At 43.9% G+C, this 141,830-nt stretch overlaps 9 protein-coding genes and 7 non-coding genes across 19 annotated transcripts; 6 read left to right on the top strand and 10 right to left on the bottom strand.

The window, feature by feature from the left end:
• The first annotated feature begins 14,565 nt into the window (after positions 1–14,565).
• pou3f3b (POU class 3 homeobox 3b) lies at positions 14,566–17,954 on the top strand. Its single transcript, XM_034553316.1, has 2 exons — positions 14,566–16,436; positions 16,801–17,954. Exons 1-2 carry the CDS (start codon positions 15,222–15,224, stop codon positions 16,897–16,899), a joined length of 1,314 nt encoding a protein of 437 aa, XP_034409207.1. The 5' UTR covers positions 14,566–15,221; the 3' UTR covers positions 16,900–17,954.
• Positions 17,955–35,343: 17,389 nt separating this feature from the next.
• Positions 35,344–44,975, top strand: mrps9 (mitochondrial ribosomal protein S9). The gene is made up of 11 exons (XM_034555008.1): positions 35,344–35,458; positions 35,757–35,939; positions 39,192–39,254; positions 39,639–39,669; positions 39,749–39,828; positions 42,625–42,710; positions 42,803–42,878; positions 42,965–43,133; positions 43,343–43,451; positions 44,084–44,253; positions 44,631–44,975. The coding sequence occupies exons 1-11, from the start codon at positions 35,360–35,362 to the stop codon at positions 44,720–44,722; spliced, it is 1,158 nt and encodes a 385-aa protein (XP_034410899.1). The 5' UTR covers positions 35,344–35,359; the 3' UTR covers positions 44,723–44,975.
• A 647-nt stretch (positions 44,976–45,622) lies between these two features.
• Positions 45,623–55,729, top strand: slain1b (SLAIN motif family, member 1b). The gene is made up of 9 exons (XM_034552978.1): positions 45,623–46,140; positions 47,512–47,648; positions 51,093–51,227; positions 51,315–51,428; positions 52,248–52,397; positions 52,656–53,057; positions 53,941–54,090; positions 54,187–54,496; positions 54,622–55,729. Exons 1-9 carry the CDS (start codon positions 45,740–45,742, stop codon positions 54,695–54,697), a joined length of 1,875 nt encoding a protein of 624 aa, XP_034408869.1. The 5' UTR covers positions 45,623–45,739; the 3' UTR covers positions 54,698–55,729.
• Positions 55,730–55,833: 104 nt separating this feature from the next.
• Positions 55,834–58,857, top strand: n6amt1 (N-6 adenine-specific DNA methyltransferase 1). 2 transcript variants are annotated; one of them, XM_034552128.1, is made up of 7 exons: positions 55,834–56,115; positions 56,821–56,947; positions 57,697–57,783; positions 57,970–58,060; positions 58,149–58,232; positions 58,318–58,459; positions 58,538–58,857. In XM_034552128.1, exons 1-7 carry the CDS (start codon positions 56,103–56,105, stop codon positions 58,642–58,644), a joined length of 651 nt encoding a protein of 216 aa, XP_034408019.1. In that variant the 5' UTR covers positions 55,834–56,102; the 3' UTR covers positions 58,645–58,857. The 2 variants fall into 2 exon arrangements, with proteins under 2 accessions (XP_034408019.1, XP_034408027.1); XM_034552136.1 differs by having other exon boundaries at positions 56,765–56,947.
• A 7-nt stretch (positions 58,858–58,864) lies between these two features.
• On the bottom strand, positions 58,865–68,397 carry gart (phosphoribosylglycinamide formyltransferase). The gene is made up of 23 exons (XM_034552115.1): positions 68,303–68,397; positions 68,062–68,153; positions 66,282–66,431; positions 65,830–65,925; positions 65,578–65,752; positions 65,217–65,328; positions 64,868–64,936; positions 64,628–64,753; positions 64,428–64,515; positions 64,253–64,338; positions 64,001–64,169; positions 63,456–63,687; positions 63,046–63,140; positions 62,709–62,818; positions 62,008–62,206; positions 61,665–61,916; positions 61,345–61,497; positions 61,007–61,210; positions 60,716–60,850; positions 60,478–60,608; positions 59,696–59,837; positions 59,491–59,606; positions 58,865–59,389 (listed from the first exon to the last, which is right to left on the bottom strand). The coding sequence occupies exons 3-23, from the start codon at positions 66,424–66,426 to the stop codon at positions 59,192–59,194; spliced, it is 3,033 nt and encodes a 1,010-aa protein (XP_034408006.1). The 5' UTR covers positions 66,427–66,431; positions 68,062–68,153; positions 68,303–68,397; the 3' UTR covers positions 58,865–59,191.
• Positions 68,398–71,093: 2,696 nt separating this feature from the next.
• trnae-uuc lies at positions 71,094–71,165 on the bottom strand. Its single transcript has one exon. It is a non-coding gene; the product is annotated as a tRNA-Glu (tRNA).
• Positions 71,166–71,364: 199 nt separating this feature from the next.
• Positions 71,365–75,083, top strand: wbp4 (WW domain binding protein 4). Its single transcript, XM_034554579.1, has 10 exons — positions 71,365–71,503; positions 71,684–71,756; positions 71,848–71,910; positions 72,985–73,111; positions 73,208–73,402; positions 73,521–73,591; positions 73,672–73,747; positions 73,841–74,043; positions 74,154–74,395; positions 74,505–75,083. Coding segments are annotated over exons 1-10 (1,266 nt in total). The 5' UTR covers positions 71,365–71,501; the 3' UTR covers positions 74,719–75,083.
• Positions 75,084–75,636: 553 nt separating this feature from the next.
• mtrf1 (mitochondrial translational release factor 1) lies at positions 75,637–78,469 on the bottom strand. 2 transcript variants are annotated; one of them, XM_034554558.1, is made up of 9 exons: positions 77,986–78,469; positions 77,590–77,687; positions 77,428–77,509; positions 77,201–77,308; positions 76,824–76,996; positions 76,622–76,739; positions 76,372–76,508; positions 76,174–76,272; positions 75,637–75,960 (listed from the first exon to the last, which is right to left on the bottom strand). In XM_034554558.1, the coding sequence occupies exons 1-9, from the start codon at positions 78,362–78,364 to the stop codon at positions 75,823–75,825; spliced, it is 1,332 nt and encodes a 443-aa protein (XP_034410449.1). In that variant the 5' UTR covers positions 78,365–78,469; the 3' UTR covers positions 75,637–75,822. The 2 variants fall into 2 exon arrangements, with proteins under 2 accessions (XP_034410449.1, XP_034410457.1); XM_034554566.1 differs by lacking the exon at positions 77,590–77,687 and having other exon boundaries at positions 77,986–78,095.
• Positions 78,470–78,499: 30 nt separating this feature from the next.
• On the top strand, positions 78,500–91,282 carry LOC117745924 (coiled-coil domain-containing protein 122-like). Its single transcript, XM_034554547.1, has 6 exons — positions 78,500–78,598; positions 78,815–78,930; positions 79,337–79,735; positions 79,826–79,942; positions 80,046–80,119; positions 91,210–91,282. The coding sequence occupies exons 1-6, from the start codon at positions 78,592–78,594 to the stop codon at positions 91,229–91,231; spliced, it is 735 nt and encodes a 244-aa protein (XP_034410438.1). The 5' UTR covers positions 78,500–78,591; the 3' UTR covers positions 91,232–91,282.
• An 8,668-nt stretch (positions 91,283–99,950) lies between these two features.
• Positions 99,951–121,010, bottom strand: zgc:65895 (uncharacterized protein LOC393546 homolog). 2 transcript variants are annotated; one of them, XM_034547867.1, is made up of 3 exons: positions 118,329–121,010; positions 102,668–102,719; positions 99,951–101,179 (listed from the first exon to the last, which is right to left on the bottom strand). In XM_034547867.1, the coding sequence occupies exons 1-3, from the start codon at positions 120,281–120,283 to the stop codon at positions 100,910–100,912; spliced, it is 2,277 nt and encodes a 758-aa protein (XP_034403758.1). In that variant the 5' UTR covers positions 120,284–121,010; the 3' UTR covers positions 99,951–100,909. The 2 variants fall into 2 exon arrangements, with proteins under 2 accessions (XP_034403758.1, XP_034403768.1); XM_034547877.1 differs by lacking the exon at positions 118,329–121,010 and adding an exon at positions 103,076–103,530.
• A 3,181-nt stretch (positions 121,011–124,191) lies between these two features.
• On the bottom strand, positions 124,192–124,264 carry trnam-cau. Its single transcript has one exon. It is a non-coding gene; the product is annotated as a tRNA-Met (tRNA).
• A 5,509-nt stretch (positions 124,265–129,773) lies between these two features.
• Positions 129,774–129,846, bottom strand: trnam-cau. Its single transcript has one exon. It is a non-coding gene; the product is annotated as a tRNA-Met (tRNA).
• A 229-nt stretch (positions 129,847–130,075) lies between these two features.
• Positions 130,076–130,148, bottom strand: trnam-cau. The gene has a single exon. It is a non-coding gene; the product is annotated as a tRNA-Met (tRNA).
• Positions 130,149–135,355: 5,207 nt separating this feature from the next.
• On the bottom strand, positions 135,356–135,428 carry trnam-cau. The gene has a single exon. It is a non-coding gene; the product is annotated as a tRNA-Met (tRNA).
• A 5,509-nt stretch (positions 135,429–140,937) lies between these two features.
• Positions 140,938–141,010, bottom strand: trnam-cau. The gene has a single exon. It is a non-coding gene; the product is annotated as a tRNA-Met (tRNA).
• A 229-nt stretch (positions 141,011–141,239) lies between these two features.
• Positions 141,240–141,312, bottom strand: trnam-cau. Its single transcript has one exon. It is a non-coding gene; the product is annotated as a tRNA-Met (tRNA).
• Between the last annotated feature and the right edge of the window lie 518 nt (positions 141,313–141,830).

Raw genomic sequence — 141,830 nt, 5'->3', positions numbered from 1 at the left:
GACATTTTGGGATATTTGTACTTTTGGCTTTAGTTACTAGTTACGTCGCAGCTGAAGGTGCAGAACATATGATCCCCTGTATAAAATCTCAGCTGGGCGTAATCCTTTGGGGTGATCATGCGTTTTGTCGTGTGTGTGTGTGTGTGTGTGTGTGTCTGTCTGTCTGTCCGGCTAATCTAGCCTGATATGTGATATTTTATATCACGTGCCAATTATGACTATGTATGCTTAACTATATCTTGTGGCTGTGGTGATTAACAACTTAATAGTCGTAGAAAATACTCTTTTTATTGTTGTATACCGTCATTGACTGTGTGCTTCAGTGGCAGAAGGCGTTTCCAGCCATCGTCAAAGCTCAAATGCAGCCTGTGCAGGACCAATTACACCCGTCTCACCTTTATGGAGCCTGTAAAACACGACGTGTACAGCGTGTTCTCTCTCTCTCTCTCTCTCTCTCTCTTTCTCGTGTCTACCATCTGAACTTAAGTCAGCTTTATTGGTCGTGTTATTAAGATGAGAGTCCGCCTCGTCATAAGCCTGCTTCCTGCGCACGATACAGGCCTCTTGCCTTTGCTCCGTCTCCCTCTCTGAGGGACGTTTGTGGGTCTGGCCTCGTGGTTTGTGTGATGGATTTCATTAGCTCAACAGCTGCATGTCTCTGTCTCTCCGTGTTGTACGAAATGGCTCCAGAAAAGAAAAAAATATCCTGAAGTCCCCCACCCCTGTCTCTCTCTTTTGGTGTGTATGTGCGTCTCTCTCTCTCTAGTGGATGGATGGATGGAGGTGGCAGCGGCGGCAGCAGGGAGGTGAGGAGGTGTAAAAGAAGCCCCCCCCCCCCCCCTTCCCTTCGTTCTGCGCTTCAACAATAGCATTTGCATATTTTAATACTCTCTCGCTGTCTCTCTCTCAAAGAAAACAGCCTGAAGCGTGAATACTCCAGCAGCGGGCGTGCAGAGGAAAACGGAAGCTGGGGAGACGGCGTGTCCGCTTTTGCTGGGGGAGAGAGACCGTACATGCACACACGCACACACAAACACACACACACTCACTGACACACACACACACACACAAACACACACACACACAAACACACGCTCCGGCCCTTACCTCCAGAGGTTGTACATCGGGGAGGATAGGGAACAAGGAGGCGAGTCATAAGAGGACAAAAGTTTGGTGTGTGTGTGTCTGTGTGTGTGTGTGTGTGTGCGTGTGTCTGTGTGTGTGTGTGTGTGTGTGTGTGTGTTGCCAGGGGACTGTCCTGAAAGAGGAAGAGACAAAGAAAAAAACATTAGAATCAGATGGGTGCACGCTTAAAAACTAAAAAGTCTAGACTGTATTGAATTTTCCACTATGACAATACTAAACCATTGGAGGAGAACAAGTACAAGTTTGTAAGTACAATTTTGAAGTACTTGTACTTCACTCGAGTAATTCTACTTTATATATCCACAGAGGCAAATATTGTACTTTGTGTATTACATCATTACAGGATATAAAATAGCTCAAATGGGCTCCATCACAGCCAGCTATAACAGTAAAATGCTACTCACACAGTAATAATGCATCAGTAATAATACATTATTGGAACAATATAACACTCACACGGGCCGTTTGTCTGAGTAATGCAGGACTTTTACTTGTATTAGAGTACAATGTCATATTGCTAGTTTTTACTCCAGTACAGGATCTGAATACTTCTTCCTCCACCGGTTACCTCATACTTCTAGTGCGCCGCATCGGCGCTTTTCCGTTTTAAGATTTTGCATTAAAAAAAATATGCGACTAAAACGCGACATTATTAAAGATTAACTTGCTTCTACATCTGCTGCTGTTCCACTCGGAGAGCAGATTGATTCTTAATCAAGCGAGCTGCAAACACCTGAGAGTGTTAGTTTCTGCTCCGCGGTGCGTATTCCACAGTGTCTGATGAAGAGAAATTTAATTTCAGCTTTCGGTTCAGGATGCATCTCCGTTCGACTCAGTTTTTCTTCCCACACGCAACCAGACTCTCTTCCTTTTGCCACTTTGGCCTTGAATCGATACAAAAGTCCTGTGCAAACCATGTATCTCCACTGAAAACTGTTGAAAAGTTGACATTTAACAGATATAACTTTGATTTATTGATAATACGTCTCTTCCGCAGGACGACGCCCCTAACCGCTGAGAGGGTGGCGACCCTTTTAAGGAACACGAGGTGTCTTCAGTTTGTTTGGAGTAAGCAGAAAGAAGAACAGCCTAGTTAGCATAAGCAGCGATGGCTCCCGCTAACTGACAGAGAGACAAAATGTCAACAGCAGCAAATGCATTACAAAATAACAAAACAGTGCCGCCTACACGGTTTGATTGACAGGTGATTTTCTGGAAAGTGCGGGTGCGGGAACACAGTCGCGCAGCAGCGAGCCAGGAGAGACGGAGACAAATTGTTTGTTTTTTTCTCTCCTAGTTTTCATCAAAGACGCTCGTGAATTAAGAACCGTTTTCATGATTTGAGTTTCTTGAAACTTTTGGGAAAGAAGTTTCTGGAATAATAGCGAAAGAACAAATAACCCAACATCAGACTTATTGGCTATAAATATGTGAATGCCCTGCAGAATACAGAAGAAGTTATTACCGGTGCTGTTGGTGACCCCGACTGACTAAAAACAAATATCTGAGCTTTGTAAAAAATACACAAAGCAGTGCACAGTAGCGAGACCTGGAGATTAGATTTTTCCCTCAGATATTTTGCGGATGAACAGACGCGTGAACCTCACAATATGGATCACAGCCTTTTTCAAAAAGCGTGATCACCGGGAGAGCGTTACGTAACACCCCAAGTTTGAGGTTAGAGGAAATGGAGGCTGTGCAGAGTTCCCGTGGCGGATACCGACGACGTGCGTTAGTCATCGTCGGGCGGATTTGTGTTTGTCGACCGCTAATCCGCGCGGTCTACGACAAACACAGCCGAAAGCACGCCGGGAGAGGAGTGAATTTTAAAAACACACAGTCACCGACCACACAGGCGTAGCCGCAGAGAATTGGCCGCGCTTTGCTGTAAGCTTTCGCTTCACACCTCCAGTGCGGAGGTTGCAGTCTGAGAGCAGCGCTGTGCAGAGGAGAGAACAGCGTGCTGCATGTAATTTCTTTTTTTTTTTTGTACATGACGCCCGGCATTATGTGGAGTTCAGTCATACAAAGGAGGAAGACCTTGATGTGGAACATAATACAAGCTTTTCCCCGCTTGCAATTTTGACAATGACGACATCCACGTGAGCAGCGATACTGTTTCGGGGCAAAATATATGAGGATTAAGAATAACTATAAATGTGCTTTGTCCCGAATTGATGACACGTGACGTGTTGAATGTGATTTTTTCTTCTCCTTTTTTTTTTTTTTACTATTTATATCAACACATAAAAAACTGCTCCTGCTCGGCTGAGGACAACGCCTGCTTTTTTGAAGAAGAAACGCTGGCCCAAAAAGGAGGATCGCGCACACTTCCGCAGCACACATGTTCGCACACATGTCAGCGTCACTTCCTGTGACGACCGGCAGCCTAAAGCCGGGGAGGGATATTTGACTTGACAGTCCATGCAGAGGCAATTTCCCCACACAGTTTCTATTGTGCTGAAGCTCATTCATAGACGCTGAAGATTCCCCTTCAAAGTAAAACCCAAAAAAACAAGCTCTGAAATGAAAACAGAGGAAAGAGGTTAGTAGTGTGAGTCCCCCCCACACCAGTTCTGTGACATATACACTATTCCCTATTCCCTCGCCTGGTTTGCAGTCTGCACTGAGGCCTGCTGGTAAGTAATGTGTGGCGGGTGTGAGCTCAGAGGAGTCGGCCCTCAAAGACGCTTTTGTGAGGCTTCTGGCTTGAACGCTCACGCCAGGCCTCGAACGGGGGGGGAGGGAGGAGATAGGAGGGGGATAGGGGGCGAGCAGCAGGAGCTCTGTGAAGCAGGGAAGAGAGAGAGAGAGCGAGAGAGTGCCTATAATTGTGGCCAGTCATACTGCTGTCGAGGCTTTGCAGTTGTCACACATCCAGAAATCACGGCTGGTGTCCCGCGACTATAAAGTTAGAGAGTTTAAAGGTCATGAAGAAAAATCGGACTTAAATCAACTGCTGTGAGTGTATAAATACATAACATATACAGATGTATGCGTTTCAAAAGAAGAAGACGAAGATTCGATAGAGACAAAAACGTGCAGCTAATAGCTTCAAAGCTCTCCAGGCTAACTTGGCAAAGCAATGTTAGTAATTAATTTATCCCATGAAGTATTAGAAATGGGACTCTTTTTTGGAGAGCACTTTTCAAAACTAAAACAACAGAAATGAGCTGGACAATATGTTTGATCCAAAAAGGTGAAATCAAGATAGCGAGGGACAAAAAGACCACGTAATGCTGAAATATGAGTTCATAGAAAATATTTTGAAGAGAAGTCTCTGAGGTAACATGACGCTGTACAGGATTTTTGGGATATGACCACAAATGTACAATCTCCTGTCGTGTTATGTCTACAAAAGGGGAACTTCCAGCAGTTTGGTTGCAGTCAGAACGGGAAGTTCTTCAACCTTAAAAATGTGTTTCTCTATTAAAAGCTGCAATCAAAGTAATATTTATGAAGGATTTAACATTCGGCTGATCAGAGGAATCAGTGCGGCTGTGGTTCCATCCCATGTCACTGGTTGTGTCAAGTCAACATAAACAACCCCGTCATCAGATTTTCTTTCTGCTGCAAAATCTGCAAAATCCGGATTGGTGCACAGATGAATGCGACATAACAGTTTTATTTATAACCAACGAGAAAAACACAGAAAAAAAATCCCTCGCAAATACAGAAATCTCTCTCGTTAAATACCCATAACTGTTAAAAAGTTGCTAATTGTAAGAAACTGTTTGAGAAAATGTTTTTTTTTCAACCTCTAATTCTGGACTCGGGGGCTACTCGCAGGAAGAGCTTTCAATTCAACTGTAAGCCAATGCAAAGGTGCACAAATGTGATGGTTTTATAAACAGTTGCTTGGAAATCTAATTATATGGGATGAAAACAAAATGTCAAAAAAAATGTCCCAAGATCATTGAGTCCTACTGTTGGAGCTAAAGACCAACACGTAGCAGCATAACGGGCACTTCACGGGCGCAGCTGGTCCGCTTAATACCTCCAACATGGCCGACAGAGGGTGAATTACATCACCCCAATGCTCTCTGTTGCATGCTCGTAACGTCTCGTTCATCCAATCTGTATGTGCAGGAGCTGTGAGCCCGGGGAGGGGGGGGGGGGGAGAGAGGGAGGGTCATTTGGAGGAAGACGTATGTAAACCCATTTCCTGACTGCACGGCAACGGGGAGAGGTGCCATAAGCGTCCGGCGTGCATAATGCCCGCATGAATCAAGACTTCCCCGCTGCCGAACGTGACCACACAAGCTCGCTTATGAATAGCACACGTCACCCACGGGGCCACACATCATCGCCGACCCCGACAGAAAGGCCCCATTCTGCAGTCGGGAGTCACCGGTCGTTATTGGAGACGCCCGGAAGCTGCAGCTAGCTAGCGACGCTCAGCCGGTCATACGTGTTTACTGGGGTCGCGGCGCGCTGTAATGTATGCAAAGCCTCCGTTGCCTAACACAGGGGTCTCAATGTGTGGCCTGGGGGACACACGGGAGCCCTACGGAGGCTTTTAAAGGACTTGGGTTTAGCTTTGAAAGGACTTTTGAGTCTTGGGTTTAGTTTCACAACTCTTGCGTGCAGCCATTTGTTTCCATTTGTTTCTGTTCAATGTGAAAGGCAATTAGCACACTTTTAAAAAATTTCATTTTACCGCGTTTTAACATTCTGGATGCGTTTTGATGACTGTTCCAGGCAGCCGTTGATTTCCATTCATTTCTGTGCAGCAGGAAAATCCATTAGCGGACTCTTAAACTTGCTTTGGTTTGTTATTCGTCACAGTGACCGTCAATTCTGTCAAAGTTGCTCACTGATATGAAAAGTTGTATCTCATAACATGTATGTCACTTTGTTCAAAACAAATCCAGTCAGGCTAAATTTTAAGTGTCTTAAAATATTAAAATTGGTAAATCTCAGCAGCGTATACTTTTTAAAAATGGCCTGCAAAAATCAAAAGGATTTACTGTCAATAAATACAATGTAGTGTTTCATATCATATAGAAAATGACTGGAAGCCAATGGATGCCTGGAATGGTCGGATACATGCAAACTGAACTCTAATAAACACACTTTGCTAATAATCCCTCACAAGCATAATGATCTTTTAAGGGTATATCAGAGGTTATTCTGCATTTCCACAAGTTTACACCCCCCATCCAACCTCCACCGGTCCCATGACAGCTGTAGATGTTCTGCTCATTTGCTAAGCATCATGGATCATCGGCGGCGTGCGATGGCAAACGGCGTGCGCTGTCTGTCTCTACGCGTGCATCACACCTGCACCTCCACGCACGTCTACTGTACCAACACTCACTCGCGGGCTGGCTTAACTTGGCAGCCTTGTACACAGAAGTATGGATACTGTACGTTCTGTGCTCTACAAGTGGAATAGCCCATGTATCGTACACCGTGCAGGCAGGCTGCCTTCACCCCGAGAGGCCTGGCTCTGAGTCAGGACCCCGCCGGCGACTAACCCCCCCCACCCCTAGCAAACATGGCAGCGGGCAGTATGTGTGTGTGCGAGCATGTGTCTACAAACACGCAACTGTGTTTGCATGCATTTGTGAGCCTGCGTGTGCTCCGGGGGTGGCAGGGCAGCCTCCCAACGCGGTGCAACGAGGCCATCGTTTATCCCTGATCGGGATGAAGGCAGCGGCGTCGAGTTCTGCGCTCCACTTTGGCGCCCATAAAGGCCGAGAGGCGACATTTCCTCCCCGTTTCCCTCATGAATATCAAAGCTGCCGCCGCAACGCATAAGGCAAAATTACAGCCCTATTATTTTATTTGCATTACCTATAATAGCCAGCATATCGGGTGCTGTATTTATTGCCGTATCAGCAGCAGCCCGGCTGTAAACATTCGCAGATTTATTAGCCATGCTGGCTTCGCCCAAACATCACCCGTAATTACTGAGCAAATAGTGCAAAGAGGGTATCAGGGATTGTTGTTTTTACTACTTTGTGGGGTTTGCAATGGATTGACCAGACTTAGAGGAGAGAGAGAGAGAGAGAGAGAGAGAGAGAGAGAGAGAGCAGGGCGCTCTGGTGGAAGTGGTTGACGCGTCTATTACAGATCTTACAGGCTAGTTTTTCCTGGTGCTGGCTCAGCCCAGACAGGGAATCAGGGAATGGCTCTTATTTGTACAGCTCCATACCCAGAGACACTCCTATCGGGGATGTGGTTAGTGTTGTTTTTTCTCTACCTGAGCGCACGCTTCCATCCAATTATGTTGTTTGTCTTCTCAAAGGCCTCAATACCTCCAGCTTTGCAAACTTTCCCCCCTGCCCTCCCCCCTCCTCGCTGTACCACGCACAGTGTGCCACAAAGTTAGATAGAACTAGATCCATTAAGTTGGTGAAATGAACACACAAAAAAACACGAGAGAGGGGTTACCCTCGATGCGCCCGTTCTTCTGTTATCCAATTTTACTGGGATTTGGAGTGATTTGCGCCTGGCTCCCCGAGGGAAATAAATACTTTGATTAATGTAATCCTGGGCAGGGAGGTGCCACAACCCCCCCTCCCCCCCTCCTCTATCCTCAGGGAACACCGCTGTTTAACAAACAAAAACAAAAAGCAGGAACTATGGAGAGACGTGCACAGTGGCTACAAACCAGGCAGCCGAAGCAACGAGGCTTCTATGGATTTGATTTCCTGCGGATTTAGTTCATTCATTAATTGCTCAGCTTAATAACACAATATCATCAATATCATTCTTGATTAGCATGTGTAATAGAGTCTAATAGAATGGAAAAATAGCAGCGTGTCCGTCTGCTGATTTGCATGCACAATAACGCTGCGGCTTGTTTGGATGTTGCTGCTGGAGGTGGGGGTGTTTAAGCATGTGTGTCCATGCTGATGTGTTTTACATCTGTATGTGTGTGTGTGTGTATGTGAGTTACAGAGAGAGAGAAAGAGGGATGTGGCCGGGACTATGAGGCAACCGGCACCCAATGGGTGGAGGGGCGCGGGTGGGGGTGGGGTGAAGCTGAAGACTGACAGACAAAGCGTCCCCCTTCCTCTTTCCTCTCTCTCCTCCGCCCCTCTGACTCAGAAAGCTGCACTTCATCTTATCTTTGCCGATCTGTCCCCGTCACTCACCTCCTCACCAGCCGGCACTAGTGGCTTTGTGTGTGTGTGCATGTGTGTGCGTCTGTGTGTGTGTGTGTGTGTGTGTGTGTACGTGTGTGTGTGTGCGTGTGTGTGTGTGTGTGTATACAAGCACCTGCATTTGGATCAGTCCACGCAGATGAATATTTTCCTCCCATATACTTCTTTTCTTGACAAAAAAACAAAACAAATATAGCTGCACTGCAACTTTTGACCTTTATTCTCAAATAAATTAATTAATTAATTTCTAAAGCCATAGTGTGACTCATTTTAATCCGTCGCTCATTCTCTCTGCCCCCAAATAAATAAATAAAACGTAATTAATTCCATCTAATTGAAACACTGCTGAATTTATTTAATTTCATTGTTTGAAAAAAAATTGTTTGATTGCCGAAACACACATAAAAGGAACGCGTAAACACCAATCTGCTTTAATCTTCATTTGTACCAGCATAGAACCATATACACACATATAAATAGATATACATTAGCTCAAATTATGACATCCCTATTGATTTCCAATCCCAAATCAATACCAGCTGTGCTGCCACATGCCTGAGCCCTGCCTCTTGAAGTGAGCAGCACCACTGGAGAGTCCAATGATAATAAACATATAATATTTACCTGCATGTCAGTCCATTTACAAGCTGAATGCCCACAGCGCTGCACGGCTAATACCGGGCTATTACGGTGTATATAATTCTATATTGGCCTTTACTAATAGAATATTAATAAAGAGTCTCTGTCTCGTTTGAATGGGTTAAGAGAGAAGAAAAACAAATCCCAGTCATGTTTTGGAATTGAAGGCATCTTTAATGCTTACACTGATATTCAGTGTAGCCCATTTAATTAACGGCATAGTAGCCACATTATCATTTAAGTGCTCCAAGTTGGATTCGGCTTTAAATCAACGTTGGGCCTGACGTGAGACACACTCACCGTATGTCGTTTCGGATTAGTGGCTGGACCACGGGGAAGAAAATAAATGATGTAGCCCATAGGCAACTTAAATAGGCCATAATTAAAACGGCATGGTATTGCATCAATTTAATCTGAATATCGCAACCCGGGGAAGTGGAAGCTACAGACACCCTCTAGCCGGGCTTGCCTACCTTTAGAGGACCGACATAAATCTGCATGTCAGGTGTCATGAATTAATGGCGGCTGCAGCATCAGAGTGATGGGACTGTGAGGATGTTTTATGAGGGAGGGAGAGGAGATTAATGTTGTGAGTAAATTGATTTTTGTTCCTATACTGGTTTGTTTTTGTCTTGTGGTCATCGCCGAGTGGACGTTTTTATCCCCCACTTGGATTCATATTTTAACACATTAGGTCAATTAGAGCATAAAACACCCGATTCTTAAAATTCAGATCATGTGCACGATTTTGAAAGCATCATTTGGGGGTGGGGAGGTCACCAAACCATCTTGATGAATTAGACAATCTGCTCCTGGAGGAATAAATAAATGGCCTCCTGCTACCAATAACCGTCATTGTACAGCGTGACAGAACGGGTGCAATAACGCACAAGTGCACGCGTTGATGCTTTGTTGCGCGCCGCTCGAGGCGATGGTGACGATGATGATGGTGACGATGAAGAAGAAGAATAACGCTGGATTGGCGCAACCACTAAACGGCCGGTCCAGCGCGCTGATTCCCGGGATGATTCACGAGTTGTTGCCCGGCCCTCGTGCGTCATACGTTCCCACGCGGACCCGCTGGCTCACACTTATGGCTTATGGGCTACTGCAGATGGCGACTGTCTTGAAGCAGTATTTGTATTTGCATATCAACGAGGGCTGTCGTTGATAGGCTGCTTCTCGCGAGGCCTGATCAATACAAGCAGGTTCCGTCATGCAACTCCCCGGCGCGGAAATATGTGAACAAATACGCATGCACGTGCGGGGATATCTTTTTTTCCCTTCTTTTTTTAATGGATAATTAAATTAAGGTGATTAAATTGCTTCTGGGATTGAGGGATTGCACCAGAATATAGTCTGAGCCCAAGAATCATCAGAATGCAGCACGTGCTGCCTCCGTGTGTGTGACACGGCGTGTCTCTGCACTGACCTGTGCTATCTTTATTGCCGATCGTGTCATCTCTGGTGGCCATCAAATTATGAGGAATGCAAATCCATCTCAAGGAGTCTGCAGTTCGGTCTTAAAATGTCAGTTTTAAAAGTGTTTGGTTTTAAAAAAAAGTTTAAAAATTGTCTAATGACTCAAGAAATGTAGCTTGAAAGTCAAATTACCCACCAAAACGTTATTTAATGCAAATATAAAGATTATAAACTGCACTGGACGCACGTGGGATCTGCTCAACATATCAGAATATGTAAAAAATAAATCTATTGTTATAAAAACAAACATTTTATCAAATGTGAGGTTATACGTTTATTTATTTTTTGCAGTGTAAGCTATATACATATTTGCATCATGAGTGAGCGCGACACCTGGCGGCAGTTATGACTCTTTTTTAATTTTGTATTTATGACTATAATCTATTTCACCTCCACCCTGACATCACATACATGTTGGATATCCATCTCGAATAACGAATGTCATCCTCAGATCACTTATTATGGAAAACAAAAACATAATAATAAGTAATGTGGCTGGTTACATAACTCCCCCGTTATGCAGCACAACATAATGCTTTTAGTCAGTTTAAAGACATCGTCATAACCCGGTGTTCCCCCTAAAAAAACCAATCAAGTCATGGCCCAATAAAACCTACATTATTGACACTTTATTTAAAGACAGCTGCTTATTTCCCAGCACTATATTTTCGTGTTATCATAATTCTAGCTGCAGATGGAGTAACCCCGTTACTGTAACGCGTTACCACCCAGCACCGATGGAGCTGGCCCGGGACACCGAGCCCTCTTTTCATCTCGACTCCAGTGCACAAACATACAGCTTAATGCGACTAGTGTGTCCCCCTTTTATTGGGCTCACCATGGCTACCGAGTGCTGGGCTCAGAAATGCACTCCCCATCAATGAGGGAGAAGAGAGTTAACCCGTGAGAAAGAAGGAGAAGAAGAAGGAGAAGAAGAAGAAGAAGAAGAAGAAAAAAAAACGTCAACCGAAAACCAAACGACTTCTTCTTCTTCACACATTCGAGTTAATGTGCAATAGATCCTCGTTTGACAAACGTATAGCCGGAAGTTGTGGCAGACTGAAATGATTATTGTCAGCCATTAAATGAATGCCCGTGACCAGATCTCTTTTTTTTCTCTTCTTTTTTTTTCATTATCTGCGCTTCTTTACTTTTTTTAAACAAATCTGTCGCTTTAGTTTGAGATGTGCTCCTTGAACATCTCCAGGAGCCCGAAAAACGAGCAAAGTCCAGAACAACCCCGGTCCGCATCCATTACCATTGAGGGCTATTTATAAGCACCGGGTCGACAAGCTTGTGCACATCAACTTTAAACAAACTTTGCATGCAACGAGATCGATTTATATTAAACGATTTCATATTGCACTTGCCTACGCGATCCCTCTGGAGGATTCAACCGAGGGGTCTCTCTCTCTCTCTCTCTTTCTCTCTTTCTCTCTCTCCCTCCCTCCCTCTCTCTCTCTCTCTCTCTCTCCCTGCTTAAAATGTGATTGATTGCACTTTTCTCTGGTGGACATTCACTACAAAACAGCACAGCTTATCCATCTGCGCGCTATTTATATAAAAAGCAAAAAAGGCAGGGGCGCAAAAGCAAACAGCGGCGCGCATATTGATTTTTACGCATTCGGGGTAAACATGGAAGAAGAAGAAGAAGAAGGGCACGCATTTGCGATTCGGTTTAAAATATGAAAATAATATGAGTGCATATGGTCGCAGGAGGCTGAAATATCACTGAAAGCAGCCGACAAGGAAGCAGCCACCGTGGAGCGATGCGCGAGAAGGCGTTTAACTCGCATTCCTCACGCGTAAAAAGAAATCCGCAGAGATAATTGTTGACTTACCTTGTGTCCAAGAAAAGGGAAATAGCTTCACATTGTTCACACGCAGCCTGTAAATGGTTATCTCCCTTTCCTACGACTCGGTGCTCCCTAAGATTTTCTTTCCTCTGCCTCAACTGAGCAGGAGCACTCCTCGGCTCCCGCTATTATTTTCACTAAAATATATGAAAATTTATGCAAATGAAAATCAGCACTAACTGTTCGTCTCTTGTTATACTTGGGGATGATTTTTTTTTCCCTCTCCCCCCTTTCTTTCTTTCTTTTCTTTTTTTTTCTTCTCTTTTTTTTTTGCATACAAAATAAATGAACTCCCTCAGCAGGGAACTTGGGGACCTTTTATAATAAGCAAATAAATAATAAACACATCATATATCAGAGAAGAGTGGGTTTTTTTTTTATTATTCATCGCAGCGCGGTGATTTCGGGGAGCATTTCTGAAATGCCTTTTGACTCTCCCTTTATATACATTATGTATTATTCTCATTTTGAGCGGTTATCTTGTGTGAGGAGCCTTCTTCTCTGCACACTTGGTGTCACGTTGCTGTTGGCCGCCTGAGACGCCCTTTCAAAGCGTGCAGTGTGGATTGAACAGCAGTAATTTAGACAGAAATCCTCACTGTATATTAATGAATAGAGGGCCCCATGGTCCTGGCCCCTAGCCTGCCTATTCAATGTAAACAAATCCACGAGGCTCCCTTGGTTTTGAGCCTAGTCCAAATTAAATCTACTGGGATGCGAGGGGGGAGGAGGGGGGTACTGGCATGGAGTACACAAGTACTCCCGTGCCTTATATTTGCCCCTAAATCTCTTTTGCAATAAAAAATCTTTGCGTCATCTTTGATTTGGAGAGCTTAGGCCCCAGTGTTTGGGGTTAGGCATGACATGCAGCTCTAACCTTTATACAAAATACAGTTAATCCTGTCAGGGAATCACCTGCCGCAGGCCTTGTGTTGGTCAGGTGGACTCAACAGGCTGCTGACACCCTAAACTGAACCAATGGGTGCAATGGGAACCATATATCTGGCACCCATGGGTGCGTCCATATAGGCGCAGGGGTCCCACGCACTAACAAAGGCCTCATTCATGTCTGGGGTTATGTGGTCATCTTGAGGGATGGTGTGGGCTATCTCTCGTTTTTTTTTTGTTTTTTTTGTGTTCCCCTCTTCTCCTCCTCCTCCTCCTCCTCCTCCTCCTCCTCCTTCCTCTTCTTCTTCAGCAAACGGTTGCAGCACCGCCACCCTGCACGCACAAATCCCCCAAGGACTGCTCAATTTGCCCTTGTTTTGGTTGCCACTTTCTCTTCCCCCGTGCTTCACTGAGGTTGCCTGTGCGCGACGTTTACGCATGGAAGCATCCCCGCAACCTTTTGTGCGTTTTAACTCCTGAGGAGCCGAAGTATCTCCGGCTCATGGCTGCACTGCACTGCTCTCTCTCTCTCTGTGCTCAGAGGTTCAGGGTGCAGTGTCATGGTTTCCCCCGAATTAACAACCATGAGCCTTTTTCTTTCTTTTATATGCTCATAAACAATTAACCTGCAGATTGTGAATTTCGCCAAATCATTTTTGAACCTCAATGCACCTCGTGTACATGTTTATAACAAGATAAATAGTTTACCATTCAGAGGAGCTTTTTTTTTTTTTAAATCGTTCCTGTATTTTTTTATGGGTGGCCCAGAGGGAATTACACCCTAACCATGGCAATACGGACTCCTTATTCTATTACACAACCAGGTCAGGCAACCAGATGATTATAATCGTTACCAATAGATCTGTTAGTGTCAAATATACGTGCATGATATGAATTGAAGCCTTGCATTAGTCTTTGCAACAAGAATAATAGAAAGAAAAGTGTTTGAATACAATGATATGTGCTTGTATAGAACATCTATTCAAATGTATTTATATTCAAATTAATACTTTCAAATAGGTGCACTTCGTTATAAATATTTAATATTGAAGCATAACATGATGGTTTGAATCATGATTATCACAGAGGTCACAACTAGAGGTCACAGTTAGAGTTTTTTTTTAAATATTTAATTTACCCCTTCACCCATGTTTGTGTACTAATACCTCAGTACTATTTACTACCAAGTTGTGTTCCCCGTTTTGTTTGGACCGCAATTAAAAACCAGCCAATTGGAACCGCCGGAAGGAGGGCTCGCGCGCCCGGAGCAAAGGCTGGCGAGACCTGCCAATCACACCCCGGGTAACCAATCAACGGGGACGCACGGGGTAAACATCCGTGCGTCGTCGGGCTCCGAGGGGGGCGGGACTACACCGCCTGTCAGGGAGAGAGAGAGAGAGAGACACCGAGCGAGGTGGAGAGAGAGAACAAGCGAATGAGAGAAGAGGCTTGCAAGCAGCGCGGTACGCTGTTATACTGGATTGTACTTCATCCGGAGTTTGCGGTTTGGCAGGTTTATATACATCAAAACAGAACAAAGAGATAGGCTCTACAGTGCTATAAAAGAAGAGAGAGAAAAGAATAAAGCGAGGGAGAAATCTCGGCGACTGAATTACAAAAGAACTAAGGACACTCTGCTAATGTTTTTCACATCCAAAGGGGACATAAACCGGGACTTTGTACATTGTGGACAATTTGCAAGGCTTTTTGTTTTTTTGCGAGCACCAAAAGTTTGTATGGGACGACGCGTTTTCTTCCTGTATATTTGAATTTTAATGCTCACAATTTCATCCCGGTGCAAAACTTTCTAAACGGACTGCACATGGTTTCAAAGGGCTTTTGAAAAACCTGGATTTTTATTCGCCGATGCCCACGCACAACTAGAATGCTGTAAATACACGCGGATTTTATTCAGTTTTCTCACCACCGTTTTTGTGGCTTTTTCGCGTTTTTACGCGCGTCGATGGTAGTGCCAAAAACCTACTCATACTTTTAAAGTTTGAATAATTCATGAGATATAATTTGCCTGCTCGAAAGAAGTGACTGTCAAAAGGGAGGGGGGTTATCCACAAACATATTCATAAGAGTTGACGGGATGGCCACCGCGGCTTCCAATCCTTATCTGCCCAGCAATAGCATCTTATCGTCCGGCTCCATCGTGCACTCTGACTCTGGAGGTGGTGGCATGCAGCCGGGCAGTGCTGCGGTTACTTCGGGGTCTGGGGTCTACAGGGGAGACCCCTCAGTCAAGATGGTACAGAGTGACTTTATGCAGGGCGCAATGGCAGCGAGCAACGGGGGACACATGCTGAGCCATGCCCACCAGTGGGTGACATCCCTCCCGCACGCCGCAGCGGCAGCAGCAGCAGCCGCGGTTGCAGCAGCTGAAGCCGGATCACCCTGGTCGTCGAGTCCTGTCGGGATGACGGGCAGCCCCCAGCAGCAGGACGTGAAGAACTCCGGCAGAGACGATCTGCACACGGGCACTGCTCTGCACCACAGGCCCCCTCACTTAGCCCCACATCAGACTCACGCCGGGGCTTGGGGGAGCACGACTGCCGCTCACATTAACTCCATATCCGGGGGACAGCAGCAGCAGCAGTCGCTGATCTACTCCCAGCCGGGGGGGTTCACTGTGAACGGGATGCTGAGTCCGGGGAGCCAGAGCCTGGTGCACCCTGGCTTGGTGAGAGGGGACACCCCGGATCTGGACCACGGCAGCCACCACCACCACCACCAGCATCACCAGCATCACCAGCACCAGCACCACGGCGGCGTCAACAGCCACGACCAGCACTCGGACGACGACACGCCGACCTCGGACGACCTGGAGCAGTTCGCCAAGCAGTTCAAACAGCGGAGGATCAAACTGGGCTTTACGCAGGCGGACGTCGGCTTGGCTTTGGGCACCCTGTACGGGAACGTTTTCTCTCAGACAACCATTTGCAGATTCGAGGCTCTGCAGCTCAGCTTCAAAAACATGTGCAAGCTCAAGCCTTTGTTAAACAAGTGGCTCGAGGAGGCCGACTCGACCACCGGCAGCCCCACCAGCATCGACAAGATCGCGGCGCAGGGGAGGAAGCGAAAGAAGCGCACATCCATCGAAGTGAGCGTCAAGGGGGCTTTGGAGAGCCACTTCCTAAAATGCCCCAAACCCTCGGCCCAGGAGATCACCGGCCTGGCGGACAACTTGCAGCTGGAGAAAGAGGTGGTTAGAGTGTGGTTTTGCAATAGGAGACAGAAGGAAAAACGGATGACGCCCCCAGGAGTGGCTCAGACGCCGGAGGATGTGTACTCTCAAGTCGGCAATGTGAGTGCAGAAACACCGCCCCCCTCCATGGACTGCAAACGAATGTTCAGTGAAACATAGAGCAGCAGCACACGAGAATATTTTATTATGAAATTAAACTGATTTTTAAAAAAAAGCATACAGACTATCGCCAAGATAGCCACATTTTTTTGATACTGTGATTGTGAGGGAATATGAATGAGACTGCAAATGTGTTATCTATTTTTCACCAGAAAAGAAATACAGAAAGAGAGAGAGAAAAAAACCCAGCAAGATTTCCCTTTTTCCTCCCAAAACCCCCCCTCTGAAAAAACGCACCGTGTAACCTTCTTCCAGGCCCTGAAATGTCTTAACCTAAAAGGTTCCTTCTGCTTTTTTCTTTCAGGGGCATTTTTTAGTAGATTACTTAAAAGATGCAAGTGAAGCGAGCGACCAGAGGGTGACAACTACAAGTTCATTCCACCAGGTAATTTTGGCGCATTAAAAACACACCAAGAGGAAAACCAAGTATTGTTTTTATTCTTCTTTTTTTTTTCTCTTTCCCCCCCTCCCCTCCTCCTCCAAAAATGCTCCCTCTCATTATCCTGTGTTTGATTGAAGAAACAAAGGAGCAGGCATTTTGTATATTTAGAAATGGGACTGAACCGCCTTCCCTCCTCTCCATGCCTAACAATAACAAGAGGGGAAAAACTGCAACACTATGAACGAGAGTGACATCCACGAAGCTTCCATCCTGATTTACAGCAGTTGTTTGTTTATTCTGAGGTGGACTGCATGGTTGCACTCACACACAGACGCGGAGGATTAGGGATATATATATTTTTTTTTCTCACCTTGAGGCCCTCATGAGCCCCAGAAAGAAAAGACAACCTGGACCAGGACTGTCCCCGCCTGATCTCAAAGATCACCTTCTTTTTTTGGGGGGGGGTTCTTCTTATTATTTAATGGACTTTGACGCCGTGAGTGGATTTTTCCTCCTTTTTTCCCCAACGAATAGAGCATAAGACATTTGAAAAGACTTCAACTGCACTTATTTGAGAGAAATAAATGTGTTGCCAAGTGTGACTGAGTGGGTGCTGTGGATACACTATTATTGCTGCCCTTTCTAAGCAGTATTCTTTGGTAGGTTTTAATAAACAAAACTCTGTAAAGCCGGCAATATAGATCACTAGATCAGAAACTGATCTGAGTTATTTACTTTATATTTTTCATCAGAATGACTTGTTTTAATATTTTATTCGGAATACATATGAATGATTCCAGACGGTAATTTATTTTCCCCCCCTTGCAGGAACTTGTGTAAGATGCTTTCCCTTTTCTTGTTTTTCCTTAATTTCTTTCTTATATTTTTGTTGTTGCCCTTATTTTGTTTAATTTTGTATTATCGTTTCTAAAGGAGCACAAATCATCATAAGCTGACATTGACCGTTGTTAGGTAATAAGGGTATATTTTGATGTGATAATTTGATTGTAATTTAATTTCAGTAGTGGTTCCGTACGAGCTGATTGAAACACAATAAATTTGTTAGAATGAAATGCACTCACCTTGTCTTTTGAGATTTATATTCTTATCGCATATTGGGCTGTTTTCTTCTTTTTTTTAAGGGGAATTACCTTGTGTGCTATTTATTTGTTTTATGCATGCAGAAGCTAATGAAGAAAATGGTGGACTATTTTGGCCCAGATGGAGCTGCGAGCTAATAATAACCTGCATTAGAATAATACAGAACAAAGAGTCTTTGTAGAGAGAAATTCAAACACTCAACCTTAAATCTGAGCATATATATTTTTTTCTATTTACTAAAACACAAAACAGATAAATTGACGTATTATTATATCATTTGCGGCGTTACGAGCTTCTAAGTTATTGCCTGAGCTTAAATAAATGTCCACCAGCGTTGTTATCATCACCCCATAACTGTGTATTAGCATTTAAATGAAACATCGCGGTCACTTCCAGGCCTGCACAATGGTTTGCCTGTTTGTTTACATCTGCTGCCTCTTGAGGCCTCGGGCCAAAAGCAGGAGCCCTCACCTCAGCCTGCAGGCTGGACACCGGGCAACAATGTCTCTCTGGTCGGGAGGGGAAAGAGAGCCGTCCGTGCTCTTCTGGTTGATGTATGGAAGCGTCGTGCATGTTATGTAACAGTAACGTCGCAGCTTAAAAGCCCAGATCCGAAATCCCATAATACTGATAAACACATCATTAATAGTCTGATGCATGCGCTCGTCAAGTGCAATAACAAGCCACATTTATAATCTTTAATAATAATTGATTTACAGTCACAGCAATAGCAAAATTAAATGCAGAGTGGTTGGCTTTTTTTTTTGTTGCTATAATAACTCCGTGCGCGTGCACGTGGCGCTCTGAAACTCGCAGGTGTGTTCTCCGTGCGAGTCGGGGTGAGCTGACACGTGTTGGGGATGCGGGGCAGTGGGTCAGAGAGCGTATTGATCGCGTCTGTCCGGAGCTCCGCAGCCCCGCAGACAGGCTCAGCCTCCACGGCGAGTTACTGGGGATGAAGCGGAGTGCTGCAGATTCCTATCTGGACTGTTGTTGCAGGCTTAGTGCGGGACAACTCTCCTCCATCAGGGCCCGATTATGGGCTTGTTTACACCTTTTCACACCTGCTGACTCTGAATGACATATAATATGTTGGCAGTGTTATCATGTATTTATTTTACACCAAGACTATTTACATTTTGTATTTTTTCGTCCCGGCTGCAAGAGGCACATATGTTTCAGGGTTGCAAACTTTATTTTGTTGTTTTCCTTCTTTTCTTTTCTCTTTTTTTCCTGAGCTGTCTATTCAGCAAAACTCACAAAACGTGTCCTCTCGCTGCTGGATTTGAATTTCGCGGATGATTTCCCATACTAGTTGCTTAGCAACAATAATATAGAGAAGTGGGCATCATCTTTCTTTGTCTTCATTAGTAAAAGTGGCAGCAGAGACACGCTGTATATACATGCGCAGTCCTCCAAAAAACTTTATTATCCCCCCATCCCCCCCCCTCCCATCCCCACCCCCCGCGTGGTTTAAACACACACGTGCTGAAGGACGTGTTAAAGAGTTAGGGGGGATTGAAGATGACGAGCACGAGCTTGGTCTGATTTTTTATATTTGTATATACATTTATATTTGAAATTGTGTTGAAATATCCGTCGCATGCTTATAGACCAAGAAGCCTTTTAAAAATAAAAGCATGTGTGAGGCAGCCGGGCTCCACGTTGGCCTCGTGTTGCTTGCGTGCTCATTATGCATGCATAATGAGCCAACGCAAAGTCACGTGACGTGCCCCGACGAGCCTGCCACGCAGGAGAGGAGCCCTATCCACGGTATCCGAAGTTGACTATAGAACACGTCCCATACAGCGGAGCTGAGCGGCGCGTCCACGCACGCGGATCCCGTGGAAAGACCCTCCAGAGGTGGCTTGTGCACACACACACACACACACACACACACGCACACAATCTGTGGTTGAGGGATATGATCCAAAAGGGCGACACAAGAAGAGTTTTGAGTCTCATAATGGGTTCCGGTCCGCCTATTCTCCAACAGCTTTGCCTTTTTTATGGGTCTTCATGCGTGCACGCGTGCGTGTGTGCACGTGCACCAATAGGTTCAGGCCAGAGGAGCACTTTGCTTTCCCTGCTATTGATTGAGGACACCAGTGGCCCAAACTGTCCGGTCTTTAAAAGCAGACTTCAGTGGGAGTCCCGGATTTCTACCATAAAATACAACTTTTAATGCCTGATTATTATTGATAACGTCTCCCCTGCAGCTGGCGCCCTTCAGTCACTCACAAGTTGTAACCATATCGATCATATTTTATATTTTATAGACCCTTCTCAACCACAGTCTCATAATTGAACAAAGCGATTACAGTGTGCTCTATATTGTTACAGCTTTAGGTTTACGTGTGTTTAAAGATTCAACTTCTAAACTGCTTTGCAGATATTGTGTCGTGTTTGTAAATATGTACAGATGCAAAGCTACACCTTCTGAGTTGTATTTGTACATATGACACATACTTTAGTTATTTGTGATTATATATTTACACACGTTTATATATACTTATGTGGCTGTATAGAACAACTTAAATACAGGTTGTTTCTACTCTTCATATATATATAAAGTATAATAGACTGCACGCCTCTGTGTCATACAGGGTTTAAGAGCAGTTCCACGTGCAGACGATGTATAGTTATATAGAATAACTCGTCATGGTCGCGCGGTGTCAGGCTCATAACCTGGTGGAAATGTGCATGTTCACAAAGGTTCCCCCTCATACTGTATTTACTCCACGTGTCGAGCGCATGAATATGGATTATTCTGAGCTGTTCTCCACAGGGAGCCTCCCTCATCCACGTCCACGCGTATTTATCTTTGCTGCAAAAAATATCCTTCTGTCTGCTGCTGACTTTTGATCATTATTATTATTACTGCTATTTTACAGTAAGTATTTATTCGGTTCAGTTCTCATTTGTGCTGTTTGTCACGCCACCAATGTACGATGCAAAGTCTAGTTCACTTTATTATTATTATCGTTATTATTATTATTATTATTATTATTATTATTAAGAAGAGGAAGAAGAAGCAGAATTATTAATATTATTTTTGTGAATATCAATAATAATAATAATACGTCGAATTAATTACTGTTGTTATTATTGTTCTCTATAATGATAATATTAATTATTATGATTATAATTACACTTATTATTATATGTTCTGGTAGATGATAAACTGCAGCAACAAACAGCGGAGGAATTGGCGTGTTTAATTTGATTATATTAGTTTTTGAAGTTGTTATTTTTGTCAACAATTCAGTTGGGACAATTCAATATATATATATATATATATATATATATATATATATATATATATATTCGTGAGTGTTTAGCCTTTATTCCTCTTATTGTTATAATTATGCAGGTTCATATATAAATAGAAGACAGAATGGCATTACATTTATACGGGACAGCTTTTCTTTTCTTTCAGAATATAAAAAAAAGAAACTATAAAATCGGCACAAAGGATTCTAATAGGCCAGCATGTAAATATAGCTCATCAAGTCGTTGTGGTGGCAGCAGAAGAAGAAGAGCGCAGAAAGAAGAGGAGGACGTTATAAAATATGACGTGACTCTCGGGGGTTTCCTCTCTATAAATTGTGAAGGTCATGGTTTTGTGAGCAGGCAGGATGGATCGGTAGAGGAGGGGTGACTGTCTGCAGCAGCTCAGCACACAGAGGTATAATGTGTTGAGCATCTCATCTGTCTGTCTGCACCCCTCTTCCTCTTCCTCTTCCTCCTGTTCAACGCCTGGAATTCAACAACATATAGGTGATTCTTAAAAAACAATAAACGGGCAGTCTATAATACATATTGACCATTTTCCCTTTAGATATATTAAAGTACCGTGAGAATGCACCTTTAAACTGGACTGCCATACTTACATGTTAGCCTTTAAACTGCAGTGCCTCGGCCGAAAATACTATAATATCCCTATAGGCATTTATAATATTAGTTGTTTTAATTATGTTTTTGATTTAAAAGATTATGTTTTAGTGTGTACCGAAATAAACCCAATAATATTCATAATATTCTTATATCCTACTTTTCTTAATACATAACACAATGAGTCCGTTTTAGTCAACTTAATATTACATAAACATTAATACATACGAAATGTATATAGCAATATATCAATATATATATTCCTTTTTATATTCCTTTTTGGAACTTTCTGACTGGTTTTATATGATTCTAGTGTTTTCTTTATTAGCACCTTTTGGATTTGTTTTATTTTCTCATAAACACACACACACACACACACACACACACACACACACACACACTAATGCAGTATCAAAAATTGTGTTCTCCAAGGGAAGTTGTATTTGTTGGGGCCGGATAAATAATCCCGGTTGTGTCTCCGCAGGTCAGTTTGCGGGGATATTCCGTGAGAAGCGCGTGCACGTGATGCATCTCAGTGGTGTTGAAGTGCATCTCTGAGAGAGATGTGGAGGAAAAGTTTCCGTGGGAATAAACAGGCCCTCGCGCAGACGCTGATTTCGCGATCCACGCATGTACAGTGTGATCGACGGGTGCATTGTTTTCTGCTTACCGGAAGCCCTCTCATAAAAGAGCATGGGACAGTTTACACAGTTATTTGTTGCAGTCATTGACAGATGTAAAAGCAGATTTTTTAAAAAGATTTTTTTAGCATAAAAACATTCAAACCAGTTTATTCGTGTCTTTTTTAATCATCCACATCAAAATTATTCAAACAATAAACTCTTAATGATTTTTCATAAATATTATTCCCACAATAAAACACCGCTATAATCCCGACACTCTGCCCTTCCTGGTGAAACGCACAGCAGTAGATAGCTCTCCTTCCAGTTTGCCTGACCTTACAGCGCCACCCAGTGGCCGTTTGAGCCGACTCCACCATTCAACCGCTTTCGCCTCAGTTCCTTAGTGAACACAGAAAAAAGACTAAACGTGTCTGAAAATCACTTCAGAATCTAAATCTACACCAATACGTTTAGTCTTTTTCTGTGTGCAGAAGTTTACAGGAAGTCCGTTTGCAGAAACACTGCATGGAAATGTAGCTTTACAAATGAAAGCCAGGTCTACGTTCTGTCATTTAAAGTGCACAATGAACACAACGCAGACACTTTTAGAGCTCCAACCTCATTTGTGCCAGAAGCCATATGAATAACATGTCTATTTCAATTGTTGTTCAGCTAACTGTGTGACACATTCAGATAATCCCACTGGAGTTTAAATAGGTTCTTCACCTGAAGAAGTGGGAGGATACTTTCAACCAACTCAATCCATCAAATTCAGAATTATGGTTTCACGGCACAGCAATGATATGTTGCCATAATCTAGGGAAATAATTTCAAGTCCTCTATTGGCTCAACCATTCAGGATATATCTGGTATACTTTTATGTCTTTTCTTATCCATCTACTGTATATATCCATCTATCTATCTATTTATCTATATCCATCTATATATCCATCTATCTATTTATCTATATACATCTATCTATCCATCTATCTATCCCAATATATCTATACATCTATCTATCCATATATCTATCTATCAATCTATCTATCTATCCATCTATCTATCCCAATATATATCTATCTATCCATATATCTATATATCTATATCCATCTATCTATCTATCTATCTATCTACCCATCTATCTATCTATCCATCTATATATCTATATCCATCTATCTATCTATCTATCTATCTATCTATCTATCTATCTATCTATCTATACATCTATCTGTCTATTTATACATCTGTGTGCGTGCGTGTGTGTGTGTGTGTGTGTGTGTGTGTGTGCGTGTGTGCGTGTGTGTCTGTGTGTCTTGGAGACCCTCCATGCCATTAGTTATTCTTCACATACTCATTGTCCACTAAAACATCTTCTATCTCTAAATGTGGTGATTCTGATTTTGAGTTCTTCAGATGAACTGAATGATGTGTTATGAGTTGAGGAAGCCCTCCGACTTGGAGTGTCATGGTTTCCCTATAGGATACAGCGACTTCGTGCATTTTTCCAGTCACAATTCTCATGCACACTGTCTATATCTGACGTCATGTGACCATCTCAAAGAACTTTGCACTCTGTTGCTGCTTTTGTGTACTTTTTGTCTGAGCTTGTTTTATTCCCGTGCACACAGTATCTTGTTCCAGCCGGGTTGAACACGTGCTCCGCCTGCGCTCACGATCCCCACAAAAGACGGCCGGCCCTGCTTTATTGGTTGCCATGGGAACCAGGAAGCTAGTTAGTGATCTTTCACATCTTCCCCTGTTGTTTATTCGTGTGACACGAGAGATCGTTTTTCAGTCGAGCGCATGTTGTTTGGAAAGTATTGTATAAAAGCTGTATTTTAGGATTACTGTGAGTCGAAGCTGTACTTTTGTCTGTGCTGATTGTATCTGTAAACACCCCCAAGAGTGTTATTTCTATAAGGGAGAATGTTGTGCAAGTATTTTTTGTGCCACATTTCAGTTGTAAAAGAATAAATTATATCATTTCATTTGGTGGAAGTAGATCCAAATCCCTTATTTCAAGCTGGAATTTTGTATATCGATTTCAAAAAGAAATGTGCAAGGAAGTGAAAGAAAATACTTCGAATGATATTCCCTTTTCTCGGGACCTTGTGGCGTGTGCCTATAATGATGTCTTTGAGCAAATTGCCTCGTGATATAAATGCAGCCTGCGATGTAAAACCTGTGTTGGTCCCTACCCATAATCCCTTTACACCCAGACGTGAACCCAGCGTCTCAAAGCCGGCGCTCGGCCGCTTCAAAAAGCTGGTCGGCGTTGCAAAGGAGGCCGACGCCCACAAGTTGCCTCAAAAAGTAGGAAAGAAGAAGCGACTTTTATACATGGAGGAGGATGTCTTTCTTCACATTGTTGGGGTCATTGTTGGCGTTTAGCATTGGAGTTGGATTTCTGTTAACATGAATGTACATTATTGAGTCTATCTGTGCCTCACTGAGGGGATGTTGCATTCGTATGTGTGTGCTGCTCTCTTCCAAGGAGCGTCCCGGGGTGGTGACGGTTCTTAACGGCAGGCGGATCGATGGTTGGGGGGGACAGAGCCAGGGGTCGGTTGGTCCTCAGGGGTCCGCCGGTGACATCTCCTTGCTGCAGCTCGCTGTCCGGCCAGCAGCTCGGGTCAGCTATCCCAGCAGGCCGTTCGCTCTGGCAGCAGTTACCAAGGTGACAGCATGTCAGCACGGCCCCGCGGCACCGCTGAGGGCGGGAGGGGTGAGTCGGAGGGGAGCGAGCAGGGGGCCCGATGCATCACCGGCTCTGATGGGTTTGTCAATACTGCTTAGATCCAGGGGGAGCCGGGCCCGTCGCAACACACACACTGGGCCTCTCCAGAGAGCTAGCGCACACACACACACACACACACACACACACACACACACACACACACACACACTTACCTGCAAACACACACAAGGGCAAATATGCACAAAAATAAGTATTCATGTGTGTGCAACACATGCATTTTGTCTTCGAAGCAGTCACACACACACACATTTTTGCATGCCCGCATTTAGGTACAAACATACAAGAAAGATATGAACAAAATGTACATGCCTTTGCTTACAATCATGAGGAGTCTCGTGCACACACGTGCACAAACTAGTTTGTGTTATTTTAGGAGGACCTTGTACCCCTTCAAAGATGAATACAGTACATTCACATTGTGTCCATGTGCAGCATGTGTATTTTGGCTTAGAAACACACACCGTATACTTGTGCAGGACACACACACACACACACACACACACGCGGTCTCATTTGCACATCAACAGATTCACATTTTGGCACACAAAATAAATAAAGACGTCAAATGCAAATCCCATTCATGAACAAACAGATAGAAGCACATTGCGTTCCCTTACCTCCAGTCCCTGTAGAGACTTCCTCCAACCCTAACCCAAACCCCCACATGCCTAACTCCCACAACCCTACAATGTATCTCACCATAACCTTCACCAAAGTGTCTCATTTCCCAGCCCCATCCTGACTCGGAGCAGGTTTTCAGTGTTCACACTGGAAAAAGGGCTTAAATTCTCAAAAAAAATATGTAATTTGTTATCCAAAATGGTGCCAGCTAAAACATGTCCTTTTATGCACAAAAAGGAAACAGTAAAGTTAATTTCTTGCATGCTAACCGCAAAAAAAGCAGGATGCTATCGTGATTAGAGTATGTTCATGGACACAGCTTAAGTTTTCACCCTGAAATTGAATGGTTGACCTTGTGGGGACCTGCTTTGTGGGTCCCCACAATGTCCTTTATAGAGGTACATCTGCAAACACGCGGGCATCCTGCGTGTGCATTTTAGCTTGGAGACACACACACTGTACACTTTCAATTTAATTCAATTCAATTCAGTTTATTTTATACAGCCCAATATCACAAATTACACATTTGCCTCAGAGGGCTTTACAATCTGTACACATACGACATCCCTGTCCCAGGACCTCACATCGGATCAGGAAAAACTCCCCAAAAATAACCTTTCACAGGGAAAAAAAGAGAAGAAACCTTCAGGAGAGCAACTTGCACACACACCCACACAGCAGGATAGACAAACATATTTCTCTTTGTACATTGATATTTGAGCAAAAGAAAAAGAAAGATGTGAAAAAAACAAGTACATTCTCTCGTGAGCATGAACCCATACACACACACACACACACACACACACACACACACACACAACACACAGCAATACACTCCTGACAGACTGATTGTTTGACTGCATGGATGCGTGGACTAAGCTGTTGGTGCAGGAGTCGAGAGCGAGCTGGCAGATAAAGAAATGACTGTAGTGTGTGCTGCAGGACCGGGGAGGAAAGAGAGAGAGAGAGAGAGAGAGAGAGAGAGAGAGAAAGCACGCTCGGGCTGTCTGATTCTGTATCTCATTAACCAAAGCGAGACGGGGATTGGAAAAGCAGCCTCGCTTTGGCTCAGAGCGGCTTGCAGTGTAACCATTTCTAGGCCGTGGGTTTAATAGATTACTAATGATCGGCCACAGGTATTTCCAAGTTAGACATTAGACGCGGACGCCCAAAACCAGATCATTTGCTAATCCGCACAATTTTCACCTCTGCGATTCCTTAAAAAAAAGAAGAAAAAAAAGCCAACCTTTTGCTACGTGAATAAGGGCAGCGCATGCATGTTTTTCGGGCCGTACGGGAGAAGGTTTACGGCTAATCGCGCGTCGCTATCTCGGTGTGTCGAGGTGTTGTGAGTACGGCGGGAGAAGGTGTGAGGGTATCTCGCGGTACCTCGTCGGCTCTACATCCAATTGGACCAATCCTCTTAGCGGGAGAGAGTTGAGCTCTGCCTCTGTTTCATTAAAACTATTATGTCCATGTTTAATGCCTGAGGAGGGGAGAGGAGAGAGGGGCGGAGCTTGTTCGCCGCTAAGGCCGTAGCGCTGATGTCACTTTCTCGTGGTTGTTTTTGAAAACACTTTTCCGCATTAAACCTGAGCTTAACAGCCGATGCCCGGTTTAAACTATTCCACGTGCGGCACCTAAACGCTCGTCTTTTCCGCGAACACGACGTGCACATTAGCAAACACAGAGGTTGCTTGCACTCAAACACCATTCGAACGGCTTCCGCTGCCGTTTAAAAGCTTTGCTCGGTGAAATAAAAGTAATTAATTGGTGTTATACACCAAGGACATAATTATCTTTTCCAGTAACTGGCACATATTTAATTACCAGTAATTGTTCCCCGAGCCTTGTTCAAAAGTGTTGCGCGCCAGACAGTTCTGATATATTATACACTAATCCTGCACTTGATACTCAGTCAATTAGGAAATGTGTGTCAAAGAGCAATCATGTAAACAGCATTGTGGAACACACACACACACACACACACACATCCTTGTGAGTAACGACTCCTATACGTGGACCTTCGCCCGGTGTCCCCACGCACAAACACACACACCCACGCACATCCTTCTGAGATACGGCGCCTATACATTAGCCTTCGTCGGTGTCCACAAACACACACACACACACACACACACACACACACACACATCTGTCTCGCTGCTCTGCACTTTGTTTCCCTCCTCAGGGCACAAATCCCTACCTATCCCATTCCTTCCCGAGGTGTTAATGCCTGCCAGATTGGAGGAAAGTAATTTGAGATCATTTCGCAACAAAGGCCGCAGATACTGATTAACACGGGGGCTACTTTCTCCGCCAAGTGGCGCATTTAGAAGAAGAAGAAAAAAAGCGTTGTGAGCTAAATTTACTCCCCCTGTGCCTCGGGGTGTGTGGGGCCAGAGGCTGCAGTTGGGGGCCCTTGAACATGAGAACAGGGTTTAATAAGTAAACAGAAGAGGCAGAGAACAGTGCTTCTGATCAGGGCTTATTTGCCCGGCCGAGCCCCCGGTACGCGCTACTAGCTGATTAGCCCTGCCGATTGTACCTTGTAATTGCAGTGCCTTGACCCCCTCTAGGCAAATATTAGATTTTTAGCGGTTTAACCTTTCCAGTCGTCAGAGAGGGGCAAATTGCCCAACCAGATGTTAAGGAGCCCAGCGGTAGTCTGCAGCCCTTCTGATCAGCAGGGGGGTGGGGGAGAAAAAACTCGCAGTTTGAACCTTTTCTTTTTAATATTGTCTCAATTTCCTCTTGCCTTTCAAGCTGATTTCTCGCAGCGGTTCCTTCCCCAAGAAATGCTCATGCTCCGACAATCCTCGTCCCTTCCTCTGATGTCGGGTTACAAGCAAGGCATATTATTTAAAATCAGTCTAGTCGCAGTCATTAGTGGTGGGGGGAGGGGGGGATCAATGGGAGATATTAACCTAGCAACTGGTTCAATCACTCCAGCAATTTGTCACCTGGTGAGCTGCAGCACTTCTATTGAACAGGTCTTTATTTGCAAATGGTACAGAAAATGCAACTTATTTTCACTTATTGTCAAGGATTGTACCCACTGTACCCTTAAAATGCACCAAATGTGAATGTAGTTTGTCATCGTGCAACAAAATAGAAGAAAAAACGCAACTGTTAGTTTATTTCAGACTCATTTCCTCATCTACAATTATTATATTTCAACCAAAGTAGTGTTCAAAAGACCACTTTGTCCATCGTCCAACATGGCACAGATATAGAAGATTCCCTTCAAAGTATGTAACAATAAATTGCAGACAAAGCACTGGGGTGCAGATGCCGTCATTATTATACAATCCCATAAAAAAGTATTAAATCCCTCCCTTGTAATAAAGTGGTCCAAGTCTCCGTCCAGATGAAATGGGAACAATATGAATGCTGGAATTTCCCCCCGACTTTTTTTGATCCGGTCCCGGCATTTAAAAAATCCACACACAGATATGTGAATCTCCCTCGACCGCGAGCCCAACAGCTGTGCCTGGTTTCCATCATTCTCTGCAAAACCTGGAGGTGTCTGCGCGGCCAACACATAGACCCAAGGAGGTCACAGATTTAACATAAACCTCCATCGCCGCTTCATTTATAATCTTATATGTGGATTAACCTCAGAAATTGATGTGCAGATGTGTGTGTGCCGGTTCCCACCGGTGCTTTCTGTGTATTCATGCTTTCACGCAGGCTTGTTTGACTCTGCGGGCCTTTAGGGAACCCTTGCAGACTGGGACCATTATGGGAAACACTTTAGGACAGGACGGGACGAGACCAGGATGGTGGAGGTGGCAGCGGAAGTTTTTCTTGGGTCATTCCCAGACGTTTCTAGAGATCTCAGGTTTCTCCCCGACCAGTGCCGGATCCAGGTCCTCTTCCTCCCCCGACAGGCTGGTGCAGGGCAGGGCAGGGCTGGCAGCTGCGTCTCCGGGCCCCGGCTCACCCCGCACGTAATGGTTTCCTTCCTCCCCCGAGCCTCTCACCTGAAAAAAAGAGTCGGATGGACGAAGGGGAGGAAAGCAGTCATCTTTTCATCCCAGAGATGGACTGGAGTAACCCTTCAGCTGGAGGGGAAACCCAACACGGCCTCCAGCCGCCGTCTGAGAGGACAGAGAGGAGAGGGCATGTGGGGGGAAATGGGGGGAGACCAAAGTGGTTCCATGTGAGAAATGGAAGTGAAGTCTGGGAAAGGCCGAGATCGACACCCTGAACCCCCCACACACACCTTACAGAGTCCCATCGCCGTGGACACCAAAGAGTTCCTTCTGATGAGAGGATATAAATATAGGAAGTTGTATGCTAAATCTGATCTGCTGCTGATCATATGACAGAAGAGTTGAATCCTGGGATGGATTACTCAACGGACCAAGCGGACACAAGTGTCAGCCTTCACAGCCAGAATGTCACTCAAAGAGACACAAACCAACCAGGAAGTGACTCAGAACGACCACAAAGAAACACAAAACCACTACAAAGAGATCCGAAACAGCTGTGAAGAGACACAAAGAGACGAAACTATGAACCATTTACAAAGTGACACCAAACAACCACCAAGAGACACAAAACCTCAGAGAGATGCGTAGAACGACTATAAAGAGACCCCAAACAACCACAACAACAACAACAACATTGAGATCTGTGTGTCTAACTCCTGAGAGAGGTTCTGGAGCCTTTTTCATGTCTGTGGTCATTGCCTGATAATGTTTAATTTAAAGCACTATAAATTACCGTGGTGTTGTGTGCTTTGTCTTCTTTCTATTTGATTGTATTCTACTCTGTTCTCTCCACACTTTTATCCTTCCCGTTCTATTCTGCTCTACTTTTCATTTTCTCTACTGGACGGTGCATTTTGCTTCTTTTTTTTCTGCAAGGCCTGCTGTTCTATGTCGTTCTAACTTTTTCCTGTTCCAGTCTTTTTTCCTTCTTCTATTTCTTTTCAAATTCTGTGCTGCATGTTTTCTGATGCTATATTGCAGACTGTGCCCATCTATTAGGTTCAGTCACACTCGCCTCTGTTGTGACTGTTTTTCTGTTTTAATGTGAAACTTCTAGAAGAGAAGCAGCAGCAGCTCCGGCCCGCTCAGGTAGCTTTCTCCCCCCGTGGAGCCGCTCCGAGGAGGAGGCCTAATATCCGCAGACATCTATGGCCGCCGCCCAATCTGTTGCACGCTCCGTTCATTTCACGCGCTGCCAGAAGTGCTTTGTAATTATCCTGATATTGATGAAGGCTGATTCCAGCAGGTAATCGCTGGCAGTTCAGCTGTTTTTACGCATCTCAGCAAAATGTCTCTATCCATTACCAGTGGCAAATTAATTTCCACTCAATGACCATACTTGTTGATAATCTACCAATTGTGTGTGTGCGTGTGCGTGTGCGTGTGCGTGTGTGTGTGCGTGCGTGTGTGTGTGTGTGTAACCCTTACAGAGTTCTCAACCATAGCATATAACTTGGTTTATCTCAAACAAAGATAACTGTGGGTGTAAGCTTGACACTGCACACTATATGATTAAACTATATGTACATATAGTTTAATTGGCGGCGCTCATATATTATAGTAATTTCACAGTAGCGCTACAAAGTATAACAATGAATGTATTATTATTATAGTAGCAGCAGTATGCTAGCAATACAATAACACAGACATTCCAAGAGAGAATAGGAAAAGGAAATGATAGTGGATTTAGAGCGATGAAATTAAATATAAAGAAATTAATGTAATAGGAATAATAATAGACATGGTGATCAAAGTGAGAGTACAATGGGGATGTGAATGGGGAATTGGGATCGGAGCAAGAAAACAGTATGAATATGAATAAGAATAGAAATGGGAATGATATTATGAATGGGGAAGAACATGTGAATAAAATGTTAAATAAATGGAGGTATAGAGAATGGAAAGAGAAATGCAAAAGAAAAAAGGGGAGTAGGAATGAGAATAGAAATAGTGGAGGAAATGGGAATAGGCGTGTAAAAGAAATGAAAGTAAAACAAGGAGTAAAAATAGATTTGGGAATAGAAATATGAATCTGGAATAACAATATCAATGTTGTGTGTGTGTGGGCAGGTGAGGAGTACTTGTTTTGATATATTTAGATGTATTTTTGAATATGTTTACTGTACGATCAGTATCCTAAGGTTGCAGCTAAGTATTTTATGTGTGGTTTCTGGTACAAATGGCCGCTCATACTTAAACAGCATTTCCACATCTGTCTGTGATGTATTGTGGTGTATTGGAGATCCATTCCACCACCAGCACTAAGGGTAAATAAATACGCCTTAAAAGAGTAAATGAGCTTGAGCAAAGTGGCCCTTTGAGTCCACATGTTTGTGGAGCAACCATAATGGATTCTTTAGAGCCGTGAACGGTTTATAGGCATGACAGCCATGTTTCGGCACGATGGGCTTATCCCTACGCAAGGCGCTAAGGATATTAGGGAATCAGCGTAAAGCAGCATGGAAATGATGACTGGAGCAAAGCCTCAGCTCGCTGGTATTATAAACCCTCAATTCTCCAGCACTCCATCCTTGGGAAAAGAGGGGGGAAGGAGCAGACTTGGCACAGCTCCACAGTGTGATATCCTCCATTATTTCTTGCTCCATCTCTGTTTTAGCCACACGATTAAAAAGGATGCTGCGTAATCTGGGGACGGGGCAAATTTGAGGGGAGGTCAATGGTGTTTCCTTTTTCCAAAGCGGTGCTGGAGCCCCATGTTGTGCATATATGGGAGATCTGTTGGAACAGCTGGATGAGAGCCAGCCCTCTAATACCTGGCACAGAGCTGCAGCCTCATAGAAAGCATTGATGGCACATGCCGAGCATGAAAACAGACGCCCATAAGGTTCCCTACATTGAATCCCTTTGCTTTGACGTCACAAGCACCATTTTCATGCGCAACCGTCAATGCTCGGTTCTCATTAACAAAAGTGCATCCTTCTCGCTCAAAGCGACTTGTGAAGTGAATACGTTGCAGTCAGGTCCACGGTGAGCTCAGCAAGCGAACATCTCCACCCAGTCCCAGTCCCCCCATGGTGGCTCGCCTGTCAGGGACGGGCCACAGCAGAGGGATGATTAATGTCTCACCTCTCACCCCCCCCCCCCACTGTAAATTAGAGAGCGTGGGTCGAAACTATTTTTCTTATAGTGAGCAGCACGCTCGTAGCTAAAAAACGGGGCAAACACTGTTTATCATCTGCCCGACGACAGCCCTCCTTGGGGCAAATTAACCACGCGGCCATATCGACTGGCACGGGCCGGGAGTCAGCGCCCCTTCACTTTGATTAATCTCCCTGTGTTCCTGTTCCAACTCTATCAAAGTAATCTAAGTGAAGACACACAGCATTGATCTGTAAACACAGCATACTACTGTGCTGAAAACTCACACACACACACACACACACGCACGCACACACACGCACGCGCACACACACACACACACACACACACTCACACACACACTGAGGGGGGGAAACAGCCACAACAACTGGAGCTTCTCCTCAAGTAATGATTAACCAAAGGAAGGTTATTTGCATGCATTATAATTGACAAACATATCCGTAATTGTAAAGGATGAACAAACATTTTAAAGGTGACAAAATTTGGAGATGCAGCATCGGTTTGTGACACTTTTCATTTCAGATATTACAATCATTTAGTTTACAGTAATAGAGAAGAACAGAGACGTATATGGTGCTTTAACAAGTCAAAAAGGGTAGTATAGATCCCCATAAGAAAATATCATAATTCTGTTATAGGCAAAACATTGTTTTTTTAATTCACTAGTCAATTTAAAGATTTTTTGTGGAAAGAAAACATAAAAAAATACACATTCAGGGGGATTTTGACCAGAGAGTTAAAGTCACACATGAACATCAGACTTACATATTTCCTCACTTCTCCTCAGCATCATTGACTCAGACGTGAAGAGAAAGCACGATGACATGGAGGCTAACAAGAAAAAGCTCCTGACCTTCCTGCTGCAACATCAACCGTGGTCGTACAGAAGACGTGTTGCACTTTGAGGTGTGAACATCCCTCAACCATGGAGGAACTAGCAGAGGTTTGGCGAAGGTGACAGCTGGAGCACATTTATCCAAGAAATCCACACAAAATGTTGTGCTAATCCATCTCTACACTGCCCGGCACCGACCGCACCACATATGCAAAACGATCTGTTTTATGTGTAGCCTTGCCAACGTGTTTGGCAGACAGTGACTGAGCATTTTTCATTGTGTTATTTCTGATAACTCATGTGGATCGGCTGCTTTAAATCCTGTGGCGTGACACTTACAGTACCCCGGCTATTGTCAGTGATTTCTACATGGAAGACAGATGGTGCTCACATGCCGTTCGCATTAAACCGGGCAGGGCAGGGCAGAGCTTCACAAGTGCGACTTTATTGTGTCTCTGGGGTCCCGCTGCTTTCAGATAGTTGTTTGTTATCGGGACTTGCTTGTGTGCGCACAAACTGACGCACGACATGGTGATTTTGTGGTGTCCGTCGGCAGATTATTTTTAAAAGAATATTTTTTTTCCTGCAAATTTCTGATGGCGAAAGTGACACGTGAACGTTGTCTTTTTTTTTTTTTTTTTTACCTGTATACGAACACGTTTTGAGAAATAGGCGATGGCTGTTGTGAATTTATAACCTAAAAAAAAAAGGACATGAGGAATAGTTTTAGTGTCCCGGATCACTGCAGATTTGGCTTTTAGCTGCACCATGTGGTCAGCATGTTTTGAATTTCCGTGATTTTGCTGAAAAACACACGGTTTAAATGAGTTTGACATTGTGATGTTGACTGATTAAAAAGCGGTGTAATTGAAGCAACAAATACATCACAATACGCAATTGTTTTAAAATGTTGTAGACGTTTTGACTTGGCTCATTTGTCACTTCAAGCAGATTATGCAACTGTGTGGTCTGCTGTAACGTGGCTTGGATTATCCAGTTCATTCTTCATTCTTCATTCTCTTCTTCATTTTTGTGCTTTTTGTTTGTGTATTTTTCTAAAGATGTTTAATAAGAGTTTTTCATTTCCCTTGAAATACAGAAGTGATACACAGTGGTTGCAGATTTGTTTATGATGGTATAATATTGGTCTATTCTTTTTATGTTCTCAATAAAAAAACATATAAATACATACATCCTTATGCACAGCTAAGCTTTAGCTAATGTGAATAAGAATGTATTCATATAAAAGTTAATAGAATGATGCAGAAAATAAAAACGATTAATATAGCAATGATTGTTTGGTTGATTATTTATTTAAATTAGCATTTTTGATTTACATTTCTGAAATAATTAATAACAGTTTTAATAATAAAAAAATTAAGTAATCGGTAACTAGGTTTATAACAACGATTGTTTGGTGGTTTCTGGCTATATTTTCTGAATATTTGTTTAAATGTGTATTTTGTAATTCACGGCACTTGTTTATGACGTGCAACAACTTCCGCCTCCGACGTCATCGTTGTCAGACAACATGGCGGCGTCCTGTGTGCGGACCGTGGGATCGATTTTCGGGAAATGTGGGAATTGTAGCGCGAGTTTAAACACCGTCACGTCGCAGTTGAGTCGACAGGTGAAGTGGCATTTAATCTTTTGTTAAAGTACAAAGTTATGTTGATAAAACACACCGGAACTCGTAGAAATAAACCAGAATGCACCAACACTGACGTCCTTGAGTTGGTGTTCTGATCGCCGCCAGGTTAGCTTGACGGATATTAGAAATTACAGTCAACCAACGCCGCGTTTAGTTTTATCATGATGTTATAGACTTGTTGATGTCTTAAATTCGATTATTAAACTCTTAACTAGTGTTCGGTTGGTTGCTGCTTCAGCCATGTCCCATAATAAACAACCTTTTCCCTCGTTCTCAGGTCCTGAGCAGGCAGATATGTGTGAGCTCTGCCTTGCGCAGGAAGAACCTGGCGGCTGCGGGGCCAGAGAAGTTCACGGTGGAATTCATCCAGAAGCAGGTGGAGGAGTTTAACATCGGGAAACGTCACCTGGCCAACATGATGGGAGAGGATCCCGAGAACTTCACCCAGGAGGACATAGATGTGAGTGCCTTACTGCATTCATGCGGGTTCTCATTCTTCTGAGTGTGCCCACTTTGTTGTCTTCACATAAGATATATATATAGGATAAGTGGCTCTTTTTTAAAATCTTATGAAACTTCTTTAAAATCAACAGAACAATCTCAGATTCTGAGATCCATGTTTTGTGATTTGGTTCATAATTCCTTAATGAAGGAGTTAATGTATGACACATGTTTTTGGGAATAGACAGATGAATATCAAGCTAATGTAAACACGCCATGGAATGCTGGCCCTCGTTCTACGGAGCAGGATTTGGGGTTGGTGAGGTAACTTCAGGGTTCAGCCTGGGCTTTCAGCTCACTTCTTACCTGGTATATCGCCATGGTCGATTTAAACTGACAATTGCAGAAAAGAAGGGACAGTAATAAATCAGCAGATGTATGAAATCACTGTCTCATACATCGGACTGTAATTACTCCATTACATTAACTTTTACGTATTCTGTGAGTTATTGGGGAACTGTCTTTTTTTTGGTTTGCCCCAAGTCTGTTTCACACCACTGGGGTTGCAACTGAAAGATGAGGCTAACATATTGTCATACATGTCAAGGGATGAAGTATCTTTGTTACTTTCAGCCTGAATGATGCGTTTATCATCTTCCTATTAGTCTAATGTTATTGTTTTCGCTTTGCTTGTAGAATATGCCACTCCTCTGGCAGCTTGTTGCTGCTTGTCTTAATAAAATGTGAAGGTAGTAAGAGTAGAATTAAGTGGGCAGATTAAACATGATGTATATGAACACTGTAACATATATCGCCATTTAAAAGATAAGGCTGGTGATTTTTTTAAATTTTTAAATATTTTTTTATTTTGTCAACAAACCCCTTCAAGACACCAAAACTAACCCAACTATTGTCAAAAAATATATAACTCATGCGAATAAGCCTGTTGCAGTGGGTGACATGTTCCTTTATTGGCACCCATGAACACACACTAGTATTTTTTTTTTTTACTCACACACACCAACCATCCGGTTGCCGGAAAATACTTACAAGAACACCAAATGTGGATTAATCCTCCAGTGGAAATAGGCCCACCAGCGCTACTTACTCCTGTTTGTGTAACATTTGCTAAAAACTACGATGACCAGCTGTTTGAGGAAATATGTAAGCCCTTTTTAATAAAGTGAAACTTATATTTTACTGCTACTTTAGGAACCAGTAGGCTGGTAGCTGATCAACACAGACAGCAGAGGATAGTTTGAAGGTATTAAGACGTAAACTAACACATTCATTCATAATTTTTCATGGGATTTGTTGACAATAAGAAATGTTCTGCTTTTATGGTCACATATGAGCAAGATTTGTTGCTGTTACTTTTGAATTAGAGCCGAGCCAAAAGTCTGACGGAGACCATCTGGTGTATCATTTTATTGCCTTATTGTACTGAGATAGAGCTCCACTGCAGTTTCATAGACCATCTCAGATGAAGCATCCGCATCAGGCAGGTGGGGGGCGACGTCTGGCTAATCCGCTGCATCGGGGATATTAGCAACGCCTACACACACACGCACACGCACGCGCTTGTTCTAGATTTTGGCAATATATCAGCCCTCACTGCTCCAACCATTTAGCTTGATTTCCCACTTTCCGTCCCCCAGTCCCCAGTCCCCCCCCCCCCCCAGTCCCCCCACACACACAAACACACACACACACACACACACACACACACACACACACACACACACACCTAATGAAGAGAGCTGTCGGCGCCAGGCTGTGAAAGCCGAAGCGACGGCGAGCAGCCCAGACTGGGATGTGTGGAGGGAAAGGGGAACACTGGGGAGGACTGGGAGGTGCGGAGAGGGACCCGATGAATCCCTCTGCCCCGCTTTAGTGTCCAGACTCCTCAGGTGTGACGTGATGAAGACACAGGGAGAAATAACAAGCAAAATAACAAACATTGTCTTTGTGTGGCGGTTTTGTTTAATGTCACTGTGAATTAGAGACATTTTCCCTTTTTGTTCCTGACATTGTGTAAAGTAAATGATTACATAATTAATGAATGCAAACAGTAGTTGACAGATAAGTCGGCAGTGACTAATCTTTAGTTATAAATGACAAGATAAAGATTTGCATAATTAATTAGTCAGGTGATTACTATTTAGATTTATTAATGAATCGTTCTGTCAATTTTAAAATATATAATATTATGATCACAAACCAAATATCCTACCTGATAAGTGAGAAACTGCAACCAGCCAATGTTGTTTTGCCGGAAAATCACTTTTTTACATCAACTAAACACTAGAAGTGAAAGGTTGTGGTCAACTATTTTTGGACTTTTTTTTAATATATATATCTTTGTATGTCACTTTGTTTTGTCATGAGTGGCCGTTTTAAATTTGGTCACCACCAGGCTTGTAGAACATGATTGATTTTGGGTGCCGGTCGGACTCTTTCCTCCTCTGTCATGCCGCTGTCGCCCCTCAGGGATCTCTGGCATATTGTGCTGAGGCTCAGGGGACACACAGGTGTGTCTTCATCTGTTCCCTGCCCGTTTTCCCCTTTTTCCTCTTCCTCTTCTTACCCTTTTACCTTCTCTGCCTGTCTCTCACACCTCTATACACACACACACACACACACACACACACACACACACACACACACACATACACACACATCTCTCGACCAGCCCCTTTCTTCCTACTTTCCGCCGTTTTGACAACCTTAAAGGCAGCAACCTGTTCCCTCCTCGCAGCACCTGCTGCCTCACTAATTGAACCGACAGAGGAAGGAAGAGGAGGAAGAGGAGCGGAGAGACGGAGGAAGGGAACAGATGAACAGACTGTCTTGATGAGTGTGGCGGGGCCAACACACTTTGTCTCCCTTCTCTTCTCTCACACACACATTCACAGTGCCATCTGTAGCCCTGCTAATAACACGGACACACACACACACACACACACACACACACACACACACACAGAGGATGAACTTGGAGTGAACTTTTGGATGTCCACAGTGTCCTCTGCTCACTGTCAACTAGGCCAGAAACTTGTGCCTTTTTTTGTGCTTGTTTTCTCCTAACTCCAGTAACACACACACACACACACTCGCTCGCCTTTTCTTGAACCCGCCAGCAGCTTGTGCCTCTTGTCGCTCTCACGTCGGCGTGACCTCCGTTGTTCGGACATGTCGGCGGCGTCTTCTCAAACTGCCATTTCTCTCTTCCCCTGACTTATTCATTTATTTCCTTTCCTCTCGCCACCAGAGGAGCGTCGCGTACCTCTTCCCCTCCGGCCTGTTTGAGAAGAAAGCCCGGCCCCTCATGAAGGTACGTCTGTGTGGGTTAGAGGCGTGTGAACTTCACTTTCCTGTTATTGTGAGAGGCTGTACATGCTTCGTTAATGTGACGATGGCTGGTGGTACAATATAAGATGATATCTATCAATGTTTTTATTCTACAGGGACTTATTATTTGTATGATGTATGATCTATGTTAAATAGATCATACATTTCACAGATATTGGGAATATATTTGCTGTTGGTTTCTGAAATCGCACACTCTCTGGCTGAGAAATACACTTACATTTTTTTTTTCATGCTAAAGAATTATTATTCTCTCGATAATCCTTGGGAAAAAGCCCATAATGTGTATTTCTCTGTCCTGCATGTTTGATTCGACCTCACGCTAAATTGCCTCTGATTTAATTTCCAGCACCCAGAGGAGATATTTCCCAGGCAGAGAGGTATGTAATCTGTTCTAGTTATACATTTTTCCAGAGTTGTGGGTTTTGCGTGAACCGCCTGCCTGTCCTGTCTTTAAAGCTGTCCAGTGGGGTGCAGACAGGCGGCCGTTCCACTTCCTGTTCTACACCGGCAAACAGTCCTACTTCTCCATGATGCATGTGAGTACTGCAGCTGAAGCACAAAGCCCCACTGCCGGGTCTTTATGTGAGGTGGAGGTAAAGCTTGAGTCCCTAGTCGTCCCGTCTCCCCCCCCCTTCCCTCTCCAGCACCCTTGGGTCATATCCTATTCAGACGGAGTGAGTTGAGGGAAGGCTGCGCTGTCCCTGAGGACCGGCAACGTCGGATCCTCTTTTCCACATGGAGAGCTCCGGCTGAATGGAGCCGGGGTGAAAGAGAGGTGGGAGATTAGAGGAAGATGAGCTGGAGGGAGGCAGAGAGGGAAGCGTCTCAGGTCGTTTTGCTTTCAAGGAATACCAGATGGATATACCGGAGGGCTACCGGTATTTTAATATCACAAAATGTCAAAAGTCACATGAAGAACACTCTTAAAATATTTAAAAGAAGGAAATGCATAAGAAAGAAAATAAGGGAATAAATAATGCAATTAAAAAAACAATGAAACAATAAATAAATCATAATCATAACAATAAAAATAATACTTTTCCTTGCATAATTCTACCTTCAAAATGTCTGTTTATTATTAAGAGTTTATTGAGAGATTATAGTTTGGGGATTTAATAGGTCTTTTTATTTTATATATCCAAAAGAACCAACAGGGGGCACCAAACATCCAACCCTGGGCGTCTCGGCACGACGTGAACATTAAAGGACGTTTAAGTTTGTAATTTGAACGTCGAAATGATAAACTAGATATCATGAGGGAGGAAAAAAAGAAAACGCTGAGCTCCCGTACAATAACACTAGACAAACAAATGGTGGAAATGGAACAATGTGTGGTGGGTTTGTGTCCAGCTTCAAAATTGTGTTTGAGGTGTGGCGCGCCTGGCTTGTCAGGCTTTTGTCCCGCCACAGGGAAGGACTCCTCTATGGGGATTTTTTTTTTGTGTGGGGGAGGTGCATCATTCACTCTGCTCCTCACATCTCAGCGGACCTCCTCCTCTTCCTCCTTGTTGTTGTCACACGCTCAGCTGTTCCCCCTTCCTGTCTGACCTTGTTCAAAGACGTTTCACAGAAGAGAGGCGTGTGTCTGTATCTGAGACACAGAGCAGGGTGTGATCTCTGAATATTGGTCCCAAGCGCTCACTTCTTATACACACACACACACACACACACCACATTGTGCCCTGCAGCCGCAATCTGTACCCCCTGCTGTTGGATTAAATAGGTATGTCAGACGTGTCTGAGAGCTCATTCTGGAGGTTTGCGTGATTGTAGGCTCAAACACTCCCTTTTGCATTTGTGTTTTTTTTTTTCTTTCACCTTTCCACTTCCTTCTTCTCCCGTCCATTTCCCCAACCACACACACACACACAGACAGACACCAGGGGTGTTTCCAGGAGGGGGCAGTGGCGTGTCGGCTCCTCTCCTCTGGCTGTTGTTGGACTCAGCCAGCGTGGCACATTAACCCGCTCGCTGCTCCACTGAGCCCTTTATAGCCTCGACCCCGGGGAACCTGGAAACGCACCTCTTCCCTTGAACCCCCCCGGGCTCATCGAGTGCATGCCCGACATCCAGGAGTAGAAGCCCTACCAGAGAATGTCTTCTTCGCGGCTCGAGCCTTGAACGTGAAGGTTCCTGCCGTGCATATAAAGACGCATTGGATAGAGTGGAGCTCCAGCTGTCCGCCTCCTTGACAACCTTGACTTAAATGTATCCAGATACTGGCCCTCTCCTCTTTCTTCCAGCCAATCCATGCAAGTTATTCCTCGCCGCTGTTGTTCCCAGTGTTTGCAAACGTGTAACGCAAAGCCCTTATCCAAGCTCCCTCCTCCTCATGACGCCTCTTTTTTCATGCTTTTCTATTAACTTTTTTTAATTTTTTTTAATTTTTGCAAAGAAAATTGGTTTTTGCTTGATGTTTGCACCCCAACCCCCTGCCTGCTCCTCCCGTAGCCCTCTGTCGCTGGTCGGAGTGGCAGCGGATTAGACACACTCTATCAAGAAGGAATTAAGCAAACATCTGGTGAATAATTGACGGGGAAATGAGTTCTCACCCAGGCACTGGGTGGCTGAGGTGGGGGTGCCCGCCTCGGGGACGTGACCGGTATACCCATCCACCCACCCTCCCTCCCTCCGTCCGTCTGTGCCCATCGCCGTGACACACTCCCCCCTGGGGCGATTCCCGATGAGAGTGATCTAATGGCGAGCCCCGAAACTGTCCCGTCATTTATTTAGTTCGGTGTTTTTGCTTTTCTTTTCCAGCTTTTGCTTCAGGCCGAATACACACAGGTGCCTGGGATGCAAGACACTATCAATTAATTTATATGCGCCACATCCAGAGGGCTTCGATATTCATTTCCCAAACAATACTGTCGAAGTAAATCAGCCCAAAATGCAGAAATCTGAATAAAATGTGATTTTTTTTTTTTTTTTTGTCTTTTTTTTTTTCATGCTTTTGAGACAGTCAGTCAACTTAAACACCAGAATATCAAAAAGGATTTTGGTGAAACATTTTCATAGTCTGGCTCCCGCTGCCTTGCCGCTCAGGGAAGTCATATTCATAGTCACTTCATATGGAAGTCCTAAATGTTGCTGACCCAGCAGAAAGGGCCACGCATGAAGGGTTTCCACCAGGCTTAGCCGAGGCCCTCGGCCGGCCCCGGGGTCCTGCATGGCTGCTTCTGCTGCAGCTTTGAGGAAAAAGAAAGTTCTCTGTGTGTGCCCCAAATAAAATGTCCTACCATGTTAAACTAGCCATTGATGTGGGGATGTACCGTGTGTGTGTCTGGGAATTCGTCACCCTAAATGTTGTGCGTCTCTGGTGCATTTTACAGGAATTGTACGGCAAAACCCTGAAGATACAGAAGTACCAAGATCGACTGAGAGCCAAGGGCCTCTTCTCCAAGGACACCAAGTCGATGTGAGTGGAGGAACACTTCACACCCTGAAACATGAATATTAAAGGGGGTTTAGTCTTCTTCAGCACCCTCTCCGTGTGTCTGTCTCCATCAGCTCTCTGGGCACAAGCAGGTGGCTCACAAAGGAGGAACTGGAAGTGCTGCTGGTTGAGGACATCTCCACTCATGACGTAGGAAGCTCTCTCGTTTCCTCATCCGTCACATCTTTAGGTTCTCCACCACGCCCTCCAACACTTTCTCTTCATGTCCCCTTCAGTACACTCGCTTCATCCAGCTGATGGAGAACCTGCTGTCCATGCCCTACTGCAGCACCGAGCAGGACTTTGTCCTGCGGCACCGCCGGCAGCTGGAGGCCCTGTCCAGTAAGCAATTGGTGCCGACACTGGAGCGAGATGAAAGGGGCGTGGCCTTCAGCGCCGCTGACGGTAGATATACACGCGCACATCTCTAAGCTGAAAGAAAAAATAAATAAATAAACCCCAAAAAATAACTCGAGCCAAGAACTTTGGTTTAAAGGAGAAATTACTTTATTGATGAATGAAACCAGATATTTTTTTCTACGTCCTGACAGACTTTTGAATCCGTTGCACCCGCTGTTTGAGACAACGGTGTGTTTATTTTAATTTCCTCTCAGGTCGGAGGAAGACGTCGACCTCCTCTGTGGTTCTTCGAGACAGCGGCTCCGGACGCGTCACCATCAACGGCTCAGACTACCTACACTACCTCCCCGTATTCCAGGACAGGTAGGAGAGCAAATAAAGCAGGTTTTTATTCCCCCACATCATCTGCAGAATCCTTAAAATGCAAGACATGAGGTCCTCCCCTTTTTTAATTTAAAAGCAGCTTTTTCACTCTTCGCAGCATCGCCTCATTTTATTTATTTTTTTTATCTCCTTCTCGTAAGTTAATTACACAGCTGAGTGATCGTGTGTTGGTGTGTGTGTGTGTGCGGATGTCCAGAGCTGGTGTTGTCACGCAAGTGTGAGGACGAGCTGTAATTGGAGCAGAGAGGTGACAATTGACTTTGTCAGCAGCCACCGGCCATTCAGCCTGAGACACCATCCAGAACACACACACACACACACACACGCACACACACAAACACAACCTTATCCTTTTCCTGCTGAGTCAGAAGTTATTCTGTAATATGTGGTGGTGAGATTGCAAAAGAAGGCTTTTCACAGGGCTGGGATCCTCTCTGCTTGTCTAAAAAGTCACCCAACCGGACATTAAATGAGCTAAGCCTCTGCCGTTGATACCGCTATCTGTTAAATGGCACACGCTCCTGCTCTGCCCATTCACGCCATTCTTTTTTCTTTCCTTTTTCATTCATTTCATATTATCTCCCGGTCATTTCCTTCCTCTTTTCTCGCAGAGTGCAGCTGATGTTCCCGCTCCAGTTCACGGGCATGCTGGGCCGCTTCGACCTGGAGTGCACCGTCAGCGGCGGCGGGCGGTCCGGCCAGGTGGGGGCGCTGCGGCTCGCCGTGTCCCACGCTCTGCTCAGCTTCCTGTCTGAGGGGGAGGTGGAGACCATGAGACAAGGTGGGTCTGTTGCTTTCGGACATTTTACATCTGTTTGCATCTTTTTCTCACGTGGTCTTTTGGTCCCTGTGTTTTCTGATTTCTATTTCTTATTCATATATGTATCCATTGTTTGGTTTGGTATAAGAATGATATTTTACTAATAATTTTCCTGATTAGGTTTTCCAACAGAAATAGCTCATTAATGAAATTATATTAAATCAATCACTGACTGGGAGGCCACGGAGCTAAAAACTAACATTTATAAAATGGGCAGTGCAGTATTTGTAGTTATTAACGTGGAAAACAATCAAAATTATCCTTTTTTAGAGTAACTATCTTTTGTCACTTTCAATCACGTTCCCATTTGTCTCCCTTTTCTAAATCTGCACCTCCAGCTGGTCTGCTGACCCCCGACCCCAGAGTGAGGGAGAGGAAGAAGCCGGGCCAGGAGGGGGCGCGAAAGCAATTCACCTGGAAGAAACGCTGAGGAAGAGAAACCGCCTCCCCTGAACTCTTAATATGAAACATTCAGGCTGACTTCCGGTGTTACCGTTTCCCAGAAGCCCCATCGACTCCGTTTATTTAAGCTCTTGGAAGAACAGAGGACAGGCCGCCATTTCTTCAACACGCTGTAGTGAGCCTCTTCAGCCACCAGATGGCAGTGTGTGTCAAGGAGCAAACAACAAAATTAATAAATATGTCTATCCAATATATTAAAACGTTTTTTTCATGAAAAAGTATATTTTCTTGTTATTAGTATGTATTTATTTTAGCTTGTGATTGCATGCAAGTGTAACCATTTTAGATGTTTTCTTCACATCTTATGTCAGCATTTAACCTTGTGAACATGTTTGGCATTTTTACTTGATAAATAATATCAATTAATATTCCACACTTAAAATGATCAATTAGATGTCTAATCAATTGATTTTTCAAACGTTTCAGTGATTAACTTTTCCATAACTGCAGATGTATACCTGTTTTCCATCATGTCATAACCAGCTTCGGCCACAAGATGTCGCCACATGCACATGGTGAGCAGGCGGGCTTCTGCTGCTGATTATTATAATATGTAAGAGAATCTATTCGGGAATTAGGTATATTAATTTAATGGATCTGATAAGTGAGTAAACATGCTCGCTGCAGTTCATCTGATAGAAACGAAACAAAAAATAAACTTTAGAAAAAAAGGATTAGACAATTAGTTAAATTGTGTAAGTTTACAGTGTGAAATAAAAATGCTGCACAGATTTTATTTGAGATATTGGATACTAATCTACATTATGACCGGCGCAGTGTCCACCTGTGGGTGTGTAGTGGATGAAGGAGGCGTGGAGGGGGGGTGGAGTCCAGACAGGCGTACTAGACTCCTACCCGAATAGAAATCAGTCTGAGGGTAATGAGCGCCGCCGCAGCAGCTCGGCCCTACCTGTCCTCCGGTTCTCGTTAAGCTTGGAGTCGAGTTAGCGGCTCTACCGGCGTCATTCCGTTGTGTTCTGGTCCAATGGAGGCCGCGGTGCTGAACCACGCCGTGGACTGCAACAGCAACACCCTGAACGCCGAGCTGGAGGTGAAGAAGCTGCAGGAGCTGGTCCGGAAGCTGGAGCGGCAGAACAAGCAGCTGCGGACCCGCTGCTCGTCCCCTACCTCGGCGTGCACGCTCGGCACCGCCGGGGGATACCGCCTCCCGAGCCCGCTGCCAACCCTGCTGTGCCAGTCGTCCTTGGGGTCGTTCTCGCCCCCGGAGGAGCCTTTCGACTATTTCCACCCGCACTCATGCGGAGATGGAGAGGAGGAGGAGGAGGAGGAGGACGACGAGGACGGATCCGAGCCGTCGGCTCTGGATGAGCTGGAACTTTTGGATTTCGATTCTCTGGGCTGCTCGGACGAGTCTGACGAGACATGGTAACTATTGAAATGCCCGGCCATGTGTTGCGTTCCGCGTGCCTCCTGCGTGCGCGTGCGATGCCGCTGCTTCTCCCGTTCATTGCGCCTGGTTCCCTCATTGTGTCTGGGTGCTCCCCGCCTGGCCAGCCTCCTGCAACACAAAGACACTCGGGAAGGGAATTGGCTGAGAGGAGATGCCACTTGTTATCAGGCCATCGGGCCTGCAGTAAGCTGCCATTATGAGGCCACATATTCATATCAAAATGCTGTGTGACATTGGTGCCTTGCTCCACCACACAAGGGACTCGAACCCTAACGGGGCTTTAAAGGCCACACGAGACGGTGTGATTGTTGTCATGTTGTCTTCTTCCACTGCAGACGACATTTGAGGTTGTTGCAAAGACACCAAATCAAAATTTTAAATGATTGATTATGTTGCAGCCTGCAGGGTGAACGGACATCTCATGCATATGAACCAAGGGGAGGAAAGTTTGAATATGAATATATTTTAAAGCTGCAGCCAACAGTTCTTTTCATTGGTTCCCATTCATTTTGCTTTTTCACTTAATCAATATGGTACTTTATTAGAGGTGGAGACTTCATTTTTTTTTGTCCAACAATGAATCAACTCTGTATTCAATCATAAATATTGATGAAAATAATGACCAATATTTGAAACGGATTACCTTGTTATTTTAATTGATCCCCAGCTAAGCATTGCTGTATAAGTCCAGTAATGAAATGGGTGCTTATGTGCTGAGATTTACGCTCCAGTTGTCGGTTTATTATCTTAAAACGAAGCATTTCAAATCCAGCAGTCCCGCAATAAATCCCCACATTTAAAAAGCGTTGATGTGAGTTTGTTTTAAAGAGGTCTTGATTCATTTGAGTGCGTGAGGGCACACGGGAGATCAAAGTTCTCTTTGAAGAGTAAAGAGAGACTGATTCTGCACTTTTGCATTCCTCTTCATTTATTTGGCTTATGCATATTGCATTCTTCCTCCTCTTCCTCCTCGTGTCTAGGAATAGTCACTGAGGTGTGTTTCCCCCTTCAGGTCTTGATGTCGGTGAAGGTTGTAATCTATAATTCAGCTCCCTCCGTGTTGCCCGCAGAGCAAAACGTGGAGAAGAGAGTTCAGGGCTTGCATCATGTATCTGATCTCCTCCTCTTCCTCCTCCTCATATCTAACTGGCTGATTAATATGTGCTGAAAGCAATGAGCTGGAGCCCTACTTCTTTGTTGTGTGTTTTTAGGGATAATTAGCATGCAAAGTTCAGATGGAAAGTGTGAGCACCCACATGTTGGCATCAGAGATCAGAGCTGATGGCACGGCTGCAGCCTGTCAGTTCTCCAAACTCTCAGCCTCTCCATCTGTGTCCCTTTCCCAGGTTGTACGTGTCATCCAAAGCCAGAGGGTCCAGAGATGACCCCCTCCCGCCTCTGCAGTGGTGCCGGCGGCTTCTGGAATCTCCCAAATCGGAGGTGGAGGCCGCCAGAAGGTCACTGTCCCTCCGCCTGGAACAAGGTACGAGGCGACAGGCCGTCACCGGGAAGGGGCGGGGTTTAGATTACAAGGAGTGAGTGATGATGTCACACCTGTTTGGTTCGTTCTCACTGGGAGGTGAACCAGTATGATAGAGATATCGATACAGTAGCTGCTGGTCTCTCGAGCAGCTGATTTGACTCGTGTTTTGGGGTCATCAGATGTAAAGAGCGAGAGGTTTCTTTCTAGACTCTACAATTTTTTGTGTGTGTGTAATATATTCAGTTTATTTTGTATAGCCCAATATTACAAATTTGCCTCAGAGGGCTTTACAGTCTGTACACATACAACATCCCTGTCCCAGGACCTCACATCGAATCAGGAAAAACTCCCCAAAAATAACCTTTGACAGGGAAAAAAGGGAAGAAACCTTCAGGAGAGCAACAGAGGAGGATCCCTCTCCCCGGATGGACAGAAGCAATAGATGTCATGTGAACAGAATGAACAGCATTACAGAGTTACATAAACACATTCCAAGAATATGACAGAATGTATGAATGGAGCTCCAATCCATGAAACAGAAGGAGGTAGAGAGGAGGGGGGGCGAGGCGCATCAGCAGAGCCAACGTGAGAGGCCGGCTCACCAGGCATCAGACACCGCCAGGTCCAATGGACCCTATGAGACGTGAAGTCACAAAGACAATGGAGATATGTAAATTCATCCATAAGGAGAGAGAGAAGAGGAGATAGGTGCTCAGTGTATCCTAAAACATCCCCCAGCAGCCTATAAGCTGCTGGGGGATGCTGGCAGCATATCTAGGGGCTCGACCAGGGCAAACCTGATTCAGCCCTAACTATAAGCACTATTAAAGAGGAAAGTCTTAAGTCTATTCTTGAATGAGGTGACTGTGTCTGCCTCCCAGATTGAAAGTGGAAGCTGGTTCCATAAAAGAGGAGCTTGATAACTGAAGGCTCTGGCTCCCATCCTACTTTTTAGGACTCTAGGAACCACAAGTAGCCCCGCATTTAGTGAGCGCAGCTCTCTAGTCGGGCAATATGGTACTACAAGCTCCTTAAGATATGATGGTGCATCACCAATCAAGGCTTTGTGAGGAGAAGAATTTTAAATGTGATTCTTGATTTTACAGGGAGCCAGTGCAGAGCAGCTAATACAGGAGTAATGTGATCTCTTCTCTTAGTTTTTGTGAGTACACGAGCTGCAGCATTCTGGATCAACTGTATGAATGAGTTTCTCTCATTTGTCTACTGGACGAGGCAGGAATCGTCCCTGTTGAGTCCAGTCTCTAGATTCAGATTGGTCTCTTTTCCTTGAAAAAGAGAAACGCATTCGGAGAGTACGCTTCAGACTCGTGAATGCTTTTTAGGGTTTATTGTAATTTACTTCTCTTGTTTATTACTTCCGCTGCTTTTTGTTTTTCGTTGCCTGTCTTTTCCTCCCCCACAGCCTGTGATCCAGATCGGAGAGACAGCCGATTAGCTAGCCGGCCGCGGCTCTCCTCCAGGCTATTTCAGACGGATGCACACAGCTTTGAGGTGTGAGCTTTTCGCTCGGGGGAGTCGCCACACGCGTCTTGGTCACGAAGAGCCCTTAAATGGTTTCTGGTCTCGTCTTTATGGCCGGATGCTCTTGCTGACTTGTGGAGGAGGCTCTTAGAAGTACTTGTAGGTGTTGTACGTAATGTATAAAAAGTGCAGAGCTCGTAATGGAGCTGTCCGTCATCACTTCACTGCGACTAATGAGTCTCAGTGGGACCGCAGCACCTTCTAGACTAATCCGTCCACTTCTTGGCGCATTAGGCAGATCAGGCCTGGGTCACCTGACCTGCATTATATCATGCACCACAGAAGAAGAGGAAGTAGAGGAAGAAGTACAGAAAGAGGAAGTAGTACAGAAACATCTAAAAAGAAGCAGATCAGGGACATCAATCCAGATGTCAGCCGGTTGAAGAAGTCTGATTGACGAGTCGGTGTGAATGGAGGCCTCCGCTGAACGGGCAGCTTAGCACCCCGAGGCCCCCGATGAGAGGAGACGAAGAAGTGCGTTCTTGCCGGACCCCTCTGTCATTGGCCCCTTCATGAAAGCTGCCGCCCTTACCGATGAGGTCCAGCACTGATGTGGATCAGGTCTGGATTGATATCAGGGCTCTGGGCAGGACAGTCAAGGTCCTGGAGAAAGCCGTGCCTGTATGGGATGACACAGCCATCAGACTTCTGGCTAAAGTATTTCCAGCTCTACACTGACTGTATTCCCATACATGTATAGAGTAAGCATATTCAGACTGTATATTTTTTAAGACTCAATAGAGTGTTAATAAATATGAGTTGCAGCTGTTTGCATCATAGGCGGTGAGGCGACGCCTCTCCACGCCAACGGGTGCTGAGCATCGCTCTCATCCTCCCACCAGCTCGGCCCCACCATCTCTCCCTCTCTTTCTCCACTGTGAGGCGAGGAGAGCCGTTGCCATGGAAACAATTTACATGAAAGGAATGCACCCCCCTCTTTCTGAGCTTTTTAAGTGCCTTGTATTCCCATCGACAGGTAGCAGAGAGAGAGCCTTGTCCTGCATCCTGTAACACCCGCTTTAGTAAGAACGGCACATTTTTATTCATCTTTATTCCCAAGATATTCATATCACAGGTGCTTCAAACCCTCTACATCTAAGAATAGTAACGTGTGTGTGAGACACACACACACACACACACACACACACACACTCTGCACCAGGTACAGCTGCAGCCGCTCTGTTGAGTTGAATCCAGCTTTGTCCTCTTGTGCCGAGCTTGTGTGGAGCTGTTGAATAGAGCGGTCGGTGTCAGTCACACTGCTGGTGAGGTAACCGCTGCACAGAGCGGCCCTCTCTTCAAAGTGTGTGCGTGTGCGTGTGTGTGTGTGTGTGTGTGTGTGTGTGTGTGTGTGTGTGTTCATGTCTGTATTTGCCTTATTGTTTTTGCGCTGTGAGAGGGGTTTATTTCAGGAATTGTCTTTCCTATTCAAGGTCAAGTTAGTCGTCTACTCCTCTGCATACATTTTGCACTGGGCATCTTTGGAAGCGTTTAATAAAGAAAAAATACATTTCATGTGTGAGAGACTAAACGGTTCTTTCTAAATCGTGCCCGACCCTCACTTCAAATGAGCCGCTCCATCACTAAAGAAAAAACATTTGTTCACGTGCATTATGAGGCTTTTTTCAAGGCCTTTTTCACAGGTTTACATGGTTGTTTTAATATCACAGAGCAGGAGAACATTTGGTCTTATGCAACGTGATGTATAGGAAGTGTAGTCTTAATGCAGAGAGGCAGACTTGAGGTGTGAAAAGTAAGCGCTGATTAAATGTGTGGAGAAACAACAAGACAAACGACAGTAGGTGGAGACGATCTGGCACCGTTTTAGTTTTAAGAGTGATTTGTTATTGTATGAACTTCCCCTCTGCTTGTCTCCTCCTGCCAACCCTCTCCCTCCCTCAGTCTCCAGGTGGCGCCGCTCCCTGTCCTGCCCCTCCCCCGCCTCCTCCCCGGGCCCCCCTCTGAGTCGAGTGTCGCCCGTCAGTTCTTCCCCTTCCGCCAAACCCTGCTCCACTCCCCAGTGGTCTGAGCGACACGGTAACTCTGGACTGTGACTCCAATGCTTTGACAAACATTTTGTGTTATTAAACTAAAGATGTCTCTTTCCGTCCTCCCTCCCTCCAGCTCCATGCCTCTCCTCCCCACTCCACCCGGTCCTCCGTCGGGCGCTGAGTCCTGTGGGGCAGGGTCTCTCCCCTGCGTCCGAGAGGACTCCCACGTTCTTCCCCGCCAACCGCAGTAAGCCTCAGTGCTGCTTCTCACACACACACACACACACACACACACACACTGAACATCCATGCGTTGTAGTAACTGGAATATTAACGTAGAACTGGGTCAGCCGCAAGCTTTTTGCATATCGTTTCAACGTGTGGGAGTCTATGCTGCGGTCTTTGTGCATTATTCGTGATGGAAAAAAATAACGTTCCAGACACAGCAGAGGGTAAAGCTGCAGGGAACGAGAGAGGGAGCCCACACTGGGGTACTGGGGCACGTCTCTGTGGCCTTTTTAGCCCAAGGCTTAATTCCGTGACGATGCCACACAAACGCCATTAAATTTTGTTTATTTTTTATATGCTGTGTGTTCTGAAAATAAAACCGGCATTCATCCAAGTGCCCCATTTGTGTGGTACCAGCTTATGAGTATTTATTTTTAAATGCACACAATATTCATTCATATGAGTGTTTTTCTAGAAATGTGTTTTTTCTTGTGCCCTTTCCCCGATACAATGTAATGTCTGTGTCCAAAAAATGTGACGGAGGTAATATGAATAGTATTAATGAAGGGGAGGATTATTTCAGAGAGCAGATATCAAGAATATCATTAACCGTGGAGCGGTTGGTTTAACCTCTCTGATGGCGTTTCTGGTGCTTAAAAGACTCTAATTCTCAGAGCCTCCATGAGTTTAGATCCTTCATCTTTTTGTAGAGGACTCTCTCGGAGAGACTCGAGAGCTTTTCTCATTACTGAGCCCCCAAAACTGTTGAGCTGGAAAGGTTTAAGGCGAGGAATCAAACTGTCTTCCTACACCGGTTCACTTTATTTATTTTTTAAAGGCCGCAGCCTCCGACTCTCCGGCCTCAGTCCCCAGTCATCCATGGATGGAGAGCTCAGTGCTGCGGGGCTGGAGGACGACTCCATCACTCTGGGATACAAACTGCAAGACCTCACCGATGTCCAGGTCATGGCCCGACTGCAGGAGGAGAGTGAGTAGTAGATTTCAGTGGTATGCAAAGACAGTGCATACAAAAACTGAGTTTCTCTTAAAGTATACATATGCTCAATCTACCCTACCAATTTATTCCTTCTGTTGTCTCGCTCCTTTCTAATATTTTAACACATGGCAACAGATCTCAGAGCTCATCGCTACTTCAGCTTCATTAACACCAGAAGGTGATGATTGTGTGTGTGTGTGTGTGTGTGTGTGTGTTTTGCGCGCTGGTCCTCATGTCTCGCCCCCCCAGGTCTAAGGCAGGACTACGCCAGCACGTCGTCCCTCCTGGCCAACCGCCGCAGCCAGAGCTTCACCTTCCAGCTCAGCGCCGGCCCCGGCCTGGACGAGGAAGACGAGGAGGAGGACGACGAAGACTACGGCCTCCTGCCCCCGCCGCAGCCGCGCCTCACCCGCCTGCAGCACTCCCACACCTTCTCCAGCATCCGAGACTGGCGAAGAAGCACCAGTTCCCTGTCCACCCCGCCTTCCACCCCGTCCACTCCGCCGTACCCTTCCGCTGGGTTCGCCTTTCAACCTCAGCTCCAGCCCCTGGGACTAGGACTGGGACCAGGACTGGGACTGGGACCAGGACTGGGACTGGGACTGGGCAGCCTCTGCACAGCCGAGCAGCATGGGTTCAGACCAGGATCAGGTGAGAAAAGATCCGATAACCTACTGTGCACTGCACCAAATGCAGAAAACCAAGGCAACACCGAGCTAAAAAGAGATTATTGCAACCCAAAAACTCAAGTCATACACTGAGGCATGTTAGTATCACACTTCCATGAAGTTGAGGGACTTGCAAGAGACAGATGAAAAATAAACAATGGTCCAACTTGAGCCTACACTTCTCAAAATGCAACTTTAAATGAGTCTCCCGCGTCTCGCTTTAGGTTTCCTTGTTGATAAAGTCGCTAACTTCCCAACATTCGGCTGTCAATAGAACTAATCAGTTATCTCTTTGTTTGTGTGTTTTTGTACGTGAAACATTTATTTTTGCAAATATGCATATTGTATTGGGGGCAACTTCATCGTGGCGTCCAGCCGAATATGTAAGTCGACGTTATTCACAATTTTATTTATTTTTTAAAAGGAGTTTGCGTCTTTTTAACCTCATAAACATCTAGAATTTCTTCGTTAACATTAATCCAACTTCAACTTTCATATACACGTCAACTTTAAACTCATGAATCATTTCCTTTTTTTTTAAATTCACACAGGTATTCTCATCTTACAATCATGCGTCGATGCCCCGGACTGACCCCCCACTGATGCCCTACCACCTAATAATAACTCTGTCTAAGCCTCTTGTACAAGCACCCTTAAAGCCTTCAGACTGTTTCAGGGCGAGAGAGAGTTTGATGGGATTAGGGTTAGGAGTGTATATCTGACTGAGGGAGCTGGAACCTGATCACGGCCGGCCGTATGTGCCGTCTGAAGGGGCGGAGTCAGAATAAAGGAACATTTATGACCCTCAGCTCGCCATACAGAATAACACTGCGTTGTTTGACCTTTTGTTTGTCTGTCTCCGCCAGATAAGCTGCGAAGGAGCATGCCTAACCTTGTCAGAGCTCCCAGCATGCCGAGTGTGCCCAGTCCAACCAATCCCAGTGCTTCCCCTGCTTTGCTTCGTAACAGCCAGAGTTTTGATTCGTCCAGCGGGTTGGCTCGACTGCAGTCCTCCAGTAGGTGTTTTTCTTATCAACATTTATTTATTCATTCATATGAAATGCACGAGCAAAACGATCTCATGTGATCTCTCATCCCCCACCCGCCTCCAGTCCCCTCCCCGGGCCAGCTGCAGAACCGGGTCCAGAGCGTCGGGAACTTCTCCACGTTGTCACGGAAGCCGCTGAAGGCCACCGCCTACGTCAGTCCCACCATCAAGGGCTCTGCCTCCGTGCCGATCCCCGCCGGCCCCCAGTGTCTGAATATTGGCAGCGGCATCCCTATGCTCAGTAAACCTCCAGGTGGAGGGGGGACGCCAGCCTCCACCCCCAACACGCCCCGGAGGAGCCTGCCCCGCCCCGCCTCTTTTGTTGGCACCCAAAGCTCCACCGCCCGGAGCAAGGTGGGCCAACAATCACGGAGGTAAACCCTTTTATTTCTGGATTAAATATAAATTCCTATTCCGGTTGTCAAAAGAGTAAGCGGTAAATATAATCTGTTTTATCAGCTGATTTTAGATTTGACTGTTCTTGTATTATTCTTCTCAGTTTACTGACGCCTCCAAAGAGCTTGTCCACCCTGAGTGCCCTTCGTGACAGCAACTGGAGAGACGGCTGCTACTGATGAGTGGCGCAGTGGCGACCCCGCTGGCTGGGGTAAGCCACTGCACCTCGACGTAAACCTTCTTCCTCTGGGACGTTTGACTGGGTTTGACCAAAAAGCAACTGGACCCTACAATCTGCATGAGTCCTGCATAGAATAGTTTCCTGTTATCCAAAAGGGCCCCAGCTGAACTGATCCCTCATGTCATCCGTTTCAATTCTATGCAGAATCTCTTCGGGGAAGGCGGGTTGTGCGAGTGTCTGATTTTACCGACTGCTCGACACTCTTGAGTTCGGTGTGTGCCAAGAGGGAGTTGTTCCCTGTTGCCCTTGTGCAATAAACCACTGGCTGTGGGCTACTGGTAATACTAACCTGTCTAAAGAGGGCTGCCAGTTTTTAATGAAAAAAGCCTCACAATACTGTGTATTTATATATTTATTTTAAATGAATTTTTTTTTTTTTTTAACTAATCAGGTGTTTTTCCCTCTGGCAACAAGCGCCAATGATGCTGCTAAAAATGAATCGGCTCCTGTTAGTTTGGGCACATTTGGTCTAATTTTTACAAGACGTTAAAAGTACGTATTTGTGTACAAAGCTAAATATTAAGTGTGTTAATTATATATTATTATACGATTTATATATGGTTGAATTTTATGTGTGACCAAAAGTAAAATGTCTGACTGTTTACAAAATTGTCTCACCATAAAAGCTGTGCATATTTACACTTTAAAATTGTTTAACACCCTATAAGGGATCTATTCCTGTTGCACTTTGTACAAATCTCTGAACTCACTGATATTGTTATGTTCTGTTTGCTAACGTTTGCACTTTCTTTTACATTTGACCTTCTGGATTTAGGGGGAGAAAACGGTTAATTAAATGTCTTTTTGGGAGATTTCAGTTATTACAGGGCACAATGTAGCACCCTTGTTTGTAATATTGTATTTAAATGACCGTCACAAAGTGGCACATTTCACAAAATCCTGACACTTTTGGTACTGTGATGGACTAAATGAATGAAGCTTTTAATAAAAAAACACTGAATTAAAAGTGACTTTTTCCTCGTGATAATAGTATGAGTATGTTGCCACCTAGTGGTAGAAGTATAGAAGTGTTTGGCTCTACGGTTCTATGGACTCTGGGGATGGAAACCGGAAGTGTAATATTGTCACGTGACCGCGTTAGCTCTGGGCTACAACCAAGTTTGTTAGCCTATTCTTGTATACATTTTTTGAAATTGCCACCCTTAAATATGCCGAATTATCTGTTAGTAGTTCCTGAACGCAACGTACTCGTGGACGCATACACAGACCACATTAAAAACGTAAGAAATCCTAAACGTGGTGATTATCAGGCGAGATCTGGAGGATAAAGACGGGTCTTTTTTTTCTGGGATTTCTAAGCGGATTTACGGACGATTGTTGCGATGAACTTCAAAGGTAATGGTGTTGAAACACTTTTTTTTCAGGGTTAGTTGACGGATTGGGGAAGGTTGATGTGGGATCTGGAGGGGACATATAAGCCTTCAGTGGTACACTGGGTGATTTAAGGGGGGGTGTAACTAAGTGGAACTGACGAGAAGAAGTGACTGGTAAGGGGTTGCACGGGCCCTGATTAGGTGATGGGGGAATCCAAGTTGCAGTTATTTTAGATTAATTCTGTTTTCGTTGTATTTCTTTTCTAGTTAGTGGGACGCTGCCTTGGTCTTTTGTTTGTTCTTATTTTTCTTTAAGTTGTTTGCGGTGCCTATCATGGCCCACCGTCTGTGAACTCCTCCTGTCCGCCTAACCAGCTGTCACGGGTTAAACCAAATATGTATACAGTCCAAATGAAGTTTATATTGTCATAAGAACGCTACCTTTTGAGCGTACTTGCCTTTACGGTATTTGATCCGAGTCTCAATGAATCAGTCATTTTTCATTGAGTTATATGGGAAGAGAAAGCGAAGGGAGGGCGGGTGTTGAACACAAGGAGTGTTGTGATTGGTTGAGAGGACATTGGTAGGGTGACGTAGGTCGTAAACAAGGAAGTGGAACGTGAACATGCTCGCCAACACATTTCAGCGAGCGCCTCAACTTTCATGAACAGATAGCTAAGTGGTCGCGTGGCCGTTAACGTCAACGGTGACACGAGCATGTCTTCAGGTTATCCCACGCCCGTTTACTCCCACGCTGGACGAGGAGACTTCCGCGATGTTTACGAGCCCGCGGAGGACTCCTTCCTCTTGGTTGACGCCCTGGAGAAGGATGCAGAGCTGCTGCAGCAGATGAGGTCATACACTTTCCCAAACCCGTTATAATATGTATGTGTGTATGTGTCTATATATGTATATATATATATATATATATATATATATATATATATATATATATATATATATATATATATATATATATATATATGTATGTATGTATGTATGTATATGTGTGTGTGTGTGTGTATATGTGTATATTTATGTATGTGTATATATATGTATATATACACACATATATATATATATGTATATATGTATGTATGTATGTATGTGTATGTGTATGTGTATGTGTGTATATATATATATATATATATATATATATATATATATATATATATATATATATATATATATATATATGCACCTGCCTACTTTTGTTGAAGTAATTATTGCACACTTTCTGTAGATCCTATAAACTTAATTTCACTTCTTAAATATCACTGTTTGTCTGCTATATGATATATTTAATTGAAATTGCTGTTCCGAACAACCAATGATACATAAAGGAAAATCTTGAAAATGATCAGGGGTGCCCAACATTTTTCATACCATTGTATATATATATTTATTTATATATATATATATATTTATTTATATTTATGTATATATATATATATATATATATATATATATATATATATATATATATATATATATATATATATATATTTATTTATTTATATATATATATATATATATATATATATTTATTTATTTATATATATTTATTTTTTTGCTGAATGTTTTAACTGTGGCCGTTTTGTAGACCGCACGTGTGTCTGGAGGTGGGCAGCGGCTCGGGAGTGGTGTCTGCTTTCCTGGCATCGGTGGTCGGACCTTCTGCTCTATATCTGTGAGTTAGAGCCAAGACACACACACACAGATGTGATACGAAAAATTGCATACCCATACTAAATGCCAGATCCAGGCCAAAAGTCTGAAGATTCTAAAGTGTGTTTTTATTTATATATATATTTTTGATAAGCCTGATGGTCCCCCAATTGCTTATTAATACATGCATGTGTGTTTTGTCACGCAGTTGCACTGACGTGAATCCTGCAGCTGCGCAGTGCACAGCAACGACAGCGTCCTGCAACAAGGTGTCACTGCAGCCCATCCTCACATCCTTGGTGAGACATTTTTAAGGTAGTCACGTGCTTTGAAGTGCGAGAGTTTGAATTCTAAAAGACTGCGTAATTTTTTCTTGCCTCCCTTCAGGCAGAGGGTCTTCTGCCCCGCTTAGGTGGAGAAGTGGACGTCCTCCTCTTCAACCCTCCCTATGTGGTCACGCCTTCGTGGGAGGTGGTTCAGCCCTGTGCAGCAGGTTGTCTCCAGTCGATGGATGAGGAGTGGTTGGTCACTGTGTGCTTTTCTTCCTTTCCTCCAGGTCGGCAGCACCGGTATCGAGGCCGCTTGGGCCGGCGGGAAGCGAGGTCGAGAGGTTACCGACAGACTGCTGCCCGTGGTGGCACAGTTGCTCTCCAGTAACGGGTTATTCTACCTCATTACCATCGCAGAGAATGAGCCAGGCGAGTTCACATTTGTCTCTCGAAGGATTTACAATGCATTCCGGACAGCGCAGTGATTTCTTTTTCTTTTCTCAACAGAGGAGATCATCCGTTTACTGGGAAAACACGGCTTAAAGGGAGAGACGCGCATGTCGACTAGAGCTGGAAACGAGAGACTGTCCGTCCTGCGCTTCAACAGGAGCTGACCGTCACTCTCATCCCCTGAAAAAGATTACAAGAGTGATTTTTAGATCGTCTTTTTTTTGCGTTCCGAGATGCAGTATTGTCTGCGGGGGACAAAGGAAGATTCACCTCTGAAGAACAAAAACTTCTTCTGCAAGGATTTGGTGAAAGGACTAAAGTGTCTGTCCTACTGGCAAATTAGTAGGAAAATAAATGTAAAGAAATGAAACACAAAATGTCTCCTTGTATTCACGCAGACAGGTTTAATGACATTTCAGCTTCAGACATTCAATACATAATTCAATTCTATCTGGACCGCATCACAAAGTAGGACCACATGAACTAATTTAGAGGTTAATTCCAGTGCAGTTCACTTTATTAAAAAGGTACCATTGGAATGTAAGTTTCAAGAATGATGCTTCTTCACACAAAGTATGAATATGTTCTATGCATGCTTGCAAGCATCTCGTGATACAGAGCCAACTCAACTGGTGTTAGAACAGTAAAAAGTGAATATCTTGACCTATTCTATGAGAGGTTTAGGAATGGGACTTGTTGGCCGTGTGGTTTTTAACTCTGGGAATTGGACTTCCACGTGACGTGGCCGTCCTCCTTGAGCCGGACCGTGCCGCTGGCCACCAGCTCCAGAGCGGCGGGGAAGGCTCGGTGCTCGGCCTCCCGGATCCTGTCGGACAGACTGTCCTCCGTGTCGCTGCCCAGCACGGACACAGCCTCCTGCACAACGATGGCTCCTGCATCCACCTCCTCCTAAACGCAGACCAACAAAACAGTGAGCGGTAATAAACAAAAAAATTTTTAAAAAGAAAAAAGGTATATGGCTCTTTGTTTGATAGTTAAATCATACTTACTGCTACAAAGTGGACCGTGCAGCCAGTCACCCGCACCCCCGCCTGCAGAGCCTGCTTCTGGGCATTCACCCCCTTGAATGAGGGCAGCAGGGATGGATGGATGTTCAGTAGCTTTCCTGAAAGAATAAAACAAAAAATACCAAACAAACCCCTGATGTATAAGACCTTCATTTCAACCGCCTCATCATCACGTTATTTTTCACACCGTTCCATTTCTTGACGAAGGTCCCTGTGAGGATCCTCATGAATCCAGCCAGACACACCAGCTCCACCCCAAACTCCTCCAGCACGCCATCGATTGTGCCATCAAACTCTGCTCGGCTCCCGTACAGTTTGTGGTCCACCACCTGCGTCGGACATAAACAAACTCCATAAACATCATTTAGGTTACCGATCACCCATCTCCTCTCTCTACTTATGGATGAATTTACATCTCTCCATTGCACCTAACCAACTCTGCTTCCTCCCCGGAGTCTTTGTGACGTCACGTCTCAGAGGGTCCATTGGACCTGGTTGTGTCTGATGCCTCCTGCCTGGTATGCCATGGACCCTGCTGATGCACCCCCCTCCTCTCTACCTCCTTCTGTTTCATGGATTGTGGAGGTCCATTCATACATTGTCATATTCATTGAATGTGTTTATGTAACTCTAATGCTGTTCATATGACATCTACTGCTTCTGTCCATCCGGGGAGAGGGATCCTCCTCTGTTGCTCTCCTGAAGGTTTTTTCCCTGTCAAAGGTTATTTTTGGGGAGTTTTTCCTGATCCGATGTGAGGTCCTGGGACAGGGATGTCGTATGTGTACAGACTGTAAAGCCCTCTGAGGCAAATTCATAATTTGTGATATTGGGCTATACAAAATAAACTGAATTGAATTAAATGCAGCAGTTGTCATGTTTTGTCTCCTCACCAGGTGCCAATTGTCATTTGTGTGAAGCACTTTGTCATAATGGCTTATACATTAACTCAGTTATTCATATATTCACCCTTGTCTGGATGCCAGCCAGCGACGCCCTCTTCAGGCCCTGAACTCCAGGCCTGTTGGAGATGACCACCACGATCTCTGCAGCGCTGGACGGACGCTTGGCCTGCTCTATCAGTGCTTGTAAGTTGGTGCCTGGGACAAACGTAAATGTTGACCTCTCCCTTTAATGGACTTGCGAGCCTCTCCAAGTCAATGCACACTCATTTCAGGAGCAACAACAACAACAAAAACACACAGACCTGTGCCAGAGATGAGAACAGCCACCCTGGTCTTCTTGAGTGACGCGTTGCTGTCGACAGCCAACTCTCCACTGGGGGCGGGGCCTGCATTCAGCAGGCTGGGTCTTAGGTTGCGGACCACCACAGGTTCTGCCCCTGCATAAATGAACATATAAAAAAATATTGATTAACGATGTCATTTCCATTACAATGAAAACATTTTCTGCCTTTCCTTTCCAGTTTTAATAAATAAAAACACCATCTGAAGCTGTGCTGTATTGCATTAAAGATTAAAGTATCGGTGTGTCTCACCCTGGTGCTTGTGGGCCAGCGAACCCACGATCCAGGCCTCTTCATGAGCTTGAAGCTGCCGCAGGACGCTCTGAGCCTCCATGGGGGCCACCACCAGCACGGCCCCCAGGCCACAGTTGAAGGTGCGGGCCATCTCCTCCTCGCTCAGGCCCCCCTCCTCGTGGAGCCAAGAAAACACAGGAGGGATGCTCCATTGGGAGGCATCTGAGTCACGTCGTCAAACACCAAAGTGAAATTATTAATAAGACGCAAGTCCCCCCCCCCCCCCCCCCGACTGCTCAAGTCAAAACTTAATGCACTTCCTTTATCAATCGAGGGTCGCTGCGCTTTCATCTCACCTAAGTCGACCGCCAGCCCGTGGGGCAGCACCCGGGGGATGTTCTCCAGGAGACCCCCCCCTGTGATGTGAGCGTAGGCTTTGACGGCACCGCTGCGAAGGATTGGCAGCAGCAGACGGCTGTAGATCTTTGTGGGAGTCAGCAGAACCTGGCCTGGGAGCAGAGTTACAGTCACACGGTGGGCATTCAGGTCAGGCCAAGATCACTTCAATGGAACTGCTATTGTTTGTGAATGTCGAGGCCAAACAAGGACAGACAAGACAACGTCTAGAGACACGCCAGCGCCTCTTTGAGGAGCAGCTCGGAAAGGTCTGACTTACCGACGGTCTGTCCCGACTGGCCGAAAGGAGCAGGGGAGCTGTAGCCGAGGTTGGCCCTCTCCAGGACTTTGCGGACCAGGCTGAAGCCGTTGCTGTGGACCCCGGAGGAGGCCAGTCCGATCAGCAGGTCCCCCTCGGCGATGTCCCCCAGCCTGGGCAGCAGAGCCCCGCGCTCCACCGCTCCGACACAGAACCCGGCCAGGTCGTACTCTCCCGGAGCGTAGACGCCCGGCATTTCTGCCGTCTCACCACCTTGGACATGAGAAAGACCCTCAGCTCCACCTCCATTGCAAGTAGTGGAGGACCTTATCATCATCATCATCATCATCATCATCTGACTCACCCAGCAGAGCGCAGCCGGCCATCTCGCAGGCCTTCGAGATGCCGCCAACCACCGCCGCCGCCACGTCCACGTCGAGGCGTCCGCAGGAGAAGTAGTCGAGGAAGAAGAGCGGCTCGGCACCTTGAGCCAGCACATCGTTCACACACATGGCCACCAGGTCCTGACCGAGGGCGCAGTGCTGACCGCACGCCTGGGCGATCTGCGGATACATGTTTGGGGTTATTAAAGCAAAAAGAGAAGAGTTCCATGCTACTGGGGGGAGATTTGACACGCGACTGTCAAGTTCGGCTAATTGTGGGACGTTTCGGCACCGCGACTAAAACTCTAGACTCGCCAACAACGAGCTGAACCTGTTTCCAAGAGTTCATGAAAGAATCCTGGATCCTTCACACTTTAAAATTACTGAAAATTGTATTTCTGTTCAGGGGTTGATACACAGAATCTCTTCTGCCACTCCGTTGCGACCGAGCCAAATTGTTATTTCTTGGCCGATCTGGCATCTACCGAAGAGTCAAGTTTTTTTTTGTGTGCTTTCCTTTGATTCTCATTTGTTCCAGAACTTTGAAATGACAACAGGCGCCTCATATTTGCACAGTGACTGCAAAGATTGCACGATAAGTCGGGACTCGTGGCAAACACCAGCCGGCAACTCTTCCGTATTCTCCTCCTACTAAAAGGGATGGAGGAACCAAGAGTCCCACCTTGAGCTTGGTCCCCACGCCGTCTGTCCCAGAAACCAGGATCGGGTCCACAAAGCCTGCTGCCTTCAGGTCAAACAGCCCAGCGAAACCTCCCAGCTCTGCGTTACACCCTGAAAACAAAAACACCAGCGACGGTCATGTTCACCGCTTCTTATTAATTTGTATTAGAGCTGCCGAATGCATCTCAGCAAACACAAATAAAATGACAGCATGAACAACTACGATTACTAAAAGAAATACGGCAAACGATTTCAGTCAGCTGCTGACAACAAAACAAAAATCATTATTTTGCTGCACCACAAAAGTATTTTGTTTATTTGTACATGAGTGAAGTTACCAGCGCGGGACGTTGCCTTGGCCAGAGGCTTGATCATGTCCACCAGCTTGTTTCCTGCAGCGATGTCCACTCCGCTGTCCTTATAGGTCAGACCTCTGCCAGAGACACAGGGAAAGACCACCCACTGAACTGAGATCTGCTACTCCGTGTTCTACCATGTTTAAAGCCCGCGTGTGACCAAAGCTACCGAAAAGTTCTCAGGAGGCCGAGATGTGTTCAAATGTAGAGGGGATTTCTGGTTGTGGTCATTTAAAGAAATACTACGACACAAGTACAGACAAATCAATGTTTATTATGCATGATGTTTTACATGATATACAGTAGAAGTATAAGAACTGTAATGTAAACAAAAAGGGAATGTTTCCGTGTTTCAGTGCTCGTGTGCGGGCCTGTACCAGTGTCACACACACCTGCGTTGGTTCAGGTGGGCGATGGCCCGGTGGCCGATGTCGCGGCGGTACACGGCACCCGGGAAGCCCACTGCCGCCAAGCCCTGATTGGCCGCCTCCAAGGCCGCCTCCAGGGACGGCCTGACCGCGGTGACGGTCAAGACCCGCCCGCCGCTGGAGACCACGGCACCCTCCTTCAAGGCCGTGCCGGCGTGGAAAACCTGCACACCTGAGTCCTGGACCTGGGACAAGCCTGAGGGTGAACACAGCCTTTAGTCGGGTGGAATCCACGGCTCGGAAAAAGAGTTCTCAAAAGTGAGAGTAATAAACTGAATGTCTGACAAACTAAATATCGCAAATGTTAAACATATTGGCATATGTATCTACCAAATAGTGAACGTTGATTTTAAACAATTAATAAACAGAAAATAAATGCATTTATAGATTCCATTTCTGCTTCTACTTTACTGCCGACATGAAAAAAGACGAAAAAAGACGAAAGAGAAGCCACAAAACTACATTGTGTAGTTGGAGCTGGAGTCAAACTGCTGCAGCGTCACGCGTACCTGTGATTTTGACTCCTTTCTTGTAGGAGCCGGGGTAACCGGCGCTTGCCATCACCACGGTGACTGCAGAGGCATCCTGGCGCCACACGGGGGCGTTGGAGGCCAGTTTGCCGCTGACCGTGTTCAGGATCACCTCATACAGGTCGCTCTGCAGGAGGGGCAGCAGCACCTGGAGGAGAGGCCGTACAGATATGTGCTTTTTTTTTTTTTAAAGAGGAAATCAAGCAACGAGTGGAGCTCCAGGAAACGCACCTGACACTCGGGGTCTCCGAAGCGACAGTTGAACTCAAGGACCTTCAGCCCCTGCTTGGTCAACATCAGCCCAGCGTACAGCACACCTGGAAAAAATTAAAAAGACACAGATTTTATAGCATCTATGTGAAAAGTACAAACGTGAGAACGGATGCAGGGGAGCGAGAGCACTTGCCCACATAAGGAGTTCCCTCCTCCCTCATCCCGTCCACGGTCCTCTGAAGGACCGTCTCTCTGATCTGCTGCAGCATCTCCTGGCTCACCTGCACAGGACCGGGGAACAGAGGCAGAGACACGGGCAGCATTAAAGACTGCAAAAAAACACACAATAAAAGAGTGCCAGAGGAGAACCAGGCTGAGAGGAAGAGGGAGTACCTGCGGGGTGGGGCAGTAGGCCCCCATGCCGCCGGTGTTCGGCCCCAGGTCGCCATCCTGCAGCCTCTTGTGATCCTGTGCCGGAGGCATCGCGGACACCGAGGAGCCGTCAGTGAAGCACAGACACTACACAGAGCGAGGGAGGGGGGGGGGAGGGGGAGGGGGGGGGGAGGGGGGGGGGGGGGGGGTTAACGTCATGTCAATTTTCCCTCTAATTTTAAACAGAAGGGTTCTACTTACGGACACTTCCTCTCCCTCGAGCAGCTCCTCAACCACCACCGTCTCCCCTGCTGATCCGAAGGCTCGGTCCTGCAATGCACCGTGTTAAAGGAATGCATTAAACATGGAACGCGTATGAGGCAACTTTATTATATACACAGTATAGTGCCGGCTCGAAATAATATTCACAGCAGAAGTTTACGATTACGAGGTTTGAATCCACAGACTGGTTGGAGTGAAGCACACTGGCAAATTCTGTTCCCAGTGGGATTGATCTGTGGTCAGCTGACAGAGCTCAACGTGTGGGCTGTGCTAGTCTTTTATAATAGAACTGCCGGGATGAATGACCACAGAGGCGACGGTTCTCTACCTTCATGATGTCCATCACGGCCCGACAGGCCTCGTCCTGGTCTTGAGCCACGATGACCCCCTTCCCTGCTGCCAGCCCGCTGGCCTTCACCACCAGCGCCGGGAAGTCGGCCCTGGAGACCCCCCCCCCCCAAAAGAACCAATGGAATAAACTCAGTAATGTTATTTTCTATTACGGCGCAAATGTGTCCTTAATGGCTCTGAATACAAAAGCTCCACAACCGTATAAATTTTAAAAAAAGGTTTAAAACCATGCATTTAGCCCTTTGTTTCCTCTGCTAATTTATGTATTCACTATAGCCATGACGTCACTGTCCCTCTATGCTTTTCTTTATATAATTAAATGGGTCCACTGTACTGACATGCGAATGTAGCTGCAGGCCTGCTCGGGGTCGGTGAAGGAGCCGTAGCGGGCCGTGGGGATGCCGTAGCGCTCCATGAAGGCCTTGGAAAAGCTTTTGCTGGCCTCCAACTGAGCGGCTTTGGCGGACGGGCCGAAACAGGGCACCCCCGCCGCCGTCAGGTCATCCACAATACCTGGAGGAGACGCCGACGGTCAGGGGAAAGACACTACGGAGGACAGACGCCTGGTTCACGTGATGGAGCTAACTTACCGGCCGCCAGTGGCACCTCGGGCCCGACCACGACCAGCCCCACGTGGTGGTCCTTACAGAACTGAGCCAGAATGGCGTGGTTACTCACCGATACCTCTGCAGTGAGGGAGAGAGAGCGAGAGAGAAAGGCAATAGTTATGGCCGATATGAATATGAGATCCCTCGGATTCTTTATGGGGGGGAACCTGAGGCGTGAGGAAGAAGTTTGTTTTATTATTATTATAGAGTATTATTATTATTATTATAGAGTTTCAAAAGATAACGGGAATACAAATAAATAAGCCATGAAACTCCATATATATATATATATATATATATATATATATATATATATATATATATATATATATATATATATATATATATATATATATATATATATATATATATATATATATATATATTTTTTTTTTTTTAAAGCACACACTACACTGAAGGCCGTTGGCGTTTACCAGAGTTGCGGATCTTCCCACAGCTGGCCGTGCCTGCGTTCCCCGGGGCCACCAGGACTTGCTGAATCTGCGGCGACTGCGCGAGCTTCCAGGCCAGCGCGTGCTCCCGCCCGCCACCGCCGACCACCAGCACCGTCTCTGCCATGGCACCTGGGCGGCGAGAAAAATTTGAGAAACACCCCCCCGCCCCAGCATTTAATATTAATAACTAAAAACATTCACACCTCCACAGCTATTCTGCAGAGCTGCCAGCACGTCCCGTCCGCCCTTTTAACCGCTCCTAAAAAGTGCCCAGTTAATTGCATGCAAAGCTTGACCTATAAGAAAAAGAAGTTCCCGAAGTGGTGACCTTTTCCGAGGCCCGGGGCCTTACATTAACTTGTAATGTAAGGCACGGAGCCGGTCAGCTAGAACAAAAACACAAGTCAACAATTAAACGGCATGGTCACCAGGCAAGGCCCTATCACCAGCAGCTGAGAGCAGGGGCTCATTTGCATGGAAAAACAAAACCACCATCAGTATAGTATGATATATACAGGAGACCTTTTTCTTATTTACTGGAGGATTTTAGCAGCCATCTAAAAGTGGGATTCAATAACCGAGGGTTTCACACTGAAAGGGTTCTTATCTCAGAGTCACATAATCAATGTAAACCCACTCAACAGAGTGGACACACATTCAAAATCTATCCTGAGTTTAAGACGGACAGTGTTAACATGTCCACCCCAAAAAAATACCCATTAACCTCCCCCTCCCCCTCCCCCTCCCCATATAAACTCAAACAAACCAGGGTCAGAGGTCAAAGCACCCCCAATCGTCAGGGACCTGAGGATTGTGTAATCACGTGGTTTGACTACAGTAAAGAACTGTATAGCCTCCAGTCTGCTGGGGAACAGACACGGTACAAAAGGGTGGAGTGTTGCTCAGTGAGGACACGCGCTCCACAATTAGTCAGACCACTGGCTGTGATTGAAGCCGCTCATGAGACTCACATGTCAGGGAGCAGGAGTCCAACAACCCCTTAGAGACCAATACGAAGCTATGAGCTGCTGCAGGATCGGTGTTGACTTCAATGGACTTTGAACACTTTAATTTCTCATCATACTGGATATTTAGCCACTGCAATGTCACTTAACTAAAAATAAGTGTACTCCCTTAGAAGGTCGAAATAGTTAATACAAGCATTGCATTATGTCTGCATGTGCATAATCACTCTCCAGTTCAGCAGGATATATTTCAATTTCAATTCAATTCAGTTTATTTCGTATAGCCCAATATCACAAATGTGCCTCAGAGGGCTTTACAATCTGTACAAATACGACATCCCTGACCTTTGACCTCACATCGGATCAGGAAAAACTCCCCAAAAATAACCTTTCACAGGGAAAAAAAGGGAAGAAACCTTCAGGAGAGCAACAGAGGAGGATCCCTCTCCCCGGAGGGACAGATGCAATAGATCTCATGTGTACAGAATGCACAGCATTACAGAGTTACATAAACAAATTACATGAATATGACAATGTATGAATGGAACTCCAATCCACGTATATGGTGTCGTCAAACGGTTACATCCTGAAGCAATCTATCCCAGAAAAGGTCAATATGTGAATAGTCACTCGAACTCACTTCGATGTGTTTTCTAGTGCAGCGGCAGTAAGATGCACGTGTTGTGCTTTTGCATGAAAATAATAACTTTATTAAGACTTTGTATATTTTAAAACTACATTAGAACATAACTCAATGTTGAAAGGAACACCCAGCATGCTGTTTAGATACTCACCTGTGTGTGGGGGTTATCTGTGAAGCAGGAAATAGCCGGAGCCCCGTTCAGGACAGCAGTCAGAAGTGTCTCCTCTGGGTTCAGCCCGCTGACTGTGGATGTATCACACACACACACACACACACACACACTCACCACGTGGATCCAATAGAACTGATGAGGCGCGTGCGCGGTTAGTTAGAAGTGCTGAATAGCGCCGAAACAGCGGGTTTCGTCATGGTTTCGGGGACGTTCGTCTTACCTTTATCTGCTACTCGAGCTACTTCTTTTTTGGGGGTAAACTTTGACAGTGTGTTTGGATTTTTTCCCCAACTTCCTTTGGGTGTAACAGCCGAGTGCATCATGGGAATTGTAGTTAATTTGCAGTGGCGGTTGTCGAGCCAAACAGAACTGCCTGCACCTTCACCTCGCTTTCAAAATAAATAAATTAGTGTTGTTGTTGTTGATTTCATTCTGTCGCACAACTTTATTACAAATATATATTTTATGTATTCACATGTAATCACAGGCATCCATTGCTTTTTTCTGGTGGGGAACAGAAGCACTGATCATTGGATGTTATGTGTCACGTGTTCTGCCCAGAGCACTGAGGAAAACTCACTAACTGATGCACTAAAGTATAATGTTGAGGTAATTTACTTGAATTTTTTACTTCAACTCCACCATATTCTTGAGGAAACTACTCACTTAACTACCCCCCCCCCCCCTCCCTTCTTTGACTTATAGTTATTACAAGTTACTTTAAAGGTTTACATACAAAACCTAACATGAGCTTATGAAATTGGCAGATTCTAAACTCGCCTAAAAGACCACAAACACAGACAACAACAACAACAACAACAACAACAAGTGTACCCGACAACACACAGCACACTGGAACGTGGCCATCTCAACTAATATCGAACTAAGGGGAATGATTCTGCAGTTTAGGGTGAGAAAACAGATGTTTTTTACACTATTAAGAATGAGTATCAACGATTTGTTTTGACACTATAACTATAACACTATAAATAAACATAAATAAAATTTACTTTCAATACAAATTACTCATTTGACTTGATTTTGAGTGAGCAGGTCTATGACCCTAAACACAGAGGTGTCTCATCTCCCCATTAAAAAATGTCAAAATGCTAATAAAATGTAGGAAAAAATACATGTAATGGTAGAAAACAAGTGAGTTATCCTAATTGAACTATGATTAATTGTTAGTAATGGTGCTGGTGACACACCAGATTATGTAAATTATGAGGACCTGAAAGCAATGCTAAGTTCCTCAATTTTGCGTAAATACAAATTATTGAATGTAGTGACATAAACAAGCTTTAATTTATGCCCATACAGGTGTGTCTAAGCTCGTATTTTAGGAAGTAAAATTAGGTTTGGTAATTGGGCTTTTCATTTACTCAAGCATAACAGATTTTTTCTTTATGAAAATGCAAATAATAATGCATAGATTGCATAGAAGAGACCTGTAGCCTTTACTGTGCACGGACCGATCTTGCTATGTGTAGACACCCCCAAAATGGTCCAGGAAAACCCTTTTTATGATTGATGAATGATAGGTGCTGCTAGCACAGACTTGAGCATAAGCTATGCATTTGCATTCCCTTACGCAATACAGTAATGGATTAAGCACTATAATCATGTAGTCACAAAAGACAAATGTGGATATATGTTAACTATGTAAGTTCAATATTTAAAACTCCATTGTATTTTCTTTAGTACATGCTTATACTTGCTTATATAATACTCCTTGTCAACAGGAAATGGCTGGAACAGAATGGTCTTAAGGAATACCAACAGGCCTTCATAGGTGAGCCTTGAATGGAGACATCCTACCATGGCAATGAGGGCAGGGGTGTAATAACCGGCTATTAACCCCCACACACAGGTGAGGATCTAAACAGAATGCTGGGTGTTCCTTTCAACATTGAGTTATGTTCTAATGTTGCTTTAAAATATATTAAAAAGTCTTAATAAAGTTATTATTTTCATGCAAAAGCACAACACGTGCAGCTGCACTAGAAAACACATCGAGTGACTATTCAAATATTGACCTTTTTATTTGGAGCTACTGGAATAGATTGCTTCAGGATGTAGAATACACCATATATCCTGCTGAACTGGAGAGTGATTATGCACGTGCATAATGATCTTCTCTACACCCAGAAAAAAAGACAAAATAGAAAACATTAGCAATAATAACAGTAACAACAATACCAATAATATTACTTTTTATAGCACTTAGACCGTTGCAAAGTGGTTCTCACAATGAAACATGTAAAAATGAAAAACGAAAAAAAGAGTAGAATAAAATATTTCATAAATATATTTTAATAAATAAAGTCACAGTAAAGTATATAAAAAAAGGTTTTCTGGCAAGAAGTTGAAATCACATTGGATTATGCAAGCCTAGCGTTATGCAGTGTTTAACACCAACAATACATGCATACACTGTTTGAACATGAAATGGCTACACAGTGCTTACAAAAATACGTATCATTTATGTAGAGAGTAGAATATGTGGCACATGTTGCCTGCCAATAAATACACAGTTGTTAATTCATGACACTTTCTCATCTCTTATTTTTTAAACAATATATATACAACGCAGTAACATTTAGTTTAGTCCTATTGCGGTGTTCAGAAATTGTATTTGTAATAATGATAATTGACCTGCATCTAAAGGCCGTATGATTTATTTTTCACACAATCCTTCATATATAAAAAATCCTGTCTGTTGACTGTTGTGGTTTACAGATTACCCTCACCTTGACGTCCTATTAAAATGTTCTCATAAACATTTCAAAAGATACCAAAAAAGCAGTGCCCTAATTATAGCTCCTTCTTTATTTCTCACATTCATTAATGTGTCATTTATTGTGGAATATTCCTGATATGTGTAATTGTATCCCTCTCAAACTAATCACTATGTGACAATGTTTTGGGACACGTCCATTTAAAATAAAATGTAAAATTGTTTATTAACTCTATGTCTAGCTGGGATTCTTGACCCGAAAGAAAAATAGTCGTTCCCATACCGGGAGTCGAACCCGGGCCGCCTGGGTGAAAACCAGGAATCCTAACCGCTAGACCATATGGGACGGTGTGCTTCTATTTCCGAGCAAACCTGATACAATAAATGGGTACTAACTGAATACACATGCCATGTGGTTTAACTTGACTTCTTTAAAAAAAAAATCCACTTTCAGCAGATGATGTACCTCAAAATTGTATGTATGTATCCATTATAATACATGAATATATCATTCACGTGTTTCTCAAAATCTGATGTCAGCTCGAGGATCGTCTCTCCGGCGACTGGCGATGACGTCATCACAAACGGACATTGTTGTCATCCCTGAAATGTGGGAAGCGTTTGTCTTTTTATCCGGTTCGTTTTAAACACATTCGTCGTACTTTAACCACCGAGACTCGAAATGTAAGTATTGAGACACAATCAGAGACTTGTTCTGTAAGTTCGGTTAGTATTATTACAATTTAATCTTAAATAAAAACCCTGGGCAAAAATGCTGCTAGTTAGCCGCGTTAGCTGGCCAGGCTAAACATATTATGATTCGTACATGTTTCGTTAATTCATGATTGTTTTGTGCATTTTCAGGGCTGACTACTGGAAGTCACAACCAAGGAAATTCTGCCAGTACTGCAAGTGCTGGATCGCGGACAACAAGCCTGTGAGTTGGCCAAAGGATGCCGTTCATGTTGCTGAAGACAGTCTCCACATATTATGCCAATGTGTCTCCTCCTGTTTGTTTTGCTCTGCAGAGCGTCGAGTTCCACGAAAGAGGGAAGAATCACAAGGAAAATGTGGCTTTAAAAATCTCTGAGGTACGAACGTGTATATGTATTTATTCTGTCTGTGTCCATTCTGTTCAGAGTTGCAGTTTGTACTTCGAGTTTGATGTATTGAAATCATTAGTTGCATAACTGGATTCTTTGTTATGGCGTCACAAGTATCTGCAGTTGTGCTCAACCAGACTTAAACAAAAAAAACTAGAACGGGCACTCGGTAGAGCGCATACCTTCGCCTCGTGGTGGATATCACACGATTGGGCATTAAGTTCTGAACATTTTGGCATTAGTATCATGCAAATTAGACACAAATTAAAAACGCTATGGTAAAAAGATGATTTTGACATTTTTATGATTTTGACCTTTGTATGTTGCATGAGAGGGTGGGGAACAGAACAGTGAACATTTTGGTGCTGTTTTCATGCAAATCAGATAAGAATTGACTGTGTTATGACAAACCCCGCACATTTTGCAAGGTCGTGACCCCCCCTGACCTTCGACCCTCATCCGCTAAGAAGGGTTATGACGTCATTGTATCATGTCGTATATCACAAGATCGGGCATTGAATTCTGAACATTTTGGCATTAGTTGCATGCCAATTGGATAAAAATTTACCGCATTATGATAAAAATACGATTTTGACCTTTTCATGACCTTGACCTTGACCCGCTCGCACCCAAAATCTAATCAAATGGTCCCCGGATAACAGCCAATCATCCCACCAAATTTCATGCGATTCGGTTTAATACTTTTTGAGTTATGCGAATAACAAACAGACATATTTACAAATAAATACACAGCGATCAAAACATAACCTCCGCAAAAGTATTTTGCGAAGGTAAAAAGTGTGCATTTGTGTGGTTCTCATTCTGTTTGCACATAGATGCAAATGAATGTGCATGGTTATAAAACACAGATTAGACTTAGTCTATATTCATCAATGACGGCCTTCAGTGACATCCACGGCTGAGAAAGACCTGCCCGTCTTGGCACTAGTCCTCAGGACTGCAGGGGAGATGAGGTCCAGACTAAATGCCCCGGCTCTAAAGCTCTCTTTTTATTGTCTACTCGCCTTGACCACTCGTCTCATTTGATCTTTCGTCCTGCAGATTAAAAAGAAGAGCATCGACAAGGCCAAGCAGGAGGCACGTATGTCAAAGGAGTTCGCGGCAATGGAGGAGGCTGCGCTGAAAGCATATGAGGAAGATCTGAAGAGGATGGACAGGGAGTCCGCAGGTAGATTTTTACATTTTATTTCAATAATATGTAACGTGTTCTACCCGAGAGGAGCTGCTGCTCTTTCATAACTTAAAATATATGTTTTTGTGTTAGGATTGCCGGCCGAAATAACTATAAAGCCACAGGCGAAACCTCAGGTGAGAAATTGTGTGAAACCTCAGGGGAGCAAGAAAAAACTGAAAAAGCAAGAGAAAGCGAGAAAGTTCAAAGGCCAAATGGAGGGACAGGTTTGGGTTGAAGGACAGACGGGAGATGGACACACGTACTATTACAACACAATAACTGAAGGTGAGAAGAACCTGAAAACACAATCAACATATACTTGCATCGTATTTTTATACTTTATGGTCAAACTGACTATCTAACCTGTTTTTTGCGTTATGCTGTCTTTGTATTTTAACTACAGAATCTAAATGGGAAAAACCAGAAGGTTTCCATGGACAAAACCCAGCCTCTGCACAGCCTGGACAGACAGAGGTTCATATTTATTTAGTTTCTGTGCATTCATTTGATTTCAAACTATTCGTTTCTTATGTTAATATTGTGTTTGTCTTTAGACCTCTTCAGGCTGGCGTTGGATAGAAGCTGTCAGTCCTGATGGTCATACATATTACTACAACTCAGAGACTGGAGGTGGAATATTTTTTTTCTATCCCTCAATAGTTAATTTTAAAACCCCTGTAGTCCCATCTGATTTTCACACGCTCTATCTTCTTTACCTCACAGAAACCAGCTGGGAGAACCCAGCAGGCTTCCCTTCAATTGTACCACCTGGAACTGAGTCCAACCTAAAGGTAGAGAGTCAGGAGAAGCCTTCAACCCCGCACCCAGGAGGAGAGGAGGGGTCCAGCGGGGCCCCGGTATCTCGGGAGGCTGAAGTCCCTGAACAAGAAAGCCAGCAGTCCAAAGCTCCAAAGATCAGCTTCAGGGTGAGAGGAGTCCTGGCAAATAATAACAATTAAGAAGGAATAAATTAAACTTCTGCGATTCTCTGTAAAAATTCCAGACCTCACACGTTCCCTCCTTGTTTCGTTTTCAGAAAAGGAAAACAGAAGCCGAGCCATCAGAAAAGGAGGGAGAAGATAAAGTGAGTGATGATGCTCCTAAAGTGGAGGCTGAAGAGATAAAGAAAGAGAAAGAGAAAGCGGTCCAAAGCACGACGGCTGAACCTGAAGAGAAGAAAAAGATTGAGGCGGCACCAGCGAGGAAACAAGTCAAAAGGCCCAAAACTGCCAATCCATATGGCACCTGGGAAAAGATCCAGGAGGAGGAGGATCCATAGTGAGTGCCGTTGAATGATCCAGTGATTGATATGTCGCCTTCAGACCCCGGCATGTGTGCCAGGCGCTACCGAAAAAGCTCTGACGTTTTCTTTTTCCTCCCTGTGCAGTGCCAAGGTGGACTTACAGTTGCCGAAGGTTGAGGGATACATCGTCAGCGCCAGTGCTCCAGCAGAGCGGCCGCCGGAGCCTAAACCGAAGTTCAGGGAACGCATCATCACATCCCTCGGAGGGGAAGGCGGACCTGCTTCGTTCAGGAAAAACAAGACACAGAACGGCAAATCCAGGAGCCTCCGACAACGAGACGACGACGACGACGACTGACCCAAATACATAAAAACTTCATGCAGCAGAATACTTTTACACAAATAAAACTCTTTCCAGCAACTTTTTTTTTTAATGTTCAAGCATATTAAATTTAGATGTAAATGTGTTTTTATTTTCTTTACATAAGATGCACACGTTTTTTTTTCACAAATATGCCGACCAAAGGACACAACCAACAGTCTTTGTACTATGATCTGTCATAACGAAGGTGTGCAACACTTTTCTAGTCTTATTTCACGTGTACAATAGTCATTTCATCCCGTTTTATTTACAGCAATTCTAATAACTTTTTGTATTTTAAACTCAAAGCAGCAAGATCAAAGATGGGAACGCGTGATCTCAATAAATGACGACTGTCCAGATCCTGGAAATGTAAAATAATTTTGAAATGCAACTGTGTGCAGGCAAAACAATATTTATAATAAGATGTCGAATGAGTCGAAAAAATATGTGGAGGTTGCCGGTCAGCTGGCACACACATGCAGGGTGTGACATGTTTTTGGTGTGTATAAAGCTGATAGGTGGTTTCACCGCACCCTGAGATGAAGGATATTTACAGACCATAATAGCTTTACTGTACTTTACTATGAAGGTTTTACCTCCAGGACAAGTTTCAGGCTCAAACTCAATGTTAACAAAGTCTGCCAGAACAAAAGCTTTGATCATGACTTGGACAACCAAACTCTTACTTATTATATACAAATATATTGAGAAAAATGGACATGATCTATTTTGCATTAGCAATAGGTAGTTATTTTTAGAAGACATATGCAGCTTTTCTTACAATAGCTCAGGTTGAAAACTGATAAGAAAAAATGCAATTGGTTTATCCTAAAGCAGTTTAAAGTATTGGTCATTTATGAATTTTAGTCATTTATAAAGCTATTGTACTATTTAGGGAATTACAATGAAAAATACATTATTCAATATTTTATTAGAAAAATAAAAACATCTTAAGTATCAGTGAAATGCATTACATTTGCAATGTGGCTATTGCACATACATGTACAGTATATTACAATATTGTTATTTGTGCAGACACGTGTTGGAGAACTGCATCCACCAAATGACAAACTGTATGTTCTGCACACGTAAATCGTGTCAGTCTGCAGACTGTCCAGACTCTGGGGGTTTCAGACTCCTGCTGCTCTGCACCACCTCCAGAAGAGCCTCCCTCTCTGCATGTTCCAGTACATCCCAGATCAGATCACAGAGAGCCTCCCCTCCTCTCATGAACTCCTACACATGGAGCAGAACACAGGACATTGATTTCAACTATTGAGAAATAGTTGACGTGAAACAAACAGACTTAAAAACAAATAGAAATTCAACAGTTAATATCAGTTTTGCAACGAGTATTCTGGTTGAAAGTGACAAGAACGACAAACATCAAATGTACAGGTTTCTTGCGATTTATGCACAATTTTGAAACGCACTCCCTTAATATTTTACCTTAATATCTCTGGTAACATATCCAGTCCTGTGGTCCGTGACACGATCCTGGCTGAAGTTGTAAGTACGAATCCTCTCAGACTGAGAACGTGTGCCCACCTGCAGTCAGTCACACAGGAGTAAACGGATAATAAAGACAGTTAAAAAGACAGTTTAAAAAAATAAAAAAAGAACATCAAAATTCTCCTGTTCACTCACCTGCTGCTTCCGAGCTGTGTGCCTCTGCTCAGTGTCTTTACCCATCATGCTCTGGTAGAGCCTGGCCTTCAGCACACGCATGGCGGTGTCTCTGTTTTGCAGCTGGGAGCGAGTCTGCTGACATTCGGCTGTTATTCCTGTTTGAAGGGGGAAGATAAGTTTAAACATAGATGGCAACGATGGCTGATGTTTATATGACATCACTGTCTCTGGTTGGGAGTAGCTTCAGAACCGTTCTGGCGTGTTTTACCGGTGGGAAGATGAACGATGCGTACTGCGCTGTCTGTCGTGTTGACACTTTGGCCCCCGGCACCTCGAGATCTGAACGTGTCGATGCGGAGATCCTTTGGATCAACGTGGACGTCAAACTACGAGACAAAAGAGAGAGATTTTTAAAAATTTAAAATCATGCTCATAACACCGACTGATGCAAAGCAGAGAGAACAGTGTACCTCCACCGGCTGAGGCAAGATGATGACGGTCATGGTGCCTGTGTGGATACGCTGCATCCTGGAGGAGAGGCCCACCTCAGGGATCCTCTGCACCCGGTGAGTTCCTCCTTCATGCTTCAGATGTCTGTACACATTGTCTCCGGCTATTCTCACTGCTGCATGGTGCAAACCACCTAAAAGAGAGAACGTTAACATTGTTGTTCCCAAACCTTCTCGATCTTCTTCTCCTTCCCTCTTTGACATTTAGAGCTGTCACGGCAAGAAAAGCACAGGATGAAACTAATGACATCAACAACGGCTCTGTTACAGTAATTATTGTTATGTAACGTTCCCATGTCATGTGCATACGTCTCTGCAAAGGCTAAAATGTGACTTACCGTACTCAGCAGGCGTGTAGTTCAGAAGATCAAAGTCCCAGTTCTTGTAGGAGGCAAAACCCTGGTACATGTCAAACATTTCTCTGGTGAACTGCTGGCAGATGTCACCTGAAACCACAGAAACAGATATTAAGAAAACACATGTTGGTATTGATACAATATATATGTACCAGCAGCTACCTGTCAAATATCAGTCTTCAAAATAAACAGTTAGCATTCTTTCGTACCTCCTGTCGTTCGCCCGGATACAACCTCCAGCAGAATATTACTGGAGTCGAGAGGGTCGGTGGGCACGAGGGCTTTGACCAACTGGAGAGAGAGAAGATTCACTCTTTAACCGTCCTGCAACACATCTCTACATTTATTTGATCATGCCTTTGTGTTCGTACGTCTGTCCTTAAGGCCGACAGTTTGCAGGAGACGTGTGCTTCCTCCTCTTTCAACAGCTGGGTCAGTTGCTCATCTTCATCTTTGGTCCCGGCTGAAGCTGCAGTCCGGAGGGAATGCAGCTCATCGTGTCAGCAGTCTCAAATATTCTGATGCTATCTGCGATTTAACAATTGTGTCTAATAACACAGACTCCTATACCTTTATTTACATGAAATACATTCTTAACAGTTCACAACCTGAAATTGAAAATGTTGCCTCTAAGAGAACCTGAGGAACATATCTTAAGTCTCTTTGTGGCACTACATAGTGAGTTTATAATAGTTATTATTAATTTCCTATGTCATCAACAAAAAATACTAATATTTGGCCAACTGTGACTGACAGCAAATACTTACTCTGCAGCAGTGTAAGGACCTCCTGGAGGTCTGCCGCGGCCTGCTCACTCCTCTCAAACGCAGTGGCCAGAGGCAGCAGCTCTGTGCGCTTCATTAAAAGCTCTTTTCTGTCTGACTCGCTGACGTATGCGCGCTGTAACTTCCGGTCAATGTCTCTGAACTCCTCCATGAGCTGCTGGAGATGCCTCTGAAGGGACTCGGCCTTGTACAAGTCCCCTAACTCCCTGTGATAGACGCGTGATGGTGCTACTGGTGTCCAGTGCAGCGCCTGTGTGGGGTAAACACCCTTCAGACCGGGGTGTCCCTCGAGTGTCCTCCATTCTCTGCCGCTGTGAACTACAAAAAAGGAGCGCAGTCGGAAACTGCGAGTCGCGAGCATTTGACTTCATTTAGAGAGCAGCGAGTTCAATAAAACGAGGACACGCGTGTTTGTTGTTGCAGTCAAACGAGCCCTGCTGCTGTAGCTAGCCGTAACCGGATGTAGGTAGAGGTCGAGGAAGCGAATGGAACTCTGGGAAATGTAGTGTCGCTGTATCGGTAGGAACCGTTTTGAAAACGTTTTCATGTTTAAAGAAACGGAGCGTTCGCGAGCTAGCTGAGGTCCAAATGTCTGGTAATATATTAACTACAGTTAGACAAACTTATAGTCTTCAAATAAATACATACACTTATGTCTAAGTGAGTTTAACTGACTGTATGAAATGAATAAATTAGGCATAGGCTACTTGTATTTTACCATAGACCTGTTTTTTGCTTTACAATGCTTTCTCAAAATGTCTGCTAACTACTTTAACAGTCCGCTGGTTAATAAACACGTCTTGTCCCCCAGGAACTCAGGAGAAACCCGGGTTTTCTTTAACCAAGGCCGTGGAGGATGTCAGCCAACATGGCTTTGCCCAGACGGAGGCCCTGAAAGAGAACAAGAAAACACTCGCCTCCCTTCAGGTTCATCTTTACCCCGAGATTAATTAATTAATGATCGGTTTATAAGCAGTGTTATAACATTTCCTAGTAGAAGTCGTAGTAACAGTTGTGTTAGTGGAATTGATTCCCCAAATATGCTGTTTATATTTAATATAGTGTGGTCAACATGCAGTAGTTTAAAAAAAAGGGCAACATTGAGTATGGCGTAGTGTAAAAAAGTACAACATATCTAACTTAATTTGTAGTTTTTGCACAAACAAACAGTTTATTATAAGGAATATGCATCCATGCAATACAATTGTAACATAGAGACACGTTGACTTCTAATTCATCTGATCTACCTGCTTATTTAAAATGCCTTGTCACAACAATTTATATTTTCAGCGAAGACACTGATTTGGACATTTTGGTTTGCCTCCTGTTCCAGGCAACTCTCTCAGATGTCAAGAGGAAAGGTAAGATGGCAGAGCAGGAGCTGAGATCTAAAGTGAGGACATACCGAACGCTGGAGGAGGAACTGGAGCACCTGGACCTCCAGAGAAACGTCCTGGAAGGTCGCTGTGTAGCCATCGGCAAGGAAAACACAGAGCTCCAGATTGGTATAACCGAGGAGGAGGAGAAAGCTCGCATGGCACTGGCGAGGTTCAACACTTACCGAGACAATATGGCGGCTCACAGAGCAGCTGTTTTGCATGTGGTGAGCCAGACGGAGGCCCATAAAGAGCTGGAGGAGAAGAGAGCACTGGTCAGGATGCTGACACAGAAGAAAGAGGAGCTGAAGAAAGATCTGGAGAATCCACATGGAAACACGGTGCAAATGACAAAGGTGGAGAAAATTAACTGGATGATACTGAGTTATATCATTCTAAACTTTACAAGTGTTAATAACTGTCACTCTTTTCTTATTCTTCTGCAGAATGAAAATGATGCTCTGAAGAGGGAGATCTCTGTGAGGAGGGAGACTATCGTTGAGAAGAGAGAGCAAGTGCAAAAAGAGTTTGAGACTCATACTCAGATAAAGAAAGACATAGAGGTACGGTGAATTTAATTCAACATTACTGACATGGATACAAAACCATGAGGAAAGATTTCAGGACTTAAGGCCAAGATCGTAATTTTGTTTTTCGCTCCTTCAGATCCAGAACAGGCGCTTTGAAGCCATCCTCAAGCGCCTCTGCTGCCAACTGAGCAGGGCCCAGGCTAATCGCAGGTAAAATCAAAAAGATGCAAATAGCAACAATGATACAATCTCTATTCATGCAACAAGTATGCACTTGTTGCATGAATAAAGATGCAGATAAGTTATTTCAGGAACAAACCACTCGTATTTTTTGTTGTTTTTAATACATTTAAAGTGGCCCATCTCCCTTTTTAGCGCCTTTACATTTGTTGTTATTTAGCTATTCAGAGGCAAATTGCTCCTATTGCATTATGGTCCATTATATGTACACACTGAGTGTGCTTCACTCCTCTACTTACTCAGGCAAATGTCTGAAGACGTCTATCACATGGAGAGACAGCTAGCCGAGCTCAAAGGGCAGCTGGAGTCATCTCAGGACTCAGCGAGTCCCACTTGAATCAGCTGGATGAACAAGGTTTATGATGCTGTTTAATATATGATTAATTTGTTATCAGGTGAAAGGGGGCCCTGGAGGTATTTTTGTTGTACGGGGAATGGTTGCTGTTACTACAGTTTAACAGCAGGGGGCAGCAGTGTCAAACTAAATGTCGAGTTATCTGTTTCACTTCATCACAGAACCACCAACTTGATATTTAACATCACTGTTCTTTTCAGATTGTTGAAGTTTTATCTGAGAGATAAGTATTAAAAACATTAGTCTGTTCTCAAAATAGTTTGATGTCCTTTCAATAACAGGACAGCATGCACACATTTGTTCTGCTGTTCCGAGACTAAATCGGAGGCGACGTCAGCCGTGCGTGGGATGGGATTTTAGGTCGGTCGGTGACAGTTAATCGGTTTGTCCGGTCAGTGTCCGTAACAGCGACCCGTGCAAAACAGAAGCCGAGTGTCTGCTCTAACTGTCGATGGGATGGTGTTGTTTTGGTACACGCTGTTCCAGCTTCCGCTTCACTGGGTCGCTTGATGGTCTGCGAGGTGACAGTCCCACTGCTAACAAGGGAGGGACCGTGCCGCTTCAAGCATAACTCAAAAACTACTGAAACAATGAAACTGCCCTTTCAGAAAACCCCGTGGAATCTGTTGCATTACTTTTTGTGTAGATTACCTACAGAGAGAGAGGATGACGTGTGCCAGCTTTCCAAAGCTTATCTGGCATATAAATACAACAAGTCAACCACTAAATACCAAAATGAGAGGCATGCAACCATTTGACAACAACTGTTCCATGAAAGATACAGATAATCAGCTGCATACTGTAGGAACCTGTTCTACCTTCAGCTTTAATATACAACCAGGGAGTCTGTTTGAATGTGTGGGAGGTGACGGGAAACGTGATGAATTACTCAAAAAGTTTTTTCATTACCCACTCAACCACAAATTGTAGTTTAGTGGGCCATTTCCTTCAAGGTGCACTTGGGGAGTCCATCCAGCCAGTCTGGCTCCCTGCTTTGCCGCAGTCCTGCTCTTCCCTTATTAGTGTTTCCTCAGCCCTCTGCTCGGTCCCCGGCCCCCTCCACACAATCTGTCAAGAACACAGTATATATTACACGCATGAAGTCATGGGCCAACGTGCGGCACATTGCCCAAAACGTCAGTCCAGTATATGTAGAAACACACTGCAATGTCACCGGCAGAGGTTGAAGCCACTATTTAAAAAATACACAAGACATGGCTGTTTTTTCTATTAAAGTAAAGAGCAGTGAGCTCTTTTATATAAAACTCTTTAAATAAATGTCATCCAGAACCTTCCCAGTCCCAGCTATTTAAACCTTGTTGATTAGGGAACACATTTAAGACCAGCCCTCTACCACTTGCTGGTTTTTATTTATTTGTCTACTCCACTTTGGCATCATTATTCAATTCAAAATAAACTTGGGAGTTTGGGGATTTGCAAACAAAATGATTTATTATTTTACATATGAAAGACATAAGACTGTCATTTCTAATCAGGCGTATCACCCTTAAAGGCACTTTTTTACAACAAAAACTATGACCCATGTACTTTGACCATTCACATTTCAAGTTATTGTAAAAAAACAAAAAGAAGCTTTTATTCATGTATGAAAAGCATCTCTCTCACCCTGAGTTCACCTTGTGGTAAATGAGTACGCTGACAAAAGATGCTTGGCAAGCTTCCACGTCGATGACTCAACGATGCAGTGCACCGTTTATCCATATGTCCTCTCCAGCAACATCGGGTCCATAAGTGGAGAGTGAGGAGAGAATATCTATCGATTACAATGACGAGTACAGTAGAAGTCACTGTTAAACTAGTTGTCAATGTCTCTTTTTAAGTAAAAGTGTTTCTGTAAACATTTTCCAGCAATCCTCCAATCTATGCTTCCTTTTGCATGTTCTCACTGATGCACTCGGACAAGAACTTGACTTATAACTTGACGTATAACATTACAATACAAACAAAGAGAACAAGTAAAACCCGCCAGACAACGCAAGTTGAAAGACATTCTATTTCAAAAAGTTTTTTTTTCGCCCCTTGGTGGACTTTATCTTTAATCTCACGCAAATCACACACAGCCTTTCCTTCACCTTTAAACCTTTTTCCGTAGCTAACAGTACATGTACAATTACAATACTTTGACTTCTTGAATTCTGCTTCACATAAGACTGTTGCTGTTATCTCTCATGAGACAGTATGCTCTTAGTTTAGGTTTGGACCAAACATCAACACACCATCTTTCCTATACGTCGTGAGAGCCTGAGCGGAGCATCTTGAATATAACACTGTCATCTGCATACGCTGTACGTCTTTAACTTCTGATGATAGTTCTTACATAGTTAAGTTATCCTTCTTAACTCCTGCAGCAGAATGGCAACCTATGATTTCATATTTGGGTTTGTGCTGCATGTTTTCGTGGCAGCTCTGCATCCGTCCCATAAAAATTGTATTTGTGCAGGGGCGTCTGACTGGCACATTTATGTTTGTTCACACGTGTGTGTTATGTGGAGGCGAGCACAGCTGACTTGGAGTGCGTGAGAAATGGCCGTGTGCATGCCTCGGGTGATGCGTTGTGTGTAATAGATTCCTGAACTCTTTGGGTTGAGGTGCATCCACTGCAGAGTTTGGCAGAGCGGTAGAGGTGTAAACCAAATAGCTGAGGCACCGTGGGAGTGTGTGTGTGTGTGTTTTTTGCTGGTTGTGTGAATTATCTAAACAGCATTTTGGTGTCCAAAATGTTTTTTTGTGCACCTGTATCTGCTCGCACTTTAGTGATTTTTTTCTCACCTGCAGTGTGTACATGTTTGTGTGCGTGCAGAGGCATTCTGGGATATATTGTCTTCTGAAGAAAGCCATTTAGAAAACAAGTCAGTCGGAAGACAAACCTCCTCTCGTGAGAATATGTTTTATATAAGTGTTGTGACTCGTCTGCTTCGGACGCATTCTTTGCCTCACATTTCACTTTTTACAACGACAAGTTGGGCGTACATCTGGGTACTGTTCCAAGAAGAAGTAGAAGAAGAAGTTATCTGCAAACCTTTCAGAGAAGAAACACTCACGTTGTTTTTACGTGAGCCACAGGCTCTGATTTGAGATGCTTCCAGATTTTAATCAGCAGAGATCATCTTCTAAAAGGCAAACCAAACTTTTCATGTCATCTCCGCCTCCGACCATTATGAAACCAGACATCTTGCTGATATCTTATACTCCCACCCAGCAGCTGGTGGGTGGTGGGTGTCACTTCACCTCAACTGGCTCGAGTGTGTGTGAGCTTTTGTGTGCGTAAACACACTCAGTACAGTTTTCCTCTTTGATATCAGCAGTTCAGTCACACCCGAGAGGAAAGCTTTCCGAGAACAAGAAATTCCTTTGAAATACGCCCCAAATGACCCTCCTTCCTCCTCTCCAGGTCGCGGCGGTCTGGAGTGAAAACCCAATGAGTTTTTTCTCTCTCAGGTTTCTGGTTCCCAGAGAAACCTACTGTACATTCCAGCGCTACCAGTAATTGTTTTGCTGCGGCCCACTCTTGGTGCGCCACGGGCAACAGCTCAATCAACTTGAGCATGGCTTCACCTCCAGAGCCCCGAGGGAGTTTATTTAGCTTCTTTTGTTTGCACAAGTAATTACTGTCTCTGTAAAGTCATCCAGGCAACTCAAGAGAAGGGTTCGTAGGGGTGGGGGGAGGTGTAGTGTGTGTGTGGACAACACATTAAAAAGAGGTGAGGAGAGATTTCCCTCAGAAGACACAGGGGACACCCCCTGTGACTCTGCCGGCCTCTGATTGCTCCCACTGGTTCTTGCTAGACTAAACAACACCAGCTTGCCAGTTTTCCGACAAACTCTGCTGTCCTCTAAACCAACTTTAAACATCCTCACCTGATTTTCACATTGCTGCAATATAGAATAATTGTTTTCAGCTTGTGAGTCATTGATGACTAAACATCTTCTTTAGTTCTTTCAACTGTAAAGAAGCCCGCTGGGTAACGAGGGCGTTCATTTCCCAAAGGCCGAGAGCTGTGCCCTTCCTACTGTACACAGAAACCAGGTGAAGGTGTGCTCTTAGCGGGCGTGGCCGGGCTTCAGACCTCAGACTGGCCCAGGGTGGGAGCGTGACTTTGCATCAGGAATGTGGGATTAGTTAACTCGATAGCGTGATATGCCTCAATGGTTTCGCTTAACTTCAGTAAATAGCCCGGGCCAAAAATAGATGTAATAAACGAAACCTTTAACCTACACAAACACACACAGTCCCATAATGGAGCCCCACCCTGCTACCTGAGCAACGCAAACACACACACACACACACACTTTAATGTCCTGGTATCCAAGGCTGGCCGACTCTTTTCAAAACGCGTGTTAGGACACGGTCAGCAAGTCTTTGTCCTAAAACCAGCTTACATCATTTATTACACGTGGGGGGGCATGCAACTTCGCTTAGAGACGCATGACCACTTGTCTCCACATAGTGACAGGAACTGTATCATAGAGGGATTTATTTAGAATCATATTAATCATGAATCCATTTGTACACACTATATATATATATATATATATATATATATATATATATATATATATATATATATATATATATATATATATATATATATAGAGAGAGAGAGAGAGAGAGAGATATAAATATACAGTATTCTGATATGTATTTGGTCCCCCTGCCAAATGTGCATCTGGAGGCGGGCAGAGTCTGTGCTTCTCACCCACCCAGCAGTGAGTCATTTTTGTAAAGGCTGTTCGGCACTTTTAATCCTCCAGCACTTAACGTGGTGATGGAGGAAGTACCACAATTCAGAAATACTCTGTTCCAAACACAATCCTGCATAAGAACATGCATGTATTATCTGTGCTACACTATGGAAGCAAAATGGGCTCTTGTCAGTGTTATATTATTATTTATTATAGTATTAGATTGTTATGACTGATGCATTGATATATAATTGTGTAGCTGGTTGAAGTATATATTGTTGGGTGCTTTAATGTCGAGCTACAACGATTAATTAATGGCTAAAAGATTGATCTGCGACTATTTTACTGTTTTTATTCACTCTTCTATGATAGTAAACTCAATATGGTTCTGTTTTGGGCTGTTGGTTAAACACAACTAGACATCTGGAGACACACCTTGAACTCTGTGGAGATGGAATTGGTCATTTCTGACTGAAATTGTATTTTATTTGCTTTTAATATCTTCATTTGCAAAGTAACTAGCTGAAATATAAGTCCAGTGCGGTCACAAGTACAATATTTCCCAGAGAAAGAGCACAAAGTAGCATAAAGCACCTCAGAATTTGACCTCAGCAATTTACAGCAGTTTCTGTTCCAGGAAAAAACTATAATCATATTTAGTTAAGACCTCAAATTACACAGCACTACTTTCCACTGACTCTCTTTGGAGTCAACGTATGTACATAAGATGAGCAAGTACACACATTAGGAATATGATTGGTAAAGGTGGCCATTTGCATTTTGTGCACACAGCACTGGGAGCAATCTACGTCCCCGTCTCTTTAAACAAAAAGGATGAAGAAACATTAACAATCTCGTTATGCAGATAATGTTTTCTCATCCGACAGCCTGAACGCCTTCAACAAAACGTCCCAAAGTTGACGACCTGAATTGACATCCGCCCGGCGTCTGTGTCTTGATGCCAAAGTCACATAGCTCACGTCATTTTATAGCAGCACGCCTTTGGCACACTTCTTATAAATAGCGTTGTAAATAAACACTGCGGTCTGGATGCTCCGCATGGCAGGCGCTGGCAGGACGGGAAAACACTCCGGCCTCCTTTTGGAAAACTGCGGGCACAAGCGATAAAGAAGCAGATTAATTTCTACCGCAGATAGGAAGTAGGGCAGTTGAGGGGAGCAGCGGGAAGTCCCGGGTCGAGCTAGCAGGAGGAGGAGGCTTGCGTGGACTTGTTTCCTCTCTGTAGCCTAATTGCAGGCAGAACAGTGGGACAGTAAATTATGAATGAAACTGAGAAGGAGGCAATGGTGGGAAGGAAGTGGAACTTGAATATCTCTCTATCTCTCTCTCTCCCTCTCCCCCCGGTGTCTTTGATTCTGTCATACAGAGATGGAAAAGCTCTGCACTGTCCCGTACATACTGTTCCCTATTTATTCCCGCTCACACAGGCGCACAGAAACCACAGCTGCAGTTTTATCACTCACTCTGCAGCGGGCCTTTTTTTCTTTCTTCACAAGGCATTATAAACATCGGCAATGAAAAACATGAAAAAACATCCTCCCCTGTGCTATTCCCTAAACGTTCCTATATGATTGAGAACAAGAAAAGAACACAGATTTCACCGTTCAGCCTCGACTTCATGGGCGTACACTCTTAGAAATGTATACAAGCGGTCCGCCACAGTATTACTATTAACTTTTAACATATTTGTGTCATATTTTATCCGGACTCTTTCAAGCTTCTCAATAGACTTGGTTGTACTTCGATGGAACAATGCAGGTTAAAAGTGTAAGAGATAAACACATCGTGCAAACAAACCCAGCAGCTCTTTTCAACTCCCGTCTGTGAAGAGGCCGCTTGTTTACCTCGCGGTGCTGTACACCAGGTGTGTGTGTGGGTGTTCAGGCGCCAATATTTGCCTTTTTCTTGCGGCCGTGTTGTTTTTTTTTCTCCAAATGGGCGCATCGGCGGCCTGAGAGGGTTGCAAGGTCACCAAAAACATTCACGGGGAGTCCCGAGTTTTAAAACCCCATTGCAGGTAAACGTTGACGCACATTTGAGCTCATTATGTCACAATGCCGTGAGGCGGTTCATCGCAGCGCGTCAGTCACTGCAGAGAGACTCCCTCGGGGGGTTAATCCCTCAAAACATGTTGCTTTACAAGCTCAACTGTCACATTTTCGTCTTGGTGTTCGTGTTCTCCTTTGTAAGCCGTGACAGCGGCTCATGTCTCCGTGGCTTTGAACACGTTGACACGACAAATCGCACAGACGACGGCGAGCAGGTGAAGGCCTGAAAGGTCCGTGGTCGTGTTGTTTTTCGAGGCACAGTATTTTACACATTCTGCCCACGCTCCGCTGAAACCCCTCCTCTGCCTTTGTTTGCTCTCAGAGCCTCAATGTGTGCTTCTTTGTGTACATTCTGTCGGTCTGAGTCGGTGTGAGTCGTGCTCCGCTTCAACTCCCACATTTCTAAAGTTACAAATACAGCATTTGTGTCAGTGTTGGATAAAGGAGGGAAATATGATCTTGTTTGGCAACGTGAAGTCGGGAGAGAGAGGAGATATGAATGAGTCTGGGAGCTCAGCGTGCTTTTGAATCAATGACGTTGCTCGCGTGCAGGAATGTGTTACTGAGGAGAAACTATTTGAGTGGTGAAGACATATATTATCTCCTGCTGTTATGGTTCTGGAGGTATAATTAAGTATAATTTAGTGCTAATGTACATAAATGCCCAATTTGTTTAAAAAAAGATTACATGTGGATATTTACACAGAAGTCAAACCTTAGAACTACTGTCGGTTCAAATGTTATCGTTGCAATTTAATTTAATCTTGACATTTAGTGTTTTATGATAATCTCCCAATCATAGCATCCACATTTTTAGCCTGAAAATACACATTTCCTTTAAAGAAAGGAATCCATTTAAACCTAAGTAAATAATGTACTGGTTTCTTTTGATTTGTAAGCATATTATAGGTTTTCTTTCCCCCCAGGAACGTCTTGTAAATTATTAGGACACACTGTAGAACAAAGCCTATATGTGCAGAGGGCAAAACACTAGGTCCAGTTATATAACAAGAAACGACAGTGTGTTCCTTCCCAAAGAGATGCATCTGTATTTTACTACTAAAGTCACATTACAATATATAATTCTTCATATATTTAATGCTGCACCTGTCTAAATAATGGCAACGTCTGTCTTTCCGTGCACATGCGGATGAATACTGGTGCATGTGTACGTGCGAGTCAGCTGTATACAATCTGTACTAGAACACCCTGTACTTCTCCAAGCCTAAAGAGAGGAGGGGGGGGGGGGTAAGCTGTGTTTCCCACAGAGGGTTTGACCTACATATCAACTCAGCATACGTCTACATCTTTATCAATCTACGTGGTGTCTAGAAGGGGATGATTTAGGCACAAAATAGGCAATCAATGTGTCCACTTGGTGTGCTTTCTTGTTTCTTCAGTGGCTGCATGAATAGATAATACCCGTATATATCATTTAAAATATAGGCCGTGTTAGTCCGGTAAATAAATCCTTAAGAAATGAACTTCAAGAGGAAGATGCAATGGTGACGGGTCTCTGTGAGGTGGTTTTAGTCTGCACTCAATAATTGGAACAAAGGAGGCAACTAACGGATAAAGCTGAAATGATGTTAATAGACTACATCGCCTCTCAGGCCGGATTGCTGCAGCGCTTCAGCCGCGTGTCAATGGACACAATTAGTTTAGAACGTTAGTAGAACGTCACACCTGAGATGTTTCTTTTCTCTCTCTCTCTCTCTCTCTCTCTCTCTCCGCTCTCTTTTTCTTGCCTCTGCCTGCATTTTCTTCCCGCTGAGGTTGCTCAAAGTGTCGCTGCTCGCTGCCTGGAGCCGAGCTGGAAAGCAGGAGGGAGAACCACCGATTTAAAGGAGGGAAGCATTTAAAAGGGACACGTCACATTTCTTTCTTGGGAGGGAGGGAGGAGGAAATCATTTTATCGTCAGACACCAGACTGTTTCATGTGTGGGGGTAAATAATTCAATAGAAGTCTGATTTAATATTAAAGTGCTTGTATGAAAGGTGGAGCACCACCGCAAATGATTTATTCAGTGATTTAATATCCATGTCATCATTTATGAGGCCATAACAGTTGGTGTGCGTGTAGTATAACAACAAGAAGAGGCATTTATGACTTCATATTGGGGAAATATGTTATACGATAGCTCAGAGTTTGCAAGTTGTGACTTAAAAAAAAAAGATGTTCTTTTGGTGCATTTTCTGCTCCTTCACACCAAAAAAAGAAAGGAAAGAAAAGCCAGAACCGTTCACCGTATTAGAGGCAACATCCATTTTTTGTTGTTTGTCTCATAGCAACAATGCCAAGACTACAAAAATAAAACATAAAGATGCCATTTGCAGTGCAGTGTTATACGTATAATGACACATAATGATGGTGATAGTAATGGTAGTTTTTTTTAATTGCATGTCCTCCCACTGCCGTTTTACAAAAAGATAACGGAAGTGGAAACGACAGTGAGGTGAGAAGAGAAGGCAGCTGATGTCTCTTCCCGTCTCAAAAACGGGAAGCAAACAGGAAGCACGACGCCGATAGAAGCTGACCTCAGACCTCAGACAGCGCGTGTTTATATCGGGTTTGAACGCGATGTACCAGACGCAGGACGAAGGCGGGTTGGAGGACGGGGACGCCACACAGCAAGAGGGTTTCAGAAGCAAGGAAAAGGAATGGAAGCACACGGAGGAGTGAGCCTCTGATCCAGATCGGCTCCGTCCATCTCACTTATGTTGCTGTTTATTTTGCAAGGGAGCCGAATCACTCCCCAAATAGTTCTGCTGTACGAGAACAGGTCTGCGGAGGCATCCGAGTGTCGAGCCGAGATGATCTCAGAACAAATGTGCTTCTCGGGAGAAGTCACGGTTTGTTTAACTTCGCTGTGTCAAATTATCTGCACACTGAGCACACCCACGGCTCGGCCCCGCAAACAAAGAGGAGGATTTGTGAGCTCCTCCCGCAGATGTGTCGCCGCAGACGGGCAGATGTCAGCCAGATGAGGCCGTCAACTGCTTATTTACTCAGGCCTTCCAGTATCTGGGCTGATCCAGGGTCAGGTCTGCGTGGCTTTTAACAAGCCTCATGCCTTCGTCCTGCATTTGGTGCACAGCTGCTCAAACACACCTAGCTGTGGTGAATATGCAAAAAAAAAAAAAAGGGGGGGAAACTTTTCCAGCACATATTATTCAGCATGAATAATGTAAACACACCATGTTTGAGCTCTTTTTCTCAACCGGGTCACGTTCAGGCTATTTTCGGTGATGGCTGTGGTTTCGGGTCACATTGTGTCGCACAAAGTCGAGACTTCTCCTTCCTCAAGGTCGAGACTTCTCCTTCCTCAAGGTCGAGACTTGTTCTTCCTCAAGGTCGAGACTTGTCCTTCCTCAAGGTCGAGACTTGTCCTTCCTCAAGGTCGAGACTTGTCCTTCCTCAAGGTCGAGACTTCTCCTTCCTCAAGGTCGAGACTTGTCCTTCCTCAAGGTCGAGACTTCTCCTTCCTCCCGCCTGAACTGCGAGTGCTGAGCGTCCAACGCGGAGGAAGGACGCGCTAAATGCTCGCGCTGGCATTGTGGCGGCCGAACGTACCCTCTGATTGTTGCCGGTCAGCACTTTGTCTGCAGAGAGCGAGCCGTCTGCACCGCGTCAAACAGCGGACGTCGGTCTGCGCGAGCACGGCAATCAATTGCTGTCGGGTGCCACCGTTTGTCTGTGCAGCTTTCCGCACGTGCGCAGCAGTTTGCGGTGATAACGGAGGCAGAATTTCTATATCACACCTCGAAGGTCTTTGCAATTTGAGGAACAATGGGTCCTGGATTCCAGGCTTTGAAAAAGCCCTCATGCACATCGCTTCAAAATGTCCGGGGAGAAATAGGATGCTGTGGATAAACTATTGTTAATGACGTTGATACTGGAGTCTCTTTTAACTTTTATTATGTGTCCGCAGAATATTTCTTTGCAGTGGCTGAAGCCCTTTGCAGCACACCGACTGGATCTCCATCCTGGTGGTAACTCTATATTTTACTGTATGGCCCATAAACTTAAAAGTCCTTCTAATAAACCGGGGACGGTCCGTGTCATAAACAACCTGATTAGGAGCAACGCTGTTTAAGGGAACATTACGCTGTTGTCTCTCCTGCCAGTTCAACTACGGCGTAATGACTGTCTGGCTGCACAGACTCAGTTTATTGTATGTGTATTGTATATAAAGCCAAAACAAACACAGTATTCAAATCATTTAGAGCTACAGCTACCTGTCTAGTAATTAGATATGTTCTTGTTCTCAAAGTATTAAATAATAAACTATGCAGGCTAGCACAGATTCACCAAATCACACGACGTAATGAGCAGTAAATTCCAGACTGAACGTCTCTCGTGACATCTCAGCTCTGCCGGTGCACGTACGCCAGGAATGAAACCGCTTTACCACAGTGACACGTTTAGAAAACCAGAGGAACCAGGTGCACGCGGTGAACTGAGGGAAGAGGAGTCCGCCATGGTTGATGATCTGCTGTGTGTCTGACAGACTTCAGGGTGAAAACTCTTTTTGTTTTGACAACTCGTAGAGAGCGAGAGAAGGTGCTGAGGGGAGGAAAAGTGGAGGATAAGAGAGGGCCGTAATCCCCCATAATCCCCCTCTCTCCCACCGGGGCGCCAGCGACGGGCCTCGCGCTTCCGTCTGCGGTTTGTTTGGGAATTTGAGACGGCTCGAGCCGCCGACCAATGTGACTTTGGGTGGAGGACGAACGAGGACAGGGACCAACTGGAGTCCTGCTGCACACGGAAGAGCCTCCCACAACATAACAAATCCCCATGAAATACTGTGTGTGTGTGTGTGTGTGTGTTTTCCATGATGTTTTTTAATGGATATTTCCTCTGTTTGATTTGAAAAACAAATCATTTTATCTGCACAAACAGAGGCGAGGGAGAGAAATATTTTCCGACGCCATCAATGGTGTCGGAAAATGCAATCAAAAGGATGCAATCAATGGTGAAGCCACAGAGCCAGCTGCATGGTTCTGCAGTGTTCCACCTCGCAGCTCCTCGGGCTCAACAACTTCTCTGCTCCGCCGTTCATCTCAGCCATCAAGGCACTCAGACTCCTTCGTCGGCCCCGTTACATCCACAGAGCCTCCCGCAGAAAGTTTGTTTACTCCTGGCCTGATGGCTCCACGCTTTCCATCCCCTCCCTCTGGTCGGCCGAGCGCATCGCTGCAGCTCGTCATCACAACAACAGTCCCAAAGAGCGAGATGGTGGCACGAAAGTAGGAACTGTTACAGCTCCCCCAGCACCCTCTACTCTTACTGCTGACTCCACACAAATCCGGACTGGTACACTTTTTATTACCTCCATTAGTCCCTACTGCATACTCACTGCAGCACGCTCAGTGGCATATCACGCTGCTGCTAACCATAATCATTTGATTAGAGTTCCCCTGAAACATCCCTCACTACCTCCAATTAATAGGAATCTGGCAAATGTTGGTCTTTTAAATATCAGATCACTAAATAATAAGTCTTTTTTATGCCACAATTTTATTACTGATAACAAACTGGACTTTTTTGTCATCACAGAAACTTGTTTATCTGAGGGAGATTGTAGTCGTCTTATAGAGGCAACCCCCCCTGATTTTACCCACCTTCATCAACCCCGGCTGTCAGGCAGAGGAGGGGGGGTTGCTATTATTCATAGAAAAGGTTTCAAATGCTCTCCCATCTCACATGGTAACTATACATCTTTTGAACATCTTGGTGTTATGGTTAACTCTAAAGACCCTGTCATAATTGTTATAATCTACAGACTGCCAAAGTCTAACAGTGTTTTTATCCAAGAGTTTGCCGAACTTTTAGCCTATTTTATGTCACAATATGACAAAATTCTTATTTTAGGGGATTTTAACATACATGTCTGCTGCCCGTCTCAGACTCTTGTCAAAGATTTTATGGACACTTTGGAATCTTTTAACCTCACTCAGGCAATACAACAGCCGACACATTCAAAGGGTCACATCATCGACCTCGTCCTGTATAATGGTCTCAGCCCCGAAAACTTTAAAATTAAGGATATCTGTGTGTCTGATCACAAAGCAATTTTATTCAGTGTGGTTTTATCCCACCTTCCCACAACTCACAGTACACCTGCCCGTTGCCGGATTTTTAATTCCATGTCTGCTAGCAAATTTTCAGAGCGTTTTACTGCTGCTTCTTTAACTGCTTTTAATCCACATTCTGATACTGAGGAGCTGGTCTCTGTTTTTAAATCACACCTGTCAGACTGTCCTGGACTCTGTTGCCCCCTACAAGGTCAACAAGTTAAACAGAACACCACAGCTCCCCCACCCTTTAGCCCTGGCTAAATGAATCCACCAAAGAACTTAAGAGAGACTGTAGGAGAAAGAAAAGGAAATGAAAAAAACTGCCCTCCACATATTTGATAATATTTGGAAAGAGGCAATGAATAACTATCAAAAGGCAGTTAAAGAATCAAAAACCTCTTTCTTCTCCAATTTAATTCTAAATAATCATTCAAACCCCAGAGTCTTATTCAAGGTCTTATTCATGTTCATAGACAAGGTCATAACCCCCTCCCCCTGTCATTTTATTGATGCCTCACAAGAGATGTGTGAGAAGTTTTTACATTATTTTAATAATAAGGTAAATGAAATAAGACAACAAATTACGCCCCAACCCAAGTGTTACATACCAGTAGGGACATTCAAAACTATTTTAGTCATTTTCCGCCTGCATCATTGCCCTTTTTATCCCAACTTATATCACACATGAAATCAGCCACATGCAGCCTTGATTTTATTCCTACTAAATTTCTCAAAGAGGTTATTGGCACTGTAGGGCCCAGTATTTTATTAATTATAAATAGCTCCTTAGCAAGTGGTACTTTACCATCGATTTTTAAACATGCAATCGTACAACCTCTTTTAAAGAAACCTAAGCTTGATCCTTCTGTTGTTTCCAATTTTAGGCCAATTTCAAAACTTCAATTTTTATCAAAAGTTTTAGAAAAAGTGGTTTCAACACAACTCCTAGCTTTTATGAATCATAATAATATATTTGAGAAATTTCAGTCAGGTTTTAGAGCACTTCATAGCACAGAAACTGCCCTCCTCAAGGTAACTAATCACCTCCTTTTAGCAGCAGACAGGGGGGAGAGCGCCGTTTTAATTCTTTTAGACCTTAGTGCAGCTTTTGATACTGTAGATCACGCCATTTTAATCGATCGCCTCAAAACCTGGGTTGGCATCAAGGACACTGCACTTGGCTGGTTTTATTCTTACCTTTTAGAAAGATCGTACTCTGTCACCATAGGTAATCACTCGTCTTCCACGACTCACATTACCTGTGGTGTACCACAAGGTTCAATTTTAGGTCCACTTTTATTTTCTATCTACATGCTTCCATTCGGCCAAATCCTCCAGCGACACAACGTATCTTTTCATTGCTATGCAGACGACACACAGATATACCTTCCGCTGAGACCTGGTGACCCAGAGAGCCTGGCTGCTGTCTTAGATTGTCTCTCTGACGTTAACTGCTGGATGGCTAAACATTTTCTTCAGCTCAATAACTCCAAATCAGAAGTAATATTATTCAGTTCCCCAAACAATAACACCAGTCTCATCAAGAGTCAACTTGGTCCCCTGGCTGCTTATTTAAAACCTGTTGCCAGAAATTTGGGTGTAATGTTTGACTCTCAATTAAATTTTGAATCACAGATCAAAAAAATTGTCCAGTCCTGCTTCTTTCAATTAAGAATAATCTCAAAAATCAAACCCATTTTGTCACGCTCAGATCTGGAAAAAGTCATTCATGCACTCATTTTCTCTCGACTCGACCACTGCAATTCCCTCCTTTCCGGCATAAATCAAAAATCCATCTCCCGCCTCCAACTAGTCCAGAATGCAGCAGCTCGGCTTCTGACTGGTTCTAACAGACGGCTTCACATGACTCCAGTCCTGGCCTCTCTCCACTGGCTCCCTGTTAGTTTTAGAATTGATTTAAAGATTTTGCTGATCACTTTTAAAGCACGCCTGGGTCTCGCAGCCTTAGATCCTCCGGTGGGGCCCTGAACCTTCAAAACCCTTCAAGGCCCTTCTGGCCGTTCCAAAGTCAAGGCTTAAATCAAAGGGTGACCGTGCTTTTGCCATCAGAGCCCCTCGACTTTGGAACGACCTACCTGAAGGGATAAGACTAGCAGAATCAGTAGCTTCTTTTAAATCACTTCTTAAAACCCATTTTTATAGAACTGCTTTTAAGTGATGTCGTCCTTTTATGCAGTTTCCCCTATTTTAGTTTGTCTGTTCTGCTTTATTTTGTATTTGTAATTTTCTATTCCTCTATTGTGTTCATTGCCTCATGTATTTTCTGAAATGTTTACTTGTATTGATGTTATGTTTTTACCTTGCTTATATGTAGAGCACTTTGTAAACTCTGTTTTTAAAGGTGCTATATAAATAAATGTATTATTATTATCTAAAATATTCGCTAATGTTAGTTTCATCTCATAGCAGCTCAGTTTTGGCACTGAACGTTCGCTGGCAGTGTTTATGATCATATGATACATGGCTGTCTTTTCATGCTTCACGGTCCTTGTTTGTGCAGATGTTGTTGTTTGTGCATGAACAAACGTGAGCAAAGATCTCTTTCTAGATATTTTCCACCGAATGTTCAATAACAGACAAGATTAGAAGAAGAGATATGAGAACCAACGCTGCTCACATTTCAACTCTCTGGGTGTTTTTCCGCAGGAATTCGCTGGTTTAGGCGGCTTCAAGAAACATAATAACAATAACTCACATCACAGAAAGTAGTAGAGCTGGAAATGAGCAGGAATGTCCACATGTTTCGAGGGTTTTTCCTATTAGCGTCACATGGTGCATCCAATGACTCCCTTTCGTCTGTGTTTTGTGTGTAACCGGATGTTCAGATGTGGAGCAGCAGCTGACTTGAGTTGAAAGTTAGCGCTTGATTGAGTGCACATGTGTCAGTGTGTGTGTGTGTGTGTGTGTGTGTGTGTGTGTGTGTGTGTGTGTGTGCGTGTGACAGTAAACCACAGACGATCTATTTGTTTGGGCGGCTCGGACATCACCGCAGGCCGCGGAGTCGACTGATTGAAATGATCAAAGGGTTCAGAAAAGAACATCAGATTAACGTGTCAAAACAAAGTCTGACCTCACAAACGGCGGTCGAGTTGGAAGAGAAGACAGACTCCTTTTTAGTATGGGGGCGGTCAAATTAAGAATGCATTTGTCATTTTCCCCACTTTTTGTTTGGTGGAAAAACATCATGAGGTCAAGAAATGAAAAAAGAAAAACAATAATGACTCCGACTAGTTTTGAAGCTATTTATGGAAAAGAAAATAGCTTCAGAAATGCACAAAGAAACTGAAAAACTGAAAACAACCTCCGCTGGATGGATATGTTACTAACTATTGATTAATTAGGCAAAACTAAATCATCTCTAACTCCAACATGAAACCGACATGAACACAACGTGAGGCTGAATTATCAGGTAAACAAAACATATTTAAACTGTGCATTTTGGGATTTCTAGTTTAAAATCAGCTGAACTACAGGACCGAACTTTAACATTTAGAGGATCTAACCAGCTCTCTTCAGGGTCAAGGAATCTTCTGTATTTACAGTTTTATTTCTGTGTGTGAATTCAAGGTGAAATCACCTGCTGTGGGGTCACATGCTTCAGCTTGGACGTTTCCTCTTAACTACAAAATCTGGATTCATCCGCAGTATAGTTGGGATTTTGAGAGCTCTGTTATCAGGTTTTCTCTGTGTGTGTGTGTGTGTGTACAAACATGAAGTGTATTTCTGATGACTGGACAGGCTTATCCCCATGTAGCGCCTCAGGGGGGGGGGACAGTCTGGACACTCAGGGTTTAACCAGCAGACCACCTGCTTTCTCAGCAATAAGGAACAGCACAGAGGGAGGTCCAGTTCAGGGTGTGTAAAGAGGATTCTTTGAGTTGATTTTGGGGCAGAGTGGTCTTTGTATGTGGAAGCAGCGGGCCGGAAACAGGTTGTGTGCATATCAGTTTATGTGCGTTCTCGTCCTTAAAAATGCTGGTTGGACACTAATAAACAGCCTTGATATGCCAGCAGGCCTTAAGACTTTACTGGGGGGTGGGGGGGGGGGGATCACACTGTAAATAATTTGTGCCTCCAAACATCAGCAGCGGCACAAATAGACAAGGTTAATCCGCGTGTGATCCCTCGGCATACGAGTACATCCTGTCCCGGCGTGCTTGAAGAAAACACCTTTTGTCAATGAAATGGGATTTGCGAAAGTGCCATCTGGACGAGCTCTGCCTCCACGCGGCATCTGATCCACCGAGGCAGCCAGTCGGCCTCCTCAAGGTCGGGGTCTGGGATCAGACTGACCCGAGGAGCGAGAGGAGGGCAGGTCAAGGCCGTCTGAATAGATTTACATTAGATTGAAGACCTCGATTAATTAGATTGTGTCCCAGGACACCCCAAACTGAAGCTCTTATCAGGTCAAATTCTAACCATACCAGAGTTTTAAAAACAAAAGAAGATGATTAATTTCACATTAAGTAAATGTAATATGCCCTGCTATTTTATTGTATTGTATATATGTAAACATGTTTGCTGCTGCTTCACTAAATCTCCCCCAGGGGATGAATGAAGTAATATCCTATCCTATTAAGCGGCTTATTTTCATTGAAACGACAAAAGAAACGCTAAAAAAAGATCTAGTTTTGATCGGCTGGATGGAGAAGAAATTGGGCTTCCTGCTGTGTGCGGCGGCCCAGAAAGACTTGCTAAAGATATTGTGCAGACACACTGAGCTGCTGCACCCCGAGGTCAAAATTAAAGTCTGACACTTTCTTGGTGTAAAATGTGCATTTATGTGCTTAAATATTGGACGTGAAGTTTACACGTTAGATAAATGAGTAATAAACGTCAAAATTACTGCAGGATAAACCATGACAACCCAACGTTATAGTATATAGCTAGTGTGTCTATTGATGCTTATATGGGTGCATTATTACATATTAAGTGATTACAATGTTCAGTTGTATTAACTTGTATTCAATATTCAGTCTGCTGTCATTGATATAAAACTTATTGAAGGTGGGTTTTCGGTCGTATTAAACTGCACTAATGTTAGTATACAGAATAAATGGTCACCTGATGATAACGTTATGTTATGGCCTGGGTTATACAAGTACAAATACTGCACAATGTGTACTCTAGCATCTGTACATGTTGGGAGAAGATTAACAATGTGTAGTAATCCTATCTTAACATTAATACTTAAGACAGCAGAACTAAATATATAGGAGATTAAAAGGCAGACTGTCTGTGTATTCATGTGTATACAGGTTGGTTGGTATTATAATAGATAATGTATGTATGTTTGTATTTATGACTACTTTTCTCACATATGCAGATATTTTCTATTCTAAAGCACTTTTGCAAATCTATACTTTATTATTATTATATGAATATAATAGGGGTTTGCTTTTCCTCAGTCACCTATTATTCATTTAATAACTTGCTTTTAATGTAATATAAAACAGTCTCATCGTGTTTCTGTATAACTTAAGGTAAATACTACAGTTTAAGGTGGTTTTAAAACCAGGTTACACACAAAGACCACCAAACACACGTCGTAATGTTCAGCGACTGTAATCGCCTTAACATGACGTCGTTGTCCTACATGTCTGCGCGCTCCTGTTTGCGCGTCCTCGACAAGCGTGCAGGTCCACGTGCAGTGGGCGGAGTAACCGTGAGACTGCTCTAAAGGGGGCTCGGTCGGATATAACCAATGAGAGGTCGATGTTTAAGTAAATATTTACATGCTGGTACACTTCTGCGCATGTGCGCTGATGTCTATAGAGGACGCAGCCATGCATGCTTTTAACTGGGATAACTGAGATTTCTGTGGGTGAACTGGGAGGCGGTGAGGGCAAACTACATGTTTGCAGCGATTTAATGATTTAAATCCAGAGTTGGTGGTTTCTAAATAGAGACAAGTCATATTATTTATTATCAAATTAAACTTCTACGTACATATGTCTGTGACTAAAACAAACGCGACATTGTTGAAAAAGAGTCCAGTTGTTTTTACAGTTTTGTTTTCATTTTTTATTTGAGGTGCAACTGTCTAGTGCAATTGTAACGTCACATTTGTGATGGGCTGAGGAACATGCACGAAACATCAACATCCTTCCGCTAGGCATTTTTCTTTTCACTTTTTCCCCCGCCAATTGTCTCGTTATTGTGTTCAGCGCTCCAGTTGCACAACGAGCAACTCAAAAACACTCGGCTGTACAAAAAAAAAGACACGAAAAGAAGAAACCATCGTCATTCATGAAAAATAAACAATATCGCACGTTCCCCAAAACGGTAAAACAGTCCAGATAGTTTGAAGTTAAGTGATGTCGGCAGAGAGTTCACAGACAGTACGAGAGGCAGACAGCATCCTGGTGTTGAGGTCAATACGCCTCGCGTGTTGCCGCCCTGAGTAATGACACCACCGGTAGTTCAACACCTGGCAAAACCATAGATATATATATATATATATATATATATATATATATATATGTACATGTATATACATATTTCGAATAAAACAACCCAAAAAAAGCGTGTATATATGTATCTATGGTTAGGAACCAGGCACTTGGCAGAGTTTAATTGGAATTTCTTTTAATCTGTACAAACCTAGAAACACACGTCCTGCTTGTTTTTTCCTTTCCATCAATAATTTTTTTTACACATCAATCGGACATTAAATTACATCAACAAGAGCGGAAACATAAAACAGACAAAATACACAAACCTTTCCCTAGAAAGAGAAGAAAAAAAACTTTGATTCCCTGCATAAATGTTTAATGCTCCATCAAGAACGGGGAGGGTGCGCTGAGGGTGGGGAGGGCGACGAGAACCTCCAAGAGAACAAAGAGTTCTTCAAGTGAACGACGAGGCACAGCTAATATATCTATCTATCTATGATAGATAGATATCTAAATATATTTCATAATTCTTTTCAAGCCCCTCTTAACCCAGAACATCAAGACGATGCATCATCGTCTTCAGATGAAGAAAGAAAAGGTGACTCTTGACTCCCATTCCAGATGGGTCGTGCAAATCGTTCGTGTTTCGTCCGCTGTTTTAAGTCGTTTGAAAAAAAAGTGCATGGAGAAAAAGAATAAAAAACTAGATGAAGAAGAAAAGAAAGAAAGTCAGGTGTGTGCTGACGGGACAGTGCTGGGTTGAGAAAGGGAGCAAAGACAATGGCACACTTTCCACAGGTCACATGGCGAGGGATTAGACTCCTCCCCCCCTCCACTGGACGATGCTCTGTCCTCCCTCATCGTCACCGCGATGAAGATGCCGATTGTCTGAAGCAGGTCATAAGCGTGGACACACACACACACACACGCACGCACTCGTCGGTGCACCTCCGAAGTCTTTTAAGTTAAATTAAATGTGCAACAAAAGAAAAGTTTGTCCTCCGGTTGGAAGTGTGCACTCCTCGAGACGGTGGCATAGGTCTTGATGCTAGAGTCAGTTCACAGTATGGCAAGACTCCTTCCTCCTCCTCCTTCCATCCTTCCTCAGGGGGCTCTCCAGAGTGCAGTTTCTGTGTTACGCAGACGTGCCGGAGCTCTGTGTGGGAGGGAGGACTTGTGCGGTCCCGGCTGGGACCGGGACCGGAGGCTGGGCAGCGCCGGTCGGGGAGCCGCCGGTCTGGACCTGCGCCTGGAACTGAGCCATCTGCTCGGGGCTGGCCAGGTTCTTGAGCAGGTTGTTCTCCTGCTCCAGTTGGGTGTTGCGTTCGATCAGCTCTTTGATCTGCTCCTTCAGCACCTCCACCTCTTCGCGCACGGCGTACATGAGGTGGCTCTTTACCAGGTCCTGAGGACGCAGACAGAAAGAGCCACACGGTTACACACGTTCATGTTCCAGACCACAAACTCCTCGCTACACGACAAAGATGACGGATAGTCAATAAACGTGATCAGGAGATTCTTCTGCAAATATTTTGATGCGTTTTTACACTTTTTTGGGTCATTTTAAAGGCTGAATAAAATGACGATCTATTAATCATTTGTCAATTATCTGACCAACATGTAGCAACTCTGTGGATAATCGTTTAATCACTTCAGACGTATTGTGGTTACAGTTTCACAACTGAGTTTTTCTGTGTTTCGGATCACCAGGTTTTGGACGAAGAAAATGTAAAAAAAAATGTCACTTAAGTCTTTGAGGAATTATAATTGGTATAAATTAATAGAAAAAGAATCTATCAATAATTAAAATAGTGTATCTCCTTTCTTTGGATTTTTTTCATGTATTGGCTTGTCTACATTTTCATTTACTCGCTCTCTATAAATAAATAAATAAATACACACACACACTATTATCTTACTTTTTTTTTTTTAAAACACTGACTGAGTCAAATGGACTGAGAAACATGCTGTTGGGGGGGGGGGGAAACCTGTGAAGCAGCAGAGTGCAACCGGAACTTTAACATCGTATATCACTTCGCAGTCTTCACACAATGGGAATTCCTCAGAAAAAGGTGGATCATTACAAGGAGAAAGTTGCATAATGCTGCACAATGCACTCCCATGACACTGCTCCGTGTGCGGTGCCAGCCTGCTGAAGGAGGATTTGCCTTTAATCATCTGAGCGTCCCCTCTGTGGACCCGCCCCTCCTCCTCCTCCTCCTCCTCCTCCTCCTCCTCCTCCCTGCCCTGGTACGCAGGAAGAGAACAAAATGTTCCTGCACCGGAGTGGGAGGAGCCAATCACCGGCAGAGCTATTTATACTGAGCTGCGGGGAGGCTGCTGCTTGCCTAGCAACACTGGGCAAGGGGGCGGGGGGAGAGGGCGAGGGACTACGTATGTATATGAGGGGATAGCGTGTGAACCTTCGCCCGGCCCACATCAAGTAGCCAGCAAGCCGGAGGTCATCGGTCTAAATTGTGACAGAGCAGGAAACTCCTGTTGCCGTTCATTTAGAAACCAGCAGGTGCATTTATGCCTGAAATTATATATATATATATATATATATATATATATATATATATATATATATATATATATATATATATATATATATATATATATATATATATATATATATATATTGGGTTTGCATCTGCAGCTGGATTTTGTCGTTAGAAAAAACATAAAAGCAGCATCATGCTTCTCATTCATTCCTCCACATGCCTAATGTCACCCTGATATTTCCCATCTGTACAAAAGCCACAACATTAACTTAAACATATTCTCTAATGATACATATAACAGACGGGGAGGCGACGGCGCTGCAGCGCTCCGCTTACATAACACCAGACGGGCCTATTTACAAACACTGTGCGGGGAACGAGATGCTCACCATTGCTTGTTCAATCTTGTTGTCGATGGCCACCACACTTGCACCGGAGGAGCTGGAGGACGGAGAAGAGAAATATGTTGGTTATAAAGCGCACACATGATGTCGGATTAGATGAAGCTGCCTCCATCCGGCGTTTCTTGTGCTGCAAACATTATAAACGAATAAAGCCCGGGGCGTCACATTATGACGCCGTCATGACGGAAAACAAAACACGCCATAATTATAAACAGCAGGAAGAGGAGACTCTTAATTTAGAGTCTGCAACAAAGCAAATGGAGGTCGAGAAAAAAAAAAAAAAAAAAGCTCCGATGGCGGAGGATCAATGAGGCAACGTTTCAGGCACGAAATGAAGTCATCGATCCTCCGCGCGTCGCCGTGAGATGGTGCGATAATGCGCAGTGACATTACCTATTGTCAACCCTGACTGACGCGCGCTCCTTCCCGAGCACGGAGGACAGAAACGATATGGAGAAATTCCTCAGTTGACAAACGCCAAGATCCATCGCCACTGTGTAACATTGGGAATTCATGCTATCCAGCCCATCAAAACCCCCGAAGGCGAATCCTCCGCTGCTCAAACTGGAAGCCCAGCGGTATAAAAGTAGAAAAATAGCGCATTATTGTGGGGCAGTGGGGTGACGGAGGAAAAGGGGGGGGGGGGAGGCGGGTGTCTGCTCTCCGGGCGATGGCAGAGAGCTCGCAGCCGGGACGGAGAACACAAAGACTGAGCGGGCGGGCTGCAGCTCCGCGCGCCGCGGCTCCCTCTCCGGGTAATGCATGCAGGAAAAACAGCGCCAGCGGCCGCGTGATTGGCGCAGACGCCGGCTAATCAGCATAATGCATGCGGGGAGCGCGCGCTCGGATTGGTCGGGGAGGGGCCTATCGCAGCAACGTCACCCCTCTACCTGCTGCACCGTCCCCTATAAAAAGCTCCGCATCCACCCAGCAGACGGAGGAGCAGACGACCTCCGCTTCTAAATGAGCACGCAGCAATTCAACAGCGGACATTTTGGTTTTTTTTTTTTTTTAGCGTCCGTTGTGTGCCCTAGACGTGTGCTGCCGTGTTCGTTTCACGCTTAAATGTGGACTGCAGGTGATGGGACACCTTTGACTGAGACGGTGTCTCCACCTGTCGGTTATAGCGCATGTATTAAGGGATGACACGTGATGACACCAGTGGTTTATAAAAGTAGCCAAAAGCAATACTTGAGTACAAGTAAAGATAACGTACTGCAAAATGACTCCAGTAAAAGTGAAAGTCACCTATGAGAACACTAATTCAATTCAATTCAGTTTATTTTGTATAGCCCAATATCACAAATTAGCCTCAGAGGGCTTTACAATCTGTACACATACGACATCCCTGTCCCAGGACCTCACATCGGATCAGGAAAAACTCCTCTCCACTACTTGGGTAAAAGTCTTAAAGTATCTGATATTTACTGTACTTAATTTTCTGATATTAAATGTACTCAAGTATTGAAAGTAAATGTACAGGTAAATGCTGTTAATAGAAAAGCAAAGGGTCAACATTTTTGAGAATTATGAAGTTTATTCTTTTAAGTGCTGCGGCCACCATGACCAAGGAGAAGGAGTTGTGTTGAAAATAATTGGGTTGGCTGTGATGCATCTACTATGAACATATCATAAATCTCCAAAAAGCAATATGACACTATGAAGGAGTTGTAACAGTGCGTTTATAAGGATGCTCATTCCGACTAAAGGATGTAGAGGAAAAATGCAGAATACTGTGTTCAGCAAAAGATATCAACTTGATGCATCAGGTCAGTGTTTTGAGAAAGGACACCTGCCTTATAAACTCCTCTGGGTCTGATCTGAACACAACAGGCAAAGGGTTTGCTCAAGCTGAATCTGCAGTTGGGCGACTGCTACCGTCATAACTCAATCTGATCATCCACAAAATGACTCAAATATCAAAACATGATCTAAAGTAACAACCCAGTCATTACTGGAAACTGACAAATGTCCTGTTCATCTTCAAAAGAACCTTTTGGGCTGCAGACTAGTCCTGCGATGCTAAAGTAGCAGGTGCTTCCATCATGAAATCAGTCATCTACTCATGTAGCCGCTGTAGTCAATTTTGTAGCGAGTAACGAAGGTTTCAGGGGAAATGTATCAAAGTATCAGTTTACTTTGCAAAATGTAGTGAAGTAAAAGTCAACAGAAATATAAATAGTAAAGTACAGATATCCAAAATAAAATTATTTCCACTTCGTTACTGTATACCACTGGATGACACACAGAAGACGTCACTGTAATATCAGAGGACATAATCCATTGTTTTCACCGACTTGTAAATAAACATTTGAGAACAACAGAAGAAAAGAGACGCACAGCAGCTCCATTGTCTTCTTTACATCAGTTTAATCGTGCGAGGGGGGAACACGCTGTTCTTTACAATAAAACAGCACGGCCCCTCCAGTTTGTTTTGGCACCGTCACAAACGGTTCAGGAGAAGTTTGGTTTCTGTATTTCTGTCATGCGACAGAATACTGAAAGCAAACGATTTTGATAATACAAGTCGTTGTTCAGCTGCTCAAATGTGAGCTTAAACCGCTCATCTATGTTTATATTGTTGTAAATGGATGTAAAATACATCGCTTTGGACTCCAGACTGTGACGGACACTTTCTTTACAATCTTCAGTTTATAGCATGAACGATCAATTAATCAAATAAAAGAAAAAAGAATATATATATATATATATATATATATATATATATATATATATATATATATATACACACACACACACACACACACACACACACACACACATACAGTATATAAATATACATACACACATACAGTATATACATATATATATATTGTTGTTAACAACCAATATAATGTTCTAACCACACAAACTCTGAGATTGAGACAAAGTGGTGTGATAAAAAAATTACTAATAATGAGTAAGTTTGCACAATAGAGTAATAAAATATGAAACGTGATGTATAAAAACATCCAAATATGTTCAAATTGACGATGATATAAAACAGCAGATCCTCTTATTTTTGTCCTTTAACTAATTCGTCAATAGATAATCTTTCTAGCACTAGAAGGAATGTAATCGATAAGAATATTTCCCTGTGAAAAGTTTACAATGTCAGATAATCAATTATATTAGCAAAAACAGTCAAATAAACTGGTTCCGGCATCTTAAAACGTGAATATTTGGTGGATTCCTTAATGTTATGGGATATTAAACTGAATAGCTTTGGATTTATAACTAATAACAGGAACAGCTGCGGCCCTAATGTAAGGAATCGTGGTGTTATTGATTAGTCGTGCCATCTGTTGTAATATTATACATTAATGAAGAACATGACACTTTAATTAGACAAAAGCAGATTTTTTGGGGGGATTTAATCACGTGGGTGGGGTGGGGGTGTTGGAATTACTCGAGCCGCAGATCAATATGAACTATTGCACACTAATGTGATTTCATGGTGCGACGGTGTGGACGGACATCGTCACCGTGGATACGCACAGTTTGGATTAACGGCACGCAAAGAAAAGGAAGATCATTCAGTGTTCTGTGTGCTATTCCTCTCACACATTTTAATGGAATCAGTTCGAGCTGACTGACTCTTGCTCCTTCACACCTTTCACTGACTTCGACCGAGCTTCGAGCGGCCACTGAATCAAGTTAAGTTAGTGGAAGTGTGTCAACGTGGGAGTCGCTCTGGGGCTCAGAAACGTGGACAAAACCTGCTTATATGTTGGTATTTTAGGGCTTTAACGGTCAAGGGGACTTAGTAATATTAGAGAAATGGAAAACCTTTGTTCTTCTTTTTCTTTCTTCCAAAAAAGGAGCAGTCACATGTATGTTATGTGAGATAAATAAGTGTTGGAGGGGAATATTAAAACTGTAGGAAAGATGTGTTTTTGTGGGTTGTAGATTGTTCTTGTTGGACAGGCTGCATGGATATTGGTTTATTGGAGAGTGAAGTCTATTCGTGGCATGATAACTGAGCAAAGGGAAGTAAATATGGGCCGAATGGATCAATTGAGGAACTGGAACAGGGCGCTTATCTCTGGCAGTTGAGATTGGAGGGAAAAACTCAACTGACAGCAGACCAGACAAAGTCTTGGTCCACGTTGCAGTGGATGGATATCAGCCGGCCTCGCACACAGTCGAGTGTAACAACATACATGTGCAGGAGGAAGAACATCGTGTCCTCAAACGCATCGACCGCCCTTCAGGGCTGCTGAGCGGGAGTATTGTGCACGCTGAGGTGATGCGCCTTGAAGCAGCTAGAGGTACCACATGTGCGGGTCGGTTAAGCCTCGTGGATAAAGGCTCTCGACGAGAACACAGAAAATATCCAATCAACCGGACACCACCACAACAATCAGACAGATACACCAACACAAAGCCCCTGGTTTAATCCCCAGGCTGCTTCGCTGGACCTGACACCCCCCCCCCCCCGACGACACCGCCGACCAACGTGACAACACTACAGCCATCGTTACCTCTTCAGATGCTTCTCCAGCTCCCAGAAGAGCAGCTTCAGGGCCATGGTGTCCCTGCCCTGCGCTCCTCTTGCCCCGGCCAGCCCCTTCTCTCTCATTGATGCTCTCAGGCTTAGAAACACACTCCGACCAAAGCAGTGGGACCCCCCCCCTCCCACCCCCAACTGCCCCTAACGAGAAACCCCTCCCAAAACAGACACCACCACTGCACCTCCTCTGTCCTCCTGACCTGCGACCCGTTGGACCCCCGACCTCCTGCTCCCTTTAGCTGTTGGAGATTAACATAAGGGAGCCCGACGAACAATGGAGGACGGGGATGGGAGAGTGCGAGTGTGTGTGCGAGTGTGTATGTATAACGGGAGCGTGAATCTCCCTTACGGAGCCTGAATCACACAAACACTCAGGCGATTGGATGCACGGTCAGGGGAGATATGTGGGTGGGTTGTGATGTCACTGCAGAAGGAGTCATGTCACCCCCCCTTCTGTTATATAAACTGTCAGATTACGCTGATCCGACCAATAGGATGAGTTACTTTTGACCACACACCCCGCTAGCGCGCCAACAGACGCCTGCAAGCCCCTCCCATTGGTCTGCAACATCCTGCGTGATGGAGATGGACGCCCTAATCTGAACCTCCTTGTATCGGTTTATAGTGACGAGTGGGTGCAACCTCCCTTAAATTGCCTGAATGTAACAGCAAACATCCACTTCTTGCATCCCTCACGTTTCCTCAGACTGTGCCCCTCCTCAAGTTATCTCAAGGAGAATGTGTATGTTGACCCGAGCATGTCTTCAGCCGTCCTGTCACTGCTCATCGGTGGATGCACACTCGACACACACACACACACACACAGACACACTCACAGTATGGGTCTCAATTTGGAGCATTGCTCACATGTACCTCCATGTTGGCAATAAAATAAATTACAGTCTGAACAAAGGACGATCAAAACAAGACGGCTAGCTCGACGGTACAAAACGCATCAATGCCGGATCTCAACCGTAAAAAAAGAGAACAAAGGGAGGAGGCAACCGCGATCGAAGATGGTGCGCAGTTGTGGGGACCACAAAATGGCGGCGAGGGGTGTGCGGGGTGAGTTTGTTTTAGCACAATGCATGAAGTGAATGTATTAACCTCATTAGGTGAAGGTCATATCTTTCCTTTCCTCCACTGTACGGGTCGCTAATCCGAGTAACTGCCGAGGGGCCAGAAAGCAACCGGAGAGTGGTTATAAAGCAATAAAATGACACTCAAAGCATTTTTTTGTTTTTTGAAAAAAAAAGGTGCCGTCGTTGACTACTCGCTACTTGAAAACAAGTCTTTACATTGTGTGCTTGCCGATAGTACACGCATGCCCGCTCGGAACGAAAGGCTCATAGTTCATCTGAGGGGAGCGTTTCACCGATGCGGAGACAGTCGACTTTCAGCCAATCGCCGACGGCGCAACGGACTCAGCTCAGCCAATGGTGAGAGACCGTGACATCACGGATGGGATGCTTTTGTGCGTGGCATGTGCAAAGAGGTGACCCATATATTACCTAACCACTATGTTAAAGCGTAATGTATACTTAAACTTCACATGGGAGATGTAGAACACAAATATGACAGTATTATTACACTACCACTACTTCTCCTTAGTTTAAGTCTTAAATGCCAAATAAAATATTCCTTATTGGGTAGGATACCATGTTGATGTTCCACTAAGCTATTATGAGTTAGGTAATGAGCTCTCCACTGTGCCGAACTGTGGATAAAACAATTAACAGGCCTTCAACAAAACACAGATCCACAAAATAGCTTTCTACTCAAGACAACCACAATAATCACCTTCCACTTTCTTTAAAAACGCACATCTGAACAGAAAAGAAAAGCGTGGTGGTTCATATCTCCACCACACCCTGTGGAGCTTACATAAGGGTGGATGGTGCAGCCACGGTGTGGCAGCAGACGACGTGGATGTGCAGGAGCTAAGAAAACGACACATGGAGCTTGCATCGGCCACATCGTTAAAAAATACAAAAGTTTCATCGCAAAACAAGGAGTGAACTATATTTGGTACTCGTAGCTCCAAGAAATGCTAAATTCCCGTATCTTCGAAAACCACACGACCATCTTGACGAGGTGAGAGCATAAGGAGGCAGAGGAGGAGATATCTTGGGAGCTCCAGTGGCTAAATGTTCCAGAAAAGTGTTGAATCAACACAGCCAACAGAAATCTAAAAGCCTACCTGTGTATTTGCTGTACATACCCTCGAAGGCATCCCCCCACCACAGCCCTTTCTTTATCCACATATTCACAAAAGGCACCCAGCTGAGTGTAAGTAACACTTCCGCCTCACTTTATTGTGCAGTTGGAGTGAAAGCAGAGCTTGGCCTTCACGCAGGCTGCTGTGTGTGGTCTTGAAAAGGATCCAACTCTTCCATAACTGTAAGTTAAATGGAAATGTAAAAAGGGATCGATAGCAGAGGGTATTATAAAGCAATTAGGGGGGGTGATTATAGCGGATGATGTCAGACACTGTCATACTTTTTATTTGTCTCCTCAAATGTTTCACTGCTTCTCCTCCTGTACCCCCTTTCATTTTGTATCCGTCTGCATGCCGCTCCGCGATTCGCCAGCCACCTTCCGCATCGCTTGTCCTCAAGCCGCTGGGAGACGAGAGCTTGCGTGTGTCCCATTTGTGTGCGCGGCTACGTTTGCAAACTGGCGGGATCCGGTTTTCGGAGGCTGGCATTTTACACAGAGGAGAACCAAGGCCGACAGCAAGATCAACCCCTGGTGCACGCACGCACACAGACAGACGCTGAAGCGAAGGAAGTGTGTTTTGTATCTCCCAAATTTAGAAAGAAATAGTGACAATTACATAATCAAACAGGGACCTGCAGCATATAATCATTTCACTGCTCTCGAGGTTTAATTCATCAGCGGGCAACGCGCACAGAAGCAGCAAAATACAACCTTCTGCTCGTCTGCAACTGGGGATAATCTTCGTTGCCTAAACAGACAAAACAAAGAGCAGGAACACCCCAAAACTCAACCGTCTCTCACGGCATCGCAGGGCTTCGGGGCAGCGACTCTTTGCAGCGGAAGGGAAATCGGTCTCTGCCATGCCTTACATAAGCAGCCTGTGTGGCATACGGAGCTCCAACATCTCCACTAGTTCAGTGGCCCTGCAGACGAGCCTCGTTCTCGTGACGGACGAGCTATCGACACCCTCACACATTGCTCGCCCACTATGAAGTGGACGAGAGGTAAAAAAACACTGGGAGTTTATTCACCTTCTACAAGCATCATGGAGATGATGTCAGGAGGAGACGCTGAGAAATTGCTTATTTAAGATATTCAGTTTAACATCACAATATATAAGCTGGAATCACAGATAGAAAAGTGACTTAAACAATAATTCAATAATTGACTATTCTTTTCTTCTGTCGACCGACTCATAGATCAGTAGATTTATCATTAATTTTCTGGCATGTTTGCCCCCACAAACAAACTGCAGGAAGGAAATTGAGAAGAATGTATAGGGCTGGGCGATAATTCATATATCAACTGTATCAAACATCAAGTATATATATATATATATATATATATATATATAAAAAAGATCTGGCTAAAATCAGAACAGATATCATCTTTCCTCCTGCTTCCATCATTTCTGTCTACAAACTAGCAGGAAGGCTCTCTGCATGCATGTGTGTGTTTGTAAAAGCTTTGTATGCACACACAAAAATAAAATCTGGCTCTGTGTGACAAATTTCACGCATAAAATTGGGATTCCACAGCACCCCCCCCCCCCCCCCCCCCCTCCCTCTCTAATCCATGCATTTAAATAAAGATTCCACAATCAAATATTACACAACACTGCCAACAGTAAAAATGGCACGACCCCCAGTCTGCATGGCGTCTGTTTAAAAGCTCCATGTCAATGTAAACAGTCAGAAGGCTCACTGTCGGTGGTTAACCGCGAGGATCTTCTCAGCGGCGGTTGAGAAACTTTTGCTCGAGGCTCTCCGCAGCGTGCCGGCATCACGCGGTGGTCCGAGTGTGTTTTCACACGGGGACGGGTCCACAGAATTATTACTCCTCTTTACCAGGAAGTGTCACTTTCAGTGAGGGGTTCACGTTTTTCCTTAACAGGTAGTCGAGAGGTCATCTTATTGTGGATGAGTTTGACATTTTTCTATAAAAAAAAGAAACGAAAGAAAGAAGAAAACCCTGAAAGTAACTGGAAGGGAAAGGCCCTATAAAAGGTGAGCTATAACTTGTAGACATTTTAGACAGATTATGGAGACTGTTTTTCTCTGGCCTGGAGCAAAACACTTTCCCTTTGCTGAACTTGACCGCAAGAACTTAGGTGTAATGGACCGTAGTTGATCTGGAGGTTTCTTTTGACAAATGTGAAAGAAAGAAAAATCTTTACCAAAAAAAGAAAGTCCACTCTACGTATATTTCTTTCAGAAGTCAACTTGAAATATTAAACAACAGACGTGGCTTAATGAAAACCAAGTAACCATCTCTCGTCTTGCACGTCATTCATTGGAAACATGTAAAATAGAGATATTTCAGTATCAAACGCAAAGAAATTCACTACAAGATCTGCATTTTAAAGCAGAAATGATGCAGTCAAAAATAAACAAAGTGGCACCTTGCACCTTGCAGTCTTTCAGTGGCAGGTGACCTATGCTCAGGACTCTATTCAAACCAAAATATTAAGACTACATCAACAAAACAAATGTACAAATTATTGAAGCAAACATTATAAACAATATCTTATGTATAAAACAGCACGCATAATAAATATTACACATTAACAAAAAACTAAACTAAAAAAGTAAACAGAGTTAACCTATTTGGTTTAGGTGATGTTTGGAACAAGGTTATTAATCACTGATCTGAAAAGTTGTCCATCAGTGTGAATGTTCAGTTATAGGATCAGAAATATCACGTCTCTGCTGTTCTGGGATTTCTTATGTGAGAAAATCCAGCAAGAGAAAAATGCCGAGAGAGAAAGAAGACAACAAAACGCATCGCCTCTCCTCCCCTTTGCTCATATTTTTCCCTCAGTGTAAACACAAGGAGGAATTAAAAACACGGCGGCATCTCACACACACACACACACACACACACACACACACACACACACACACACACACACACACACACACACACACACACACACACACACACACACACACACACACACACACACACACACACACACACACACACACACACACACACACACACACACACACACACACACACACACACACACACACACACACACACACACACACACACACACACACACACACACAATGAAGTCAGACCACTAACATGCAAAACCAGCTCTTTAGGCTTCAACTGCTTATTATTTTTTTTTTATTATCATCAATTCCTCTTACGCAATTAATAGATAATTAGTCCAAGAGGACATTTTCAAATTCAATTTACTATTAATATATATTTTTTTAAAGCAGCAGTTGAGGAAGTGAAACAAAGGCATTTTTGTGGCATATTTGCCCATAAAAAAAATACATAAATGGTTATCAGTGTTGATGTGCTGATCTATGCTGATCTATGATTTGTTTCAGCTCTACCATGGGTTTTTCGAAGCAACAAAAATACCACAAATAAAAAGAAAAAAAGAGTAATTTGGTATTAAAACAATCTGCCTCATAAAGCAAGTACTAGTGGATTATAATATAATGGGAACTAGAGAGCTATAAATCAAATGCATTCACTTAATGGGTGTGTATTCAGAATGAGACATTTCATATGATCTAATAAAAGTCACAATTGCCTAGAAATCCTTTAACATACATATAACTATATATACACACACATCAACTTGTCCATGGGAGGAGTGAATCAGCATCCCTAAAATAAGCACAGTGCCAGTGTTTCTAACCCTGCCAAAGGATATCATATAAATCCCTGTAGGATTCTGTCAGATATTAAACATCCATGTCTGATAGAAAACACGGAGGAGATCTAAACGCACTCAGTTCTTTGTGAATCATACATTGCGTGCAGGAAAGACCTTTCCACTGAGCTGCCAGCTACATTTTTAGGTCAGTGATTCTCAAAGCATGTTAGGGTTATACCAACAACTGTTGAGCAGCCGGGGAGGATTTATGAAGCGATACTGCCCCCTTGTGGGGTGACAGCCGAACAACTACATGAGAGAGAACGACGACAGACGGTTGAGTTTAAATCTCTATTGAAGCGTGATTTCAACATGTCATCCCTCATTAAAAGACAAACTGCTTCACTACCCTCAGGTGGGATTTACTGCTCTTGACACCCATGAGATTACAACTAAGAAATAAGAAGCAGAGATTTCACTAAGCTGCTGTCTGACCTCTAATTATAAAAGATCCACCAACAGATATGACAACACAATTAAAAACAAACCAAGATTGCAAAACCCTCGACAAAGAACGCATCATATATATATATATATATATATATATATATATATATATATATATATATATATGCACGCTTGATGTGCTAAATGCAAGCCGTTTGGCTGCACAAAGACAGAGCGTTTCTATAGCAGCACATCTGTTTCTTGCCCGTGTTAAACTACCTGGGGTTCACAATCATGCTGCCGTCTGATAAAAAGAAAAGAAAAACACCAGCAGATGTGCTTGTGGAGAAGTCTTTCGATATTCGATATCATAGAGGTTCAATTTGAATATGTTACAATAGTCTATAACCTTAATAATATAAAATGTAAGACACATTTTAGGGGAAATCATGCAGCAAAGTCTTAGGCTTTAATGAAGACATTTGTTGAGAAAGGCCAACATGTACTTTACAAGTATATTTATAGTTATCTCTTCCCTTTAAAACGACCCATAATTTTCTATATTAATAATCGTCCCCCCCCCCCCCAATATTGAAATGATATTCCTTTAGGATAAACATGGGTTTTGTACAGGTAGGTACCTGGATAAAGACATTGGAGTTTATCTGATCAACAGGTAAGTGTAGAATAAGATAGTAGATACACAAAAATATATCGCTGAGGGATGTGGTCCTAATTATGCAATTAGTGTGGTTCTAATTATGCTATTAGGACACATCATTTCATTTTGTGAAGTTAGGTTTGAAATATGTAAAAGGTTGCAGTTAAACCAACAAAATATCACTGAACTATGATCTATAAAGCTGGATTGCAAAGGCAGTCCACTGATGCTTGTAATGTTTAAGTTGATGCGTCTCATATTATTGTTGCCTTTGTTACGCTGATTAGTCATGAACGAGTGTACAAACAATGCAGCTAATGTTGGGGCGCGTTCACCAGAGCAATGGTTCACAAAAACGTTTTGAAGTTGGGCATTGCTCACTGCTCCGTTTCATGTTCATACCACAAGTCAGAATAATGAACATTTAAAGTCGAGAGCTTCTCTTGGAAACCCCCGGAAAGAAGCGAGGATTGTTCTCGAAGTCAAAACATCACAACCTGAACTTCTCTCAGTAGCTCCATGAATCCATATTTGGTCCGAGCTGCCGGGAGTTCCTTCTCTCTACCTTGTTAAAGCTCTTTTATGGCTGGAGAGCAAACTGAAAACAGGCTTGTCAATATTAACATCACATGTCAAAGCCGGTATGACTGCAGTGCCTAACAGGCAGGTTATTATCATGAAAACTCTTTCAGTCACATGCTGACGTTAAAAACACATAAAAGACATCTTGGAATGACACAGAATATGTGACTGTAATGTCTTCAATTATGAGGAAGAAACGCCTAGAAATTACAATCATCCGAGAGACCAAACTAACTTCTTATTTTTTAGAAGATCAACTCTCATCTTACCAGCAAGAAACCAAAGAAGAGGAAGCTTGAACGATTAACACTTAAAAAAAAAAAGGAATATCAGAAAGTAATCTAAACATTTAGCCTCTTAAAAACAGCCGATTTTGCTACGCCAGGCTCAAACACTCTCTCGCACATCTGTTGAGACGGTTAGAGGCGCTCTGGACTGACTTATCACTTCACTTTGTATTCAGGCTGTAAACTCGTGCCTCTTAAAACGCTGCTGCACATGTTTACTTCATTAAAGAAGTGGTACTACACTGAAAAAAAGACAAGGTCAATATAAAACTGATAGCGGTGTGTGCAGAACGAAAAAATAATCAAGAAAGATTGCACCTCTAACTTTTATGGCTCCAAAAGGATGAAGTCAGACGGATGGATTACCCTAATAAATCTCACTGAATGTACTATGACACTCAAGCAAATAACTATTCGTAGACTAAAAATGTATCTTGGAATGGTTAATTATCCCGTAATAATGCCTCGAACAAGAGTGCAATATATTCAGGTATTATTTGGATTATTCTTGCTAAAACATGCTGCATGAGAAGAAAGATGCAGACTGCTCACAAAAGCAGTGCTTTGTGATAGTTACAATCGATTTCTGCATCAAAACAACGTGCAGAGTTTTGCTTGAGAAGTGAAACGGCTCTTCAGCTAATAAACTCGGTTTAAAGAGGACTATTTTTTTGTTTTACAGTACATCTTTTGCTCCTAGCTGTCCTCACAGTTGCAAAACTGTGGTGAGCAATACATGAATGCATTCTCTGAAACCTGTATAAAAAGTGAAGAGAGAGATAGCACACAGACAACAGGTGTATAATTAACTGGAAGTGTGTGCGTGAAAGTCACAAGTGTTTTCCTTCAACAGTGAAGAGATGCTGGCAGCGGTCCAAAAGTCAAATTATACCGGCACCGGCCTACGGGCTGGATTTCCACCTGAGGATGCACGAGGAGCCGGAGAAAGCCCGATTAATATCACCGTCCTCTGTGCACTTTCACTGACAGAGAGGGAAACAGGCAGCAAAGCAGGTGAAAAGGCACAAGCGGAAAAGCCTGCAAAACACAGACACGGCCAGCAGCCTCACAACACCACTTTATGAGTCACGCACAGCGCTGTGCTGGGTCACGCGCCGTCAAAGTCAGGGAAGCTGCAACGTGATGCTCTTAAAAGAGCCAAACTGGACTCTTGACAACAAGAATTTACAACTAAAATTGAGAATGAAAGCAGCCGATTTGTGCTCTTGGTACAACGACATTCCTAATCGTTGTTATGCAAGTAACTTATGTATAAAAAAAGCTCAGCCTTCCCATAAGAGCTGCACAGGGGTGACCCAAATTAGAGCAACTATTTTCTTAGGTCTCAGATTTTATTTTCTCCATTCTAAATGATTGCAAACTGCATATTTTGGGGTTTTCTCATGTCACCTTGCAATATGTATTACAAATAAATCTGTAGTGTCAACAAAAGCCCTTTGTTTCAATCTATCGGTGAGATTCAAAGATGGTGATAATTTGTAAATGTATTTGTTTATGCCTGTGGTTGTTTAAAAAAGGTAGAAAGATAAACAGAATGTCTCTGCAGAGGCCTTCTGTCACATGCAGGTGCTGTTCTTGTCAATTGTGAGCTCATTCTGGCTGCTTACCCGTTCATACAAACTGTTGCTCACTGTCATTAGTAAACACGGTGTAAATGAGTCATTATTCGGGGAACAACCTGTAAACTTCCTCGTGGAAAGAGAGTGGACGCTAGCGAGGAGGAAACACTGCATGTGTGCAGGGAAAGGAGAGCGATATTTCAAGAGTGTGTGAAAGAGAAGACGAAAAAGGGTAGAGGATAACAGCCGAGATGGTGCAAGGTGTCAAAGAGAGATAGAGAGAGAATATGAGCGAGTGAAAGAGAGACAAAGAGAGACAACACAAACAAAGCCGACACACTTAGACAGTGGCCGATTCAGGTCAAGAAAATGGGTCGAAAACGGAAACACACTCACGGAGACCATGCATAAGACAGTCCAGACGGGCTGCCACGAATTGTTGACAAAAGCCTCCACAAAGAATACAGTCCCGGTGCGTCTGCAGCCGGCTACGTCAAAACTTAACCAGTAGTTGTTGCACCCTGTGTCTCTCCGTTCCTCGAGCTGACAATACATAAACAACCAAGCTCACCAATGAACTGCTGTGCCGATAATTAAATTAGAGGAATGTTTACTGGTTCGCACAGAAACTGTTGTTTTAATCATGGAACTCCTCATTCATTCATATTTAAATTTATATACATTATGATATATACACAATATTGAAAAAGATGTTTTGTATTTCAGTAATGGGAGCTTGGGTGAGGCTGACAGGCCTCAGTCAAACTCCCTCCATACCCTTCAGGCATTATTGTTGTACTCACAACATGAAACTCCTGCTAAACCAGAACAGTAGAGAGGTAACACTAGACTGCTGCCACAACAGTGCTCCATCTCTCTGCAGGGAGAGTTTATCAGATTCATGCAACACAACTCTCGACAGTCTCTACAACACGGACTAACACTCTGTCTTCAAATGGGACACGGGAGTTTGTTTCCCGGGCAACCATGCGTTATTATAAAGTACCTGCACGTGCAATAACCGCTTTTGAGCAGCAGAAATAACAGCAACATAGGATTGAGTAACTATACACATAAATAAACCACTGCACAGTTCCCTGGGGTTGGTACAAATCAACAGATCCAGTGTCTAATAAAAGACTAAACCTGAGGGGAGATGGGGGGAAGGGAGACGCAAATACTGAACGAGAAAGGAAGGACAGTGAGAGGCAGTGCAACAGGGAAAATGCAGCCTTGCAAAGAGTCCTGAGCTGATAGAGTGATGGTAGGGGGTCTATTTACTGCTGAGTCACCAGCAGCCTCCACTGCTTCTACTCCAGCCACTGATGTTTTTACAATAGCATGCCCAGTGAGTCGTTTTTCAACCAGCGTCATCTGTAGGCTGACAGAGTGACCCTCAGGAGACGGGGGATCTGAATGAAACTTAGCAAAACCAGCTGCAGCATGTTGTTACGAGGAGAGCAGAAAGGTTAGGGTGGTGGATAAAAATCCTTTATCAGTATTATCACTATAAATCAGACTTTGTACATCATGCGTGGCTGTTTCAATGATGTGGAAAATATATTTCACTGCACATTTTGCCTTTCAATACACTGTAAAATAAAGTATTTGTGAGGTGATGTCACAATGACAAGCAAGCTGAACTCCAATGTTTACTTAAAAACATTCATTTGCAAAGCAAACTTTACATTAGAATAAAGAGCTTTGGCCGCACAGGCTGTGCATTCTCACCTGTCCTCCTCTCCTTCAGCATGCTGAGTCCTGAGGCCTGCAGCAGCAGCAGCAGCAACCATGAAGGCACTGGCCTCAGCTGACATCCCCATGTGGGCCATGCCGGCCTCTGCACCCCCCTCTCTACCTGCTGTCATCCCTAGCCTGGGTAAACCCAGCAGGCCTTTGTGCTGGAGCAGAAGCTTCTGGGCATCCTCCAGCTGGGATGTTCTTATGGAGCTCCCTCCTCCAGGGACCTGAGTGAGGGTTGCACCCAGGGTGAGGAGAGGCTGGAGGTCAGCTTGCAGTGCAGTCAAAGGCATATAGTGGGTTGCATGGGTGAGCGCTCCCGGGAATCTAGCAGTGGAGGGTGGCTGGACTTGTGGCTGTGGTTGATTTGGGAGGGTATGTGGCTGTCCAACAAATGATGCCTGGGCAGATGGGGCTACCAGACCTTGATGGGTCAGCTGCTGAGTAAAGCTGATCGGTGGCTGTGACGCGCCCCCTGGAACCGGTGATATGGACATTCCTGTTGTAACATGCGGCAGCGGAGGCTGGACCTGGGTCTGGAAGGGAGCAGTCGGCTGGATAAAGTCTGGCTGTCGGACACCTCCCGGAGCTATGACCCCTGCATGGAACTGGGATGCAGGGTAACCTCCCTGGGGATCCACAGAATAGGGCAACTGCTGGGGTATTAGAGGGGGAGGCTGATTTATACCAGTCTGTGGTGTTGCTGTAGGGAGGGTGACAGAAGCCACTGGTTGCTGCATGTGGGCCCCACCAACAACCTCTTGGGGGGAAACATAGGTCAGAGGAGTGGTTTGGGCCAGCCCCTGAGGTGGGCTCTGCATGGCTTGTGGACTATTGAAGTCCTGGCTCGGCTGCTGGTAGGGCTGAAGTGTGTGTGGTGGCTGTACAGCAGGAATGCCCTGACTAATCAGAGTGTTACCTGAATCAGTCTCTACAGCCACTTCTACACCTTTTGGTGCCTCAATTGTAGTTTGATGTGGAACCTCCTTTTCATAATAATCTGTACATGTCCATCTTCCTTTGCGGAATGGCTCAGAGTTAGTGTCTAGTTTGACTACCCTAAAACGAGAGCCAGTAGCAGTCTGTGTGTGCTGAGTTTGAGTGTTGAGGGCTGGCCCACTCACAATAGTGTTGTCAAAACCTGCAGGCCCAGAAGAAGGAACTGCAGCAGCAGACACATTAGAAACAATCACATTGCCTTGAAGCTGTTGATCAGTGGGTGTCCCACCGACAACAGGGGCTGACGGTTGGGTTGTCCCACCTGCAGGTTTACTGTTATCCAACATTGATGGCCTCTGGGACAGAGATGGGCTGGAGCTACCCACGGGAGCAATGGGAAGAGCTGGCACGGAGGGCTCGCCTCCTCCAAGGCTATCAGAGTGATGATGGTGAGGCTGGCTGTGTTGCTGAGGATAATAATGATGGTGCATGGTCCCATTTACCATCGAGGTGGGCTGCTGAGACCCCTGCGGGATGGAATGAGGGTGCAGGGGCTCGTTAGGCGACACAATTCCAGGTGTGTCTACCCCGTGAAGACTGTTGAGAGTCTCATCAGAGGAGCTTCTCTCTGGCACACCAGTGTCCGTGGCCCTGAACACGGACACATCCAGCATATCGGAGGAGGAGAGGTCTTCTGTGTGTGACTCATCCATGTCATCATAGCTCTCAGTGTCATCTGCTAAACTGTTGTTGCCGCTCACGTTGACCTGAGCCGAGGTGACGCTTGTTATCTGAAAGCCACTCTTTTTCTTCACCTGAGCGCCAGCCACCTGGGACTGGGGCTGGTGGTGGAGTCCGGGAGAACTGGATCCAGCCTGGGTGGGATTGTCATCGATCGCGTTGGCTCCATTGGAGGCCGGCGCCCCGCTGCTGCCTCTCCTGTAGTGGAAAGCCGTTTTCCGACTCCCGGTCCCGGGCGGGTCTGCGGAAAAGTCCTGGTTGTGCATCTTCACCTCAACGAGTTCCTAAAGGCCGATAAGTGGCTGCCTTCTAGCTGAAACAGACGCTAGCTAGCAGGGTCAGCTGCAGTGCCGCGTTACTAACGAGCCATAAGTGAGAAGTCAGATCATTTACGTCCTTTAAAAACCAAACCCAACGTCCCTGGATGCAGTTACCCCAAAACACGAGCTCATAAACGACGTGGCTCTTCCTCCCGGACGCGTTACCCCGCTTCAGATAGATACAAGCACTGTATTTAACGACTCAAATTAAATAAACAAAGAAGCTGTCGGTTAGCTAGAAGCTAAGTCACCGCAGCGATTAGCCGCGCGCTCTTCCACAACTTCGTGTGTCTCTTCGCTATCAGTGACGTGTGCTTTGCAGGTGTCAGTGTCACAATTACATACACGTGTAAAGGTATAGCCGAGGATGGTTTAAATGTACTCAGGTGGTCTTCAAAGTGAACGCGAAGGAGTCTTAGCTGGCCAGTGTGTGTCGCAGGAAATCAGTCGTCGCATCAATTTCTCTCCCGGGACATCGAGTATCCTTTTTATTCTTCAATAAAACAAAAATAATCCCGACGAGGACTAAACTCCGTCTGTCGTCAACAGACAGCGGTGTCTAAATGATACCCGTCTTTGGTGAAAAGCGTCCGCTAAGTCCATCTCGAGGCGTCTCACTGTGTTTGCTGTCTCATTGCCCGGTGAGCAGCTACGACCTGTCAGTCTCAGAGGAGGGAGGAGGAATGCAAACACTGCGATTACGCATGCGCGTCTCCGCCCATTTCGTCATACTGGTGCAACGTTCAGGCTCGGTTTTTTAATCGGAATGTACGGAATAGAGACTTTACTTTTCATTTCTTTTAGCGATTTAATCTGTTATTAATCTTTTTTTATTATTTTGATAGTTTTAACATTAACAAATGGGGAGTTTAATGTAGGAATTATCAATTGAACAAAAATATCCGTGGTAATACCGTCTGTTTTTCAATATTTACAAAGCAAATGAAGGCAGCAATAAGGCAAAATGGAAAAAATGCAACATAATATTGCATCAAAACAAACAAAAAGCATTGAGCTGTCAATAAGAACAATATTTCTATGAAAAAATTAAATAATTCTCTGCATTTATGAGAAAATCAGTTGTTCATAGTTCATACAACGTTGTGAACGATGAAGCCTCAATGACCACCAACGTTAATCACGGAGTTCCACAAGGTTCTGTGCTTGGACCAATTTTATTTACCATATATATGCTTCCTTTGGGCAATATTATCAGGAAACACTGCATAAACTTTCATTGCTATGCAGACGATACTCAATTATATCTATCAATCAAACCAGAGGAGACCAACCAGCTCGCTAAAATTCAAGAATGTCTTAAAGACATAAAAACATGGATGACCTGCAACTTCCTGATGTTAAACTCAGACAAAACTGAAGTTATTTTAGTGGGCCATGAACACCTCAGAGATCAATTATCTGGTGATGTGGTTTCTGTAGATGGCATTGCCCTGGCATCCAACACCACTGTAAAGAATCTCGGCGTTATCTTTGACCAGGGCTTGTCCTTTAACTCCGACGTTAAGCAAATCTCAAGGATTGCATTTTTTCATCTACGTAACATTTCAAAAATCGGGCACATCTTGTCTCAAAAAGATGCAGAAAAGCTGGTTCACACGTTTCTTACTTCCAGACTAGATTACTGCAACTCCTTATTATCAGGCTGCTCTAATAAGTCTCTTAAGTCCCTCCAGTTGATCCAGAATGCTGCAGCTCGTGTACTCACAAAAACTAAGAAAAGAGATCACATTACTCCTGTATTAGCTGCTCTGCACTGGCTCCCTGTAAAATCAAGAATCACATTTCAAATTCTTCTCCTCACCTACAAAGCCTTGATTGGTGATGCAACATCATATCTTAAGGAGCTTGTAGTACCATATTACCCCACTAGAGAGCTGCGCTCACTAAATGCGGGGCTACTTGTGGTTCCCAGAGTCCTAAAAAGTAGGATGGGAGCAAGAGCCTTCAGTTATCAAGCTCCATTTTATGGAACCAGCTTCCACTTTCAGTCTGGGAGGCAGACACAGTCACCTCATTCAAGAATAGACTTAAGACTTTCCTGTTTGATAGTTTCATGTAATGTGTTTATGTAACTTTGTAAATGCTGTTCATTCTGTACACTTGTACAGAATGAACAGCATCAACTATTGCATCTGTCCATCCGGGGAGAGGGATCCTCCTCTGTTGCTCTCCTGAAGGTTTCTTCCCTTTTTTCCCTGTGAAAGGTTATTTTTGGGGAGTTTTTCCTGATTCGATGTGAGGTCCTGGGACAGGGATGTCGTATGTGTACAGATTGTAAAGCCCTCTGAGGCAAATTTGTAATTTGTGATATTGGGCTATACAAAATAAACTGAATTGAATTGAAATACAAGAGAACAACTCAACACTCTTGGCAAAAAAATGTAATAGTCATGGGGATTGCCTTTATTATTACTCCAACACTATTCAAATAGCCTTTGTGGATGCTGAGATACAACATGTTTAGTTTGGGAATGTTATTTCAAGCAGAAACCTAAAGAATAGGTTGGTTTTCAAAAGGAAACGTGAGGGTCACATTTGCAACCTTCATATCATGAGAATGATGCATTGGCAGGCAAAACAGTAACTGACCTCAGATAATTCAAGGCAAAGATATCTCAAAACAAATGCCCAATGTGAGGGTCGAACTCACAATCTTCAGATTATGAGACTAACGCGCTGCCTACTGCACCAATCAGGCAGATGTTGCAACATATGTTCACTATTAAAGGCTTTACTTTCTTTTTATTAACAAAAAATATAATTTAAGATCTATCTTTTTTACAAAACAGCCAACTGCCTTTCCCAATGTGGGATTCAAACTTAAGACCTATATATCATGATATTTATCAATTGAAGGGCTGAAGAAACCCTGGCAAAAACGTGTGCATGACCTCGGTTAATTCAAGGCAAAGGTGTCTCAAAACAAATGCCCAGTGTGAAGGTCGAACTCACGACCTTCAGATTATGAGACTGACGCGCTGCCTACTGCGCCAACGAGGCAGATGTTCCAAAATATGTTCACTATTGAAGGCTTTACGTTCTTTTTATTAACAAAAAACAAAATTTGCGATTTACCTTTTTTACAAAACAGCCTACTGCCTTCCCCTATGTGGGAGTCGAACTTAAGACCTATGTATCATGATATTGATCAATTGAAGAGCTGAAGAAACCCTGGCAAATACTTGTGCATGATCTCGGTTAATTCAAGGCAAAGGTGTCTCAAAACAAATGCCCAGTGTGAGAGTCAAACTCACGACCTTCAGATTATGAGACTGAAGCGCTGCATACTGCGACAACGAGGCACACAACTCACAGTACGCTTATGATTGAAGGCTATACGTTTTTATTATTAACAATAAACAAAATTTGCGATTTACCTTTTTTACAAAACAGCCTACTGCCATGCCCTATGTGGGAGGTGAAATTAAGACCTATATATCATGATATTGATCAATTGAAGGGCTGAAGAAAGCCTGGCAAATACTTGTGCATGACCTCGGTTAAATCAAGGCAAAGGTGTCTCAAAACAAATGCCCAGTGTGAGGGTCGAACTCACAACCTTCAGATTATGAGACTGACGCACTGCCTACTACGCCAATGAGGCAGATGTTCCAACATATGTTCACTATTGAAGGCTGTACGTTCTTTTTATTAACAATAAATATAATTTAAGATTTATCTTTTCTACAAAACAGCCAACTGCCTTTCCCTATGTGGGATTCAAATTTAAGACCTATATATCATGATATTTATCAATTGAACGGCTGAAGAAACCCTGGTAAATAATTGTGAATGACCTCGGTTAATTCAAGGCAAAGGTGTCTCAAAACAAATGCCCAGTGTGAGGGTCGAACTCACGACCTTCAGATTATGAGACTGACGCGCTGCCTACTGCGCCAACGAGGCAGATGTTCCAACATATGTTCACATTCGAAGGCTTCACGTTCTTTTTATTAACAAAAAATATAATTTAAGATTTATCTTTTCTACAAAACAGCCAACTGCCTTTCCCTATGTGGGATTCAAATTTAAGACCTATATATCATGATATTGATCAATTGAAGGGCTGAAGAAAGCCTGGCAAATACTTGTGCATGACCTTCGTTAAATCAAGGCAAAGGTGTCTCAAAACAAATGCCCAGTGTGAGGGTCGAACTCACGACCTCCAGATTATGAGACTGACGCGCTGCCTACTGCGCCAACGAGGCACAAAACTCAGAGTACGCTTATGATTGAAGGCTATACGTTTTTATTATTAACAATAAACAAAATTTGCGATTTACCTTTTTTACAAAACAGCCTAGTACCTTCCCCTAAGTGGGAATCAAACTTAAGACCTATATAACGCATCGCTCTCTCTCTTCCGGTAAGCGTATTGCATCACTTCCGGTTGCCAGCTTAGCAGCTTGCGATGTTTTCTTCTCCCCCTCCCGCTCCCTCTTGCTCAGAGTGTCTCATGTATAGCTATTCCTCTGCCTCTCTTAATGATAACGGTACATGCAACAAGTGTAGTTCATTTGCTAGGTTGGAGGCAGTTCTAAGTGGGTTAGATGCACGGCTCCGCACCATCGAAGCTCAGACAGTTACGCTAGTTAGCTCGCCACCCCCCATAGCCGGCGCGGGGCCTTTAGCTTTAGCCTCTGTTAGCTGTCCCCCGGCAGCCCCCGAGCAGCCGGATGGCTGGGTGACTGTTCGAAGGGGTTTTAAGTCTAAACAGAAGCCCACTGAGCACCGCCAACCTCTTCACGTTTCGAACCAGTTTTCCCCACTCAGCGACGCACCCGCTGAGAAACCCACTCTGGTTATAGGTAGCTCCATAGTCAGAAACGTGAAGATAGGGAAGCCAGGGACCAAAGTCATATGCATCCCGGGGGCCAGAGCGGGCGACATTGAATCTTGTTTAAAACTGCTGGCTAAAGATGAGCGTAGTTACAGTAAGATTATAATACACGCCGGCGGTAATGACTCCCGACTGCGGCGGTCGGAGGTCACTAAAATTAATGTGGAATCGGTGTGTACTTATGCCAAGACAATGTCAGACACCGTAGTTTTCTCTGGCCCTCTCCCCAATCTGATCAATGATGACATGTATAGCCGCATGTCGTCGTTCAACCGCTGGTTGTCCAGGTGGTGCCCAGCAAACAATGTGGGCTACATAGATAACTGGCAGACTTTCTGGGGAAAGCCTGATCTGATGAGTCGAGACGGCATTCATCCCACTTGGGATGGAGCACGTCTCATTTCTGCGAACATGGCGAAGTTGATTAGCGGACTTAATCCATGACCCAGAGTTCAGATCAGGAAGCAGAAGCAGAGTTGTAGTCTTCCACCCTTCTCTGCACTTCCATTCGAGCAGTTACCCACCCTTAACCTTAACTCTATAAAGACTGTGTCTGTCCCACGGCCACTTAAATTAATTAAATCAAAAGTAACCAGAAGAGGAGTCATACAAAATAACCTCATAAAGGTTAACATCACTACTGCCACAGTGCAACAAAAGAAGAGAATTAAATGTGGACTCCTAAATATTAGATCTCTGTCATCTAAAGCTGTATTAGTAAATTATTTAATATCAGACAATCACATTGATTTATTGTGTCTTACTGAAACCTGGCTGAGGCATGAAGAATATGTCAACCTAAATGAATCAACTCCTCCAAGTCATATTAATACTCACATTCCTCGAGGCACCGGCCGAGGAGGTGGAGTAGCAGCCATCTTTGACTCAAGCCTATTAATGAATCCTAAACCTAAACTAAACTACAACTCATTTGAAAGCCTTGTTCTTAGTCTTTCACATCCAACCTGTAAAACATTACAGCCAATTCTATTTGTTATACTGTACCGGCCACCAGGTCCATATTCAGAATTTATATCTGAATTTTCTGAGTGTTTATCAAGTTTAGTCCTTAAAACTGATAAGGTTATTATTGTAGGAGATTTTAATATTCATGTGGATATTGACAATGATTGCCTTAGTACTGCATTTATCTCATTGTTGGACTCGATTGGCTTCTGTCAGAGAGTACAGAAACCCACTCACTGCTTTGGCCACACCCTCGACCTTGTTCTTACATATGGCATTGACATTGAGCATTTGGAGGTCTTCCCACAGAACCCTCTTCTGTCAGACCATTACCTCATAACTTTTGAGTTTATACTCCCGGAGTATACACCGTTAGTCAAAAGTTTCTACACCAGATGTCTAACTGACAGTGCTGTAGCTAAATTTATAGAAGCCATTCCTTCTGCATTTGATTCAATACCACGTCTCAATGTGACGGAGGACTCCTGCGCTAACTTTAGTCCGTCCCAGATTGATCATATTGTCGATAGTGCTACAGGCTCACTGAGAATGACACTAGACTTGATAGCCCCACTGAAGAAAAAGACAGTGAGGCAAAGGAGGTTTGCTCCCTGGTATAACCCTCAGACCCGCGACCTAAAGCAAACTTCACGAAAGCTTGAAAGCATATGGCGTTCCACCAATCTGGAAGAATCACGCTTAGTTTGGCGAGATAGTCTTAAAACATATAAAAAGGCTCTCCGTAATGCCAGAGCAGCCTATTACTCATCAGTAATAGAGAAAAATAAGAACAACCCCAGGGTTCTCTTTAGCACTGTAGCCAGGCTGACAGAGAGTCACAGCTCTGTGGAGCCGTGTATTCCTATAGACCTCAGTAGTAATGACTTCATGAACTTCTTCAATGAAAAGATTTTAACTATTAGAGGCAAGATTGATGCTCTCTTGCCCTTAACTACTACCGATCTGTCATCAAGAGGAGTGGCCTTGGAAACGGCTGTATGCCCTGGTGTATATTTGGATAGCTTTTCTCCCATTAACCTAGACCAATTGTCCTCAATGGTTTCTACTTCTAAACCGTCTACCTGTCTCTTAGACCCCATCCCAACGAGGCTGCTTAAATACGTGTTGCCTTTAATTGGCACCTCTCTGCTGGATATTGTTAATGTGTCTTTGCTAACAGGCCATGTAACACATTCCTTCAAAGTAGCTGTAATTAAACCTCTCCTGAAAAAGCCCACTCTTAATCCAGAGGTGTTGGCTAACTACAGACCAATCTCTAACCTTCCCTTCCTCTCTAAGATCCTTGAGAAAGTAGTCGCAAATCAGTTGTGCGACTTCCTACATCAGAATAGTTTATTTGAGGAGTTTCAGTCAGGATTTAGAAAACACCACAGCACAGAGACAGCACTGGTGAAAATTACAAATGACCTCCTAATTGCATCAGATAAAGGACTCATCTCCGTACTGGTATTATTAGACCTTAGTGCTGCGTTCGAAGCCATTGATCATGACATCCTATTACAGAGACTGGATCAGTCGATTGGCATTTCAGGTACCGCACTAAGTTGGTTTAAATCCTATTTATCAGATCGATCTCAATTTGTATTTGTAAACGATGAAGCCTCAATGACCACCAACGTTAATCACGGAGTTCCACAAGGTTCTGTGCTTGGACCAATTTTATTTACCTTATATATGCTTCCTTTGGGCAATATTATCAGGAAACACTGCATAAACTTTCATTGCTATGCAGACGATACTCAATTATATCTATCGATCAAACCAGAGGAGACCAACCAGCTCGCTAAAATTCAAGAATGTCTTAAAGACATAAAAACATGGATGACCTGCAACTTCCTGATGTTAAACTCAGACAAAACTGAAGTTATTTTACTGGGCCCTGAACACCTCAGAGATTAATTATCTGGTGATGTGGTTTCTGTAGATGGCATTTCCTTCGCATCCAACACCACTGTAAAGAATCTAGGCGTTATCTTTGACCGAGACTTGTCCTTTAACTCCCACGTTAAGCAAATCTCAAGGATTGCATTTTTTCATCTACGTAACATTTCAAAAATCAGGCACATCTTGTCTCAAAAAGATGCAGAAAAGCTGGTTCACGCGTTTGTTACTTCCAGACTAGATTACTGCAACTCCTTATTATCAGGCTGCCCTAATAAGTCTCTTAAATCCCTCCAGTTGATCCAGAATGCTGCAGCTCGTGTACTTACAAAAACTAAGAAAAGAGATCACATTACTCCTGTATTAGCTGCGCTGCACTGGCTCCCTGTAAAATCAAGAATCACATTTAAAATTCTTCTCCTCACCTACAAAGCCTTGATTGGTGATGCACCATCATATCTTAAGGAGCTTGTAGTACCATATTGCCCCACTAGAGAGCTGCGCTCACTAAATGCGGGGCTACTTGTGGTTCCTAGAGTCCTAAAAAGTAGGATGGGAGCAAGAGCCTTCAGTTATCAAGCTCCTCTTTTATGGAACCAGCTTCCACTTTCAGTCCGGGAGGCAGACACAGTCACCTCATTCAAGAATAGACTTAAGACTTTCCTGTTTGATAGTGCTTATAGTTAGGGCTGAATCAGGTTTGCCCTGGTCGAGCCCCTTGATATGCTGCTATAGGCTTATAGGCTGCTGGGGGATGTTTTAGGATACACTGAGCACCTCTCTCCTCTTCTCTCTCTCCTTATGGATACATTTACATCTCTCCATTGCACCTTATTAACTCTGCTTCCTCCCCGGAGTCGTTGTGACTTCACGTCTCATAGGGTCCATTGGACCTGGAGGTGTCTGATGCCTGGTGAGCCGGCCTCCCACCTTGGCCCTGCTGATGCCCCGCCCCCTCCTCTCTACCTCCTTCTGTTTCATGGATTGGAGTTCCATTAATACATTGTCATATTCATGTAATATGTTTATGTAACTTTGTAAATGCTGTTCATTCTGTACACATGACATCTATTGCTTCTGTCCATCCGGGGAGAGGGATCCTCCTCTGTTGCTCTCCTGAAGGTTTCTTCCCTTTTTTCCCTGTGAAAGGTTATTTTTGGGGAGTTTTTCCTGATTCGATGTGAGGTCCTGGGACAGGGATGTCGTATGTGTACAGATTGTAAAGCCCTCTGAGGCAAATGTGTAATTTGTGATATTGGGCTATACAAAATAAACTGAATTGAAATTGAAATTGAATTGAAATTGAATTATATCATGATATTTATCAATTGAAGGGCTGAAGAAACCCTAGTAAATAATTGTGAATGACCTCGGTTAAATCAAGGCAAAGGTGTCTCAAAACAAATGCCCAGTGTGAGGGTCGAACTCACAACCTTCAGATTATGAGACTGACGCACTGCCTACTACGCCAATGAGGCAGATGTTCCAACATATGTTCACTATTGAAGGCTGTACGTTCTTTTTATTAACAATAAATATAATTTAAGATTTATCTTTTCTACAAAACAGCCAACTGCCTTTCCCTATGTGGGATTCAAATTTAAGACCTATATATCATGATATTTATCAATTGAACGGCTGAAGAAACCCTGGTAAATAATTGTGAATGACCTCGGTTAATTCAAGGCAAAGGTGTCTCAAAACAAATGCCCAGTGTGAGGGTCGAACTCACGACCTTCAGATTATGAGACTGACGCGCTGCCTACTGCGCCAACGAGGCTGATGTTCCAACATATGTTCACTATTGAAGGCTTCACGTTCTTTTTATTAACAAAAAATATAATTTAAGATTTATCTTTTCTACAAAACAGCCAACTGCCTTTCCCTATGTGGGATTCAAATTTAAGACCTATATATCATGATATTGATCAATTGAAGGGCTGAAGAAAGCCTGGCAAATACTTGTGCATGACCTTCGTTAAATCAAGGCAAAGGTGTCTCAAAACAAATGCCCAGTGTGAGGGTCGAACTCACGACCTTCAGATTATGAGACTGACGCGCTGCCTACTGCGCCAACGAGGCACAAAACTCAGAGTACGCTTATGATTGAAGGCTATACGTTTTTATTATTAACAATAAACAAAATTTGCGATTTACCTTTTTTACAAAACAGCCTAGTACCTTCCCCTAAGTGGGAATCAAACTTAAGACCTATATAACGCATCGCTCTCTCTCTTCCGGTAAGCGTATTGCATCACTTCCGGTTGCCAGCTTAGCAGCTTGCGATGTTTTCTTCTCCCCCTCCCGCTCCCTCTTGCTCAGAGTGTCTCATGTATAGCTATTCCTCTGCCTCTCTTAATGATAACGGTACATGCAACAAGTGTAGTTCATTTGCTAGGTTGGAGGCAGTTCTAAGTGGGTTAGATGCACGGCTCCGCACCATCGAAGCTCAGACAGTTACGCTAGTTAGCTCGCCACCCCCCATAGCCGGCGCGGGGCCTTTAGCTTTAGCCTCTGTTAGCTGTCCCCCGGCAGCCCCCGAGCAGCCGGATGGCTGGGTGACTGTTCGAAGGGGTTTTAAGTCTAAACAGAAGCCCACTGAGCACCGCCAACCTCTTCACGTTTCGAACCAGTTTTCCCCACTCAGCGACGCACCCGCTGAGAAACCCACTCTGGTTATAGGTAGCTCCATAGTCAGAAACGTGAAGATAGGGAAGCCAGGGACCAAAGTCATATGCATCCCGGGGGCCAGAGCGGGCGACATTGAATCTTGTTTAAAACTGCTGGCTAAAGATGAGCGTAGTTACAGTAAGATTATAATACACGCCGGCGGTAATGACTCCCGACTGCGGCGGTCGGAGGTCACTAAAATTAATGTGGAATCGGTGTGTACTTATGCCAAGACAATGTCAGACACCGTAGTTTTCTCTGGCCCTCTCCCCAATCTGATCAATGATGACATGTATAGCCGCATGTCGTCGTTCAACCGCTGGTTGTCCAGGTGGTGCCCAGCAAACAATGTGGGCTACATAGATAACTGGCAGACTTTCTGGGGAAAGCCTGATCTGATGAGTCGAGACGGCATTCATCCCACTTGGGATGGAGCACGTCTCATTTCTGCGAACATGGCGAAGTTGATTAGCGGACTTAATCCATGACCCAGAGTTCAGATCAGGAAGCAGAAGCAGAGTTGTAGTCTTCCACCCTTCTCTGCACTTCCATTCGAGCAGTTACCCACCCTTAACCTTAACTCTATAAAGACTGTGTCTGTCCCACGGCCACTTAAATTAATTAAATCAAAAGTAACCAGAAGAGGAGTCATACAAAATAACCTCATAAAGGTTAACATCACTACTGCCACAGTGCAACAAAAGAAGAGAATTAAATGTGGACTCCTAAATATTAGATCTCTGTCATCTAAAGCTGTATTAGTAAATTATTTAATATCAGACAATCACATTGATTTATTGTGTCTTACTGAAACCTGGCTGAGGCATGAAGAATATGTCAACCTAAATGAATCAACTCCTCCAAGTCATATTAATACTCACATTCCTCGAGGCACCGGCCGAGGAGGTGGAGTAGCAGCCATCTTTGACTCAAGCCTATTAATGAATCCTAAACCTAAACTAAACTACAACTCATTTGAAAGCCTTGTTCTTAGTCTTTCACATCCAACCTGTAAAACATTACAGCCAATTCTATTTGTTATACTGTACCGGCCACCAGGTCCATATTCAGAATTTATATCTGAATTTTCTGAGTGTTTATCAAGTTTAGTCCTTAAAACTGATAAGGTTATTATTGTAGGAGATTTTAATATTCATGTGGATATTGACAATGATTGCCTTAGTACTGCATTTATCTCATTGTTGGACTCGATTGGCTTCTGTCAGAGAGTACAGAAACCCACTCACTGCTTTGGCCACACCCTCGACCTTGTTCTTACATATGGCATTGACATTGAGCATTTGGAGGTCTTCCCACAGAACCCTCTTCTGTCAGACCATTACCTCATAACTTTTGAGTTTATACTCCCGGAGTATACACCGTTAGTCAAAAGTTTCTACACCAGATGTCTAACTGACAGTGCTGTAGCTAAATTTATAGAAGCCATTCCTTCTGCATTTGATTCAATACCACGTCTCAATGTGACGGAGGACTCCTGCGCTAACTTTAGTCCGTCCCAGATTGATCATATTGTCGATAGTGCTACAGGCTCACTGAGAATGACACTAGACTTGATAGCCCCACTGAAGAAAAAGACAGTGAGGCAAAGGAGGTTTGCTCCCTGGTATAACCCTCAGACCCGCGACCTAAAGCAAACTTCACGAAAGCTTGAAAGCATATGGCGTTCCACCAATCTGGAAGAATCACGCTTAGTTTGGCGAGATAGTCTTAAAACATATAAAAAGGCTCTCCGTAATGCCAGAGCAGCCTATTACTCATCAGTAATAGAGAAAAATAAGAACAACCCCAGGGTTCTCTTTAGCACTGTAGCCAGGCTGACAGAGAGTCACAGCTCTGTGGAGCCGTGTATTCCTATAGACCTCAGTAGTAATGACTTCATGAACTTCTTCAATGAAAAGATTTTAACTATTAGAGGCAAGATTGATGCTCTCTTGCCCTTAACTACTACCGATCTGTCATCAAGAGGAGTGGCCTTGGAAACGGCTGTATGCCCTGGTGTATATTTGGATAGCTTTTCTCCCATTAACCTAGACCAATTGTCCTCAATGGTTTCTACTTCTAAACCGTCTACCTGTCTCTTAGACCCCATCCCAACGAGGCTGCTTAAATACGTGTTGCCTTTAATTGGCACCTCTCTGCTGGATATTGTTAATGTGTCTTTGCTAACAGGCCATGTAACACATTCCTTCAAAGTAGCTGTAATTAAACCTCTCCTGAAAAAGCCCACTCTTAATCCAGAGGTGTTGGCTAACTACAGACCAATCTCTAACCTTCCCTTCCTCTCTAAGATCCTTGAGAAAGTAGTCGCAAATCAGTTGTGCGACTTCCTACATCAGAATAGTTTATTTGAGGAGTTTCAGTCAGGATTTAGAAAACACCACAGCACAGAGACAGCACTGGTGAAAATTACAAATGACCTCCTAATTGCATCAGATAAAGGACTCATCTCCGTACTGGTATTATTAGACCTTAGTGCTGCGTTCGAAGCCATTGATCATGACATCCTATTACAGAGACTGGATCAGTCGATTGGCATTTCAGGTACCGCACTAAGTTGGTTTAAATCCTATTTATCAGATCGATCTCAATTTGTATTTGTAAACGATGAAGCCTCAATGACCACCAACGTTAATCACGGAGTTCCACAAGGTTCTGTGCTTGGACCAATTTTATTTACCTTATATATGCTTCCTTTGGGCAATATTATCAGGAAACACTGCATAAACTTTCATTGCTATGCAGACGATACTCAATTATATCTATCGATCAAACCAGAGGAGACCAACCAGCTCGCTAAAATTCAAGAATGTCTTAAAGACATAAAAACATGGATGACCTGCAACTTCCTGATGTTAAACTCAGACAAAACTGAAGTTATTTTACTGGGCCCTGAACACCTCAGAGATTAATTATCTGGTGATGTGGTTTCTGTAGATGGCATTTCCTTCGCATCCAACACCACTGTAAAGAATCTAGGCGTTATCTTTGACCGAGACTTGTCCTTTAACTCCCACGTTAAGCAAATCTCAAGGATTGCATTTTTTCATCTACGTAACATTTCAAAAATCAGGCACATCTTGTCTCAAAAAGATGCAGAAAAGCTGGTTCACGCGTTTGTTACTTCCAGACTAGATTACTGCAACTCCTTATTATCAGGCTGCCCTAATAAGTCTCTTAAATCCCTCCAGTTGATCCAGAATGCTGCAGCTCGTGTACTTACAAAAACTAAGAAAAGAGATCACATTACTCCTGTATTAGCTGCGCTGCACTGGCTCCCTGTAAAATCAAGAATCACATTTAAAATTCTTCTCCTCACCTACAAAGCCTTGATTGGTGATGCACCATCATATCTTAAGGAGCTTGTAGTACCATATTGCCCCACTAGAGAGCTGCGCTCACTAAATGCGGGGCTACTTGTGGTTCCTAGAGTCCTAAAAAGTAGGATGGGAGCAAGAGCCTTCAGTTATCAAGCTCCTCTTTTATGGAACCAGCTTCCACTTTCAGTCCGGGAGGCAGACACAGTCACCTCATTCAAGAATAGACTTAAGACTTTCCTGTTTGATAGTGCTTATAGTTAGGGCTGAATCAGGTTTGCCCTGGTCGAGCCCCTTGATATGCTGCTATAGGCTTATAGGCTGCTGGGGGATGTTTTAGGATACACTGAGCACCTCTCTCCTCTTCTCTCTCTCCTTATGGATACATTTACATCTCTCCATTGCACCTTATTAACTCTGCTTCCTCCCCGGAGTCGTTGTGACTTCACGTCTCATAGGGTCCATTGGACCTGGAGGTGTCTGATGCCTGGTGAGCCGGCCTCCCACCTTGGCCCTGCTGATGCCCCGCCCCCTCCTCTCTACCTCCTTCTGTTTCATGGATTGGAGTTCCATTCATACATTGTCATATTCATGTAATATGTTTATGTAACTTTGTAAATGCTGTTCATTCTGTACACATGACATCTATTGCTTCTGTCCATCCGGGGAGAGGGATCCTCCTCTGTTGCTCTCCTGAAGGTTTCTTCCCTTTTTTCCCTGTGAAAGGTTATTTTTGGGGAGTTTTTCCTGATTCGATGTGAGGTCCTGGGACAGGGATGTCGTATGTGTACAGATTGTAAAGCCCTCTGAGGCAAATGTGTAATTTGTGATATTGGGCTATACAAAATAAACTGAATTGAAATTGAAATTGAATTGAAATTGAATTATATCATGATATTTATCAATTGAAGGGCTGAAGAAACCCTAGTAAATAATTGTGAATGACCTCGGTTAAATCAAGGCAAAGGTGTCTCAAAACAAATGCCCAGTGTGAGGGTCGAACTCACAACCTTCAGATTATGAGACTGACGCACTGCCTACTACGCCAATGAGGCAGATGTTCCAACATATGTTCACTATTGAAGGCTGTACGTTCTTTTTATTAACAATAAATATAATTTAAGATTTATCTTTTCTACAAAACAGCCAACTGCCTTTCCCTATGTGGGATTCAAATTTAAGACCTATATATCATGATATTGATCAATTGAAGGGCTGAAGAAACCCTGGTAAATAATTGTGAATGACCTCGGTTAATTCAAGGCAAAGGTGTCTCAAAACAAATGCCCAGTGTGAGGGTCGAACTCACGACCTTCAGATTATGAGACTGACGCGCTGCCTACTGCGCCAACGAGGCAGATGTTCCAACATATGTTCACATTCGAAGGCTTCACGTTCTTTTTATTAACAAAAAATATAATTTAAGATTTATCTTTTCTACAAAACAGCCAACTGCCTTTCCCTATGTGGGATTCAAATTTAAGACCTATATATCATGATATTGATCAATTGAAGGGCTGAAGAAAGCCTGGCAAATACTTGTGCATGACCTTGGTTAATTTAAGGCAAAGGTGTCTCAAAACAAATGCCCAGTGTGAGGGTCGAACTCACGACCTCCAGATTATGAGACTGACGCGCTGCCTACTGCGCCAACGAGGCACAAAACTCAGAGTACGCTTATGATTGAAGGCTATACGTTTTTATTATTAACAATAAACAAAATTTGCGATTTACCTTTTTTACAAAACAGCCTAGTACCTTCCCCTAAGTGGGAATCAAACTTAAGACCTATATAACGCATCGCTCTCTCTCTTCCGGTAAGCGTATTGCATCACTTCCGGTTGCCAGCTTAGCAGCTTGCGATGTTTTCTTCTCCCCCTCCCGCTCCCTCTTGCTCAGAGTGTCTCATGTATAGCTATTCCTCTGCCTCTCTTAATGATAACGGTACATGCAACAAGTGTAGTTCATTTGCTAGGTTGGAGGCAGTTCTAAGTGGGTTAGATGCACGGCTCCGCACCATCGAAGCTCAGACAGTTACGCTAGTTAGCTCGCCACCCCCCATAGCCGGCGCGGGGCCTTTAGCTTTAGCCTCTGTTAGCTGTCCCCCGGCAGCCCCCGAGCAGCCGGATGGCTGGGTGACTGTTCGAAGGGGTTTTAAGTCTAAACAGAAGCCCACTGAGCACCGCCAACCTCTTCACGTTTCGAACCAGTTTTCCCCACTCAGCGACGCACCCGCTGAGAAACCCACTCTGGTTATAGGTAGCTCCATAGTCAGAAACGTGAAGATAGGGAAGCCAGGGACCAAAGTCATATGCATCCCGGGGGCCAGAGCGGGCGACATTGAATCTTGTTTAAAACTGCTGGCTAAAGATGAGCGTAGTTACAGTAAGATTATAATACACGCCGGCGGTAATGACTCCCGACTGCGGCGGTCGGAGGTCACTAAAATTAATGTGGAATCGGTGTGTACTTATGCCAAGACAATGTCGGACACCGTAGTTTTCTCTGGCCCTCTCCCCAATCTGATCAATGATGACATGTATAGCCGCATGTCGTCGTTCAACCGCTGGTTGTCCAGGTGGTGCCCAGCAAACAATGTGGGCTACATAGATAACTGGCAGACTTTCTGGGGAAAGCCTGATCTGATGAGTCGAGACGGCATTCATCCCACTTGGGATGGAGCACGTCTCATTTCTGCGAACATGGCGAAGTTGATTAGCGGACTTAATCCATGACCCAGAGTTCAGATCAGGAAGCAGAAGCAGAGTTGTAGTCTTCCACCCTTCTCTGCACTTCCATTCGAGCAGTTACCCACCCTTAACCTTAACTCTATAGAGACTGTGTCTGTCCCACGGCCACTTAAATTAATTAAATCAAAAGTAACCAGAAGAGGAGTCATACAAAATAACCTCATAAAGGTTAACATCACTACTGCCACAGTGCAACAAAAGAAGAGAATTAAATGTGGACTCCTAAATATTAGATCTCTGTCATCTAAAGCTGTATTAGTAAATTATTTAATATCAGACAATCACATTGATTTATTGTGTCTTACTGAAACCTGGCTGAGGCATGAAGAATATGTCAACCTAAATGAATCAACTCCTCCAAGTCATATTAATACTCACATTCCTCGAGGCACCGGCCGAGGAGGTGGAGTAGCAGCCATCTTTGACTCAAGCCTATTAATGAATCCTAAACCTAAACTAAACTACAACTCATTTGAAAGCCTTGTTCTTAGTCTTTCACATCCAACCTGTAAAACATTACAGCCAATTCTATTTGTTATACTGTACCGGCCACCAGGTCCATATTCAGAATTTATATCTGAATTTTCTGAGTGTTTATCAAGTTTAGTCCTTAAAACTGATAAGGTTATTATTGTAGGAGATTTTAATATTCATGTGGATATTGACAATGATTGCCTTAGTACTGCATTTATCTCATTGTTGGACTCGATTGGCTTCTGTCAGAGAGTACAGAAACCCACTCACTGCTTTGGCCACACCCTCGACCTTGTTCTTACATATGGCATTGACATTGAGCATTTGGAGGTCTTCCCACAGAACCCTCTTCTGTCAGACCATTACCTCATAACTTTTGAGTTTATACTCCCGGAGTATACACCGTTAGTCAAAAGTTTCTACACCAGATGTCTAACTGACAGTGCTGTAGCTAAATTTATAGAAGCCATTCCTTCTGCATTTGATTCAATACCACGTCTCAATGTGACGGAGGACTCCTGCGCTAACTTTAGTCCGTCCCAGATTGATCATATTGTCGATAGTGCTACAGGCTCACTGAGAATGACACTAGACTTGATAGCCCCACTGAAGAAAAAGACAGTGAGGCAAAGGAGGTTTGCTCCCTGGTATAACCCTCAGACCCGCGACCTAAAGCAAACTTCACGAAAGCTTGAAAGCATATGGCGTTCCACCAATCTGGAAGAATCACGCTTAGTTTGGCGAGATAGTCTTAAAACATATAAAAAGGCTCTCCGTAATGCCAGAGCAGCCTATTACTCATCAGTAATAGAGAAAAATAAGAACAACCCCAGGGTTCTCTTTAGCACTGTAGCCAGGCTGACAGAGAGTCACAGCTCTGTGGAGCCGTGTATTCCTATAGACCTCAGTAGTAATGACTTCATGAACTTCTTCAATGAAAAGATTTTAACTATTAGAGGCAAGATTGATGCTCTCTTGCCCTTAACTACTACCGATCTGTCATCAAGAGGAGTGGCCTTGGAAACGGCTGTATGCCCTGGTGTATATTTGGATAGCTTTTCTCCCATTAACCTAGACCAATTGTCCTCAATGGTTTCTACTTCTAAACCGTCTACCTGTCTCTTAGACCCCATCCCAACGAGGCTGCTTAAATACGTGTTGCCTTTAATTGGCACCTCTCTGCTGGATATTGTTAATGTGTCTTTGCTAACAGGCCATGTAACACATTCCTTCAAAGTAGCTGTAATTAAACCTCTCCTGAAAAAGCCCACTCTTAATCCAGAGGTGTTGGCTAACTACAGACCAATCTCTAACCTTCCCTTCCTCTCTAAGATCCTTGAGAAAGTAGTCGCAAATCAGTTGTGCGACTTCCTACATCAGAATAGTTTATTTGAGGAGTTTCAGTCAGGATTTAGAAAACACCACAGCACAGAGACAGCACTGGTGAAAATTACAAATGACCTCCTAATTGCATCAGATAAAGGACTCATCTCCGTACTGGTATTATTAGACCTTAGTGCTGCGTTCGAAGCCATTGATCATGACATCCTATTACAGAGACTGGATCAGTCGATTGGCATTTCAGGTACCGCACTAAGTTGGTTTAAATCCTATTTATCAGATCGATCTCAATTTGTATTTGTAAACGATGAAGCCTCAATGACCACCAACGTTAATCACGGAGTTCCACAAGGTTCTGTGCTTGGACCAATTTTATTTACCTTATATATGCTTCCTTTGGGCAATATTATCAGGAAACACTGCATAAACTTTCATTGCTATGCAGACGATACTCAATTATATCTATCGATCAAACCAGAGGAGACCAACCAGCTCGCTAAAATTCAAGAATGTCTTAAAGACATAAAAACATGGATGACCTGCAACTTCCTGATGTTAAACTCAGACAAAACTGAAGTTATTTTACTGGGCCCTGAACACCTCAGAGATTAATTATCTGGTGATGTGGTTTCTGTAGATGGCATTTCCTTCGCATCCAACACCACTGTAAAGAATCTAGGCGTTATCTTTGACCGAGACTTGTCCTTTAACTCCCACGTTAAGCAAATCTCAAGGATTGCATTTTTTCATCTACGTAACATTTCAAAAATCAGGCACATCTTGTCTCAAAAAGATGCAGAAAAGCTGGTTCACGCGTTTGTTACTTCCAGACTAGATTACTGCAACTCCTTATTATCAGGCTGCCCTAATAAGTCTCTTAAATCCCTCCAGTTGATCCAGAATGCTGCAGCTCGTGTACTTACAAAAACTAAGAAAAGAGATCACATTACTCCTGTATTAGCTGCGCTGCACTGGCTCCCTGTAAAATCAAGAATCACATTTAAAATTCTTCTCCTCACCTACAAAGCCTTGATTGGTGATGCACCATCATATCTTAAGGAGCTTGTAGTACCATATTGCCCCACTAGAGAGCTGCGCTCACTAAATGCGGGGCTACTTGTGGTTCCTAGAGTCCTAAAAAGTAGGATGGGAGCAAGAGCCTTCAGTTATCAAGCTCCTCTTTTATGGAACCAGCTTCCACTTTCAGTCCGGGAGGCAGACACAGTCACCTCATTCAAGAATAGACTTAAGACTTTCCTGTTTGATAGTGCTTATAGTTAGGGCTGAATCAGGTTTGCCCTGGTCGAGCCCCTTGATATGCTGCTATAGGCTTATAGGCTGCTGGGGGATGTTTTAGGATACACTGAGCACCTCTCTCCTCTTCTCTCTCTCCTTATGGATACATTTACATCTCTCCATTGCACCTTATTAACTCTGCTTCCTCCCCGGAGTCGTTGTGACTTCACGTCTCATAGGGTCCATTGGACCTGGAGGTGTCTGATGCCTGGTGAGCCGGCCTCCCACCTTGGCCCTGCTGATGCCCCGCCCCCTCCTCTCTACCTCCTTCTGTTTCATGGATTGGAGTTCCATTCATACATTGTCATATTCATGTAATATGTTTATGTAACTTTGTAAATGCTGTTCATTCTGTACACATGACATCTATTGCTTCTGTCCATCCGGGGAGAGGGATCCTCCTCTGTTGCTCTCCTGAAGGTTTCTTCCCTTTTTTCCCTGTGAAAGGTTATTTTTGGGGAGTTTTTCCTGATTCGATGTGAGGTCCTGGGACAGGGATGTCGTATGTGTACAGATTGTAAAGCCCTCTGAGGCAAATGTGTAATTTGTGATATTGGGCTATACAAAATAAACTGAATTGAAATTGAAATTGAATTGAAATTGAATTATATCATGATATTTATCAATTGAAGGGCTGAAGAAACCCTAGTAAATAATTGTGAATGACCTCGGTTAAATCAAGGCAAAGGTGTCTCAAAACAAATGCCCAGTGTGAGGGTCGAACTCACAACCTTCAGATTATGAGACTGACGCACTGCCTACTACGCCAATGAGGCAGATGTTCCAACATATGTTCACTATTGAAGGCTGTACGTTCTTTTTATTAACAATAAATATAATTTAAGATTTATCTTTTCTACAAAACAGCCAACTGCCTTTCCCTATGTGGGATTCAAATTTAAGACCTATATATCATGATATTTATCAATTGAAGGGCTGAAGAAACCCTGGTAAATAATTGTGAATGACCTCGGTTAATTCAAGGCAAAGGTGTCTCAAAACAAATGCCCAGTGTGAGGGTCGAACTCACGACCTTCAGATTATGAGACTGACGCGCTGCCTACTGCGCCAACGAGGCAGATGTTCCAACATATGTTCACATTCGAAGGCTTCACGTTCTTTTTATTAACAAAAAATATAATTTAAGATTTATCTTTTCTACAAAACAGCCAACTGCCTTTCCCTATGTGGGATTCAAATTTAAGACCTATATATCATGATATTGATCAATTGAAGGGCTGAAGAAAGCCTGGCAAATACTTGTGCATGACCTTGGTTAAATCAAGGCAAAGGTGTCTCAAAACAAATGCCCAGTGTGAGGGTCGAACTCACGACCTTCAGATTATGAGACTGACGCGCTGCCTACTGCGCCAACGAGGCACAAAACTCAGAGTACGCTTATGATTGAAGGCTATACGTTTTTATTATTAACAATAAACAAAATTTGCGATTTACCTTTTTTACAAAACAGCCTAGTACCTTCCCCTAAGTGGGAATCAAACTTAAGACCTATATAACGCATCGCTCTCTCTCTTCCGGTAAGCGTATTGCATCACTTCCGGTTGCCAGCTTAGCAGCTTGCGATGTTTTCTTCTCCCCCTCCCGCTCCCTCTTGCTCAGAGTGTCTCATGTATAGCTATTCCTCTGCCTCTCTTAATGATAACGGTACATGCAACAAGTGTAGTTCATTTGCTAGGTTGGAGGCAGTTCTAAGTGGGTTAGATGCACGGCTCCGCACCATCGAAGCTCAGACAGTTACGCTAGTTAGCTCGCCACCCCCCATAGCCGGCGCGGGGCCTTTAGCTTTAGCCTCTGTTAGCTGTCCCCCGGCAGCCCCCGAGCAGCCGGATGGCTGGGTGACTGTTCGAAGGGGTTTTAAGTCTAAACAGAAGCCCACT

This window comes from Cyclopterus lumpus, chromosome 2 (genome assembly GCF_009769545.1).
Source record: "Cyclopterus lumpus isolate fCycLum1 chromosome 2, fCycLum1.pri, whole genome shotgun sequence".
Taxonomy (NCBI): Eukaryota; Metazoa; Chordata; class Actinopteri; order Perciformes; family Cyclopteridae; genus Cyclopterus; species Cyclopterus lumpus.
The sequence above is the reverse complement of the archived record's forward strand: the minus strand, read 5'-3'. Positions and strand labels throughout refer to the sequence as shown.

Coding starts and splice junctions, on each gene's coding strand:
- wbp4 (XM_034554579.1), top strand. Junction 71,911..72,984: donor TGGCTTTAAAAATCTCTGAG/GTACGAACGTGT, acceptor TTCGTCCTGCAG/ATTAAAAAGAAGAGCATCGA. Junction 73,592..73,671: donor CACAGCCTGGACAGACAGAG/GTTCATATTTAT, acceptor GTTTGTCTTTAG/ACCTCTTCAGGCTGGCGTTG.
- n6amt1 (XM_034552128.1), top strand. Junction 58,233..58,317: donor TGGTCACGCCTTCGTGGGAG/GTGGTTCAGCCC, acceptor CCTTTCCTCCAG/GTCGGCAGCACCGGTATCGA. Junction 58,460..58,537: donor CATCGCAGAGAATGAGCCAG/GCGAGTTCACAT, acceptor TTTTCTCAACAG/AGGAGATCATCCGTTTACTG.
- zgc:65895 (XM_034547867.1), bottom strand. CDS start 120,283: ATGCACAACCAGGACTTTTCCGCAGACCCGCCCGGGACCGGGAGTCGG. Junction 102,720..118,328: donor GCTGAAGGAGAGGAGGACAG/GTGAGAATGCAC, acceptor TCCGTCCTCCAG/CTCCTCCGGTGCAAGTGTGG. Junction 101,180..102,667: donor ACAAGATTGAACAAGCAATG/GTGAGCATCTCG, acceptor CTGCGTCCTCAG/GACCTGGTAAAGAGCCACCT.
- gart (XM_034552115.1), bottom strand. CDS start 66,426: ATGGCAGAGACGGTGCTGGTGGTCGGCGGTGGCGGGCGGGAGCACGCG. Junction 65,329..65,577: donor GCCTGCAGCTACATTCGCAT/GTCAGTACAGTG, acceptor GGGGGTCTCCAG/GGCCGACTTCCCGGCGCTGG. Junction 63,688..64,000: donor GAAAGGAGTCAAAATCACAG/GTACGCGTGACG, acceptor GTTCACCCTCAG/GCTTGTCCCAGGTCCAGGAC.
- pou3f3b (XM_034553316.1), top strand. CDS start 15,222: ATGGCCACCGCGGCTTCCAATCCTTATCTGCCCAGCAATAGCATCTTA. Junction 16,437..16,800: donor TGTACTCTCAAGTCGGCAAT/GTGAGTGCAGAA, acceptor TTTTTCTTTCAG/GGGCATTTTTTAGTAGATTA.
- slain1b (XM_034552978.1), top strand. CDS start 45,740: ATGGAGGCCGCGGTGCTGAACCACGCCGTGGACTGCAACAGCAACACC. Junction 47,649..51,092: donor GTCCCTCCGCCTGGAACAAG/GTACGAGGCGAC, acceptor TCCCTCCCTCAG/TCTCCAGGTGGCGCCGCTCC. Junction 54,497..54,621: donor GTGGGCCAACAATCACGGAG/GTAAACCCTTTT, acceptor TATTCTTCTCAG/TTTACTGACGCCTCCAAAGA.
- mtrf1 (XM_034554558.1), bottom strand. CDS start 78,364: ATGCTCGCGACTCGCAGTTTCCGACTGCGCTCCTTTTTTGTAGTTCAC. Junction 77,688..77,985: donor GGTCCTTACACTGCTGCAGA/GTAAGTATTTGC, acceptor TCCGGACTGCAG/CTTCAGCCGGGACCAAAGAT. Junction 76,997..77,200: donor CTACACGCCTGCTGAGTACG/GTAAGTCACATT, acceptor TCTCTCTTTTAG/GTGGTTTGCACCATGCAGCA.
- LOC117745924 (XM_034554547.1), top strand. Junction 78,931..79,336: donor AAACACTCGCCTCCCTTCAG/GTTCATCTTTAC, acceptor CTCCTGTTCCAG/GCAACTCTCTCAGATGTCAA. Junction 79,736..79,825: donor ACACGGTGCAAATGACAAAG/GTGGAGAAAATT, acceptor ATTCTTCTGCAG/AATGAAAATGATGCTCTGAA.
- mrps9 (XM_034555008.1), top strand. CDS start 35,360: ATGGCGGCGTCCTGTGTGCGGACCGTGGGATCGATTTTCGGGAAATGT. Junction 35,459..35,756: donor CGTCGCAGTTGAGTCGACAG/GTGAAGTGGCAT, acceptor CCTCGTTCTCAG/GTCCTGAGCAGGCAGATATG. Junction 43,134..43,342: donor GGCCTTCAGCGCCGCTGACG/GTAGATATACAC, acceptor ATTTCCTCTCAG/GTCGGAGGAAGACGTCGACC.